Source organism: Vombatus ursinus, unplaced genomic scaffold, assembly GCF_900497805.2.
Source record: "Vombatus ursinus unplaced genomic scaffold, bare-nosed wombat genome assembly UNPS02000577.1, whole genome shotgun sequence".
NCBI lineage: Eukaryota > Metazoa > Chordata > Mammalia > Diprotodontia > Vombatidae > Vombatus > Vombatus ursinus.
The window spans coordinates 14,089,914-14,222,536 of record NW_020940355.1 but is presented as its reverse complement, the minus strand read 5'-3'; the positions used below and the strand labels follow the sequence as shown (position 1 = coordinate 14,222,536).

At 37.6% G+C, this 132,623-nt stretch overlaps 1 protein-coding gene and 1 long non-coding RNA gene across 5 annotated transcripts in view; both read right to left on the bottom strand.

The window, feature by feature from the left end:
- Positions 1 to 13,681, bottom strand: part of ADTRP (androgen dependent TFPI regulating protein) — a 168,165-nt gene extending 154,484 nt beyond the window's left edge. The window contains exons 1-2 of one of the 4 annotated variants that reach the window (XM_027839686.1): positions 12,831 to 13,681; positions 8,052 to 8,153 (exon numbers count right to left, since the gene is read on the bottom strand). In XM_027839686.1, the coding sequence (XP_027695487.1) occupies positions 8,052 to 8,153; positions 12,831 to 12,833 (105 nt within the window). In that variant the 5' untranslated portion in view covers positions 12,834 to 13,681. Of the gene's footprint in view, positions 1 to 1,574; positions 1,750 to 8,051; positions 8,154 to 12,830 lie in introns of those variants that run through there. The other 3 variants (XM_027839463.1, XM_027839611.1, XM_027839533.1) reach the window with 3 other exon arrangements.
- A 27,128-nt stretch (positions 13,682 to 40,809) lies between these two features.
- On the bottom strand, positions 40,810 to 104,994 carry LOC114026675. Its single transcript, XR_003567144.1, has 3 exons — positions 104,789 to 104,994; positions 96,086 to 96,149; positions 40,810 to 40,888 (listed from the first exon to the last, which is right to left on the bottom strand). It is a non-coding gene; the product is annotated as an uncharacterized LOC114026675 (long non-coding RNA).
- Positions 104,995 to 132,623: the final 27,629 nt, after the last annotated feature.

The following is a 132,623-nucleotide window of genomic DNA, read 5'->3' as shown; positions in this document are numbered from 1 at the left end:
AAGAGTGGGTGGCTGGAAAGGTGGGAGGGGCTGGGAGGAGGGGAGATGGGTTCTTGCACAGCTGGATTCTGAACCTAAGCCTATTGCTACTCCTGATGACCATGGCATCCCTCTGGCTCTGCCCTAGCCTTGGGGAAGAGCCCAGCTCTGGAATAACCAGTCTGCTCTTTCCTTCAGCCCAAAGAGTCAAGTGTATTGACATAATGCACAATACTTGTTAACCACTCCAAGAAAAGAAAGACCCACTCATTCTGTGTAGCTGTCTGAACTAATTTTAGGCATATATAAGGTGAATGAGTGTGGGGGGGGGGTTGAATGGGGAGGGGAGAAGAAATCTAAAGAGGCTGTGCTTATGGCCAGTACATAATCAGTTTTTTCCCCTTCATCTGTTTCATACAAAAGCTACCCCCGATCACTGTGGTGAGCCATTAGGTTCTTCTCTTCAAGTGTTAATTAAATGTGATATTTAAAAATATAGACTCCTCTCCAGGTGGAATACACTGAGCTCTTTGTAAATTGTTCTCTGCCAGTTGGTTGGCCCAAGAAGCTATAGCTCATTTCCTTGTTTCTTGAATTCCCCAGTTGGGCCACAGCTCCAGCAGCAATAAGTATAGAGTAATTATTTCTGCCAGTTCTTCTCCATGAAAAGGGCTGACTCTTTTTATTTTTTTTGGTTGGTATGTGTGTATTTTAAGGAAAGGCTTGTTATAATATTAGCCCTTTTTGTTTTCCCTTTTTTAATACCCACTGGTTCCTCTAAGATGTCGCTGGCAAACACAAAACCATTTGATTTTGCTCCTTCTACAAATATTTTCCACTTGAGTCCTATCACTTACTTTTGAGTTGTGAATGTTTAGCTGCAGAAAGCTCCTGCTCCAAGGAAATCAAGAGACTAAATGCAACTGACTGAGTTTGATTTTGATTTAGGAGGAATTTAATGAGGCTTTGGTCCAAGCCCACTTTGGGAAATGGAGCAACTCCATCTTTTCTGTAGCCACTGGAGCCAACCAAGGGGTGTAGGCCTAGCCCAGGGAAATGCATGGCATCATGTGATCATAAATTTAGAGGGATGTCAGAGATTATCTACACTGCCCAGTTTGCGGTTAAGGAAACTGGGTTTTGATAAATTAATTAACAGAATCTGAACACAGGTCAATCAATCAACTAGCATTTATTAAGCAAAAACTACGTGGCAGGCATAAAGAAAAAAGCAAAAAAAAAAAAAATAATAATCCCTGCTCTCCAGGAACTTACATTCTAAATGGAGTAAGACCTTCTGAATCCAGATCTAGCCATCTTTCCATTGAATCACAATAAACACTCTATTTGGTGTCCATCTGGCACTCAACTCTTACCTGTGGCTCCAAGAAGCTGTAACATGCATACCAGTCATACCCCCGTATAGCCATTTTGGCAGGTGGGCTAAACCAGACTGAGGATAACCAAAGGGTCTCAAACCCCTCTGTGAGTTAGGACGGTGTTTACTCCAAGCATGTGAAGACTTTCCCTGGCAGGATGGGCAGATGAGAACAATTTGTTCCAATGGCCTGAAGCAAGTGCTGTGGAGTACTTACAGCTTGGTCAGACATCAAAGATGCCAAGGTCATCCACTGCATTCTGGGCCATCTCCAGTCCTCTTGATTTTTGTCTCTTGCCACTTGACTTTGATGATTTTGGAAGAGAGGGTGAGGCTGATGACTTTGCGCAATTCTGCCTAACTTAAATCCAATTCATGCACAAGTCAAGACATCACCCTGTGATGTCATTGGTCCTCTTCTAAAATGAAGGACAAACAACAACAATACATACTCTAGTCTCAAGTTACCATGTTATGTCGAGATCACTCTTACCTCAGCTGCTAGATTGAAAGATCAATGTGCTGAGTGATTCTTGGTATATCCTACCTGACTTGGTATCTTTCCAACTTCTCAAATCTGTCCTCTTTGTCTCAGTGAGCTATGATTTAATTATCCATAGAATTTGGCAAACCACTTCCAATCATCACAATTTTCTTCCATTAAGCACTTGGTGTTCAAAGACAAACTATCTTGGACCATGAATGCCATGTGATCAGAGGAGATATTACCTCCTCACTCCATTACCACTTCATCCCAAGAACAGGCCTAGATACACAAGTCCTGAGGACCACTGTTCTTCTCCTCTAACAGGATTTGTACAAGAATCCTCCAGACTGGTAGTGTCAGTTCAGATTGAGAGCAGATTCTTTCCTACCCCTTTTAGGGCAATCCAGATTCATAGGCATATAGTGATATTAATATCTTTGTTCTATCATTAAAACCACATATCCCAAAGAGATCAAAGAGAGAAAGGACCCATGTGAACAAAAATATTTAAGGCAGAAAACTAAGGTGGTACCCATCAATTGGGAAATGGCTGAGCAAATTATGATATATGACTTGAGAAGACTTGTATGAATTGAAACAGAATGAAGGAAGAAGAACCGGAAAAATAATTCATACAATAACTAAGGTGAAAAGGAAAGCCATTTTGAAAGATTTAAGGACTCCAATCGATATAATGAAAAACTAGGACTCCAGAAAACCAATGATGACTCCTACTTTCCACCATTTGATAGAGAAGTCATGAACTAGAAATGTAGAATGAGACACAAATTGTTTGATATAGCCAAGGTGTGGATCTGTTTTACTTAACTATAGTTAGGAGATGGCATTTCATCTTTTTTGTTTGGCTTAGTTTTGTTCAGGGTGTTGGGGCAGAAGAATTATGGGTGTGGAGTGTAGTAATGGTGATGTCCAAAAAAAAAAAAGAAGAAAAAAAAGAAAATGAAATATAGAATGTCCAGAAGAGAGGAGAAGGAATTTTGGGGACACAAACAAGACAACATTCAGGTGACCATGTTAAATATATTATATAATTTTAAAATGTTATTGACAATTAAATTTTGCATATAATTCTCCTTTTTCAAAAGTTTTCATGCAGAAATTATTATGTTTGTTGATGAATATACAATAAAACATATTAAAAGAAAAGAGAAGATAGAACTTGAGCTGCATCTTAAAGAAAATGAGGAATTCCCTGAAATGGAGATGAGAAGAGAGTGCATTCCAGGCATGGAGAAAAGCTAGGGCAAAAGTGTAGACACAGGAGATGGAATGGTACGTGGAGTTAAAGAGAAAAGACCAGTTTAACTGGTGCAAGACCAGTGCTTTTGCTGAACCATTTAGTACTGAATGATGGGGCTGGAAAAATAGGTTGGTTGAGTTTGGGAAGGGCTTTAAAAACCAAGCAGTAAAGCTTTTATTTTATCCTAGAAGCAATAAGGAACCAGTGAAGTTTGTTGGGTAGGAGAGTGAAATGACCAGGTCTTCACTTAAAGAAAATCACTTTATCAGCTATGTGGACAATGGATTAGAATAGAGACAGGCTTGAGGCAAGGAGATCAATTAGAAGGCCTTTGCAATGGTTCAGGTTATTAACCAAGATGGTGGCCTTGTGAGTAGAAAGAAAGGATTGGATGCAAGAGATATTGGTGGCAGTAGAAACAAGATTTGGCAAATCATTGGCTTTGGGAGAGTGAGGGAGTCAAGAATAACCCGAAGGTTACAAAACTGGAAGACTACAAACATTGTAATGTGTTTACAGAAATGGAGAGGTTGAGTAGAGAGGAAACTTTGGCAGAAAAGAAAATGACTTCTGTTGGGCATATTGAGTCTAAGATGTCTTTTAAGATATCCGATTTGCAATGTTCAGTAGATGGTTGATAATGCTCAAGAGAGACCCAGGGGCTGATTAAAGAGATCTGTGATTCATCAGTATAGAAATGATAATTAAACATACAGGAGTTAATGAGGTCAGCAAGAGAGAACACAAAGAGAGAAAAGTTACCAGGAAAGAGATTTGGGCCATGCCTACAGTTAAGGGATGTGATAGGGATGAAAGCTAACAAAGGAGACTGAGTGAGGTCATACAGGGAGGAGAACTAGAAGAGAGTTGTATCCAAAAACAAAAACAGAGTGAAGATGATCCAGGAAGAGTGTTCAACAGTGTCAAGCAACAGAGAGTTCAGGAAGGATGAAGACATAGAAAAGATCATCATTTGACAAGTTAGAGGCTTATCAGTAAATTTAGAGGAAACAATTTCAGATGAGTGATGAGTTCAAAATCCATCCTGCAAAAGGTTGAGACATGGGTAAGAGGAGAGGAAAAGGAAGAAATAAATACAGATAGGTTTTTCTAGGACTTTGAGGGAGTGAAAGGGGGTAATATAAGATGAAAACTCTAGGGGATGATAAGAATCTAGATAAGGCCTTTTCTTTAAAGCATGGGAGAGGCTTGGGAATGTTTGGTGGGCAATAGGGAAGGAACTAATAGATAAGTAGGAGTTGAAGAGTAGAGTGAGAGAAGGGACATGATTGAGGGGACAATCTACTGAAAAAAGTTAATTGAGCCCATAATATTTGCTATGTTCTTGATAAGTATATAGAGAGGATTTGTCTTCTCAAGGAAAAAGGCTATCTCATTGTTGACCCAGAGGAAGGAAGAAAGAGGGGAAAAGAATGATGTCAAAGGGAATTGAAATGAAGAAAGAGAAGGAGCTCACTATTCTATCTCTCTCTCTCTTTCTCTGTATGTATGCACACATGTATATAAAATATATGCATATATGGATATTTGTGGATATAGAATATGTAGTTTCTGTAATGCTCTCTAAATATAACCTTATTGAGACAAATCAACTGTAAGCTCTTGGAGGAGAGATCTTGAAATGTAGCATCATCTTAGTATTTGGAGTCAGAAATTCAGATCCTACATATGATGTCTCTCTAAGCCTCAGTCTCCTCATCTGTAAAATGTAGATACTCATACTTCTCAGGATTTTTTTGTTAAGATGCAAGGATATAACATGTCTAAAATGCTATATAAATATCAGCTGTTATTATATCTGATATCTTTGGGGTGGGGAAGAGAACACACATTAATATATCACCTACTAGCTACTGGGCACTGTGCTAAATGTTTTACAAATATTATCTCATTTAATCCTCAGAACATCCCTGCGAGGTAGGTACTATTATTACCCCATTTTACAGCTGAGGAAGCAGAGACAGAGGTCAAGTGACATTCCCTAGATCACATAGCTAGTAGATGTCTGAAGTCACATTTGAACTCAAGTCTTCCTGACTAAAAGTCCAGTGCCCTATAGGCTGTGTTGCCTCATAATACCAAGTAAAGTGCTAAACATTTGGTAGACACTCAACAATTATATTTCATTTGATGACCCATTTTCTGGGATGCCCCCCTGGCTTAAGAGAACCAGTTGGCTCCTGTCTTTAGAAAGTGGGATATGTCACCATCATGAAGCTTTCCAGCATTCAAGTAGGATGTGTGCCAGTTATAGTAATAATAAAATAAGAGGATAGCAGAGCCTTAAAAAGTATCTGAATACCAGCATCTTTTTTTCCTAAATACTTAGAGTCTTAGACCCTAAATTGTTCCACACTTATAAGGTTCAAGTACCTTGCCACAAACTGTAGCAAAATCCCTTATTTGACTTGTTTCAAGTTAACAGATACATTTCTCTTTCTCTCCCCTGTGCTCTTAGAAGGCAGCTGGTAGTGCAGTGGATAGAGTGCCTGACCTGACATTAGAAAGCCCTGAATTTAAATCTGACCTCACACATTTACTAGGTTTTGAACCTAGGCAAATCATCTAAATTCTATCTTAGTCTCCTCATACATAAAATGGGGATAATAATAGCACCTACCTCCCAAGGTTATTGTAAGGATCAAATAAGATAATATTTGTAACGTGCTTTGCAAACCTTAAAACACCATGTAAACACTAGTTTTTATTATTGTTATTGTTAATTATTATTATTCTCTCTCCTAACACGGTCACCACAGTGCAAGCCCTCATCACCTCTTGCCTCAGTTACTTTAACAGCTTTCCAAAAGGCCCACCTGCCTCTATTCTCACCCATCCCCCAAATTTTCTGAAATCAGCCTGCTCATCATTTCTTACAGCATTAATATTCCATTACAATCATATGCTACAACGTGTTCAGTCATTCCCTGGCTGATAGGCATCCCCTCAATTTCTAAATCTTTGCTACCACAAAAAAGCTGCTGTAAATATTTTTGTAGATAGAGCCTCCCTTCCCCTTTTTTTGTATCTCTTTGAGATATAGACCTAATAGTCATCCTCAATATTTTCTGCTAAAATAATCTTCCAAAATAGTAATGCACAGGTGTGACCATGCATTCCTGTGCTCATTAACTTTTAGTGGTTCCCTATTGCTTATGCAGCATTTCTTAAACTGTGAGTTGTGACCCCATTTCCGGTCACAAAAAATTTGGCAACAGTAAAAGTTTTCTGAACATGCAACAACCAAAAATTAATTCAAAATCAAAGGTGTAATAAATCTAAGGGGTTTCTGGCAGCTCTTGGCCATGTTGCATTGTGCAACTTCACCGCAACCTTGGATTTATACACAAAGCATGTGCACTTTGCACTGTGCATGCCGTTAGGCCCCGCAAGCCAACAAAAGCTGACTCAACAGGAGTCCCTGAGTGGAAAAAGTTTAAGAAGCCCTGGAGGATAAAACATGCCCTCCTCAGATTGGCAGGTAAGGTTTTCTAACCCAGTGGTGTCAAAATCAAGTAGAAATAGAGGGCATTAAAACATACATAAGGATCCCTGTGGTCCACATATTGTACTAGAAAATCATGTATTTATATATTTGTTCTTATAACTAATTTATTTTGTTAAATATTTTTAATAACATTTTAATCTAGTTCAAACCACACTTGGGGTTTGTAGGCTGCAAACAGCCAGATATCTGTGTGTTTGACACTTCTGGTCTAACCTACCTTTTCAGATTATTTCACATCGTTCCTCATTCTGTTCTGGGCTCCACTTGACCTAGATTAGCAGCAGTTTCCCTAATTTAGCATGCCATCCCCCACCTTTGTGAATTCACACAGGATCTCCTCTATTCTTTGAATTACCTTCCTCCTCATCTTTACCTAGCATAATCCTTTTCTCCCTTCAAGCTGAACCCTGGTGTAACTTCCTTGCTGAAGCCTTCTCTGATTCCACAGCTAAAGAGTTTTCTTTCATTGCAGATTTTCCTAGAGCACTCACTCTATCTCTTCTTTTTAGCCTTAACACTCTACTTTGCATTATGCATTATGTTTCACTGTATTTATCTGGCTAGACTCTAAGTCCCTTGAAGGCAGAGACTATCATTTTCATTTGGGAGGTAGTATGAAGTCAATGGAGTCATGAACCTATAGAATCAGGAAGACCTGAGTTCAAATCCCTCCTTATACACTTACTAACTTTGTGACCCTGGACAAGTGACTTAATCTCTAGTCTCAGTTTCCTCATTTGTTTAATAGGGGATAATAGTAGTACACTCCCTCACAAAGTTGTCGTTGCTACATAAATCTTAGCTATCATTATTATCTTTCCATCCCCAGCACCTAAGCACAGTGTATTTTAATATGAATATAATAAATGTGTGTTGAATTGAAAGGTGTCCATAGCCCTTTGAATTCCAGCATTTATCCAGCATTTTGTGTGTGTGTGTTGTCCTTGATAAATAACACTATACATTGGAAATAGCACTGTACTTAGAATGAGGAGAATTGGGTCTGAATATTAACCCTAACAAGAAGCAGTAGGATATTGTGGAGTCTTGAGGATGAAGTTGGAATCTCAACTCTATTGCTTATTAACTTTGTGACCTTTGGCAAGCCACTTGCTCTCTGATTTCTCTATATCTTCATTTATAAAAATCAAGGAGCTAGATTACCTAATTTTAAGATCCCTTCAAACTTTAGAGATCTATGATATTGTGACTTAATACATGGATGATCTTGGAAAAGTCATTCAAGCTCTTATGTTTTCAATTTCTTCAACTAAGGAATAATAATACTTGCATTATCTATCCTACAGAATTGTGAGGATCCAATCAGATCATTTGTGTAACGTGCTTTGTAAACCATAAAGTATTATATAAATCAAGCTCTTAATTCTTTATAATTATGTTTTTTGATGGCTGGTACCTTCTGAGGAGAGTGATTCTCATTTGATCCATGCAGAACCTTGTTGTCCTTCATCTTATATTGTAGTAAGCTATGAAGAGTGTCAGTAGCATGTTGGCTTTCCTAGAACATACATGAAGAAATGGTAAGAGCATACCTACCTGCCTCAAGAACTCAATTATGTGATTAGTGAACCACTATTATTGATCTTTAAGAATTTGTGGAAAATGAGAAAGATGCCCCAACACTGGAGATAAGCAGATATGGTAATTTTCAAAAGGGCATATAGCCTTTAGACTGAGAGGCTGGTAAAATTTACTTTTATTCTTAGAAAAATTCCATTATACATGATCAAAAATATGCTTTGTGAGTTCATAGAAAGAGAATAGTGATCAATAAAAACTAACATGGTCTCTTAATAAAGAAAAGTTTATGCCGGACTAACCTCATTTTCTTTTTTTTGACTGGTGGCATAAACAGAGAGTACCTGGATTTCAGCAAGGTTTTTGACAAAATATCCTTGTGGAGAAGATGAAGAGATGTGGATTAGGCAATAGTAGACTAGTAGTAGTGAAGAGAGAACTTGTTAACTCCAAAAAATAACGATTTAATAGATTGATGCATCGAGGAGGAAGGTCTCTAGCAAAATTCCCAAGGAATCTTCCCTTAGCTCTGTCCCATTCCACCTTTTTAAAATTAATTTTGATTTATCAACAATCACTTCCATAAGCTTTTGAGTTTTAAATTTTTCTCCCTCCCCTTTCCTCCTTCCCTCCCCAAGACAGCTTGCAATCTGATATAGGCTATACATATACATTTCTATTAAACATATTTTCACATTAGTAATGTTGTAAAGAAAAATTAGAACCAATAGGAGGAACCTCTCATGATTTTCCATCAAGAGACCTTTGGAGATGTCTTAGATCCCTGCATTGCTGAGAAGGGCTAAGTCTATCAACATTAGTCCTTGTACAACATGGCTGTTACTGTGTACAATGTTGTCCTAGTTCTGCCCACTTCACTCTACATCAGTTCATACAAGTCTTTCCAGGTTTTTCTGAAGTCTACCTACTCATCATTTCTTATACCATAATAGTATTCCATTACATTCATATACCACAACTTGTTCAGCCATTCCCCAACTGATCGGGATCCTCTCAATTTCCAATTCTTTGCCAACACAAAAAGAGCTGCTACAAGTTTTTTTGTACACGTGGGTCCCATTACACCTTTTAATCATAGATTTATGAAGATATAAATGACATTCTGATCAGATTCTCAGTTAAGTGAACCTAGAAAGGATAGCTAACATATTAGATGACAGAATTGGGATATAAAATTCAATTCAATCAAAAAATCATTTATTAAATTCCTTGTGTATATAAATCATTTTCTTAAGTAATGGGATACAAAGACAAAACCAAAACAACACCTGCCCTTAAGAGTTATACAATAACCGTACTGGGAGATATAATATGTTAACAAATAAGTATATACATGATTATTTGAGGAAGGATTGAACATTAGTAATTAGGAAAATCATGAAAGGCTTCCCTTGGTAGAGCACACATATGATTAGACATGAAAGAAGTCAGGAATTCTAAGAGGCAGAGGTGAGAAGGAAGTGCATTTCATTCACAGGAGAAAACTTGAACAAAGACATAGGGGTCGAGGTAGAACATGGAATCTTGGGAACCACAAATAGTACTGTTCGGCTGGAATACAGAGTGTATGAAGGGGAATAGTGTGAAATAAGCCCAGAAAAGCTGAGGAATTTGTGTTTTATCTCAAAAGGATTAAGGAGCCACTGAAGCTTCTTAATCAGAAGAGCAACATGGTCAGACTTGTGCATTAGGAAGCTTATTTTTGGCAAGTTTGTGGAAAATGGATTAGAGAAGGGGACAGGATGGAAGCTAGGAGTACAATTAAGAGGCTGTTGCAACAACTCAGGTGGTAGGTGAAGAGGGCTTGAACGAAGGTAGTGGCTATGTGAGTAGAAAGAAGAAATCAAATATAAGGTTTACTGTGGAGGTAGAGACTAGACAATTGATTGGATAATAGTAGATGAATGAGAGGAAGAATCTAGCATAATGCCAAGGATGTAAACCTGGGTGAGTAGAAATATGGTGGTACCCTCAACAGAAATAGTGAAGTTTGAAGGGCTATAGGTGAGAAAAAATAATTTTCATTTTGGACATGTTGAGTTTGTGATGTCTAAGAACATCTAATTGATTGGTATAACAGGTGGTTGGTGACTCAGCATTAGAACTCAGGAGAGAGATTAGGTATGGATAAATATACAGTTGTTGTTGTTGTTCAGTCACTTCAGTCATGTCCAACTCTTGGTGACCCCATTTGGAGTTTTCTTGGCAAAGATACTGGAGTGGTTTGCTATTTCCTTTTCCTCATTTGACAGATGAGTAAACTGAGGCAAACTGGGTTGAGTGATTTGTCCAGGGCCACACAGCTAGTAAGTGTCTGAGGCTGTATTTGAACTCAGGTCTTCCTGACTCCAGGAACAGTGCTCCATCTACTATGCCATCTAGCTGCCCAAGATATACAATCTTATCTGCCCATGTAAATTAAGATTATTTGGGGGGCTGGGAACATGAGGAGAGAGATGGAGACAGAGAGAGTGGAGAGTGAGAGAGAGAGATAAATGGGCTTAGGTTATAGCTTTTGGGGATTGCTCTCATGACCTGAATCTAATAAAATGAAATTGAATAGTGATAAATATAAAGTCTTATACATGTGGGATTTTAGAAAAAAAAATCACAAGTAGTGACTTAATGGGGACATAGTGGCTGTTTTCAAGTATTTGAAGGGCCATCATATGAAAAAGTTATCAGATTTATTTTGCTTGGCCCCTGAGGGTCAAAAAACTAGCAGCAATGGTAAAAAGTTGTGAGCAGATTTAAACCACATAAGTCTCTTCAAAATAGAAAGTTCAGAAGTAGAGTGAATTATCTCTGGTGACAACCATTTCTTCATCTGGGGTGGGGGGTGGGGTCTTCAAGAAGTGGGGGTGAGCTGCAGAGCCTATTTATGTACATTTTAATGGGGATTCCTGTTTCAGAGAAATAATTGAAACATAGATCTAGAGTTAGAAGGGCCCATAGAGGCCATCTAGTAGGAAGGCAGGGAAGCAGTCAGGAAACAAGCATTTATTAAGTGCCTACTATGTACCAGGCACTGTGCTAAGTGCTTTCCAAGTATCTCATTTGAGCCTTTCAACAGCCTGAGAGGTAGGTGCTATTATTATCCCCATTTTACAGCTGAGGTAACTGAGGCAAACAGAGGTTGTCACTTGCCCAGGGTCACATAACTAGAAAGTGTCTGAGTCAGAATTTGAATTCGGGTCTTCCTGACTCTAAGTCCAGCACAACCACTATCACCACCACCACCACCCCACATCACCATCACTACTGCCACCATCATCACCACCACCGATAGCTAACATTTATTTAGAGTTTTAAGGTTTGCAAAGCACTTTACATATCTTATCTAATCTGTATCTAATCCAATCCCCTCATTTTATAGATAAGGAAACTTGAGGCCAAGAGAAATTAAGTGATTTTCTCAAAGTTCCTCAGGTACTAGGTAAGTATCAGAGGCAAAATTCAAACATAATTCCTCTGAAACCAGAGTCAATGCTCAGTTCCCCTCCATTACATTGCTTTTCATTGTTTGGGTATTGGTTCAACTGGATGAGACCTGTAAGGTCCCTTCTATCTCTGATCTTCTAACTCTAACCTTTCTAATTATAGGATCCTATGAATATTCAATGAAATTCAACAAAGTTCCTATGATATGCAAAGCATGGTGCTAAGTGTATAAAAACAAAACCAAAAGTCTACTAGCAAGGAACTGAAATACTACCACTGCTAGAAGGGCACAGGTTTTGAACTGTTTCTCTAGTGGTTGGTATAAGATTCTATCCATACTCTTTTTCCCATTTACCCTTGTGATATCGTTACATCACAACTTTCAAGATGCCTGAGTAACATTAGGGGTTTAATCTGTTGCCTGGAAAAGAGCAAAGTAGATTGGTCACATGTAGGAATCAAACTCATGTTCTAACTCACTGAGCCAACTAGTCACTGTGTGAAGGACTATATCTGAGGAGTGAGAATCTGTCCCGTCTTCTTCTTTCACTAACCTGTGACACAAATTTGACATCTCCTTCAATTATCATTTATTAAAACAAACAAACAAAAAAAAAACAACATTATTCTGAGAAGGGGTCCATAGGCTTCACCAGACTGTTAAAAAGGGCCATTATGAAAAAAAAAAAGATGAAGAACCCCTGATCCAAAGGAAGGAATTTCTGAGCATTTACCCTATCAGTGCTGGCTAACATTAGGTGAGTGGGTTGTCTTTCTGTGTGTGATTTCAGGAGAGTATATAAATACTACCACCACCACAACCACTGTCAGCACCACCACCACCCCACAACATCATCACTACCGCCACCATCACCACTGCCACTGCCATCGTCACCACCACCAAAAGCTAACATTTATATAGAGTTTTAAGGTTTGCAAAGCACTTTATATGTCTTATCTCATTTGACTTTAATAAGTCTTATTTATTATATGCTTCATAGGAAAGGTAAATTATACATAATAGAAATGTGTGGTTTCATGTACGAACATTTTTTTCTGTTTACTTTTTATGCCCATTCATTCTCTCTGTATCCTCCACCCACTCAGTCTAATCCCTCTTTTTCAGCTGATTCAATTAAACCCCTTTCCATTCATCCCAAATCAACCCACTCTTTCAGCAGCATCTGTAGCTCACCATCTCTGATTCTTCCTTTACTACAATCAGGCCAACTTTCCAACCACTTCAGGTACATAGCTGTTTCTTTGTCACTCAGCAACGAAGGAAATGATCAGTTTGGTGTTTAAGTTCAGAATTTAAAAAGAGAATTAAAAAAAAGAAAAAGAAAAAGAGGTTCAGAAAAGTGACTTGATTTTGAGAAGTTAATCCATTTGCCTATGGTCATATACCTGATCACTAATATCAGTAGTATCAGAGGTAAGATTTGAATTCAGGTTTCCATAGCAAGAGTCTAGCACTCTTGCCATCATGTCAGGAGATATAGTCTGCCATAGTGAGCATAGAGTGCTTCGTTACTATAAAAAGCTATATAAACACAAGCTACTATTATTATTATCAAATCCTTCCTTCAATATCTTAATGATTCCATAATCTTAGGGGTGTAAGAACTTTCTCCAATGGTCTGGATCATAACCTTTGTTCACCCCCCTTTCACCCTGCAGTGTCCATGTCTTTCTGTAAGTCCTCCCTAGAAAGACATCACCAACGCACCGGTTGCCTTCCTGTGGCCTTCTGAAGATTTCATGTCTATATAGTACTTGGGTCTGTCGTTGGTTATTCCTTATTCTTGTTATGTGACTGGCTTGTTTCTTTTCCTGGTCATAAGTGCCTTCAATGATGTGTTTTATACCACTGCTTATGTAAGTCGTTGTTGGTAATATGTTGAAGCATTTTTATAAACCCACCATTACCCTTTGGGTGTCCTGAAATTTTGGTTCTTCCAAGATCCTGGAACTCACCAGTTAATAGTCATATAATAACAATAGCTAATGTTTATATAGCAATTTAGGGTCAGCAAAGTACTTCACATATCTTATCTCTTATGATCCTCATGACAATCCTGTGAAGGAAATGCTATCATTTTTTTACAGATGAGGAAACTGAGCCTGAGAAAGGTTAAATGACTTGCCTAGGTCAAAGAGTTACTCAGTGTCTAAGGGGAGATTTAGTTGCAGTTTTCCTTATTCCAAGTCTAGCCCTCTAGTTATCCTGTCGAGCTGTCTCACCAACATAGCATCACGTGGACTATTACTGTTGAAAAAAAAAAAAAGATGAGTTTTTATGACAGCCAACAGCTTAGCATCATTGCAAGTGCCACTCAGTTTCCCAAATGGGACCTGGCCCAATCACTTCCTCCTGTTTCCTTCTGGGTCTACTATATTTTCCATCTGCAGGATTGGTCCAAGCTATGTATAGTGATGATCCAACTGGAAAAGCTGTTGGTCTAACTTCATGTCATAAACTGGGCAATGTGTACCAGGATTTACTGTTAGATTTTTAATCCTTAGTTGTCAAATTCCTAATTAAGTTGTCACTGCCCACCCACAACTCTAAATTGTCTGGGATTCTCATCAAAGAAAGGAGGACAGTCAGGACTTTCCTCCAATCCCTCCCTCACTCCATGAATTCACTTGTCATTCCAGCTTCCTATCCCTGACTATTGAAAAGCTTTGGGAAACTGTGTACCTCTTACAGAAAGATTGGAAACCCCTGAAGTAGTCTAGACCTAGGTCTCCTGAGATTATATAGTTCTTGATAACACTTCAAACTACATCTGGTGAGAATCTAACATTGAAAGCCTTGGCATTTGGTAGCGAGAGTGGGGTTAAAGGCTGACATGAGTGGAAAAAAGAAACAACCCTCTCCCTTCAGGACACTCATGTGAAAAGCTTTTATGAGTGTCTCTGCACTTCTTAGGGCATGACATTATAGAGGCCCAGTTACCTCATGTATGGGTTACTTCTTCCAGGCCCCTCTGAGTGCGGTAGGGACCAGGGTATCAGATGTTAGGCTCAGCAACAAGGGAGGAACAGCCATACACCTGAAGGGGTTGGGAAGTTGATCTGGGTGGGGTGAAGCAAGGAGCAGGGTTGCTGAGCTTTGGTTGCTGCTGAAAGAGTGTTCAGTTTCATGGGGAAACATATGGAGAAAGAGCTGGTTGAGGAAGCCTAGAAAGAGAGTTTAGGTAGTAGGTGAGAAGAGAATAGACAGAAAGGGTCTATCATATGTTACTCCTTACTCTTGTTATATGACTGACTTGTTTCTTTTCCTGGTCATAAGAAAGAATGAGTGTTTGAGATAAGAGTGTTAGAGCAAATGGAAAGCTAAAGGACTCATGCTGAGGCCTGGTTTGGGCCCTAATGTGTCCACTACACAGTGAGAATACCAATGGAATGACCTGGGAAGGAAGGTATTCATTCATTGGACATTTATTAAGCCCCTATCATATTTCAGACAGCGTATTGGGCTCTGGGACCCTTGCTCTCAAGGATCTTGTGTTCTGAGAGTATCAAGTATTATTATCATCCCCATCCTATAGATGAAGAAATTGAGTCTCAAAATAGTGAAATGACTTGAGCAAAATAACACTAAGCTAGTTAAGTGACAGACCCAGAACTCAAATCCAGGTCCTTTGTTTTAAGAATGCTGTTTGACAAGGGAAGATTGATTTATTAACCAATGCAAAGTAAAAACAGAAGTAGGAAAACAATATATACAATGACTACTGCAATATAAATGGAAAGAACAAAACTGAATGTTGCAAAATTATAATTATCAAGTTTGTCCTCAAAGTAGAGTTTAGAACACGTACCTTATTCCCTTCTTTGCAAACTAGGAGACTAAGGGTGTGGAATATTGCATGTATTGTCGGTTCAATGTGTTACTTTTGCTGACTTGCCCTTCTGTTGTTGTTGCTGTTGTTGTTCCAGAGAATGATTTGCTGGGCATAGAAAGAGAGAGGAAATAAGATGATGTAAAAACAAAAGATAACAATACATTTTTAAAAGCATACTACTTCAGGAGAGTATTCAAGGCACTGCTCAACTTCCCTTCTCAGATGATAACTCCTAAAATCTTTATTTTATTTCTTTTTTTTTTATTTTTAGGCAATTGGGGTTAAGTGACTTGCCCAGGGTCATAGAGCTAGTAAGTGTCAAGTGTTTGGTCTGAGGCCAGATTTGAACTCAGGTCCTCCTGACTTCAGGGCCGGTGCTCTATCCACTGTGCCACCTAGCTGCCCCCTCCTAGAATCCTTATATCTGTCCAATAGAGCATTGCAGTGGGCCAAATTTCAACCAAACATCCATAACTTTTTTCAGAAAAAAAAAAGGGGAAGGCCATTTAATGAAAACTATTGAGCACATTGGCTTTGTTGGGGTGAGGGGAGAGAAATTATAGCAGAATGCAAATATGTAAGCTTAATAAAAAGTGACTTCTGTAAATCAAGAATGTAACTATTAACAAAACCCTAAAGATATAGCCATTCAAGCATTCCTGGACCAAGGATAGAATTAGATAACAAATCAAGACCCCTCCTAAGCCTCATTGTACTTATCTGGCATGAGGTCTGATGTAATATACCTGGTATATACTATCTCCAAATCTCAGGCTAAAGAATGAGAAGAATAGAAAGAGTGAAACCAAAGTATGGCCGAGTCACTGGACTGGAAGACCAACTAAGATGTGAAGCTGTAAGCCTCTGGCCTGGAAGGAAGAGGAAGACCATGATGCATCACAGGCTGTCAGAGAGAAGGAGCAAAAGAGCTTTTTCACAGATGTGCATTCAGCTTCTGAGCTGGGAGCCAGTGACAGAGAGCCAGAGAACCAGGAGAGGTAGCCAGTCACTGGTTGGACTAGGAACTGGTCATCATAGAGGTTCTATGTGTAATCTTTCATACATCCTTCCTATTTGTTCCAACCTAACTCACAGTCAAAAGACTCCTCTTCCTGAGTTCAAATCCAGTTTTGGATACTTATTAGCAGTGTGAACCTGGGCTAGTCACTTAACCCTGTTTGCCTCAGTTGCCTCATCTGTAAAATGAGCTGAAGAAGGAAATGGCAAATCGCTTTAATATCTTTGCCAAGAAAACCCAAAAGGGCTCACAAAGAGCTGGACACAACTGAAAAATGACTAAACAACAACAAAGCCTGTTTATGGGTTAGAGAGCCCAGCAAAAAAAATTATCTTCCTTTTGTCTTAATAGCCTGCTCCTTAGCAGTCTCTGAAGGGTGGAAGCAAAAATCTATTTCTGTAAAACAAGGTCTATGCCCTGATCATTGACTCAATTTTGGGAGTGCCACAACTTGTAAAGTAAAAAACAGTTTAAAATTAAAAAGGAGCCTGCTCTGAAATAATAGGACTTTACCTCTATTATCCAGTCACATGGTTCATTTCTACAAATTCTTCTGAGACCTATTGTTCTGCAAAGAGCTGGGTGGTGGTGTGGAGGTGGGAAGGAGAATGTTACGTTGTTATGCCTCCTTTCCAGATAGTTAGAAAGTAATGAGGTATGAATCAATGATTACTATGTTAGGAAGCTCTTAACATCTGACTCCAAATCCCATTTTTTTTCCATTACCCTACCCTATTTCACATGTATGATCATGTGGCTAACCTATAGAAGAATGACAGGGCTATCCATCTGCTTCTGGTGACTGGCAGGCCCCACCACCTGCACCCTTCAGCCAATGGGGACATCTGATGTTGACAATGCCGCCAATGACTGTGCACTAGAGCTCAGTCCCCTGAAGCCTACCAAGGCTCTACCCTAACTTGCCCAATCCTATCCCCTTACCTCCTAAAGAAAATGTGAAGATAATACTCCCTTCTTGACTCCCCTTTCTGTATTAAGGGCAAAGTAGCCTTTTGTAGCTGAGCTGTTAGAGCCAACAAGTCAACAAAGGGGCATTTGGGAAGAATCTTCCATAGAATATTTCATTCTTTAACAATATTTGTTTAAGTCCCACATCAGTCACTTTGAATGAAATGAAAAGCATTTACTAAGGGTTTGCTATTCCAGGTAGGTTAGCATACTAAGTGCCAGGAATACAAATACAAAAAAAGGATGGATGGTCTCTGCCCTCAAGAAAATTACATTTTAACATGGAAAGACAACACAAAAAAAAAAGGGAGGGGGGGAGTAGTGGCCAGGGAAGGAAGTTTTGGCCTGTGAAGTCACAGGGAAGGTGAATTGACATATATGGCAATCAATTGGCAAATCCTTTCCTGAAGCAATAGTCTAATTGATGTGATTGATGTTCCTAGGAGGGTACCCTGTGGAGGAGGGTAGGCAGGTGGCAGGATCACCTGGGTTGATGACTGGCTAGGATGTAAAGGTGAATTATGGTCTGAGGAAAGTTAGATATAGAGGGCTAAATGGGCTCATTTTCATTCACTTAATTATGAATCAAGACTGTGGGCCTCTCAAAGTGGAAATTACAAGAAGAATGGATCAATCTTCCCAGGAGCTCAGGGCCTGGATTCAAAAGGTGCTGGTCCAGGTGAGGAGAAGCTGGGCATCAGTGTCAGACAGATGGTGAGATGCCTGGCTGAGACTTGAAGGTGAAGTAAAAAGGTAACATTAAGAGTTTTAGTCAGGTGTGGGTGGCTGCTTTCTAATTGGGCTTACTGGACTTTTGATGGTGTAGCCGCCATGGCTGGAGACCTTGCTTAGCTGAAAGGTTTTTTTAGTTTTGTTGTTGTTGTTTTTTATCCATCAGGAAAAAGCACCAGATTTTGAATCAATACCCTCCAGCTCTAAATCATGATCCAATGAATAGTCACTAAACTTTCTAAACCAAACCTAAGCTGGACTTTTCATGTGGTACCAAAAATCTCCTTGGAGTTCTTTTTCACTGGTTTCATGCCAGAAACAAATGTAGATTTACCAGCCACCTCCTGGAGAAAACCTGAGCTCACAAGGTTTGCCATGCCACTTGGCAGATTAAAAGGTTTGGATGGAGGCTGGGAGCCTGAACCTTGGGAATTTAGCCATCTTGATTTAACCACCCACCACTGCAATTAAAAACTAGCAAATTCTGATAGGGAATATTCCCAGAGCAACCAAGTAAAGAAGATAGGGAACAAGCTTTCTTCTGAGAAAGAGCAAGGAATGTTTGTTTTGGTTGTTTTATTTTTTCCCTAAAGCCAAGCCAATGCAATGGTTTAAAGGAAGAAATGGAAGTAATAAAGAGAGAGAAGGTGAGAAGCAGCATGGCATATTGTCTAGAGGGCCTGCTTCATAGTCAAGACAAACTGGGTTGAAATCCTGTCTCAGACACATATTGGCTGTGTGACCTTAGACAGGCTCAGTGACCCCAGGCAATTCTAAGACTAAGTTGTAGGAAGGTTCAATGAAGGGAATTTCCTTTCCTGAGACTTCCTGCACTCATGTAATCACAGCTAGGACCCAAAAAAGAATGAGAAGTAGGTCCGGGAGGACCAGTCTCATCTCAAGATTTGTTGGCAACAATGCCTAGGAACCAGTTGCTATGGCACCCTTTGTACTTCTCTTAGCTTGGGGAAAGCTCTATCCCTAGACCAGTTCATTAGGAAAAATATCTACCTGTGTTATGGAAAGAATCTTAGGGGTAGGAGGAAGGTGAGACCCAATTGCCATGCTACTCTATGTGGCCAGGAGTCCTTGAGGAATTGGGTCAATGCTGCCTGCTCATTAACAAGTGAACATTACAGACCATGCCTTGTGTAAATGAGGGTCAGGTTCAGAGCCTTCTTGTGATTTTCATAGTTCTCACTGGAGAATGATTTTTTTAGGAGAGTTCTTACAGCCATAAAGTTTGAGGTCTAAGGAAAGCTTTCAAACAATTCTCACAGTAACATCCGGGTTTATTTTTGACTGTTTTTATGGCATTCAAAGATTCTAAACCCAGGCATTTCAACAGCCACCCACCTGCAACAGATGTAGGCATATTAGCTAAAAATATGTTTGGGCCCTTTCAATTCACAGAATTGCAGAATGTTATTGCTGGAAGGGTTTTTAAAGATCATCTTTTAACATCCCAGTGGCTGCTGCCAGACACCCCTTCTCTTGGGATAAGGAATCAAAAATGAGCGCCAGTACATATAGATTCAGGCTGGATCTGGAAAAGTTTCCTCATTGGGTACTCCTCCAATTCTGGTATAGTGTGTGGGCCTTGTTCATGGTGCCAAACCAACATAAATACTTCTAAAGACCCACATTTACTCCAATGATGAAACAAGGGAAGAAAGACACAGATCCCAACAACAGGTTAATCTGATATTATCCTGTCTTTTAGTTTACCCACCTGCCTGCTATTCACTCTTGTTTGCTTACCACCATACGCTCGTGCATTAGCTACATTCTTATTCTCTGGTTGTCTTAAATACTCTGCCCTGACAAAAGTGCTAGTGTAATCTGCCTCCTCCCAATTTAGCTCTTTCTCACAAACAGTATAGAGGGAAAGAATAATAAACCACAGAACAACTGAAAATGAATGCTGCGATATTATGATGAACAAGCTTGGACTCAAAGAAGAAATATGAGAAGATACCTCCCCTTACTCCTTTGCAGAGATGGAAGGGGTGGGGTCCACTAGTATCAAACTCTCTCTCTCTCTCCGTATATATACATATATGTATACGTACACATATATATCTCATATATATTCAGATTTTTTTAATGTACTGATTGGCTTTGCAATTGTTTTTCCTCTTCATTTTTTTCTTTTTCTCTTCCCCCTCTCTCAGAGAGGTGAAAGATACAGAAGGAAATTTAGGTGATGTAATAACAAAAAAATGAGCAATAAAATTTTATTTTTTTTTAAATCTAATGCTATTTCTAGCAAAGCCAAAAGATGGGCTCCTCAGGTAATACAAAGCATCTATCCACATGTGCAAAATCAATTCAAATATGTGCTCAAAAACTTTTATAGTAATTTAATTCTTTTTACTTTAAACCTTAGGGTTTAAGGGATAGGGAGTAGACTTGTGATTTCATAGACTTAGGAAACTACTGAATGAGTAAACATCTTCTATCAATGCAGGACAGCACTTTCTCTATAATTTATGGTCTTTAAGGAGTTGCCTAGAGGACCAATAGGTTAAATGATTTGCCCAGGGTCCCATGTCTGTTTGTGCCAAAAGTAGCATTTGAACTCACATCTTCCTGGCTCCAAAGCTAGCCCTATATCCAGTAGCCCCACAGTGCAGGATTAAAAATACATAAAAAAAATTTCTCCCTGTCCCTAATAAATCAATCAATCACCAAATGTTTATTAAGTGCTTATTATGTGTCTGACACTATACTAGGCTTTGGGGATGATGAAAACAACAACAACAACTGGAAATGAAATAGTTTCTTCCCTCAAGGAACCTACATTCATTTATATGTGTACATGACAGATGCAGAATATATGTATATATACATATATTAATGTATTGCATGGTATATTATATATCATATAATATGTAAAGTATATATGCATATATCTATATATATACCTAAATATGTACATTTATGAGGACTTTTTTCTTTTTTGGAGGAGGTATCATTAACAGCTAGGGAAAAGCTCCATGGCAAAAGTGGCCATTTATGTTGATCTTTGGAAGTATTTTCAGAGGCAGAGGTGGAAAGGAAAATCATAAACCAAACAACAAGGCATATGTGAGTGCTCACAGCACGACTTGAAAATTGTATTCTTTCCCCACTGCACTCATGAAAACGTGAACGTAACTATATCTCTTAAAAAGTTGCTATTTTTTAAAAAAGTTGCTATTTTTATTCCAAGGTGTAGTGATAGTAATCCAATACATTTGTGGCTACTTAAGTGCCACAGGTACATTTGCAAATTTACAAAAAATAGTAAAACTTTTCTGACTATGATAGCTGCAAAGTTACTAGTTACATCATCAAAATTAATGCATTTTGCAGCATCTTATTCAATAATTGTATGGTTTGCATATATATACATGCACATACTCTGATAAACAGTAGTTTTTGTTCTTTCCATAAACAAAAGACATTTCAAGAAAGGTAGATCATACATAATCTGGTATAATTTCATTTGCATTGAGCATCATTTAATAGACAAAGAACATTCTCAATAATGCTTGTTCTTGGCAGTTTTCAGACAAAGAAATCAAAGCTATCTATAGTCATATGAAAAAATGCTCTGAAAATCACTGTTGATTGGAGAAATGCACATTAAAACAACTCAGAAGTACCACCTCACACCTATCAGATTGGCTAAAATGACAAAAAAAAAAGAAAATAACAAATATTGAAGGGGGTATGGGGAAACTGGAACACTAATGCACAGTTGGTGGAGTGGTGAACTGATCCAACCATTCTGGAGAGCAGTTTCCAACTAGGCTCAAAGGACTATAAAACTGTGCATACCCTTTAATTCAACAATACCACTGCTAGGTCTATATGCCAAAGATATTTTTTAAAAGGGTAGAAGAGGACCTATTTGTACAAAAATACTTCTAGCAGCTCTTTTTGTGGTGGTTAAGAATTGGAAATCAAAGAGAGACCCATCAATTGGGGAGTGGCTAAACAAGCTGTGGTATATGATTGTGATGAGATATTATTGTGCTATAAGAAATGACAAGCAGGATGATTTCAGAAAAACCTGGAAAGACATACATGACCTGATACAAAGTGAAGTGAGCAGAACCAGGAGAACATTATACACAGTAACAGCAATATTGTACAATGAAGAACTGTGAATGACTTAGCTATTCTCAGCAATGCAATGATCCAAGATAATCCAAAGAACTAATGATGAAACATGCTATCCTCCTCCAGAGAAAGAACTGATATTATCTGAATACAGACTGAAGCATGCTATTTTTCTTTCTTTCTTTCCTTCCTTCCTTCCTTCTTTCTTTCTTTTTCTTCCTTCCTTTCTTTATCTTCTTGTACAAAATGACTAATATGGAAATGTTTTACATGACTGCACATGTGTAACCTATACCTGATTACTTACTATCTCAGGTAAGGCGAGGAGAGGGGGGGAGAAGGGAATAGAATTTGGAACTCAAAACTTAAAAAAATGTTAAAAATTGTTTTAACATGTAATTGGGGGGAAATAAAATATTATGTATTTATAATATTGCCTGCTCTTCATTGTTGTGTGTCTGTGAAGGTGTTTTACTATTTACTTACAGTCTTTGAACCTGCACTGTCATATATGCAACTTCTCTTATCTCAAAATAAATACTGACTTGGGTGCTATACTAAAGTTGTGTTAGTGTGTCTATCCATCTTTCCATCAGCCTTCAGCATGGACTTTTCTAATCTATGACAGTCTTCTGGAAGTGCAGTAAAACTTTGGAATTGTTTTAATTTTCATTTCTCTTATTGTTAGTGATTTTGTATGATCTTTCATAAGAATGTTAATAGTTTGTAATTCTTCAGAGAAATGTTTGTTCATAACCTTGTCTATGGAGGGAAGGGCATCTTATATATTTGTTTTAATCTCCTATAGATTTTCAATATCAAATCTTTATAAGAGACTTGAGACAAAGGATGTTTTCCCCTCCAAACTGATAGTTTCCCTTATGTTATTGGTCTTGTATTGGTCTTGTTCATGTTTCCATAGGAACATAGATTTAAAATTGGAAGAGAACTTTGAGACCATCCAGTCCAATTCACTCATTTTATAAATCAAGAAAATGGCATCCATGGAGGTGAAGATTACACATGCAATAAGTGTCAGAAGTAACCCTTGAACTCAGATCCTTTGAGTACAAATCCAGTGTTCTTTCTCCTGTCAGTTTTATGCAATCAAAATTGTTTCATCTTTAGTGATCTCTTCTTTCTCTTATAAGAAATTAAAAATTAAAAAATTAAAAAGAATTCTCTTAGACTTGCAAAGAGTATTTCCTTCCATTTTCCTCTATGTTTTATGTTATGACCTTTTATATTTAGATCATGCATCTATTTTGAATTTTTGGTGGTGGTATATGTATGTAAAGGGCTCATTAAAATCTATTTTTGTCAGTTTTACTTAGCTTTCCTTCCTTCCTTTCTTCCTTCCCTCCTTCCTTCCTTCCTTCCTTCCTTTTGTGCTGTGGAACAGATAATAGAATCACAAATTTTCAGAAGTAGGAATCTTAGAGTTCATCTAATTGAAATCTCTGATTACAGATAAAGAATCTGGATTGCCAGAGATTAAATGATATTATAACTAATAAGTACTTTTTTTCTTTTGCCTTTTCTTTTCTTTTTTGGGGGGGGGGGTGAGGCAATTGGGGTTAAGTGACTTGCCCAGGATCACACAGCTAGTAAGGGTCAAGCGTCTGAGACCGGATTTGAACTCAGGTCCTCCTGACGCCAGGGCAGATGCTCCATCTACTGCACTAGCTAGCTGTCCCAAATAGATTTCCAGGGGGACACTGAGTAATTTTGGGGGGGGTTAGGCAATGGGGTTAAGTGACGTCCAGGGTCACACAGCTAGTAAGTGTCAAGTGTCTGAGGTAAGATTTGAACTCAGGTCCTCCTGACTCCAAGGCCGTTGCTCTATCCACTGCACCACCTAGCTGCCCCCCTAATAAGTACTTATTGAGTTCCTACTATGTGCTTGGCATTGTCCAAGGCACTGTGAAATGCAAAGAAAGATCCTGCCTTCAAGAACTTACTGTCTTACTGAGAAGAAAAGGTTCAAACATGAAACAATTAGAGAATAATACAACTCAATACATAACTAGTGCAACACAGTGTATTTTGAACACTGAGTGTTATGGGAGTCCAGAGAACAGGAAGAGATGGCTGGGACCAATCTAAACAGTGAAGGCTTATGAGTACTTGTGATGCTCCACTGGTTAGCACTGAAGAACATGTAGGGTAGCCACTTTATCCTCGTGAAATGGACTCCCTTTGAATCTTTGAATGATCAAGAGCCTTCAGAAGTGAGAGTGAAATGTGGGCTCCTTGTTTAATGCTGAACATGCTGTGTGTTCTCATATGTTTTCAAAGGAGACCACTATAAAGAATGGAAAGCTATGAGTGTCATTATACATACCACACTATGCCTGAGCTGAATGAAATGATCAATAGCCTTCCCTCCAGGAAAGCATCTGAATCATCTCATCAGTGAAGATGAAAGTTTGCTATCATCCTCACATTTTCCACAAAGGAAAGGGGAATAGTGCTTTGCTCAAAGGAAGTGAGGCTAGTCATATTCTCAGGTTTTTTTTTTTTAATGTTTTGTCCTTTTATAAGAAAACATCTTGCAAGAAGACCAGAGAAATAGCTTATAGTTTAAGGTCCTCTTTCACATATCCATTAGCTAGATATTTTCTCTTTTGACTAATTTTACCTGAGCTAATTTTAGATTACCAAAGCTGAGGGCAAATAATATAAACTAGTGGGTAAATCAGTCTTGAGGGCCATCATTAAAAAAAAAAAAACAACCCAACCTCTAGCCTATTGGTTCCTTACTTTGTTCAAGTTTATAGATCCTTTATTAAGGTCAATAAATGTTGAGACCCCTTCAACACACTTAAAATAATTACTGAAAGATAGTAGCTTTTGTTTTCCCATATTTTCTCAATCAGTTGATATCAAGTAGTACAAACACTTCATTGTATATTTTAATAATGCAGTGTGCTGTTTTTATTCAGCTGAAATAATTTTGAATCAATTTTTATGTCATTTTTAAGAGTAAAGTTGCTTCTTTCTGAGCTCAGTAAAAATACTTTTTTGTCTGCTAAAAATACAATGTGCTTCAATTTAGTTGTACTATTTAGTATCAGTTAATTTTAAAAAAATGCATGATGGCAAATGATACCATAGATTTAGTAATCATTTTAAATTTGTTAAGAGTTTTCCCTAGAGGAGGCGGTATTCACTGGAGAAGAAAGGAACAATATCTTGATTACTTATGGACTTGGGGACAAGCCTTAGCTATATTTTTTTTTTATAGATTTAGTAAGGTCTCCTGTATGTCTGATGGTTTGTTATCCTGAGAACTTGCATGGGAGTACAAAACCCTTTTCCTTTTGTTATGGAGAACTAGACATGAGGCAAATTCACATGCATCTGGGGGGAAAATTCTCCATGGAAACATATTTATGTGAGAAGACTTGATCCATATAAGTACAGAAGTTTGGTTCTGGGTTTTGAGGTACAAATGAATTTGGATTTATTCATCATAGCAGTATCTACATACTTACAAAACATAATAATCTATATATGCATGCATACATATATGTTCAATATTGTTTAGTCTACATAAAGTATGTTTCCTTATTTATTGTAAATCATATACTATATTTGTTGAAACTAATTAAAGATCAAAATGACAAAGATCAGTCCACATATAAGTTCGCTAATCCTGAATAATAACTTCACCAATAGATTGGAAACTACTACATTAAATCTATATTGGAGAGGCAACCTGTCCTAGTTGAAATAGTATGCTAGGGAGACCTGGATATGAATCCCACCTCTGGGCCTTATTATCTGTGTGACCATGGACAAATCACTTAACTTTTCTGAGATTCTATTCTCTCATACAAAAAATGGTGACAAGAATAGTTATTTTACTTACCTAAAGGGGTTGTTGAATGGGGGGGAATGTAAATCTGTGATGCTTAATAATTAGATCAAATAATTATATTAAATCATATCAAACATCTTTTGCATTAAAGAGGAAGAGTACTAATGGTGATTACTACTTTTGGATGCAAAGTCTTTATGGAAAAGACTTGAGTTCACAGTGGCAAAAGTAGAACCTAATTACTGACTGAAACTCCACCCAAAATATTTGGAACACAAGGAATAGGAGTTTCTAAATCCAAGTCTAGATTATTTAGTAGAACTGCAACGTGTATGATTTAAAATATACCATTCCAGGGCCTAAAGAAATATAGGTACTATTAGAGACACAGATCAGCCAAGCCAGGGCTGCCAAAGGAGACGTGCTTAGGGAACTTTGGAGGACCCATAACTCCATGAGCTTGATGCTCCCCAGTGCTTACATCAATAAAGTAAGACATGTTTAGTGGAGGGGGTTAAAGCCTTTCTGCAAATGTCTGAATTCTTCACTTCAAGGAATCACTTTAACACTGAAGCACTAAAAGGGGAGGAAAGAAAGAGAACCGGGAAATGGCTGTTTTTTTAAGTGCTAGTTTCAATAGAAAACACAAGCCTTAATACTGATTATAGATCACAGACTATCATAACTAGAATAGACCTTAAAGATCGCTAATCCATTGCCCTCAACTAACTCTGGGTCATTTTCAATCTGTGATTCCAGAAACATCACGAAACAAGGAAGCTTAATCTCCCCAAGGGTAAATGCATCAACTGAAATCTCATTACCATGCAGTTCTACTCAGCTTTGATAATGAGCACCTTTTCAGTACCTTCAGCCGCCTCTCCCATCTGGTTGGAGGGCTGGATGATGGAGCATTAAATTCCTCCAAAACCTTTCTTATATAGGGGGTTCTGAACTTCCCAACTGTTCTTCCTTTTCCATTAGTGGCTCTGCTTGATTTTAACTCCATACACATCATACCCCTGTACTGGGTACCCCCGGTATCTCCCTTTCAGCTTCCTTTTGTGTATTGTCTTCCCCTATTATATTGTAAGCTCTTTGAGGGCAGGAACCATCTTTCTTTCTTTTATTTCTATCATCAGTGCTTAGCAAGTACCTGGTACATAGTAGGCACTTAATAAATGTGTATTGATTATTGATTCATTTTCCAGATGAGGAAACATCAGCTGAGGTCTCATGAGGCTAAATGACTTCCCCAAGGTCACATAGCTAATTAGTGTTAGGTCTGGGATTAGAACTTAGTTCTTCTACCTCTGTGTTTACTTTACTGCCTGTGTGAATGTTAGAACATCATTTAAACTCCCCGAGACTCATTTTCCTGATCTGAAAAATGAAGGGGTTGTACTAGGTGACCTTTGAGGCCTCTTCCAGTTCTAGATCTAAAAGTCTCCAGGTGAACACCAATGAACTTCCAATTAATTGCTATTTCTACTATACTGAGCTTCTACTACAGTAGTGTTAGAGACAGTTTGTTTATTTATTAATTAGTTGGAAAAGAGGATCAAAGTTATTCTACAGATGTTAGTTCCTGTCTCACTCTATCATCTTCACTCTTTGAGGAACTGAATAATCATATTTCTTCATTTTCCTCATATTTCAGTTCATTGGCCCTTTTAATGACTCTTCTTTCAGACCCCCACCCTCCTACAACCTGAAATCATCAAAATCATACATATATTATTGGGAAATTTACATTTAAGAAATTAAAATAGTAAGAGGCAAGAAAAGTTGCCTTGTGGCTACAAAGTAACCTACTTACAACATTAAAAAAATTACTTTGTTCAAGTGAGGCAGAATGCCTAGCATGAGGAGCCTCTGAGGAATAAATAATCTGATACGAAAGTAACTCATCATTTCCAGTACATACAACTCGAGCCTGCTCTGGCTAATGCTGGTGCTCAGCCAGCAAAGGCAGTGTTCACTAAGCACTACTGGTTGTGGTTTAGTGGTGGTAGGAAAATGAAAGATTTCTGCTTCTGTTACTGATCCATTGATCTATCAATCAATTATTTTTTATTGAGTGCCTACTACATACCAGGTACTATGCTAAACTCTGGGATACCAAAAGATGTAAGAGATAGTCCCTGACCTCAGAGAGATAACAAACTAATGAGGGAGCTTATAATATAATCTATATTAGATTATAATTACAACAAATCATTCAGTGACATATCAAATTATAACAAATTGTGACAAATGAAAAGTCCAAGAGACATAGTTTTTGAGATGTTAGCACTTGTTTACTGGACAAACCATTGAGTTGCTTTGATGGATATGTAGTGATCTGCTCATAAACCTAGTTCTCCAATATATAATTTTGGGTAGGTAGATTGGATGAACAATAAACTGGCCCCAAAATGAATAACTGGAGTAAGAAAACAGGTTGTATTCCCTTTGGAAAATTATGCCCTGCTTTTACCAACCTCAAGTTTCTTCCTGAAATAAAGGACCATTTCCCCCACCCCTTTTTAACTATTAATAGTCTTCTGAAAATCCTGAATGGTGAGGAAGTAAAAAGTTCCAAAATCTCTGAAAATAAAATTATGAATTACACAAAAAGGCAATGGGGAGATACACAGTGAGTATATGTAAATGAATTGTAACATCACCAATCAGGAAAGCATTCATTCATTCATTCATTCATTCATTCATTCATTCATCCATTCAGTGGCATATATCAGATGTCTCCTGTTTTCCAATCACTTTGCTAGTTACTGAGGTTACAGAGACAAAAAATGAAACTGTTCCTATTTTTAAATAGCTGATATTCTGTCAGAGGAAGACAATGTGCATGTGGGTAAGTCAATACAAAATATATATGAAGTAAATGCAAATGAATGTGTAGGGAAAAGGACGCTAAAACCTGGGGAGAGATTTGGTGTGGGCTCTTAAGTGGAGCCCTGAAAGATACTAAGAATTCTAAGAGGCAGATAGGAGAAAGGAGTGCATTCAAGCCGTGGGCTGTGGTAACACACACAGGCAGGAGGTAGGATACTGTGGAAAGAGAAAAAGTAGGCCAGATTGTCACAGTAATATGAATTTAGTCTGGAAAGAAAGGTTGGAACCATATTAAGAAGGCTTTAAATACCAGAGGAGTTTGCATTTTACCCTAGTCAGAGTCAATAGTATTTGTTAAGTACTTACTATGTGCCAGGCATTGAGCTAGCACTAGGGAGCCAAAGAATGGTAAATATATGGTCAAGAAGTTTACTTTTTAATAATAAGGGGAGGGGGGCGATAACATGCAAAAAAACTATATATAGATAAGATATTTAAAAAGATAGAAGGCAGTCTAAGAGGGAAAGGCACTAGCATTTGGAATGACCCAGAAAGGCCTACAGCAGAAGATGAGATGTGAGCTATCTTGAAGGAAGCTGGGAAAACTAAGAGGTGGGAGAGCATTCTAGACAAGGACCACAGCCCAGTGCAAAGACACTTCAAAGGGAGGTAGAGTAAATATTATGTACAAAGAACAGCAAAACATAAGAAGAATGGAGAAGTACAGAGAAAGGTTATGAAGAGTTCTAAATGCCAAACAGAGATTATATTTGGTCCGGATAGTAATAAGGAGCCCCTGGAGCTCACTGAGCTGGAGGTGGGGGAGGGGGAGAGGGAGACACATGATTAGAGCTATACTTTAGAAAAATCATCTTGACAGCTGAGTGGAAGATGGATTGGAATGGGTGAGACCTGAAGCAGGGAAACCAGTTGGAAGGCTCCAGCAACAGTCCAGGTTAGAGATGAAGAGAACCTGAACTTGAGTGGTAGATGTTTGAATAGAGAAAAGGGGATATACATATATACATATATATATATATATACACACATATATATGTATACACATATCATACATACACAAGTATGTATGTATATATTATATGTATTATATATAATATATGTGTATATACACACATACATGAGGATATATAGATATATATTAAATACATGAGTATATACATACATACCCATATAAGAGATGTCATGAAGGTAGAAATGATAAAATTTGGTGATATATTGGATATGTGGAATGTGAGTGAGAAGTACAGGATGACATTGAGGTTTCAAGCCTGGGTGACTAGGATGATGTTGGTATCCTCACTGGTAACAGACAAATTCAGAAGACTGAAGGGTTAGGGGTAGGGTTTAGGGGAAGAAAATGAGTTCTTTTTTGGAAAGTTTAAGTTTGAGATGCTAGATGGCATAGTGGATAAAGTGCCATCCTGGAGGTAGGAAGACTCGCCTTCTTGAGTTCAAATCAGGCCTCAGACATTTACTAGCTGTGTGACCCTGGGCAAGTCTTTTAACTCTTTTTTGCCTCAGTTTACTTGTCTATAAAATGAGCTGGAGAAGAAGATGGTAAACCACTGCAGTATCTTTGCCAAGAAAACCCCAAATGGGCTCACAAAGGGTCAGACATGATAGAAAAGCTACAGAACAACATGGGCCAGTTCAAGATGTCCAAAAAGCAGTTGGTGAGGAGTGACTATAGCTCAGAAGAGAGGTTAGGGCTAGATATATTGATCTGGCAATCATCTACATTAGGAAGCCACTAAAGCTTTTTAAACAGGGAAGTGAAATGGTCAGATTTATTCTTTAAGAATATCAATTTGACAGTTATGTGGAAGATAGAATAGAGAGGAAGGATACTGGAGAGAGGAAAACCAATTAGAAGGCTATTTCAATGGTCCAAATATACAGTAATAAGAGCCTGAACTAAAATGAAGGGAGAGAAAGGAAAGGTGTGAGAAATATCATGGAGATAAAATGAACAAGAGTTGGCATCTAATTGTTTAAGTGATGGAATAGGGCAGCTAAAGGGAAAGTGACAAGTTGGCAGCATGAGTAAGATTCTCAAAGAGAAGTATGAGTGGGGAAGCAAGTATCATATAGCAAGAGTGAAGGATAATTGATGAATAGCCCACAGGCTCCATTGATTTCCATGATTTATAGAGAGATCTTTAGGAAGGCTTCCAGCATGTTGGGTTGACCCCTTATGGAGAATCTGAAAGAGAATTACATTTTCTGTGAATAAAAATCACATAGGATAAGGAGTGTATGGATTGTGATTTGTACCATTAGAGAGAATACCTACATTGATGAGTTCCCAGATTCATAGAAGCATCCCAGTGTCAACTTGTACTTGTTACCGAAAAGATACAGCTTCAATATAAAATATTTGATGCTTTGATAAAAATGTCTCTCACAGATGTAATTTAAAGTGTTACATACATGTTCACATGCACATAATTCTTTTGTTTAATTCCTTAAGACCCTCTCTGCTCCCCTTCCTCCATTGCTTTGGTCACCAGGTGTCTCCAAAGGGCTGATACTGAGGGACTGTCACAGAAAGTTGACTGCTGTGAGCCACAAACAACCTTACTCTGAGCTCTGCCAGATCATGAAGGAAGAAAAACATTCATAAACCTTGTGGAGAGCCTTTTACTTCCAAAGCCCAGGAGTTTTTATATCCTGGGGGAATTTTGGGAGAGGCTGAGATGAGATTTATTAGATAAGTGATGACTCGCATGAAGAATTTTTTAAATTGGGTGTAAATTTTATAGTTGTTGCATTCTCAACTTTATATTGCTTTTGAGTGGCAAAAATAACATGGTGATTCCAATGATACCACCACCATTTCTTAGTGTAGTGGTGTATAGTATACTTTATCTATATATATATATATATATATATATATAATTATATATACTTAATAGAATATATATACCACTTAGTATACTTAGTATAGTTATATAAGTATACATAGTGTAGTATATATACTATACATAGTATAGTATAGTTATATAAGTATATATATTATATATAAGTATACTTAGTATACTTATATAGTATAGTATACAAGTATATATAAGTCCTGATGTACTTATATATCATAGTATATAAATATACTTAGTATAGTATACTAAGTGGTGATGGTAGTAGTAGTATTTGCATGTGATAATAATTAGCCCCATTTATATAGCCTCCTTTGTTTACAAACCACTTTCCCTACAACAGTTCTTTGAGGTGTGGAGTACCCAAATTACAATCCCATAATCATATAAACTAAACTAAAGGTCAGAGAATTTATGTGTCAATAGGCAAACTGAGAGTTTTTTATTCCAAGCCTGATTCAGTTCCCCACTATCCTGTTTAAAAGGTTGTTGTTGAATGAACATACCACTCTGAAGTGGGAATGGTTAAATTTATCAGACTCCTTGAGAGTTTTAATGGAAAACACATTAGGACTGTGATTTTAGTGTTCTTCCCTGTTGTGTTTCACTGTGTACAATTCCATACTTCGTGGACAAACACCTATACCTTGTCTCCATTTTCTTCTGCTTTTCCAATTTCTTGTTGATTAGAGTCAGTGAGCCTAATTATCTAGTGAGCCATAAAAAATTTGGAATGTATAATTTGCATTTATTGGTGTTAACTGAGAGATAATGTCTGGCTACAAGATGTCATTGGTAAACAATAAATTTGATATAGAATTTTGAAAAAAGATAATCTCTTGGTTTCAGGATTCCTTTGGGGGAAGGGGACAGAAAAGATACACATTTGAGTTTCAGCCCTTTAATTCATTTCAATTCAATTAATGATTTCCAAATTGAATTGAATTTAGTTCCTTTTAATTTAATTTCTCTGTAAATTTGTTGCAGATTTTTATCTCAGGAAATAGATAAATAATTTCATAGTGAAAACCTGAAATCAAGAGGGAAGTAATGGGTTGATGGTCATTACAATATAAATGATTCAGCTAAAAGTAAAAAGAATCTTCCATTGGCTGAATTGGCAGAATGTGGTCATGGAAGCCCATTCCTAGCACCCGTCATTCAGACTGGTGTCACGTAGCTGTTTCCCACAGAGCTTATCTCCCCTTGGAATTCCCCACTATCACCATTCCCCATCTTGGATGCCAAAGGGAGCTTCATATTTGAGACCACTCCATAAGGTGTGGCACAGATTCACTCTGCTGGAAATCCCCTTCCATGGGAAGTATCTGTACAGATGATAGAAAAGGTTTTGTTATTTGGGAATAACTTCTTCCCTCTTGGACACTGGGTAAAATTTTGGTTCTTTTTAGCCATCTGCCTGAGGAGTTATTTCATAAAATAATATTCTATATCCATGCTGAGGCTGGTTTTCTTACAGAGAATATGGAGCATGAGCCTCAGATTCAACACTCTTATTTTGGGCGAGGAAACAGAAGTTCAGGATAGTAATTGTGTATGCCCTCGTGACTCCAATTAATCTAGAATAACTTTGGCCCAAAGGCATCTAACATTTCAAGCATAGTTTGTCTTTCAAAAAATTAAGCAAAAGCCAAGTAGTTGTTCATGTTTCTTCTCCCCCTTAAATTGATGTGATTTAACATATCATAAGACTGTAATTGCTGGGTATCTTTATGCTATATATGCACCATTAAGAGTATAATCTTACTTTTGTCTATCTCCAGCACTGGGATGAATATGATTTAAATTGAGTGGCCCATCCAACTTGAAAAAGTAAGATCTCTAGATGGCCAACCTGAGGAATGACAGACACTTAAGCTTGCCTTCAAATGTTTGTGGGACACCTCAAGAGAACTTCACTTCCCATGGCATTCAAGATAACTGGGTTTCAGTGACACAGAGAATAGCTGGCTAGAATGAGTCATTCCCTCCAATCGTTAAAACCATTTCATGAGTTCTTATATATCTTCTGAAATATGGAGTGCTTATGGGTTTCAAAAATAGTCCTGGAGAAAGCAAATGCCAGAAAAAGTCAGAGAAGGAGGAGAATGGAATTTCGTATTTCAACTGAGCATTCTTGAGCTATTAACATTTTTGAGAACCAGACCCGGAAAAGGAGTAAGAAAAGGCAACCAAAGATCACTGTGATTAGGAATATGAGGAAATTGTGATTAGGAATATAACTTGCTTTTTTTATAGTTAATTTTAAAATTACCTCTCAGAAAAGAAAAAAAAATGGTTGTTTTAGAGCTAGACTAGTAAAAAGAAAAAGATTGACTCCCACATTTAAATTCTCAATGACTAAGCTACATAGCTGATGGGCAATTAAAAAAAAAACTAGCTCATAAAAAACCCTAAAAAGTCAAAGGAAGGAGAGGTATGGTGCTCATATGGGAGTAATGTAGTTTTATGTCAAAATATTGTGATACTGGAGCACATGCACTGAGACAAGGGGATAGAAGCAGGGGAGGAATTTTGAACCCTCACTAAACATTTCAGTGAAGAATGTCTCACAGAACTGTTGCTGGATTTAATTAACTGTAGAGTGAAAGGTGAAGGGTTAACTGAAGGTCAACATGGGGAAAAGATAAAGCATGTGACGTTACCAAGTGTCATTTACTGAACACTACATTGCCAAAGGACAACAAATCAAAATAACAAATCAACCAAAGGTGCGAAAGAACAAATAACTTTTTTGGGGGGAGGATATTTTTAAAGTTAATTTAGTATGAAGGTGATCAGTCATTTTATCTCTTTACAACAGTTACAATTCTGGTTTGCCTTAGAAGTATAGACTGGATTTCAAAAGAAACAAATAAATAAATAAAACAAAAAACAAAGAAAGCAACATTTTCCCATTTTCCAGGTAGAGAAACATAGACCAATTCTGACTGAATTTATCTAATTATATTTAGAAATCTTAGAACCTTACAGCTGGAAGAAACTTGAGAAGTCCTTGAGTTCATTGCCTTAGCAATGCATGATAGCCTTTTGACATCCCTGACTTGTGGTCACCTAATTCCACTGAAAAATTAGCCTAGCAACTCTGTGTGTGTGTGATATTTATATTTCATTTTGGGTGGAATTAGACCAATAAAGCTGCTTTCCATAATGTTTTTTTCAATTAATTGGGTCAAACTGTTTTGTGTATGTCTGGACATATCTCAGTTTTGCCCTTTGAAAACTAGAGATGTGTTTTTGTTGTTCATTTGCCCAACACTTTGAATATTGAAAAGGAAAGCTATCTGGTTGGCATAAAATAATCTTAGTAGAGCAACTTCAGCAGAGATAAAATGGTTTATCAACATCATGTTGCTATTGTGCAGTTGTTTCAGTAATGTCCACTTCTCCATAACCCCATTTGGGGTTTTCTTGGCAAAGATATTGGAGTGGTTTGCCATTTCCTTCTCTAGCTAATTTTACAGATGAAGAAACTGAGGCAAACAGGGTTGAGTGAGTTGCCCATGGTCACACAGTTAGTAAATGTCTGAGGCTGGATCTGAACTCAGAAAGATGAGTCTTCCTGACTTCAGGTCCAGCACTCTTTCCACTGGGCCACTTAGCTGTCCTTCTCAATATCATACTAAGCCTCAATTACAGAGAGCTTAAAAGGTTTGTTCAGTGTTACATGGCAGTTTGATATGGCCACAGAATTCCCATTTCCTGAGTCCCAGTCTGCTAGTTTATCCACTTGACTTGGTCTCCATTATTAGCTACTAACAATCAACCAGAGTTACTTTGAGATGATATTATTATTATCTTTTCATTATTTTATTAAATAGTTTCTTTTCCTTTCCAATAATTTGGTCTCAGCCCTCCAATGTGAGCAGTCACAATGAGTTATGTTGCCTCAAATCCTCAACCATCCTCTGACTTGCCACTTTGTGAAAATAAAGAGAAACTGTGCATACACTTTCAGGAAAATCCTAGACATACTTTAAGTGAGGTTCACATGGAAAGGCAAAAGATGCCATGATCTCATCATGTCACTATGTGCAGCACCAGAATGAATCCTGGATCACTGCAAATTATATAAAAACTGGAGTGTGTATGGCAAAAAAAATCCAAGGTTCTATGGAGAATTCGTCTTTCACTGAGCAAGAGAGGCCAGCAGGAAAAGAGACTGGTTAATCTCAAAACTAGCCAACTACAAACAACCTCAATTCATCCAGATTTCTCTAGGGCTCAAAGACTCTCAAAACATTTAAGTTCTTGAAAAAATAATATGAGTAAGAGCCTACATATGTTTAATGGGAGGGTGGCAGATAGATTAGAGCCTTCTCAACCCTAGCTGTGGAACCTCGGGCAGCTGTGTTCTGACTCAATGCTAAAACACTTGGCACTTTGGGATGAAACATCAAACCCTGTATGGTCCCTTGGTCCATCTGCACAAAGGCTGGGGGTGAGGGGGAATGTTATTCTTCATATAATAACATTATATTTTTCATTTCTTTGCTTTTGTACAATTTGTCCCCTATGCCTGAAATGCTCTACCTCCTTAAAAACCTCTTGAAACCCCTGGTTCCCTGGAAGGCTCAACTCAAGTGTCACCTGCTATTTTATAAATTTACCTACACACAGTGGTTTGTATATCGTCTCCCCAATTAAAACATGAGCTCCTTGATCACAGGGACTTTTTTGCCTTTCTTTGCATCCCCAGGGCTTAGCACAGTGCCTGGCATATGGTAGTCACTTAATAAATGTTTATTGATTGACTGACTGATTGACTAAAGAGGCCTTTTGTGATTTCCTTATCATTTTGCATTTATTTTACATATATGTTGTATTTACTTATTTGTGACTATGTTATATTTTTCCCAATGGAATGTAAAATCTCACTCCTTTATGTGTTTCCCTAGAGTTTAATAAAGTGCCTGCTTCCCAGAAGGCACTTAATATATGCTTGAGGATTGATTGTCTTTACTGCTGTTGGGATGACACAGGGTTTCTGGGGAACTCACTTTAGGCCACAGCTGAGTCCACAACATAAGAGTCTTATCATTCTATTATCAGACTGTAAATTCCTTGCAGTTGGGACTGTCTTTGTCACTTGCATTTGTATGCCTAGAACTTATCACAGTGTCTGGCACATAGTAAGTGTTTAATAAAGGCTTTCTCATTCATTCATTCATTCATTCATTCATTCATGGCATAACAGTCAAAATTAGGTGAGTTAGGAGGTGTGTCAAGAAGCAACCTGGCATTATAGATAAAGAATTGGCCCTGAAGTCAGGAAGACATGGGTTCAAATTCTGCCTTTGATCCTACTAGCTAATGACTATAGCCCCTAGTCAACTTAAGCTCTCTTTTCCCAAAGTAACCTTCTAAGACTGTAAATTACAGGTGAGTTCACAATCTACATTACTGAAGGAAGTTTCCACGCTAGAAATTCCCTATGATGATGGAATCACAGATGCAGAACCCCACCCACACCCCCACATACATACCTCAAATGGAATGGAATATGAGGATGATGGAATGTCAGTCTAGGATGAATAAAGAAAGAAAAGAATATTAGTTCTTCCCTGTAGCAGGCAGATAGGTCTGTGGGTAGAACTCCTTGCCCAAAGAACAGAGATGGAGTAGGATAGGGAGCACACACTGTACTTCCCAAGATGCACTGGCTTTCAACAGTCAGGCTGGGAGAATCCTGGGGGTCTAACAGTAACTAGAACATTCTAGCATTTTGCTTGTGAAGTCAGCAAATCTAAGGATTAGCAATCTCAGCTCTGAAGGAGGTATCCAAAGGTTCCCTGCCCTTCCTCTACATTGTCCAATATGGGGTTATTTCATGAGAGACCAGTCATCACCTGCTAAATGGAACGTTCTAAAGGCTGCCTTTAACTAATTTGTAGTGAATCCCTGGGGGAGGATGTGCTCAAACAACTTGTCCTCAACCAGGAACCATAGGAAGTCCTCTTCATATCCAGCCAATGAGATTGGAGTGCACTCAATTCTATCAACGGACTCCAGCTGCTGCCTGAGCCAGGAGTTTCCTTATCTCAGAGCAGCATCCAATTCCCCTGACTCTGTCCTAACTGTAGTTCTAACTCTGAGGCCACTGGACTCCCTTTCTGGGAAGCTTGTTGTCAGGCCAGCCGCTCAGCCCTTGTCAACTGCCAGCAGTCTCTTTAGGATGACAGACATTTCAATCATATCTTCTTTAAGGGAAGCCTGCCATATGCCAGGGATTAGAACAAGAATGAGAAAAGTCCCCTCCCAAGAAATAATGGTGTACTTTGAATCAGGGTTCCCAAAAGACATGGGAAAAGTTGGTCAATAAGAGTTTTTGAAGCCCTCCTTCAATGAGGAGGAGGAACCAATTGGAGGAGAGGAGACCCAGGCCAGGAGGCAAGATATAGGGTATGTCAGAGAACTAACTGTATATATCATTCAATCTGTCTCTCCAAAGCTTTGGCCTTTTATGATGACTTCATATGTTCTCTACCTATGCTCTGTACAGATACTTAAGCCAGGTTACTGCACAGTCCCACATATCTCTTCCTCACTCAATCATACCAGTATGACTTGGTCAGTTCTACAACTCAGGGCTACATGGTTGAATTTTCTCCTGTATTTCCCCAAGAACCGAGCAATACTACTCATATCATGGAATTACGGAGGAATGTGGCCATTGTAACACATACTCCCTCTCCATTTTAAAGACATGTCATTAGTGGGTGGAGGACAGGAAATCTGGTTCAGGTTGGTACCCTTTTAGTTCAGGTTTGATGTTGGGACAAAATGAGGCACTCACAGGTTATTTGAAAGTTAACAAAAGTTTATTCAATAAGCATACAGTAGCATTCAGTTCAGGTAGACACAGGTCCCTTTGCCTCTGTAAGTCTGGTCAGCAGGGCAGGATGTGGCAGCTGGCACAGGCTCAAGACAACCACCAAGTCTTTTCATGCCCTTATGTGACCAGGAAGCCACAGCAACACTGACAAAAGCCACCAGGCAGCTGCTTCAGTTAAAGGGGGTAGTCATGGGCCAATCAAGTTCCTGGGTCAGTCTTGTCTCCTTTCAGGGAAAATCTTATCTAACCTAACTGGGAGAGAGGTTGGGGTGGGAGGGGGAGAGCCCTTGGTACATATTAGTTCTATCACACATGCACATTTTTGTACAATGGGTGTCATAATAGGGAGCTACTCTCAACAATGGGAAGATCTGAGTTCAGATCCTACCACTGACACATATTGATTGGTCTTAAGGAAGTCACTCAACCTCTCAGTGCTCAGGGCAGCTTTCTAAGACTAGGCATTGAAGAGAATATGCCAACCCTCGTTGGTAGAAAAAAGTCCCTTATCTAGGAGTTTCCTATATCAAGGAAACCACAGATAGACTTCTTATCCTAGCATATTCTTATACCAGCTGACTCAGAATTGCTAATAGTAATTCAACCCAAGTGGCACTGTGCAACCTTATTTGGATCGCATATCGCTTAATTGCAAAGAAACAAAATGCCCCATATCTGCTCTCTCTAGGGAGCTAATCCTCAACCCCCTTTGCATGCTGATTATAACAGGAGCCCATTTAACTTTGTGCCTAGATGAAAACAACATGGTGGAGCTGGAGTCTGGGCCATGGTAGCCATACTTTGTCAATGTCATTTATTTTCAAAGCATTCACAGCTGGTAGCATCACAAAGGCACAGTCTAAACTGGCACTCACTGCTCTTTGTAATTCATTAAGTGATACTAACTACAGGCTATGTGTGATTCCATCTTCAAATTCTGCTCTGGGATCCCATTTACCTAACTACAAATTAATAGAAAACAAAACAACACTGAGACTTCTGTCTGAAAAGAATCACCATAGTTCTTGAAGCCCACCCAGAAACTAGTCATGAATTCCAAATGATTTTTCAGTTGATGTCTAAAGAGAAAGGATGTTGGCCACAGATAGATGCATTCAGACTCCATGGCTTGAAGAGAGTTGAAAGGGCAGCTAGCATAATTAACCAGGGGATTACCTGAAAATTAGTCACTTCTTCCCCCCACCTCCAACTCTCTCATCTCCAAGAGTAAGAAAATAGCAGCTATGTCCTGTATATTGTGCTCTAACGTCAAATTGTCCTTCCCTGTTAAAATGGAAATATTTAAATTTTTAAAGTACATAAAGATAACCTTTAGGACATGAGCAACTGAAAGTCAGAATTGACTGAATGAATTTATTGTTTTAAAGGCACTGGAACATATAAATAGAAACTAAAAAATAAGTATAATTCTCATCCTAAGAAATCAAGAGTGTTCTCAGCATGAGGGGGAAAATGGAATTGACTCTCTATTTCTATATTTTGCTACTATGACTACTACTACTGTTGTTGCTACTATTACTATTACCACTACCACTATTGTTGTTGTTACTAATACTACTGCAACTGCTGCTACTAATGCTGCTTCTGCTACTATTACTACTCCTATTGCTCCTACTAACTAGCATTTACAAATATTATCTCACTTGATCTTCACAATAAACTTTATAAGGTAGGTGCTATTATTATCTCCATTTTACAGATAAGGAAACTGAGGCAAACAGATTAAGTGACTTGCTAAGGAGTCTCACAGCTAGTATGTGTCTGATGTAGGCTCTGAACTCAGGTCTTCCAGACTCCAAAGTCTAGCGCTCTTAACCATTGTATAATCTAGCAAGTCACTTAATTTCCCAATGTTCTAGGCAACTATACTATAAGTTGCAGAGTAGGTGTCAACTTTCATTGATAGAGGTAGTTTCCTCATCTAGAATTCCATATATTAGTGAAACCACAGGTGCAGTCTATATCCTTAGCCATTGGGAAATTAACAATGATGCAGCATAGTATTAAAGGCAGTGTAGTACACTGGAAAGAATACTTACTCTGGAATTAGAAGCCTGGCATCAAATCCTATCTCTGATATTTCTTTGCTGTGTGACTTTGGGCAAGTCATTCATCCTCCTCGGGTCTCAGTTTCACATCTGCAAGATAAAAGAGTTCTGAGCCTATGATCCTATGAAGCAACCAATACCATGAAGATCTACCAAAAGAAAGGATTTCAGCTTCATTAATTAGTGTTTATTAGACATGCTTATGACACATACTAGCTGTGTGACCCTGAGGAAGTCACTTAACCCTGTTTACCTCAGTTTCCTCATCTATAAAATGAGCTGGAGAAGGAAATGGCAAACCACTCCAGTATCTTTGCCAAGAAAACCCCAAATGGGTCATGAAGAGTCAGACATGACCAAAACAACTGAACAACAACAAACAGACAAAATGTTCTGAGGTTGAAACAATATGGTGATGATATGACTTTGGAAGTTCTTAAAAAGACTAAATAAATGCATATATGGCAATTGAACACAGCATACATAAAAAATCTATTCAAGTATAAAGTACCATCTGATTCTGAAAATGTGTTTAGCACAGTTCCTGGCATGTACTAGGTAGCACCTGCTCCCCACCAAAGCTTCAGATGCCCAGATTCAATTCAGTTCCATTTACCAAATCTATATTCAGTAGCTTCTAAGTGAAAAGTACTGTGATGGTCACTGGAAATACAAAGGAAAACCAATCAAATAAACGAACAGCACAGTCCTTGCCCTCAAGATTACATTCTAAGGACTACCCATAAAGAAATCAGTAACACTATCTAGCAAGGGGTTAGCTGGGCATAAATCCTCCTGGGATTTGTAGTTCTTCCCAGTTCGAGAAGAGAGCTTAGATTAGCGCTCCAAGAGGGGGGTGAGGAAGAGCCCTAGGGAGAGCTTTAAGACTCTTTGGCATAATGAGAAAAGAAGGGAGAAGTGGCAGTTGTCCCACAGCAGTAGCAGACAGGCACCTGCTACATCTGCAGTTTCCACCTTCAAGATCATGAGAGATGATTTCTAACATGCTGGAAGATGTTAGTCCCTCCAGTAGCAAAAGTACTGAAGAAACAAACCATCCAAGAGCTGTTAGTCCCTACTCCACTCCTGCCTTACTTCTGTTTAATTGCTTTTTTCGCTTCCTATATGTCTGCCAGACTTAGTATTATTTCATATAAACAACTATGTTCAACCTGATCCTTATGCTGCTGGGTATCCCTTTGTTTGCAGCATGAAGTCACAAGCCACACAGGAGACAGAGACTGACCTTTGCAAGTCCAAGATTAAGAATTCCACCCCCAGTCTTTTTTTGTTGTTGTTGTGTTTTGTTTTGTTTTGTTTGGGGTGGATAGACACAAGTCATTTCATATCTTATGCTTCTCTAACTTGGGACTTAGACATAAGCCGTTTCATAGCTATGCTTCTCTAACTGGGGACATAGATGTGAATTGTTTCATAATTATTCTTCCAACAGAATTATTGCCAATGCAGGCCATACTTTATAAATCTGCCATATAAACATGAGCCAATGTTAGAAGTCTGATGCAACACCATCCCAGACCAAATGTGAAGAAGGATATAGGGCCATTCAAAGTTAATACACTATTAACATACTTTGAAAAGGGGATAGTAGTCTATGAATAACTCTTATGATCCCTGATCAGGGGAAACAATAAAGATATTGTTAATAGATCTTTTGTAAAATGAGTCAACACTTGAGTTGCTTTTGAATGACTTCTTAAATATTCAGCAAGGACCTTTCTGCAAAGGCTTAAGAAAGACCCAGAAAGGCAACAGAAAGAGTTTCTAACTGGGCAGGGATTTGTTTTTCCTACTTATCTCAAAGGATGTTAAGTCACTTTATAGTTTTGAATGGCTCGGGAAGTTTCCTTAGCTTTGAGCTGGTAAGTGAGTCTATTTGTAAATTGCAAATACTCCTGACCCCAAGGATAAGCTATAATAGGTATGTCATTGGTTTGAGTATAAGTCAAATACTTCCCATCTTTTACAATTGTTTTTTTCTAAACAGTAACCATCTGAGAGGGAGTAGAGGCTAGTAGATGAAGGGCAGGTCAGCCTTGAAATTACAAACGTTTGGGCTTAAATCCCATTTCTGACACACAATAGTTGTGTCACCATGGACAAGTCACTGGACTTCTCAGTGCCCTTGGCAACTTTCTAAGACTACAAATTGCAGCTAATTTCTTCATCTGTGGAGGTGATGAGACATCATTCCACATCAGGAATTCCTTCTTCGGGTGAAATTACAAAAACGAACCAAAATCAACAAAAAAAGTAATCATTTTTTTAATAATGAAAACAAAATAATATAAAGAAATGGTACAATAAAAAAAGCTTTATCTCAAAAGTAATTAGCATTTGCTTTTAAAAAATGTATATTAAGTTTGAATGAATAAATTAATGAATTAAAAGGCATTTACTATGATGCTAAGCACCAGTGATACCAATAGAAAAAGTGCTCTCAAGGACCTCAAACTCTAATTGTGGGAGACAACACATGAAAGAAAATTTAGCTGCAGAGCAATTGGAAAGGACTGGAAGGCCCAAGGGTATTGTGGTGGGAGTAGATGGCAAGGCCAAGACAAGGCTATGGCAACAGATCAGATGGCAGAGCTAAGGGTCTGCAGAGTATAGAGTCTGACAATTGGCAAGACCTGGTGGCCTTCCATCTGACTAAAAGGAACAGAGTTGGTGATTTCCACATCCAAGGTATATGAGTAGTCAAGCAGCTCAGATCCATCAGGGATGGGAGGAGTCAAAGGGGAAAGGCAAGATGGTACTATGCCCTTCATGGTAGCTTATTTTCCTGCTCCCAGCTGACCTGAAGGTTCTCTGAAGGTCAGGGATCAGGGCAAGGGATGAGGAGGTAAGAGTACCCCTGTTAGCAACAGGTCTTTCTGCTGCCTAGCAGTACCAGATGGCTTCTTTTCTCATTTCCATATGCTTTGTAGGTCTTTTTTGAATTCTCTTGCTTTTATTTATTTTTAAACATAGTCATAATCAACATGCACATTTTTTTGATTTTGCTTTCTTCAGTCTGCCTTGCTTTTCCTGTTTCTTTGTATATTTATATGTATAAATTTTACTGGCCAATAATTTTCCATTATAATGATATATCATAACTTTTTCATGCACTCTCCAATCAGATGCTACATTTAGAGTGGGGTTTTTGCTATTAGAAATAAAATTTCTATAAATATTTCTGTATTAATAATTCTCTTTTCATCCCTAGTTTATAATCCTAGTGGTAGAATCAGTAGGACAAAGGGCATAATCAGTTTTCTAACTTATGGTGTATTGCCATATTGCTTTCCAAAATGTTGTACCAATTTACCCACTTCAACAGCACAGCAAAAGCATATTTATTTCTCTATACTTCACATATGAATTTTATCATTTTCAACTATCTTTGACAATTTAATTGAACACATCTTTCTGCCCCCTTAGTAGTATAATGGAGGATGAGGTCTTGGATTTATATTTTGAATGACAGGAGGGATATTAACTCAGAAATGGTGTGCAGTGATGTAAAGGTGTTGAAATGGGTCAAATAGCAGCAAAAATTGGAGAGTGAATAGAAGAGCCAAGTTTGGGGTGGAGAGAGTGAGTACTGAAGTAACAGAGGTAAAGGAAGATAGCTATGCTATGGAAGATTAGCGGAAGATGTCTCCTGACTTTCCCGGATTCTTTCAACTCCCTGCTAAAATTACACCTTCTACAAGTAGTCTTTTTCAAGCCCCCTCAATACTAGTGCCTTCCTTCTGTAGTTATTTCTAATTTATCCTGCATATATCTTGTTTGTACTCAGTCATTTGCTTGTTTATCTCCCCCATTAGACTGTGAGCTCCTTGAGAAAAAGGGCAGGATATGTTTGTTTGTTTGTTTTGCCTGTCTTTATATCTCTAGCACTTAGCACAGTGCCTGGCACAAGGCAAGCTTAATAAATGCTTGTTGGCTTCATTTGACTTGGAAACCTTTGGAGACCAAGGTAACAATTTTCATGTTGGTGTGGCAGCCAAGAGGGAAATCATTGGAGGATATTGGGAGTAGGGATTGTTTCATGTATTTGTAATTGTATCTCCAGTGCCTAGCACAGTGCCTGGCATATAGACAGTAGTTAATAACTACTTGTTGATTGATGTATTGATTTGGAAGAAGAAAATTACAAAAAGACTTTGAAAGGATATTTTTTTAATGTAACATACATATTCGTCCTATTATTGGACAGATTTGATTATAGAGAGTTTGAAAATAGCAACAATTATCCTTACATTTCCTCTATCCCCATGTTTCACCTCCATTGTGGCAGTTCTGGTCAAATCAATAGACAGTCTACGAAGAGAAGAGCCATATAGACTGCTACATGGAGGGACTGAGGAGTGAAATATAAGACCCCTCAAATATACATCTGCTATTTTATATGGCAGAACAGAAAGATCTGTGCACCTGAAAGACTCGAAGAGTGAAGTTCACTGAGAAAGATGTCGGTGGTAGAACTCAATGTTATGAAATTGTTGCTTCAGTTACTTATTTCAGGAACCCAGCTGCTGTCAGCATTCTTTTGTACTAAAATAACCAACAGGTGGGTGACCTGACCCTAGAAAACATCACATCCTAAATGGGGTAGAGAAAAGGTGTTAATTACAACACAGAATTCCAGAGAGTCCCCAATAAACCACTTCTTTCTGCCACTTTCCTGGGCTTAAGGCACTAGGCACAGGACCATATTATTCCATGTGTAAATCAGCTTCAATTTATGGATTCCATTATTAGGAAAACTACCAGCACAGGCCTTTAATAGATTAATCAGTTAATTAAGAGAAGAAAAAAAAGATCCATTTAGCTGAATCCACTTAGAAGAAAGAATGTGGCTTTAGAACTCATCAGAGATAGTGGCTTAGAACATAAGGGTCAAACATGCAGCTGTTGTGTAGCCCACAGTAGTCCTGATTGTGGCCCAAACCAGATTAAAATATAGTTCCCATCTGCTTTTAATGTATTGATGAAGTCATAAAAAAGACATATGGCCCACAGGGATCCTTATGTTGTATGATTTAGTGAGCCCTGTTTCCATTTGACACCACTGGTTTAGAAGACTCTTCCTTGTTGGTTACAGATCAACTTAGTTCATTCATTTAACTTTCCCTGAACTGTTGTTCCCTTTAAAGTACTTAAGTAGATGCTGCCATATTCCTATGACATTCTCACAAAACAGACTAATGCACAGCCAGGTTCCTTTAAGAGTAATAGGCATTATTTGAAAAAATAATAAGTGAAAGTTGTGGCTTTTTTAAGGACACCATTACCTTAAGTCCATCAATCAATCATGAAATCAATCAACCAATATACATTGATCACCGCGAGGCAAGAGTAGGCCAAGACTGGAGCTCAGAATTGTCTGACTCAGTGACTTTTGCTTCTGCCACTGGGCATACCATCTCTTCAGATAAGTGTTTGGCCCTGGCCCCACTTCAACTAAAGACATTTCAAACTTGGCACAGTAATATATCACTGACCTTGATGTCTCAGCATAAAGGCAAATGCATTTCTTGCAGACTGATGACATTCAAATTCTAAAGAAAGTGAACTGAGTTTTCAAAAAATGAAAAATCATGCAGGTAGAGGAATTATCTCAGTCTAGCTGGATCTCCAGTTTTCCTGCTGTGGCATTTTCTCTTTTGCTGTATACTGGATGAAAGAGCTAACATTTTGATTTGGCTTTTAGGGACTGAATTTCAAAATGATCAATTCAGAACTTTTATGCACTACTTTATTCTCAACAAATCTAGAAGCACTTTTTCCTTTAACTCTTTAAAAATTGCTTAAATCTTATTAAACTCATGGTAGACAATGGACTTCATATTCAAGTGTCAATATCTTTAAAACATCTAGCGCATAATGGGCTATACAAATTGTGAGCTGAAATGGACTTCAGCAGCAATCTAGTCTAACCCAAAATGAATCGCTACTGTAAAATACCTAACAAGTGATTTATCTTGCCTCTGCTCAAATTCTCATCACTTACCAACATGTTCCACAGAGCTTTCAGGAGAAGAAAGAGCAATTATCTGTTATTTTTTGAGCCTTCTGCATCAGATTACTGCTAAATTTATAGGTGCAAGGTCAATCAGTTGCAAAGAAATATTTTCCCTGGAAAGAGCATGGGCAATACACTTTTGCCTTCAGGACAATATTGGAAGAGAGCCATGACTTGGGCCTTACAAAGAGGGTTAATCTAAACATTTGGATAAAGCATTTTGACACCCATTTTTAATGCCAGAAGTGATCTGATCTCTTGTATGCCAACTTTTTTTAAGGACCCTTTTGTTTTTTGTTCTCTTGTGAGCTTAGATGTAGGCTCTAGTTAAAGGGGCTTTAGATGTCCTCTAGTTAACAATGCTTCTTAAACTGTGGGTCTTGACCCCATATGCTTCTTAAACTGTGGGTCATGGGGTGGTGAAAAATTTGGCAACAATTAAAGGTTTCTGAACGTGCAACAACCAAAAATTAATTTAAAATCAAACGTGTAATGAATCCGAGTTGTTTCTGGCAGTGCTTGCCCATGTTGCATGGAACAACTTCACTGCAGTCTAGGTTCTGAACACAAAACATGTACACTTTGCATTGAGCATGCCTTCAGGCCATGCAACACCAATGAAAAACAAAAAGGGGTCAAGAGTGGAAAAAGTTTAAGAAGCCCTGCAGTCTAGTAAACTCAACCACATCATTTTAGAGATAAGGAAATTAAGGCCCAGGGGGGATGGTAGGTTGTCATGTGGAAGAGAGATTAGACTTAGTCTGTTTGGTTCCAAAAAGCAGAACTTAGAGTTATGGATAGACATTGCAAGGAGGAAAACATCTTTAATGTTAGGGGAAAAGTAGTTTGATGTGAGGGTGGGGAAATTTAGCTATTAGAGCTGCCCCAAAATAGAAAGGGTTGCCTCAGTACCTCAAGAAGTGATGGGCTCCCATTCATTGGAGGTCTTCAAGCAGAATTTGGATAACCACTCACCAGGTACATAATAGTAGAGGTCCCTTTTGGTGTATGAGTCGGACTTGTTGGCCATTGAAGTCTCTTACAACTCCTAGGTTTTGTGATTCTCCAACTTACCTAAGATCATGTAGAAGTAAGAAGAGGGGTACTGAGATTTTTGTCAGTGATCAATTTGAGGCATATGTCTAACAGTAGGATCTCTGGGTCAAAGGGTATGGACATTTTCTTTTCTTTTCTTATTAAATAGTATTTTGTTTTTTCTAATTACATGTAAAGACACATTTTAACATTCATTTGAAAATTTTGAGTTCTAATTTTCTCCCTCCCTCCTTCTCTTCCCTCTCCCCTCCATAACATAGTAAACAATTTGATATAAGTTACATATGTGTAAAACATATTTTCATATCGGTCCTGTTGAGAAAGAAGAAACAGACCAAAAGGGAAAAAAGCCATGAAAAAAATTAAGTGAAAATAGTATACTTTGATCTGCATTCAGACTTCAACAGGTCTTTCTCTGGATCTGAATGGTAATTTTTCTCACGAGACCTTTAGAATTGTTTTGGATCATTGTGTTGCTGGGAATAGCTAAGTCATTCATAGATGATCATTGTACAATGTTTCTATTAGTATGTATAATGTTCTCCTGGTTCTGCTCATTTCACTTTGCATCAGTTCATGTAAGTCTTTCCAGGTTTTTTCTGAAATCTGCCTGCTCCTCATTTCTTATAGTACAATAATATTCCATTACAATCATATACCATAACTTGTTCAGTCATTCCCCAATTCATGGACATCCCTTCAATTTCAAATTCTTTGCCACCACAAAAAGAGGTTCTACAAATATTTTTGTACAAGTAGGTCCTTCCCCCCACTTTTTAAAATCTCTTTGGGATTCAGACCTAGTAGTGATATTGCTGAATCAAAGGGTATGCATAGTTTGATTGCTCTTTGGGCATAGTTTCAAATTGCTCTCCAGAATGGCTGGATCAGTTCACAACTCCACCAATAGTGCATTAGTGTCACAATTTTCCCACATCCCCTCCAACATTTATCTTTTTTCTTTTCTGTTATATTAGCCAATCTTATAGGTATGAGATGGTAGCTCAGTGTTGTTTTAATTTGCATTTCTCTAACAGTAGTGATTTAGAGTGTTTTTTCATATAACTATAGATAGAAAGCTTTGATTTCTTCATCTGAAAACTCATATCTTTTGACTTTATCAACTGAGGAATGGCTTGCATTCTTATAAGTTTGACTCAGTTCTCTATATATTTGAGAAATGAGGCCTTTGTCGGAGACACTTGCTATAAAAATTGTTTCCCAGCTTTCTCTCTTCCTTCTAATCTTAGTTGCATTGGTTTTGTATGTGAACAATTTTTTTTTAATTTGATATAATCAGAATTACCCATTTTACATTTTGTAATGCTCTCTATCTCTTGTTTGGTTATAAATTCTTCCCTTCTCCAAGATCTGACAGGTAAAACTATGCATTGCTCTTTTAATTTGCTCATGGTGTCATCCTTTATGTCTAAATCATGTACCATTTTGACTTTCTCTTGGTATACAGCATGAGATATTGATCTATACCTAGTTTCTGCCAGCATATAGACATTTTAATACTTTATATACTTTGCACTCAATGCCAATTCTATGTATGGAATACAGCAGACACAAATATGAGGAACTTGAAGGAAAGTGAAATGCCTTCCTGCCCTCAATATCTCCCCACTGACCTGCTACAGTGCTTGAGACTCCTACCAGTAAGGAAGTAAGGAAGTAATTCTTTTGGGTTAAGGCACTGACAAAAAGAAAGGCTCCATAAACACCAAAATATTTAGAGCAATGCTTTTTGTGGAAAAGAAGAACTAGAAACAAAGTAGATACCCATTACTTGGGGATATGGCTAAACAAATTGTAGCATGTTAATGGAATATTATTGCAATGTACAGAAATATCATTGCAATATAAGAAATTACAAATATGATGAATACAGAAAATCACGAACTGATGCAGAGTGAAATCAGGAGAGCCAGGGAAATACTATATCCAATGATTCCAACAATGTAAATGGACAGAACAACAACAAAACAAACAAAAATTAACATTGAGATATGATGAAAAATAAGCTTGAATCCAAAAAAGATATATGAGAAGACTACCTTTCCCCGTTCCTTTACAGAGGTGGGAGAAGCTACAGATAATGTTAGATTTTTTTTGACACATTGTAAAATTTTGCTGATTTTTCCCCTTTTTAAAAAAATTCTTTGTTATAAGGAATGGCATTCTGGGAAGGGAAAGGGGACAATTACAGAGGGAAATCTAAATTATGTAAAAACGAAATTTATCAATAAAAAATCTATTAAAAATACTATGTCTAGAAAAAGTCAGGTACAGACAGTTCCCAATAAAATGCAAATATGTTACTTGGGACTGTGGTGAATTAAAGTATTAATAAATGAGTATAGATAAGTTTTTTATATGCATACGATAGACAAGTTTCAAGGGAGACGGGGCAATCAGGAAAGACTTGAACCATAGGACACTATGGTGGGAGTATACAGGGAAAAGAGGGAGATTGGCAGGAGATAGCCTTTGAGCAGTAGATGTACACATGGAGGTACTCTGATAGGAAATATACACAAATACCAAAGACAAATGTTACCTTCTTCACAATTCTGCCTAAGGTTAGCCCTGCTCCTTACCACTTCACTTAGAGAGGAAATTTTCCCTATCATATCTCATGAACGCATAACACACACACACATATTCACAAACCATGGCAACACAATGATATTATCTTATATGGGATCATGGAAATACAGATTTAGAGCTGGAAGAGGCCTTAGAGAACATCTGGTCCAAACCCCTCATTTCACATATAAGAAAACTGAGGCTGAAAAAGATTAAGTAAATCACTCATGGTCATACAACTGTAATGCTATTAACTTTGTAAAGTCTGTCTCCTTCAATTTCTTTTGGTCTTTTTAATATTCCCACAATATAAAAATAAAAAGTGGAATTCTGTCCAGTTGAAGAAATTGAAGCTTGTCTAAAGTAATATATTTGTTTCAGAGTCCAGAATAAAATCTGTATCTCCTGATTCCCAGTCCCACACTCTGTGGACTAGATCACATCCCCTCAATATAGGTCCAGCTCCCCCCATTTCTAAGGCATAGGGTTTAGACTTGTAAAATATTATGTTTGCTGTAGGAAGGTGTTTTTCTTTCTTTTTTAAAGAAAGTTTTCATGATTAAAGCAAAGAAAGTTTTAATGGCAAGGGATGGGAAGGGGAAAGGTGATGAAGAAGGAATATGATAATCTTATAAACCCTTCCAAAATCTAAACAGGTTTTCTAGTCTACCTGGTATTATATCCTACACACAGTCTCATCTGAACAACAGCCTTCCAACCCATAAGCCAATAGGAGAAAACTGAGGAGGAAGAGGAAGAAATTGCTTCATCTATTTCGTGAACCAAATCTCGTTTCTGACCTCACTCCAGTAACCACACAGTTTATCATTGCTACCTAGCAAGAAACATTGCCTGCATATAAGGACAAAATAGCCCAAGTGTGATGTCAAAAACTGAGATTGTTGCTAGTGTTTTATTAGAATGCCAGGAGACGTATTTGTTCCTGTTTGTCAGCTCTGGCCTCCATGGTGGTGACATGTTTGTACAGCCGCCATCATTTTATCTAAACAAGCTGTTACTTCCCAATGCTACGTCCTGTCCTGAAGCAAAGACAGAGAATAGATGAAAGGTTTTACAAAGGGATAGCAAATGGCCAGAGTTAGAAAAGGCATTTCCTCAAAGATTATTTTTCAAGATCAAAATCTTAAGTCCATCTTAAAAGAAATGCCTATGAATTTAATTCCTTTTTCTTTGTTCTTAGTTATAATTTCTCTCCAACTGCACTTGTTCTCCCACTCTTCCTTTTTCCTTCATTTACTGATAACAATTTGCACTTTTATAGCTTTTTTCGTCTAGTATTTCATAAGGCATTTTATAAGTCTCATTGATGGAGCTGCACAGCAGTAGCTCTGACACACCAGGAGGGTTATTAGAGAGCCTTAATCCAGCGGTGCATGTGGGGCCATACAGAAGGCATAGCTAGTGTGGATTTGGCTATAGGCTTAACATAGGATCATAGTTGGCATCTAGAAGAGAAATTTGGGGAGAGCAGCGTGGCATAGAGGATAATACACTGAACTTGGAATTAGGAAGACCTGGGTTCAGCCTAAAGTGGTCACTACTCCCCCATATTCATTTTCTGCTCTTGTTAGAGTATAAACTCCTTGAGGGCAAGGATTAGCTCTCTTTTGGGTTTGTATCCCTAGTGCTTAGCACAGTGCTGGGCAAATAGTAAGAATTCAATAAATGCTTTTTTGTTCACACACATACCTTTAATTCATTTATTCAACACCTGGGTTTAAGTAAATCCCATTTCTCTTTCTTAATACTTATGAGACTTCAGGGCAACAATGAGTCAATTCAAGTCTTTAAACCTAAGTTTCTTCATCTGTAAAGTAAAAAAGTTGGATTAGGTGACCTCAGAGGGACCTTTCCAACTCAAAATCTTATGGCCTTCTGAAAAATATGAATAATGTAAATATTTTATCAGTTATATACAATAGAATTTGACATTGATTTTGAACTTTGTTTTTAGTTATTTGAGTTCTAATTACATACAAATTTTAATATGACTCTTAAATCCTGGAAGACTAGAAAGAATGATGCATTTGAAGAATGCTGTTTGGTGTTTGCCATGCCTAGTGGCTTCTGACTTTCTTTTTGAAGTAAGCATTAATGATGTATATATGTATGAATTCAGTGTGGTCTAGAAACTTTTGGTATCTTTCTTTAATCCTGAAGCATATTTTTCATATTTTTTTGCCTTTTTCCTCTAGTCCCATCTTTGCTTTGAAGTCACCATCTATTCGGATAGACATTGATTTAGTTTGGAGGATTTTATCAAGCTATTTGCAGAATTTCTTGACTTCCTCATCCTCTGCAACAGATATTAACCAATAAACTACAATTAATTTCATGGATAGTCTTTTTGCTTAGGTTCATCATGAAGAATGCAAGAAGAGATAATTAAGTATCCTACGAAATGATATTGTCTTTGGATGAATGATGAAAGCAATTCTGCCTACTTTATTTCAACTGATCAATCAAAAAGCATTTGTTAAATATTTCTTAAGTTCCAGGCACTGTGCTAAGCATTGAGGATATAAATAACAAGCAAAAACAGCCCCGGCCCTTAAGGAGGTTACATTCTAATTGGAGAGATGACATATGTAAATCAGCATTGTTTAGATGTTTTCAGTCCTGTCTGACTCTTTGTGTCCCCATTTGGGGTTTTCTTTGCAAAGATACTGGAGTGGTTTGCCATTTAATTTTCCAGCTCCTTTTATAGATGAGGAAACTGAGGTAAACTGGGTTAAGTGACTTGACTGAGGTCACATAGCGAGTGTCTGAGGCTGGATTTGAACTCGGATCTTCCTGACTCCAGCCTTGGCACTCTATCAACTGCACCATCTGGCTGTCTTATATAAATTAGTACATACAAAATAAATACAGAGTAGTAGATGGAAGGTGGCCTTAGATGGGAAGGTGATAGTGACCTTGAGGACCAAGAAAGGCCTCCTGTAGTAGGTAGCACTTGATTTGAGTCAGAGAGGAAAACAAAGATTCTAAGAATCAGAGGAGAAGAAACACATCATTCTAGGCACCTGGGACATACTGTGTGAGGGCATGCAGACAGGAGATAGAGGTATGTGAGGGACAGCCAGTAAACCAGTATAGTTAGACCATAGAGCACATGAAAGGGAATAACGTTTAAGAAGACTGGGGAAGGAGACAGGTTGTGAAGCTCTTTAAATGTCAAACAGAGGAATTATATTTCATCCTAGAAGCAATGGGGAACCACTGGAGTTTATTGAATGTGTTGTACATGTAGTCAGACCTACTTTTTAAGACAAAACACCTTGGTACCTGTGTGGGAGATATTGGAGTGAGGAGTTTTAAGAAACAATGAATACAACATTCAGTTAAGAATTATACAAACTGATGCAGAATAAAATAAGCATAACCAGGAAAACAATATACTCAATGACTGTAACAGTATAAATGGAAAGAACAGCAACAACAAAATTGAACACTGTATTATTCTAATGACCAAGCTTAGTCCCAATGAAGAGTTAAAAAAAAATGCATCTCCCCCATTCATTGTAAATGAAGGGGACTGTGGGAGTGGAATATTGCATATAGTGTCAAACATTGACTAAGTGGCAAATCTTTGTTACATGGGATGGATTGCTGGACATGAGGGTGGGGTTGTATTTGGACATAAATATGATATAAAACAAGATATCAACAAAAGTAGGATAAAAATTTTAAAATAAATAGAATAGTTATGGAGGGATAAGAGGTTTTCTTTTTTTGGCAGGAAGAGACAAAGTTCATTTTGGACATCTGAGCATGAGATGCTTATAAGACATCCTGTTGGAAATGTCAAATGAGCTATTGGTTTTCTGAGAAAGGTATTCTTCAGAAGCAAGACTAAGACCAGACATATGAATCACAGAGCTTATAGTTGAATCCACAATTGCCAATGAGATCACCAAGACAGAGAGTGTAGATAGAGAAGGGAAGAGGGCTCAAGACAGAAGCATAGGTACACTCATCCATAGGAAGTGGGAAAAGTTTGATGATCTGGTAAAGAATGCTGAAAAAATCAGTCCAGATAGGTAGGAGTAAGACAGGGATAGAACTATGTCATGAAATTCCAAGAATTAGGACATGTCTAGGAGGAGAAAGGAGCCAATAGTGTCAAATGTGGCAGAAAGTTAGGATAAGCACTGAGAAAAATCCATAGGATTTGTAAGGTAATAATAGATTATTGGGAAGCTTGAAAAGAATAGTTTTATTTGAAAGAAAAGGTCATGTCAATTGGACCAAACCAGCCTCTAACCCGTGGATGACTGGAGCTGAACAGAGCAAGCGAGAGACAAGAGGGTCAGGAATCAAACAAAAGTTTAATTTCAAAGTGAGGGAAATGGTCTGCAAGCAAGGAGGCAGATTAGATATGTGTGCTGGGACCCTGCCCCTAGTGGGGGGACCTACTTCAGTGTGGTTGAACTTTGATTTATATATTTGTGGCTAGTCAAAGAGTCAAACAGTATAATGTAGCAACAATAGTGAGGCACAACAGCAACAGTGAAGCAAGGCTGTCTGGTGACAAAAGGTCCATTCATATCAGGGCTTGATGTCTCAACCTGCTAGTACTTGGCCCCAGCTCAGGGACCATCAGTTCCATTAGATAAGCACAAAGGATTGTTGCTATGCCAAGCTTAGGGCACAGCTTGCTTGCTGAGCCTTAGTTCTAGAAAATAGGGTACCTCCTCATAGTATTTTGACATTCAGAAGCCAGATTTCAAAGGGTTGAGAAGTGTGTATGTGAAGTAAGAACATGGAGGTAACTAAGGCAACTAATGGAGATAATCCCCCCCCAACTCTGCCCCAAACCCCATCCCCAAAAGTTTGGCTGTGAAAGGTAGGAGAGATATAAGACAATAACTTGAAGGGAAGGAAGGATCAAGTAAAAGGGTCTTTTGGTTGTTGTTTTTATTTTTATTTTATTTCTTTAAGAATGAAGGCTATCTGAGCAAGTGTGATGTTCTCATCTTGTAGTTGTAAACAATAGGGAAGGAGCCAGTGGATAAGGAAAGACTGAAAATAAGGGAGATGGAGGAGATGATTCGAGGGTCAGGCTCCTGGAGGAGACAGGATGATATGGAATCATGTATAGAGATAAATATAATAAAATGTAGAGTATAATGGGGGCAGTGTGATTAGGGAAGGCTTCATGTGGTAGTACCTGAGCTGGACCTTGAAGGAAAATTGAGATTCTGAAAGAAAAGTAGAGAGGGGTTCTTTCATTTACCTATTGTTGTAACAGTTTTATATTGGTTGAATTTTTCTAGAAAATGGTAACAGTCAGTATCGATATCTTTACCTTTATCCATTTCACATTTTTCAATGTCACAACTTATTTAAACAGGTCAGGTAAGAACTGCCATAATCATGTGCCTCCCTTCCTTATATTTTCTGCTAGTTTAATGTTTACTTTGACCTTTGCTCTGACCTAGGAATGACCTGCTGTACAGAGACAGCACATTTCCAAATGACTGCGTTCCTGAGACAGTCTATTAATATTAGTTTTAACTGCTATTACTCTCAATGTGCAGTCCTGGTCTAATGACTAGCAAGTTGACACAGTTGGAAGAAATGAACCATAACTATAACAACATTCTTCTTATAAATGTAACCAGAATCCAGAAGTCATTGGCTAAATAGATGATAAGGTCCTGTGGAAAATGCCCTGAGGTAAAGTAAGTGCTTAAGGGGGAAAAAAAAACTCAGAAGATATTATCAGGTACAAAGCATTTGTTGAGCTCAAGGCATGAAATTATCATAGACTGACTCTCTCATGGGATTTTATGAGCCTGGACTCAAGGGCAGTCTGTCAATACGGATACAAATACAAGAAGTATCCCGAGGGGAACACAAGCAAAATTCACCCTGACAGATGACTTCCTGGGATTAGTAATCTACCAAAAGAATCCACCAACACACACTGAAGGGAAAACGTTAAAGGACCCCAGACCACTATAAGAACAATTTTTCTGCAATGAAAGTTCTCACTTGTTCCCTCCTTTCTTGACACTCAGTCCCTATGAATCCACGGAATTATGGGCCAGTATAAGGGTCAAACACTAGCTGTCATTGATGCTCATTGCCAAGGTACACTGGCTAACTGCTCTTTCCCCTAGGACTGGAATTACTGATGTATTTCCCCATAAGGGAGGAGCACCCACTCCGTACCTGACCTCAAGGGTCAGCAAGGCTGATTTGCATGTTGTACTAACAACTGAAGAACAGTTTCTACACTTTCCCAAAAAAAATGAAGAAGCTGGCAGGATTGATTTCATCATGGTGAAAAAGAAATATTATTTCATGGGACACTTGGTTATTTTGTCTTCAAGTGCTCTCGGTAAGTGTAAGCAAACAACCAGAGTCCATTTAAGATGATAATAATAGCTACTGACTATCATTTATATAGCGCTTTAAGGTTTGCAAAGCACTTTCTAAAACATTATCTCATTTTATCCTCATATCAATAACACTAGGAGATAGGTAATATTATTATCCTCATTTTAGATATGAGGAAACTGAGGCAGACAAAGGTCAAGTGACTTGCCCAGGGTTACCTGGCTAGTAAGTGTGTGAGGCTGAAATTTGAACTTGAGTTTCCTGGTCCAGCTTTCTACCTACTGTATCACCTTGGAGCCCCACAGTTTATTTCAATTGTACTTGCGCTCTCTCTCTCTCTTTTTCCATTTCCTTATCTTTCTCTTTATCTATCCATCTCTCTCTTCTATCATATATCTATCTTTCCATCTTCTAGAAGGAGCTAGCCAGTGTTCTTAAAACCAAACCCAGTAATACATTGATACTTGACAGCTTCAATTGGGAAGCAGATATTAGTGAAAATGATTAAAATTATTTAGCTAACTGTGGCACAGGCTTAAAATGTGAAGAAGAAAAAAACCAAGGACTTATCAAGTATTCAGAAGCTTCACACCTTTATATTAGACATTCTTCAAAAAAAAAGTATCAGAAATTGCTAAATAGATTAAGTGCTAAGTTGTATAATAAAAAGAAAACTTATTATGTCTTAAGAAATATTATTTTTAGGTCAGTGTCTAAAAAGTACCTCTGTAATATAAGAGATTTGGGAAGGAGAGGGGACACTGTGAAATGATGGAAAGATTATCAGATTTGGCTTTGGAAGACTTGAGTTTGAACCTTGGTTCTGCCACTTACAACTTGTATAACTTGGGACAAGTTATCTAACCTCTCTGGATCTCAGTTTCCTCATCTGTAAAATGAAGAAGTTGGATTAGGTGACCCCTAAGGTCCCAGCTCTAAATCATATGATTGCATAATGTAAAAAGCTATGGTTACTAGGTCTTTAACTAGATTTTTATACAGAACCTTTCATTAACAGTGTACAGAGGTCTACTCAAGTATACTTAGAATCATAGGATGTCAGAGTTGGAAGAGAACTTACAGGCCATTTCACTGACAGGTTATTTACTCTCTGAACCTCAGTTTCCTCATCTGAAAAGGGGAGAAATAATGCTTGCATTGTCTCCTGCACAGAGATATCATTAGTAATATACTTTGTAGACTGCTATCTAAAGAGCAGTTCTCAGTTTCATGATCATCATCATTACGAAGAGAAATAAGTCCCTTACTTTCTTCTATTTCATTGGAGCTAGGTCAGAATGGGAAAGTAGAATGAGGAGAAGGTCCAATTTCCATCATTGGTTGGTCTCAAAATTATAGAAAACTCTGAACAAGAGAAAAAAAATTACATATAATCTCTTGAACCTTGCCATGGTAGGGCTTGGTATAAATTCCCAAGGAGAAGCAGTTTCCAATCTCCCAGCTTAAATATTACTTTTAAAGACACAAACCATCTCCAAGCAAAATATTTGACATCTCTTCACAGATGCACTCATCTTTGTTTTTCATCCTCAGCAAGATAAAAGATCTCAGAATTCCCCAAGACACTCCTTTAAAAAAAGAGTTTTAAAAATCACATTTGTCTCCTTTGCGTTTTATGCAGGCTGGCAGGCACTGAGGGTATGTTCCCTCAAGAAGCTCAAAGGCAATCTCCTGACATGCCTCCCTCCAGCATCCAGGAACACTTATCTGATCATCCGTCAAACAATGCCACAAACACACAGAAATAAGGGGTCCTGATGGCCTAAAAGGCCAAGTGCAAAGTCATAGTTTGGGGGATGTGGCAGAATTGTTGCCACTTAAAAATTGTCCTTCATGTGCTAAACCTTCATTCCCGAACTAGGCCTTCATCTTACATTCCCCCAAACCAAAGGAGGAGAGATTAGCTAAGGTTTTTTTTCCCCTAGTGGATGAAAAGTCCTTTTATAGGCAATTCAGTACAATTAAACATTCCAATGCCAAAAATCCAGATGCATTTTGGGAAATTTTTCTGTTTTGCACAACTTGATAATTTTTTCATTTACCTTTCCTAAAGTCTTCTTAAGATTATTTTTCAGGATGAAAGCTTGGCCCACAAAGTGAATTTATCTAAACAGAAATGTGCAGCATAAATTGTTTAATATATTCCAAGATTTGGTGTCTCTCTTTTTTTAAGACAGCCACTCAGCAAAAAATAGATTTTAAGGAATGCCAAGTAGAGTATCCTGCTGACTGAGTCATCTTTACAAATAGTCATTCTATTTTCAAAAGAAGAATATATTTTTAATCATGTTTGAGCTGTATGTAGCATGAAAGCCTGCACATAGAGATTAATTACCATGTTTGCACTGTTAGTAACACAGGGTCAAGATTAATAATCTGTTTGGCAAATGTGTTTCTCATGGCGCACACAAGATTTCATTCTACTATATTCCACATTACTATCTGACAGTCCCTAAGGTTCACTATGTATTTGTAAGAAGCTTCTTCACTCCTTTCCAGAAATTGGAATGTTTGTGCTTCAATTCAAAACTTCAAAGACTCCTTTGTGCAAAAAATGGAAGCTGTTTTAGCAGACTTGTGGCATATTTTCCATAATCATCTTACAGGAAAATGTTTTGTGCCCAATTCTTACTATGAATCTAAGGTGTGCGTCCCAACCACATTCTGTATTTAGCTCTGTTCAGTAAAGAGTACCTCCCTCATTAGGTAGACTTTTGTACCATTAGCCAGCCTTTAGCTAGAAACCAAAGTAGCATCAGTTTCTAATTTCCACATGTATCATTCCTACACAGGGTTCATTTGTGATTCAGGTATGGATTGGACTAGTTGGCTGCTACGGTCCTTCCAACTTGGAGAGTCTATGAACACATGTAAAGAGCACAGAACATTAAACTAGGAGTAAAAGAACCTGGGATATATATATTTCTCAAGAATTAAATAGGGTGGAACCATAAAGGGAACCAAGCACCATTCATGACTTCTAATGGAGAAAAGAAACCAGGAAATGTGTGTACTCAGATGACGCACTGGAAAAGGAATCTGGTATCTTCTTTAAAAATATATCTATTACTAGTATTCCTGGATATACCACTGAATCATCAAATGACCCCAGGGGAATTCTTTAACTTAGAAATATTACATAACATCAATTTTCTCCAGTCTACTGGGAGCACATGGCCCCACTTTTATGAATGCTGTTTTTGGGCTCCTTTTCAAAATACTTTATTATTTATTAGTTATTAATTTCCAATCCATTCCTACAGCTCCTGAATAGTATTAGAAGTAGAATGGGTCAGGTTATGTTTTAAGGTGGGGGAGGGAACCAAAATCTTTGTACATTATGGGCCTCTACCGAACCCACTTCTAATCTTTGCCACCTATAGGCAGACCCTCTTGAGTCTAGGAACACATGTATTGAAGGATACATTCCAGTATAATAATAGATTTCCCTATGACTTTATTCATTTGGAAAAGTAGTCATACCATGTCATGTAGATTAACTTACAAATATTTTTTAGAGCCAGAATTCCCCACCAATGAATCTATTAGCTAGACACCTGTATGAGAGGAAATGTAAATGCTCTCAAATTCATGATTAATGAATACAAACAAAAGAAGATAGATTCAAGTATGTTATTGATTGTTAAATAGCAGAGAGTGACCAGCTTTTCTGCATTTCATCTCAATTAAAATACAAAAACAAAAAAACAGCATAACTGAGAAAGAAACTGCTAATGATGGAGGTTTGTTAAACATTGGAGTGGATTACTAAATTTCTTTCACTAAAGGGCTAGGGAGTGCAATGTACAGAATTCTAGGCCTAGAGTCAGAAATATCTGGATTCATATCCATCCTCAGGTACTTACCCTAGTGTAAGTGCCCTAGTCATTCTGAGGAAGTCACTTAACCTCTGTGTATCTCAGTTTCCTCAGGGAATTAAAAATAGCACCTCCCTCCCAGGGTTGTTCTGAGGATCAAATGAGATAATATTTTCAAAGCACTTGGAAAACATTAAAGTGCTATATGAATACTCATTATTATTAAAAAGAGGATAAATTTTCATCTTCTCTAGTATTGATTAAACTAGTTCAATAAACAGCAGGAAAATGCATTAGATAATTTTCCCCACACATTCTAATCTATTGATCCAACAAATTCATCAAACATTTCTTAAGCATCTACTAAGTCTAAGTGTCTACAAAGCACTATCAGAGTTTACATTCTACTTAAAGAATACAACATGAAAATGTAAGAAAACATGAATAGCTGAAAATATCAAAGAAGGTTTCGTCGAGGAGATAGCGCCCGAGCTGAGCCTTGAGGGAACACAAGGATGCAGAGAGGCTGAAACAAAGAAGGATTGCACTTCAGGCATAGGATAAGACTTGGACAAATGGACAGAGGTTAGAAATAGAATATTAAGTTAGGAGAACAGCTAGTTGTCCAGTTTGGCAGGAACAGAGAAAGATGAAGGTGATTAATGTGAAATAAGAGCGGAAATAGGCAGGACCCAGATTTGTGGAAGACTTTAAATAGTTAGAGAAGGAGATGGTACTTTGTCCTAGAAATAATAGGGAGCCATTGAAGGTTGTTGAGCAGGGGAGTATCAAGGTCAGACCTGAGCCTTAGGAAAATGATTTTGAAATCTCTGTTGAGAATGGATTGGAAAGGGAGTGAGATTGGAGAGAGAGAGACCAGTTAGAAGGCTATTATAATAGTCTCAGTGAGAGAAAACGAGAGGCCTAAACTAGGATGTCACCCATTTGAGTAGAAAAGGGATGGATGCAATTCACACCTCAATACCCTCTGTCCCTAATGCCCTTCTGCCATCTAATTGTAAATCTAGATACTAAAGAGCTGAGAACTTCTCACAGATCTCTCAATGTAAAGAGGGCATCCAAGTCAGTCATCTCTTCATTTACTACTTGGATACACTCCTGTGGGCTTGGTAACCCTCTCTCAGCCCCCACAGGGTACTCTCTCCCCTCTTTTATGCTTCTTTTTGTGCAATTGTCTTCCTCCCAGTAGATTGTGATGTTCTTGAGGACGGAGATTGTCTTCTGCCCTTCTTTCTATCCCCTGTGCTTAACACAGTGCCTGGCACACAGTAAGTGCTTAATAAATGCTTATTGACTGACTGACTACAGTGACCCTATGCTGAAGGAACTTTGGTCAAATAGTGTATAACTATATAAGAGTATGTGTAATTATATTGTTGAATTTTTTATTACACATGGAATCCTTGGGCACTGGACTGAATAATCACCATGATTATTTAGCTATTGAAAAAGCGTTTCATTGTAGTGGAACATAACTCTTATTAAGAACTGTTGGTTTGCAAAGTACCTATTGAGTGTGATGATAATAATATTATAAAGATTTTACATTATACTGTAGACATTTTGAGGAAATATCAGGCACTCAAATATATAGGAAGAAGGCCATAGCTGTCTAAAACTGTGGGCCATTTTTAAAAGCCCCAAAGAGCTAACTATTAAGTATTAATCCTTTGATTGCTTACCAGGCTAGGGAATGTTTTTAGAGTCTTTATGGTAAGAGAAGGATGGACTGAGGATGATACAAAAGGCCCTGGTAAAAGTAACAACGCTATTCTCAGCAGTCAGTGACCAAGTGCCCAAACCTTTTTCACTGATCACAGATCCAGTGGTGATAGCAGCAAGATTTAGTCATAGGGGACAGTCTATCTACCAGTACTATTACAAAGGATTTAACACGGTAAGCTATGTTCTTTTTTTAGAGAGACAAACCATTGATCAGGACATGGACCTTTCATATCCTAGATAGGAGATGCCACAAAAGGAATGTAAGAGTGACAAGGGACTGATGTGGAAAAGCCACGGAAGTAAGGTAGAGGCTTAAGGGAACCTCATTTGGCCTTGTTCACTCCCTGCAAATCTGGCACACTCTTGGAGTGCCCAGTGTTTATTGACTGCCCAGAATATGGAAGCCCTTAAACACTGCGATGCTGGGGAGTCAATATGGTGGCTTAGAGAGTGCACAGGACATCTATTTCATGTTCCTTGATACCCTCCGACATGAGGTGAGAAAAGCCTTTGATTTTGTTTCCAACTTTGTGTTTCTTTTGGAAAAGTTACTCCTGAGAGGGGATAATGAGAAGAGTGAGCACTTGTCAAGAAGATGGATGACTTTAGACTAGCCCAAACAGCCACTGGTTATTTTATAATGGAAGATAGAATTCTGTGGTCACATCTATCATTAAGTGACCAGCAAGGCCCTTATTAGTTAGAGTTGATACAATTGGTCAGGCAAATAGAGGCAAAAGTAGTGGACACAGTGAGAGCAGACAGAAGTGACATAAAAACCAATCCTCCATGGCTCCAGGCATGGGCCACTAAGATGGAAAAACCACTTTAATTAAAACAGCTCTCCATGAAGAAGATCTAGCCATGTCTGCTGGAAAACAAAGCAATGAGCAGAGTCACCCTCTCTAAGGGGAAAAAAAAAAAAGATGCTTGGATACACAATTCAAGTCCGTTTACTTTAGTAACTGTGCCAAGAGGTCACAAAGAGGCCAAAGTATCTTCTACTCTAGCTATGGGCTAAATCAACACATTGTGCTCCAGGAATTCAATCAATCAATAACCATTTATTAAGTGCTTACCATATGCCACTTACTAGCTAAGTCTTAGGGACACAGAGATGACAGTGAAAACAGTATCTGCCCCCAGTGAGCTTCTGGTGAAGTTAGAGGAAGACATCATGAACATACATAGGTAGTTGCTCATCCTTTGTTCTTGAAGAGGACCAATGACATCAGTAGGGTGATGTCTTGACTTGCAAGTATATTGTATTTAAGTGAGGCAGGGTTGTGTAAAGTCATCAGCCTCACTCTCGCCTCCAGAGTCATCAGAGTCCAGTGGCAAGACACAGGCCGGGACAACTGGCAATGGCCCCAGATGCAGTGGGAGATGTAGTGAGAGACCTTGGCCCTTTTAAGCTAAGGCCTTTCCCAGGTCTGAGGTGACCTAATCAGTGATTAAAGGCTAGGTAAGAATTAAGGCAAAAGATGGCCTAGTTTGACTTCACAAAATGGCACTGAAGTGGAGAGACTTCTGGATCTACCCTGGTATAGCAGGGTTCAGATTTTCTTTAATGCCTTCTGCCAGCAGTCTCCTCCATCTTTGTGGAAAGTCCAGCACAGGAGACAAGAATTGTTAGGGTATTTAGGTACTAAGCCACAGATCTATGAATTAAATGCTCTTTTTGAAATAGGCTACAATTGGTCCCCGTCAACATTGAAGTCCCAGAGAAACTTCCTGAGTCTAGAAATACTCTAACCATGGCCCTAAGGTCACACAGCTAATGTCTCAGGCCAGATTTGAATTCAGGTCTTCTTGAATCCAAATTCAGCACTCTATCTACTGCACCACCTCACTAGGAAAACAGTATGAATATATTTACATATATATGTATATGTATATATAATTTCAGGCAGGCACTAGCAAATGAGAGTATTATGAAAGGCCTCATATAGGAGAAGGCACTTGAAATGAGTTTTGGAAGAAACTGAGGATTTTAAAAAGTAGAAGTAAGGAAAGGCTGCTTTCCAAGGTCAGAATATAGCTTGCACAAAGGTAAGCATGTTAGTTTGTCTAGAATGTAGAGTATATAAAGAGAATTAATGAGTAATAAATAAGCTAAGGTCAGATTTTGAAGGGTTTTAAATAGAGGAGGTTGTCTGTGTGTATGTATATATATGCATACATATGTATATATTGTGCGTGTATATATACATATTTATATATACCCCCACATATATGTATATCCATATATATACTCACATTTATATATATATATATATATATATATATATATATATATATATATATATATGGCATAGTGGATAGAGCCCTGGGCTTGGAGTCAGGAAGATTCATCTTTTTGAGTTCAAATCCAGTCTCAGACACTTCATAGCTATGTGGCCCTGGGCAAGTCACTTCACCCTATTTGCCTCAGTTTCCTCATCTGCAAAATGAGCTGGAGAAGGAAATGGCAAACCACTCCAGTATCTTTGCTAAGAAAATGGATCAAAAAGAGTTGGATACGCTTGAATAACAATAACAATAAAGAACACTTTTATCTATCCTGGGTGAAATTGGTCTCTATCATTCACCCACAAGTAGCTACTTCCTGAATCTCATTAAAACATATTCATAGAAAGTATCATACATTTAAATAAATACAATGATGGGAGATAAGAGAAATCCATGTCTTCTGCCAGGCAAAAATTGGTAAAGGGAAGTGGGGATAGACAACATACTGAGAATTTGGTAATAATTCTCCAAAGTATCAAGAACTGGATGAGAAATAGTCAAATAACTTAGCCAAGGTCACATTGAAAGTCAGTTGAAGAGTTGGGCAGAGAGCCCAGGACCCTGGCTCCTTTTTGGACGTTTCAGGAAGCAGACCGCACTTTGACATTTAATCGGTGAGACATTTTGTTTGTGTTTGAGCATTTCCCTGCAATATTTGCAACCCAAACATTGTAGCATGGAGTCAGCGCTGGAGAAACTAGGAAGACAAACTGAGTGAAAGCCAAAGTGAGGGTCCCAGAGGAGTAAAGTGTACAATGAAAGCCAGCTTTCTACAGTAAATGGTGGCATAAATACCATCTTTTCAGTTAGTTTTTTTTTTTATTTTTTAATCTTTGATGTTCACAGAGGTCAAATCCCTTTGCAATCAATGCCATGATAATAAAAAAGGTTTCTGGCCCCCCTGCCAGTGATCTACTCACTTCAAACAAAATTGAATACAACAAAATGCCTTCAGCACCCAGGAAAAGATGCTGCAATGGGATCAAGCCTTTGGTGCCTCAGGAAAATTCCTTTTAAGAATATATTGGCTCTTTTTTATTGTTGATACTCTGACTCTCTTTAATGATATCTTTTCCAACAGTTTTAAGGGTCAAAAGAGTACTTGAAATTCAGAGAGAATCCCACTGGCAATTTTCCAGAGTCTAAGTATTAGTCTGAAGGTAGGAAAATAGAGCAGGCCTTAATGAAGGGTCCATAGTGGGCCTGTTTCTGGCTCTGGAGTCATTGGAAGATCCATGCCTTGCTTACTTGGTATGAAAAAAAATAATACACTTCCTTCAATAATTCTTCAAAATCAACATTACAAATAATTGAACAAATGTAGAAAAAGCACCTTATCAGAACATGCCTGTTTTGTTGCATCCTCTGTCATAGAAGATGGTATTGTGAGTGGTGTTGCTACTCTGAAGAATGTTCAACACTTAGGTGAAGCTATGCAAAGTTTGATCAGCAGAACCATTGGAGAATATATGGTGTCTGCAGCATATTATATAGAAATGAAGATATAAAAGGTAATACAATTTCAGAGAGCATCCCTGGGGAGGGGGAAATAGAGTCAATTGCTTTTTTTGTTTGGGTTTGTTATTTTATTTGGTTCTACTTTGTTGACAGAATTCATGGCACAGAAACTAAACTCTGGCTTACATGGACTGGTTTTCATATTAGAGGTGCTTTTCACAGACCTCGATTTTGACTTATGCTCCCACCCAAAGTTTCCCTTAGCAACATCAGAGTTTGATTTGAATCTAGGTGTCCACAAAAGGAAAAGAAAAGAAAAATAACCTTCATCTCCCATGCAAGCACATAGCCTAACAACATGTAGCAGGGGTTGGATTGGAATAAACCTCATGGAGATTGCATTGGGATAGGCCTGGAGGGACCTTCTAGTGAAGTGTGTGCTGAGTTCTCTTGGAGACTTCTGGGGACATGTGCTACTCAGCACTGAAGGACTTGGTTCTTTGGGATGACACTGCAAACCCTGCAGTGTCCCTTTGTAAAGACCAAAGGTATAGCCCAGGTATGTGAAGTATCTATGAATCATTCTCGGTGTAGTCTTAATGGAGGCAAGGAGAGTACACAGGGACGTACATTTATTAAAAAGCTAGCTTTGTTAGAAGAATTTAACATAATTCTTCAAAAATAACATACAAATTAGCAATCAAGGGGACTTTACTAAGCTACTTTAGGTCACACCCCCTATATTAATATATATGCCACCTTTCCAGGGATGTACACATAAATAATGAGGATGATGCATGCATTGCCAGAGTTAGCTCAGTATTTGGAGGCTTCAAAGGAAAGTGTGGGAGAGAAGAGGTATTAGACTGCGTAACAAACTGAAGATTTACAGAACCATTGCGCTGTGAAACCTGAACAGTCTACCAGTGCCATGCTAGGCAATTGAATCGCTTCCATTTACATTGTCTTAGGAAGATTCTGGCAGATAAGGTACCAAACTTTCAGGTCCTTTCTTGAATTAAACTGCCAAGCATTAAAACTGTCCTGCAGAGAGTGCAACTCCAATGGGCTGGTCACGTTGCTCAAATGCCAAATGTACATTTGCCTAAAAGACTATTTATATAAGAGAACTTATACAACGCAGGCACTCACATGATGGTCAGAAGAAGTGATACAAGGATACTCTCCAGGTCTCTATGTAGAACTTTGGAGTCAATTTCAAGACATTGGGAGACACTGACAAAGGGACCACCCAGCACGGCATGCCTGCATCAAAGAAGGCATTGTGCTATATGAACAAAGCAGAATTACAGTAGCTCAAAAGAAATGTGAGATATACAAATTTAGAGACATCTACCCTCCAAATGCTCATCTGGACTATTTTTGCCTGACCTGTGGTAAAGCGTTATAAGCTTGTATTGGTTTGATCAGCCAGTCAGACACACTGTACCTTGACTCCAACATAGTGATGTCATTTGGTTCTCTTCAAGAACAAAGGACAACTACCAACCATATACCACCTTTAGGGTTTTATGTAGGATTTCATTCTTTATTTTGCATGTTAGGTGAAAATTTTTGTTGATCATTATTAAGCTGATTTCAGTTCTTCATTGGATCTATTTCCTCTATGTGAGCATTTTCTCCATCTGTGGTAATCCCAAACCATCTATGCGTTCTTACTCTGAGTGATTCTCATCCATAGAACTTCCGCAGAGGATGTGTTCAGTTTGCTAGAGGCTTTCTTAATTAAAATAGCTATTATTTATATAGCACTTTAAGGTTTTCAAAACACTTCACAAATATTATCGCATTTAATCTCCACAACAACCCTGGAAAGTAGGTACTGTTATCGTCTCCATTTTACAGAAGGTGAAACTGAAACAGTCAAAGGTTAGGTGACTTGCCCTGGGTCTAAAGGTTTAAGGCTGGATTTGAACTATGGCTTTCCTGATTCCAGGTCCGGTGCTTTATCCAATATACCACCTAAGTGGTTTCCTTTAACTCTTTTTACATTTTGTAGGTAGCAGTGCAGCAAGTAGGTTCTCCATCCCTCAGCCTTGCCACGTACCTGGCATACTTCCATTTCTAGTTATACCTTTCCACAGTAATATCCCTTACACTATTTGTGGCATAGAAGTCAATTCTGGGAATATGCCATAGACTACTTATATCCACCAGACTTGTAATATATTATAGCCTACTTGTGCCAATCATATATCTTTCCATTGTTCCTTGGAATCACAACTTTGATTCTTCAGATTGTTCTAAGATTCACAGCATAGTGCACTCCTTGTGTTATTAAAAATAAATCAACAAACAAAAAAAAGATGGAGTTTTGTGTCCAAGAAAGCAGCTTAAAATTGCTTAAAGCACTGAACAAAATCTCAAATGCAATCCAGCCCACTCTTTCCCTCCTACTCAATTCTGAGTCCGATTCATTTTTCATCTGCAATGACTATTAATCAACAATCATTTATCAAACGCCTACTATGTGGCAGGGAAGTGCTAGGTGCTGGGAATACAAATACAAAGAATTTAAACAATCTTATTCTCAAGGAGTTTAACTTCTATCAAAAGAAATAGACGAATATCTCTCTAGTACGTCAGAATATACTAAAAACAATGAAATGACTGTACAATTGCAAATCATAGTCTGTGCAACAAAAAGGTTTTATCCATCTAGCTTTTCCTGTATGAGTCACTAGACTGATCTCTTAGCAATTATCATGGATTTCATTGAGGGGCCTATGTAATGTCCTGGGACACTGATACGATCAGCACAGTATCATCCACAAACAGGAGCATCTGCAGAACCTCAATATTTACAGAGCATCCTTCTTGCATTTGAATCTTGTGCAAGAAATCCTCCATGATGGTGGCGGACACCTTTAGAGAACATATACCTCTGATGTACAGAGCAATGTTAATAATCACAGGGTCACTGAACAGACATATTGAAGTGGTCGCATTTATCAGAAATTTGACATGCTCTTAAAATGCAAGTGAAGATCCTTATTGGAGGAGATTTTTGAAGACTGTATTTTGCTCTGCTGAGACTAGGGGGTTTTTTGTTTTTGTTTTTGGTTGTTGTTGTTCTGTTGTTGTTGTTGTTGTTGTTGTTTTGTAATCACAAACAATTGTGCAGAACGGTCCTCTACTCTCCTCATCTTTTGGTTAATTTTATGACTATAAAAATGTGGTCAGCTTTAGAATTTCACTTACAAAAGTCTGTGTTCCCTCCAAATAATGCCCTCAGTTCATTTAGAACTCATAAAGATTTGATAAAGTTAAGAAAGTAGGCAAATGGATTGGTATTTACTGATGTTCTCTAGATTGCCTTTTTGGGGTATTAATTTAGTCAATGATTGTCTTCCCCCCCAATCTTTTGGTTTCTTCCTCTTCCTGAATTATCTTGTGAAATGATTACACGATGTTTTGAAGATTGTATTGCTTCAAGCATGAATTTCTTCAGTGTGTACTTGGTCTGGTCCATCCAGTCATCTCTAATTTATCTTTCTCAGTGTCATTTCTACTTCTTAGATTGACATATGGGGAACTGAGGAATTAGGTTCCAAATGTGGTGGTTCCTCTGTCACTGAAGATAAAAATAGATCACTATAGAAACTTTGGAAAATCTGGTCAATTTTATTTCTAATTATTGTCCTCCTGCCAGTTTCAGCTACGAATGCCTTTGGGATAATGTGGTTCAGTTGGGTCTCATCCCCAGCTTTCTGTAGATATTGTTGTTTATTCTTCTATTTCCACCCATTTTATGAGGTGATGCTGCTCATAATCTTTTGCTATCCTTTATAATTTTTTTTACAAATGAGCTCATGTTTAAAACTAGTGTTACTCTTGGCTTCTGTCTTTCTCTACCTGATAAGGTGATGAACGTGTATACTGGCTGAGCAGTTTTCTGGCTTCTTCTGGCCTCTTCATTGTAGCAACTGTTTTATGTCAGTTAAATTTTTGAAGGTAGTGTAATATAACGGAAGGAGGTGAATTAGGGGAGAAGTGATCAACTTGAGGAGTTGACCAATCAACCTGATGAGATTATAGACATAGACCATTATTTGGAGGCAACTGATAGGTCATAGTGAACTCTAATGTTAGGGTGATTGAGATTAGCAGCTCTTCTTCTTGGTCTATAAGCAAGCACACTTTTTTTGCCTTTTACTTTGTATCTTCTTCAAGAGTACACTTGGGTGATAGAGCGTGGTAGGTTAGGATTTCTCAATCTCCAACCCCCGGAGCAGTAACACAACCAAAGCATGTAACATCTGGAGTGCTTTGTGTTTCTGTATTTATTCATGGGTTCCTGTGAGTCCTTAGTACCTCATGCTCTTTCTGTGGGGTGAAATAAAAACCATGCCATGCTCCAAACCCCAGCATACAGTAAGTGTCTGTTTGGGAGCTAAGGACCTTCACCCACATTTGGAGAAACTTAGATACAAACTATAACGAAGCTTAATTATAAAGATTTTCCTGGGTTAACTCCAGGTGGGGACAAAGAATGAAAGAGAAAAACTAACCCTTGAGAGTCAGTCCCTTAGACTGCGCACTGTTTGTGTGAGTCTAGAATCCTTGGGGACAGGGAAGAAAAAGTGGACGAAATAGACCATGAAATATAGACCACAATTAAGCATATAATTTTAGCTTTTGGTTTTTCTTTAAAAGAAGTTCTGTCTATTCACAGTCTAAGAGCAGTTCTGTCTTTGAACACTAATCCATTTCAATTCCTGATGCTTTTACCCTATGGCCATTGCTCAAACATCTTACTTGGGGTATTCAAGTGTCTCCCAAACCTTTTACCTAGGTTGCCAACCCTTTGTCCCTCAGTCTGCAAGACTACAATCCTATGAACCCTATCTTCCTGGATCCATGGTACCTGCTCCTCCCAAGCTAAGTTCACTTTCTGAACTTTGAAATTTGATTGCCTGCATCCTTCACCTTAGCTAACATTTTAGACATGAGTCGTGGGCTGCCTGACTTCCACTAGTTGCCAGCTGCTTCCACAAAGATGTAATCTTGAGTCCTTTGTGTTTATGGTTAACATGTTATACAGTGGTGATAACTCAATTTATAATGATTTTTTTGTAGCTTTCCCTTTTCATGTCATAGACTACTATATATAAACTGCATTTACAAAGAATCCCTCAATCTATGATGATTACTTTTCCAGAATGACCAGTCTGCCACTGCAGTTCTCCAGTTGTAATGGCTCTCCTACTTTATTGGAAGCTGTGCCTCAGCTGGTCATTCTGCTCCTTCTGCAATTGAGCTTCCTTGGATTGCTCTTCTCTAATCTTCCACGTTGTATCTATTTCTGGATCCTGCACTAAAAGAGAATTCAAGCCAAGATTTCCAAGGAGGCATGCTGATTTTCTTGATTTGCTTTTCTCCCTGTCAGCACCTTCTGAGACAATTTTCTGCCCCAGTAACAGAGCTCGTGGATAGTTTGGTATTCTGTGTTGCCATTTAAACCATGGACTTCATTTGAAGATCCTCTGTAGCTCTCTTGTATAGGACCTTGGCCATCTTCAAACTCATTGTGAGTCTGTAGTGCCAGGGTGCGTAATAAATGTTCCCAGTCCCTTTTTATGTCTTCTTGAGTATGTGCTTCCAGAATATAGTCATGAACAGAAAGATATTCTTGGATGATGCTTTCAAGGGTTTTTAATGATACTTCTAGTTGGTCTAATTGTAGGCATTTCCTGGAGGACTAAAAGTAGACTAAAACAATGCTTGATCTCCTTTGATGGGAATCAGTTGCAGCAGCCAGTGATGAGGGTAAATTTTTCGAATAAAGGTGTCATGAAAGGCAAAGGAGGCAGAGGAAAAAAAAAAGCAAAAACAAAAATAACTGAGGCTCATGCTATAGGCCAAAGGACTATCTCCACAAGCATGTTGATTTGTCTATGTCCCTGCTTTCATAATTCTAAAATGTAGTTGATAGAGCCCCAAAATTATGCTAAATGTTGACATTTTTCCCCTTCACCACCACCAGGGGTTAATATTTTTCATGAAGAATATTGGCAAATTATTTTCCATGATTATACTATAAAACAAGCATATAAACTTTCTTGCACTGCAAAAACAAATCTAAACCTTCACCATGAATTGCATGAGGGCATTGTCATCTTTTGCAGGCAGTGTTCATTGGTATAGGTGAAGTCTCATAGCCTCACTTTCAAGAAATAACTAATTAGAGTTCAGTTCTTATTGGTGGATGCCATTTGGAGCAATCTGACAAACTCAGACCAGTTTCCTGTTCCTTCTCACTAACCACAGGAAAATATGTGCTGATAGGATCACAAAGTATTACTACTCTTCTAGGAATATCCAGTCAGTCAATAAACTGAAGTCAACAAAATTATGTGCTTACTACTGTGCTAAGCACTGGGAAAACAAACACAGTCCCTGTCCTCAAGGAACTTACATGCTAATTGGGAAGACAATATGTAAAAGAAAACTGAAATGAAAGACTGGGGAAGAAGGTACTCAGTGCAAAGGTGTGATGAAGTCCAGAGGAGTGTGGTGTGGTGGGAAATGAAGAAATGGCTGGCCTGGGTGTCATCCTTATATGGAAGTTGTGGGAGCAGCCTCCAACCAGAGGGAGAGTTCTCTGGGGCAGAGGGTACTCCAAGGTGTGAGTTTGTGAACATAAGAACAGAACACAAGAACAGAACAATTAATGTTTCCCTAATGCCTCTCCTTCATGGACAGGCTCAGACAGAGATACACAAATTCATTTTAACAGGCAAATTGAGGAAATTGATTCCAGACCAAAAGCAGGGAATTCCATGAGTCACAGTCCTGTATGACCATACCAGCTGGAAAGTGTAACCCAAGTTCTTGCTGTTCAGTAACATCTGTCTCAACTGTCTCAGGATCCTAGATTCAAAGCTGGAAAAGGTCTCAGAAGTGGTGGAGTTCATCTCCCTTTTCAAACGGGGATACTGAGGACCAAGAAGGTGAAATTACTTATCCAAGGACCCACAGATAGTGAGCTTAAAAGTTGAACCCAAATCACATGAATCTAGAGATTGTGATCTTGATTGTATCACCAGTGTCAGATGGTCTCTGATGCTGATTTTTATGAACTAAGGCTAATTGTGTCTAATGGCATCAGTAATCAATAATTTATTTCAGTTGCTATACCAAGGTGAATATTACTCCTCTGCTACATGCCTCCCCATCTTTCTTGGCTTCTGTGAGTCTGACACTTGGATCCACTGAGAGCAGCTGCATAGTGGGTGTAGTTTTCACTGCGTGGGCATAGATCTGTTTAATTCCCATTAGATGTACAAATTCTAGAGCTCTGGAGTTGTAAGAAACTCATTCTTAATCAATCAATAAGCATTTATTAAGTCCTTACTATGTGCCAATAAAACTTTCTTATATTCATTAAAGAAACAAATTTCATACTTTGTGAAAGGATTGCTCAAGAGAAAGCTGTTTATTGATACATCAAATAATATATGGTAAATCTTTAAGTCAATTGTTCACTTAGCTAGGGACTACAGCAATGTGGCAAAATCATACATTACAAAGTGATTGAGGAGATCCAGTTCACTCTTGGGACATCCAGGTGGCTCAGTGGATAGTGCACTGAGCTAGGAACCAGGAAGACTTATCTTTCTGAATTAAAATATGGCTGTGTGACCACACATTTAATAAATTTATGAGCTGTGTGACCCCGGGCAGGTCACTTCACCCTGTTTGCCTGAGTTTCTCATCTGTAAAATGAGCTGGAGATGAAGTGGCAAACCACTCCAGTATCTTTGCCAAGAAAACCCTAAAGGGGTTTTGGGACAGCTAGGTGGCACAGTAGATAGAGTACTGGACCTGAAGTAAGGAAGGCTCATCTTCCTGAATTCAAATCTTGCTTCAGACACTTGCTAGCTATGTGACTCTAGCCAAGTTACTTAACCCTGTTTGCCTCAGTTTCCTCATCTATAAAATAAACTGGAGAAGGAAATGGCAAACCACTCCAGTAACTTTACCAAGAAAATCTCAAATGGGTTTACAAAAAGTCAGACATGACTGAAAATGACTGAACAAGAACAAATTCACTCTCATCAATATTTTGCTACCATCAGGGAGGCAGAACAGTTAAATTGGGACAAGAAGGCAGTAGTTACTGTCCTAAGGAGGATAACAGTCACTATCTCACTGAGCTGTGAGTTGGCAACTGATAAAAGCAAGAGATTCAGAACATCTGGGCTAGTCTGTGCTATAGGCTGACCCATCATCCTGTGAAGAATCATTTGGTTTGGAAAGAGGGAGATTAAAAGAATCAGATGAGACCTCTTCAAAGAGGAACAGTGATGCCAAAGGGATCTGGTATTCTAGAGCATCTCTGAATTCATCTGTATCATTGTATGCTGCTGGGAAAGATTTGTGTGCTGAACTATGCTAGCAGTACCTCTGCATATACAGCCTCCTCCCTCAATGAGTAAACTTATCTCCAAAACTTCCATTTGAGAAGGTACCAATGCCAGTCACATTCATTTTAAACCTAACTTAGTCTGTGACTCTTCAGAATACTCTTTGGTGATTCCATGACTCCACCTTATCTTCTATGCTTGCTCCCCACTTCCCACCCACCCTCACCCTTTCCAGCTCTGTTTATATGTTGTCTTTCCCCATTTGAATGTAAGCTCCTTGAGGGCAGGGATTATTATTTTTTCTTTCTGCTTGCATTTGTATTCCTCAGATAAGGACAGTTCCTGACACATGGTAAGGGTTTAATAAATGTTCTATAAGGAGGAAGGGAGAGAATAGGCATTTACTAAGCTCCTACTCTGTGCCAGGCACTAAGCTAAGTGCTTTAAAATATTATCTCAGTTGGTCTTTGGCATTCAAGAGTTCCACTGACCCCTTTTGTTAATTATCTGCTGGCATGATTAATTATCCAGAAATTATGTCTTCCCCAATGGGAAAGGGCACAGACCACTACTGAGCAGACCTGGAACTGAAAACCTTCTCATGTCTCCTCAGTACCTGCCTTAAATCTCAGCTGGTAGACCTGAAAGCCAAGGGGTATTGGAAGGAATTGATGGACGCAACGAGGCCAGACATTGTGATCAAGGACTAGTTTGCTGCCAGAAATGACTGTGGTTGCACCTACTGTATCTGTGTGAAACTGTTGTTAGATAACTGTGAGGTCTTGGCTGACTTTACACCAGTCCCTGTGTACATCGAGCAATAGAGTGGTGCCGAATGGAAAAAGGTGTCCTACACATTCTGCAACTACCCACCTCCCCCAAGAGTCTGTTACATACACTTCCTGCATAGAGGCAAAGATATTCAGTTCTGGGCTGGCAGGTGTGGCCTGAGTGTCACCAATAGCAGCATCATCATCAGCCTTGAGATCACTAGGAAACCTAGTCCTGCAGAAGGGGAGGACCCTTTCAGGAGACAGCCTGAGACCCTCACAGCAAAAACTAAGAACATCAATTAGGGAATGGCAAAACAAGTTGTAGTACATGAATGTAATGGAACATTACTGTGCCATAGGTAGGGATGGATATGAAGAATTCAGATACTTACATGAATTGATTCAGAGTGACACTGAATAGTTGTGTGACTCTGGGCAAGTCACTTAACCTCTGACTGTGGATAGGGGTATAGTTCATGATCAAACAAGACAAAGAAAAAGGTCATGGGGGGTAAAATGGACAATTTTTATTATATTGAATTAAAAAGATTTTGTACAAACAAAACCAATACTGCCAAAATAAGAAGAAAAGCAGGAAACTGGAAGGGAAATTTTACAGCAAGTTTTTTTTTATAAAAGTCTAATTTCTCAAATATATAATGAACTAAACTAAATCTATAAAAATAAGAACCATTCCTCAATTCATAAATGGTTAAATGATATGAACAGGCAGTTTTCAAAAGAGGAAATCAAAGCTATCAATAATCATACAAAAATGTTCTAAATCATTAATAGAGAATTACAAATTAAAACAACCCTGAGATACCCTTTCACACTTATCAAATTGGCCAAAATGACTGAAAAGAAAAATGACAAATGCTGTAGGGGTTGTGGAAAATACTAATGCACTGCTGGTGGAGCTATGAATCAGCCCAACCATTCTGGAGAACAATTCAGAACTTTGCCCAAAGGACTATGCAACTGTGCATACCCTTCGACCCAGCAATACCCCTACTAGGTCTCTACCCCAAAGAGATCAAAGGAAAAGGACCCATTTGTACAAAATATTTATAGCAGCTCTTTTTGTAATGGCAAAGAATTGAAAACTGAGGGGATGCCCATCGAATGGGGAGTGGCTGAACAAGTTATTATATAGGAATGTGATAGATTGCTTTTGCACTTTAAGAAATGATGAAGGAGATGGTTTCTGAAAAACCTGAAAAGGTTTATATGGTCATACAAAGTGAAGTGAGCAGAACCAGAACATTGTACACAATAATAGCAATATTGTAAATGAAAATCAACAGTGAAAGACTTAGCAACTCTGATCAATACAATGATCCACAACAATTCCAAGGGACTCATGGTGAAAAATACTATCCACTTCCAGAGAGAATTGATGGACTCTCAATGCTGATTTTTTCTCTTTATTTTTCTTGCTTCCTTCCCCCTCCCACACACACAGCATGACTAATGTGGAAACATGTTTTGCATGACTTAGTATATATAATAAGCATTGTATTTCTCTACTTCTCAATGAGTAGGGGACAGGGTGGAGAGAGAGAGAATTTGGAACTCAAAAATAATTTTTTAATGAGAAATTAAATTAGAATTTAAAATTTAAAATTTAATTTAACTTTAAAAAGAGAAATTAAAAGATTTTTTTCTAAAACAACAAAAATAAAGGGTGGGGAAAACCACCACCCTTTGCAAAAGATCCAGAGATTGAACTCTGAAACACTGGGAGCAACTTTTGGGAGTTAAGACTTCCTCAGAGAGGAAGGCCCTGCTGCTGGAGCCTAATCGCAGGCTAGAGACATTTTCATATTTCAACTTCCCAACTTTGACTTTGAATAATCAAAATCAATAAGCTCTTTTGTTTCTACAATCAAAAAATATTATCTCAGTTGATTCTCACAATAGCTTTTCAAAGTGGGTGTTATCCTCATCCTACACTGGAGAAGACTGAAGCAGGCAGAGGTTAAATAACTTGCTCAGAATCATATAGTAAGTGTTTGAGGTTGGATTTGACCTTAGGTTTTCATGATTCCAAACCCTATAACATATTCATCATGCCACCTAGCCATTGCACAGAAAATTTCATTCTCGTTCTCTCTCTCTCTCTCTCTCTCTCTCTCTCTCTCTCTCTCTCTCTCTCTCTCTCTCTCCCCATTCTCCATCCATCCATCCATCCGTCCATCCATCAATCTATGTATCTACTTGCTGCCTAAGGTCTTGGGCACTGGGAACTCCAAAGGGTTTGGGAGATAAATGATTCTGTGTCATAAGTCAATGGCATCTGTGTTCTTGCCAACATCTATTTTCTTGGGCAATCTATCAAAGTTTGTAAGACCACAGCAGGCAGAGGTTTCAGGACCAGTTTGGGGGTTTGGGTTTTTGTTTGTTCGTTTGTTTTTCACCTTAATATACTTCATAGAGGGATAGAGGGGCAGGAAATTCAGAAATATCAGTTATTGACATTCATGAGGCAATCTTCACAAACTCTAGGAGATCACACTGGCCAAATCATTTAGTCATATCTGATTCTGTTATAGACTCAGTCCACAATTTTTCAGCATTATAGATAGAGCTTTTAGTCTCAGAGATAATAGGTATTTTTTAGTGCTGTATGAGGTAGGCTAAGGCATGCAATCTGTAATTCTTTTTCCCCTCTGTAAATCATCTAACTTTACTACTCTTAATAGAAACTACACACGGGCAATCAAAGTAAAATTACATATTTGAGTTGCAGAGTGGTGAAACCAATATCCTACTGATTCTCTAGAAGTAAAAGCAACAAAGTTAGCTTGTGCTCTTTGTGTGGATGAGTCCTCCCCAAGGCTATTTGACACTCAGCTTTTATATGTGTGACTAAATAGCCATAAAACTTTTACTAGGCTATTAAAGCTTAAAACTGCACTAAGAATTTTGGGATACACTGTATATTCACAACCAGCTTATATCTTTATGGGTACCTCAAATGTAGTATGGTGTAGTACAAAGGGCATTGAGTTTTGAGTTGGAGGAACTGACTATGGGCATTTGCTTCATCATTTTTAAAATGAAAGGGTTGGAAAAATTGAATGATTCTATAAAATACTGCCCCTGAATTTCCTTCATTTGATAAAAGTTAGATATTGGTTTATTAAAGGGTAGTGGGACACTTATTGATATTCTTATTAAGGTGCCCCAAATACTTACTATACAACCATTCAGGCTTTGAGTTACCCCACATGGATTGTACCTAGCAACCCTTTTACATTGCTTTTTATAAACCTGAAATATGTGGAAGTTTAATATATGTGTGTCAAGGAAAATATTTTCCAGCCCTTGAAGTTAGGCAATGTCATGATCAATTGACTTATCTACTGATATTCCTATCTATTACAAAGTAAGTTATATCTGACAGAATCACACAATCACAGAGCTGGGTTGGGTATAGTAGCATATGATTGTAATTCCTGCCATTAGGGAAGCCTAAGGCTGGTTGGATCAATTGAGTTTAGGAGTTCTGATCTATAGTAGGACTAAAATTGATTGGGTGACCAAACTAAGTCTGACACTAATATGGTGAGCCCCTGAGAGTGGAAGGCTACTAGGTTGCCTAATGAGGGATGAACTAGTCTAGGTCAGAAAAACAGAACAGATTAAAGCTTTTGTACTGCTTAGCAGTAGGCTCAGGCTCATGAGTGGGGCAGCCTAGATGAGATAGGGAGACTCTATCTTAAAAAAAATCTAAAAGCTGAAAGGAAAGGTCCTCAAATACTATCATTTCTACTTCTTCTCTCCAAGCTACATACCTCAGTTCTTTCAATTCAGTATCTAATGTGAATATTCTTTTCATCAATGCATAATGCAACAAATGAATATCTTCTGATACTATGTAGTTCCCCCACAGATTTTCCATAGAAGGTCCACCCAAAGTGATGCACCCATATGCTGATTCAGTGAATTGGCTGACTATTTGCATACTATATTTTTCAACAACAGGTATTTTTCATCTATTTAGCTTTCTTTTGTTAGGCCATTTTTTCTTGAACAATCACAGATGTCAGTAAGGAAGCCATGTAATACTTGCAGACATGATGAATTCAGCACCATGTCATCTATAAACAACATCTGGATTGTCTTGACATCTATGTAAAATCCCTCTTTCATCTGGACTATATAAGTCAACTTCCATGACCATGGCAAACACCTTTTGGCAAGCCTACACTGTCCTGTTTGTTTTATATCCTGATGGACATCAATAATCAGAAAACTTATCTCTGTGGTTGCATACATCAAGGAATTTTGTATTGTTCTAATATATAAATAAGAGGTTCCTTGTTGGAAGAGATACTTCGAAACTGCATGTTTTTCTGTTGGGTTATATTAATGAATACAGTAACACCTTGCATTATCTCCATCTTTCAAGTTAATTGTGATCATAAAGATGAGAACTTCTGTGAAACATGAAGGGACATATACCTTCAACAATCTAGCACTGACCTCAAGAGGTATACAATTAGTAAATTAGAAGGTGGTAAGATGAAACATATCTTACTCTCCCTTTAATAGTTAATAGGGGAGCTTGTATTCAATACAATCTTGTTGTTCAGTTGTTTTAGGCATGTTCAACTCTTTCTGACCCCGTTTGAGGTTTTCTTGGCAAAGATACTAGAGTGGTCTGCCATTTCCTTCTCTAGCTAATTTTGCAGATGAGGTAACTGAGGCAAATAGGTTTAAATTACTTGCCAAAGGTCACACAGATAGTAAGTGTCTGAGACTAGATTTGAACTCAGGTCTTCCTTACTCCAGGCCCAGAGTTCTATCCACTTGGATACCTAGCTGCCCCTAATACAACCCACCATTGGTAAATTTATTATCACCCAGTCCTCCTCCACTCTACCCTCTGAGGTAGCTGGTGGTACAATGGACTTGGAATCTGGAAGATTTGAGTTCAAATTCAGCCTTAAGTATGTACTATCTGTATAACCCTGGGCAAATCACTTAACCTCTGTTTGTCTCAGTTTCCTCAACTGTAAAATGAAAATAATTATAGCATCTACCTTTGTAGGTTGTTCTGAGATATTTTATATATACATATATACATATACATATGAGATATTATTTGTAAAAGCACTTAGCATGGTGCCTGGCACATAGTAGGCACTATATAAATACTTATTCCCTCCTTTCCCTCCCTTCTACTGTAATCCCTGCTATGCAAGCTTACTGCCCATCCCTTCTTGCTCCAGACAACAGCCACAGAAACTGAGTATCAAAATAAGCTAAATACAAAACCATGTGCAGATATCCATATCTATATCTAACTGATAAATAAACATATACATAATCCATTTTTACTGCTAAGAAAAAACAATGAAAAAGGTTTGGAGGCTAGTATTATAAGGAATTATTATGACACGCTATCTGTCCCTTTCCCATATTTTCTTCAAAAGTATTCTTCCCATGTGTGCAGATCAAACATATGTATGATTGTTCTTGTAATATTTTATAAAGATGAGAAAGTAGGCATGTGTATCAGTAGTTATTAATGCTCTAACAATACTTTTTTTTGTTAATGCCATCTGTGATTTTTTTTTCATCCCCTTGTATCTTACCATCTTACTTTCCCAACCCCTAGCCCTCACTACACCCCACCCCCCAGATATATTGACAAGTGATTCTTTAAGGCCTTCAAGAGAATGTCACTTCCAGATGGATATTCTGTGTGAACTCATTTGGATATCTCTTTGATAAGGTATGAACTTTCTTTGTCTTGACTAACACCACCTAGATGAAAAAGTTAATAAGTCCTTATCAGTCAGTTAGCACATCATTACTGATTAATACCTGAGTTCTACCCTTGGAGTTAATCATCAAAAAAGAGAAAAGCAGACTAAGAGAACCATAACAGAAAAGGATAAAGAACTGCTAGTTGGACCCACAACAGTGTCTAATTCTCCTGAGGGAAGCCTGTATAGCCAGATGGCTCTATAGCTCCTTTGGGAGCTGTATACTTCAAGAAGCCACATGGCCCCTGAAAAGAATAAATTACTTGGCCCCAGAGATGTTGGCAAACAGAGGTAGCAGGAATTAGCAAGAAGTTCCTGGACAAAGCCAGGATCATTAGGGTACTGGGAGCAGAGAGCAGTGGAGGGGCAATGACTAAGCAACAGAGTTCTTTCATCAAGAATTTTAGACTCTTGGGGGCAGCTAGGTGGTGCAGGGGATAGAACACCGGCCCTGGAGTCAGGAGGATCTGAGTTCAAATCTGGCCTCAGACACATAACACTCGCTAGCTGTGTAACCCTGGGCAAGTCACTTACCCCAATTGCCCTCACTCAGAAAAAAAAAAGAAGAATTCTAGACTCTTGTCCAAAAGAGGGCTATCCAGATGAATGGGGAAATTCTAGGACCAAGGAGGAGCAAGCCAGGACCCTGCCATCAGCATTGTTATAAGTTATAAAGACTAAAAGTCAAGAAAGAGGAGTTGACTATCTAGCAATCATGACTGCTTTCTCTAGTCATTTGGGAACATGGAAGGGGACCTGTAATTTTAGGGTAGAAATGTACCTCTGGTAAAATCTTCATGGTAGGGAAGGGGGGAGGTCATTGTAGAGTATATGCAGTCAAGTTAGAGCTTTAGCAAGATTTTGACAAAAAAATTGATAAGGTTTTATGGTTTTCTGTAGAACAAATGGAAAGATTAAATTAAATTGAAATAAATACAAAGTTTTATGTTGTTGTTGTTTGGTTGTATACCCTTATGGGTTTTTTTTTTTTTTAGCAAAGATACTGAAGTGGTTTGCCATTTCCTTCTCCAGCTCATTTTACAGATAAAGAAACTGAGGCAAACAGGAGTAAGTGACTTGCCCAGTCACATAACTAGTAAGTGTCTGAGGGTCAGTAAGTGTCTGAGAGGTATCTTCCTGAATCCAGGTCCAGTACTCTATCCACAGTGGCACTTCCTAGCTGCCCAATTATAAAACAACAGTGTTTTGTAATTGGGTAAAAAAATTTAATTTCACAAGTAAAAGATGGTAGAGGTGTGGTTAAACATCAATTCTTTTGAAAAACATTTGGAGGCTTTAGTGGATTGTAAGCTCAGTGTGACTCAACAGTAAAATGGCAACTAAGAAATTTAATATAGATTAGATCCATAGAATTGGCAATATTAATATAGTATTAAAGATAGTATTAAAGTAGTATTACTATTACTTTATATTAATATTAATTAATGCTATATTATATATTATATAAATTCAATTACATAATATTAATACTATATATTAGCCTATTAATACTACTACTAGTAGTAATATAATGTGTGGTATTAAAGATCTTAAACTGTATTAAAAAAACTGGGTGGTGCAGTGGATAGAGTAACAGGCCTGAAGTCAGGAAGACTCATCTTTATACGTTCAAATCTGGTGTCAGACATTTACTAGCTATGTGACCCTAGGCAAGTCACTAAACCCTATCTGCCTCAGTTTCCTCATCTGTAAAGTGAGCTAGAGAAGGAAATGGGAAACTACTCCAGTATCTTTGCCAAGAAAACCCCAAATGGGGTGACAAAGAGTCAGAAACAACTGAAAAACAGTAACACCAGCAGTCCCTCTCTACCCTGGTCAAAATATGTTAAAAGTCTTATGTTTAGTCAGTTTTGGGCGCCATAAGAAAAATATTAATAATCTGGAGGGTATCTAGAAGAGGCTAATTAGGATGATGAAGGATCTTGACAACATGATTTATGAGAAACAATTGAAGGTACTGGGATGTTTAATCTGGAAAAGAGAAGATTAGATGGGGGGCTACATTATGACAACTGTCTTCAAGTATTTGAAGGGCTATCACTTGGAAGGAGAATTATACTTAGTTTCGTCAATAAAAATAAGGAGTTTGGGCAATGGCATGCTAGTAAATATTTAACAACTGGCTCTCTGGGATAGGAAGGAATATACATATAACACACTTTAAAATGAATTAATATTTTCTCTTAAATCTAAACAATAGCAAAACAATAAACAAATCCCTGTTTTGTAGCATTTTCCAATTTTCACAGTATAAATGCTCACATTGAAAACTTAATAATGAGCTCTTACAAGTAAGTTAGAGAGGAATCCAGCATACTGAGTAGGAGTGCCAAAAGGAAAATTCAGGCCTGACGTGAGGAAAGATCTTCCAACAATTCTAGCTCTCCCCAAGTAAAATGGGCTGCCTCGAAAGGCAGTGGGTTTCTTCTCAAAATGAATGTAAGTAAAAGCTAGATAACCACTTAGTGATTTTCAAGAGAGTTTCCCTTTTCAGATCAGATTTGGACCAGATGATCTTTGAGGTCTTTTCCAACCCTGAAATAATTTGGGATTCTCTATGAACATTTGGTTGGAAGTAGTGATCACCAAGATCAATATTTTTGCCTTTTTTGTTTCCTATTTTTCAGCATCGATAGCCCATTTGAATAGGTCAGACTGACTTCGTTGTAATTACTTTTGGTATCCCCTCATCTTTAGCTTTTTTCTTATTTTGATGTTTCTTTTGACCTTTCTTCTAAATCATCAATGGTCTAATTTCACACCAACTATCAATTCAGATATGACTCCTACATCAGCAACCAGTTTTTTCCTGTCTGGTAGGAGACAGCTAATTTCATTTTTTTTTTTTTTTGCAGTGCTTGTCCCCTGACTCTTCTCTGGAAGGAAGTGTTCATAACAGCTAAGCATGAGGTTTTGTAGTCATCTATAAGCCTTTTGGCCCCTTTTTTCTCCAACCTGAGTCATCTTTTCCAGCATACTTTTTACCCTACTCTTCTATGCTCACACGCACATTGAAGTAATAGATTATTAAAGCTTATATTGAGTAGAATTCAGGCTCATTGAGGGCAAGAACTTTTTCCTTATTTTTTTTTTTGCCTTGGTATCCCCAGTGCCTTGTGCAGTGCACAGTACATAGTAAGTACATACTTAATAAATGCTTGTTGAGTTGAGGGGAAAAAATCCCCACCAATAACAAAATAGATAGATTGACTTGTTTAAGCAGAGTTGATAAGCGTCTTGGTAGAATTTCTTATTTTTTTTCATTCCCTGCAAACAGATGTTGGCACTTAAGCTATAATTAACTTCAAAGAAACTTTTTTTGCTTATACTCATCCTGATTCCTAGAAAAAAAAATGAGATGACCAAGTGTTCCAGGAATTGGGTGCACAGTGAAACTATCTCCTCCAGTTCCTTTTTGCCTCTCCAAGGAAAACCTATGTCAGCCCTCCATTTAGGTGCAATTTGCTTTTCTCTTCTGGCTTCATATGTCACAAAAATATCAAAATTGATGTAACTAGGTTCTCTGAGGCAGATGTCTCCATTTCTCCCATTCCTTGGTAACAGCATAGTTAATTGTCAATACTTTAGAGTTGTGCCCTCAGCTTCTCCCATGTTTGGTAATATGGTGTAGATGGTGATGGGCCAGTTCCTTGATGAATCAACAATCAAATGTCGCAAGGTGGCCCTTGCTCCCTACTTTTCTTGGTAGTGTCCTGATTGGTAGCTGATACTTTCCAGTTCTTTGAATAGGAAGTGGAAATAGAATAACTCACCCTCATCTACCAAGCAGCTGACAATTTAAGGATAGGGACTATACCTGTGATTTCATTGATATAGGGAACTCCTAGATGAGAAAACTCCTGTTACCAGTGCAGGTTGGCATCTTCTCCTCAATTTATAATCTTAACAAGTTTCCTAGAAAAGTAAGAGATTAAGTGGCTTGCCCAGGTTCAGCTAGCCAGTATGTCAGATACCCCTAGCTCTTAATCCTGTAGCATAGCTGTTTGCATAGGGAGATACTGATCAGCTTCCTCGCCCTGACACCACTTAGTTCCTGTCAATGCAAAAGTGTTCCCCATTGAGTCAAAAGACATGGGGGAAGGGGCAGCATTTTTCTTTCATAGTTATAGGACTCAAACCTCTCAATTTAATATCAAGGCCCGAAAGTATGAGAGGGATGTCTGACAAGTAATGAAAGTCAGAATCTCTTACTGCTAAAATGTCTTCTTGGCAGAGATTCTAATATATACACAGGAATTAAATCATAGTAGGTAGACCTCACAAAGATTTCACATCTAGCACAGCTACAGTCAAGTTAATGATTTAGAGGTGATCTCTTGTTGTTCAGTTGTTTTTCAGTTGCATCTGACTCTTTGTGACCCCATTTGGGCGTTTTCTGGCAAAGACACTGGAATGGTTTGCCATTTCCTTCTCCAGTTCATTTTTACAGATGAGAAAACTGAGGCAAACAGTCAGGTCACACAGCTAGTAAGTGTCTGAGGCCAGATTTGAACTCAGGATTATTAGTCTTCCTGACTCCAGGCCTGGCACTCTATCCACTGTACCACCTAGCTGCCTTAGAGGTGATCTAAAACTGTATAATTCTTAGTACCCACCCTCTGTTTCCTTTTCAACTTCTCTCCCACCATTCCTAAAGAAGCTAAAGGAAGCTGCTCAGAACTGAAGGCCATTTTTAATGTGTCTTTGCTTCCTGTTTGCCATAGCCAAAGGATTCATCAGTAGGTAGGGCTTTGGGTTCATATTCTTATGAGGAGGGATCAGACTTTTTCTGCTTCCCCCAGTAGAGAAAAAGTAGGAGAAACAATAATTATGATGATATATAATTATACATTAATGAAAATTATACATATATATAATTACAAATTAAAAACAATAACAATAATATGTATTTATAAAGCACATTAAAATTTGCAAAGTGTTTTACATATTGTAGTTCATTCTATTTAAGCCTCACAACAATTCTGCAAGGCAGATTCCAAGCATTATTATAGCCATGTTACAAATTAGTCTCACTGTGGATCAGAGAAGTAAATGATTTACCCATGATCATACAGCCAGTAACTGTCAGAGGCTGGAGTCAAATCCGTCTAACTTTAATACTCTATCCAATTTGCCACAGAAGCCAGGAGAAGCTGCAAAGAGGCAAATTTGGGCTTGAGAAAAGGAAATGTTTCCTAACGAATAGAGTGACATAAAAGGAATAAGAATGCCTTAGGTAGTGAGTGCCCTTCAGAGGAGGTCATCAAGCAGAGGCTGAATGACCACTCACCCAGTATATTGTGGAAAGGATTCTTCTTTGGGAAACATTTCAATTATGCAGCCTCTGAGGTTGCTTCCAATTTTGATTCTGTGATTCCATAGTGATTAGCCAACTTCTAGGTTGGTACTCAATCAGCATTATCTAAAGGTGTGACTGTTGACTTTCCAGCCTGGTAGAACTTGCCAGAGCATATGATCTTTTGGCTAAGAACTCAGTTCACCTCCATGTCACAATGAGAAATCAGGGTAGAACATTACACTTCACCCTATCAAATTTCATCTTGTTACATTTGGCCCTTTGTTATAGTTCTGCCTTCTGGATTCTCCTCTCTCCTATCCATCCTCCATTCAGCTGCCAAGAAAATCTTCCTAAACACATCTAACCACGTCATTCCCCTAAACAAGGACTCCAGTGCCTCCCTATTGCTGCAAGATAAGATAGAAACACATCAGGCATTTTTCCGATCTGACTCAAGTCTACCCTTCTTGGAACATTACTCCCCTTCATACACTCCTCATTTCCAACATGGGATACTTCTGTTCCTCAGACTTAGAATTCTGTGTCCAGCCCCCATGTCATTGCACAGGCTGTTCCCTATGCCTGGGATGAATTCCCTCATCATTTGGAATCCCTAACTTGCTTCAAGGCTCAGCTCCTACACCTCCTCCTAGGGGATCCCTTTGGTTAACAGCACTCTCTCCTCTCTCCTCAAATTGTCATGCAGATGAACTGAATATTTGAATGTTGCATCTCTGTCCCTCCCAGTAGAACTTGAGTTCTTGAACTCAGGGACTGTTTTATTTTTTGTTTTGTTTATTTGTTTTAGGTTTTTTGGTTTTTTGTTTTGTTTTTGTCCTACCTTTGTAACCTAGGCACCCCAAAGTGGTGGTTTTCACCTAGCAGAGGCACCTACTAAATGCTTGTCAGATTGGACAGTCTGTCACCCAACATGTTAACTGTCTCTCTCAGCTTTCTGTCGTCAGCAGACTGATTACATACATCATCTATGCTTTCTTGTCATCTATGCTACCCAACTGATTGCTAAAAATATTGAATAAGAAAGGACCAATTAAGAATCCCTGTGCACTCCACTTTTAGATTCTATTCAACTCCAAAATGATATCAATCCATTAATGACTATTATTTTGAATGAATCAATCATTCAAGCAGTTTCAAAGTAACACTATCATCAAGCCTTCCACTCACCATTTTGTCCTCAAGCATTCCATAAGAAACTTTATTAAATGCCTTTCTGTGACCCATATCTGGTACATGCAAACACACACACACACACACACACACACAGGGGGGGGGGGGGAGGCATTCCCTTCGTCTCTATGTCTAATAATCCTATCAGAAAAGCTAGTCTGGCATGACCTGTTTTTGACAAACCAGAATAGCTCTTAGTGATCGTTTTAGTCACTTCTAAATGCTCATAAACCATCCCTTTAACAACACGTTGCAGAACTGGTCAGGAATCTAAGTCAAGCACACCAGTCTGTTTTCAATCTTTCCTATCTCACCTTTTTAAAAAATCCATTATTGCTCTGCTTCAGACAAGAGTCTATTAGTTAAATCTCATTACAAACATGTGTGGCAGCTGTTCCATTAACACAACACTTTTGTAATGCTTTCTCAATCTCTAGCAGCATCCTCAAATCTGTGGGTTCCATAATAGGACCCCTGTCTCCTAGGAATAGTACTGCACTGAACTAGTGACCAAACCTTTTAATCTTAAATAGGGCACACCAAATACGTAAGAAAGAGAAGAGGATTAGTCCATACATTCAGAGATACAATCAGAGGTGTACAGCAAATGTTTAACAAAAGTGTGTATCTGACATACTTTTATGTTTAATCTGCATTGTTAATACTTTCTTAAGTGGGGTTTATCTGGTGTTTGGGGAGGACTAGCACTTCTGGTTTGTGGGCTTGCTGAGGGCTGCTCATCTTTGGTGTCCACCTGGCACTCATCTCTCACCTGTGGCTCCACAAAGTTGTAGCATGCACAGCAGTCACACCCTGGTAAAATCCTTCATGGCATATGGGCTAAACCAGGTTGAGGGTAATTGATAGACCTCAAACCCATTGGTGAATTAGGGAGATGTCTAACCCAAGCATGTAAAGACTTCCCCTGCCAGAATGGGTGGATAAGAACAATTTGTTCCAATAACCATGAAGGAGGCTAAAGAAGGAGCTGTGGAGTGCTTAGAGTTTGGTCAGACATCAAAGATGCCAAAGTCATCCACCGAATCCTGGGCTGTCTCCAGTCATTGACTTTTGCATTGCCACTGAACTTCCATGACTCTGAAAGAGAAAGTGAGGCTGACAACTTTGTACAACTCTGCCTCCTTTTAATCCAATTCCTGTGCAAGTCAAGACATCAGTCTGTGATGTCATTGGTCCTTTTTGAAAAGGAAGGATGAACAAGTCTAGACAATCAACAAAACAATAAATCAAGCCTTGATGTGTAGTATTCACCAATTTCTGAGATACAAATGCTCACACTGAAAATTTAACAATCCACATGAGCTGACTCCAGCACACTGCTGGTTGTATCTAGATCCAGTAATCTTCTTAGATAGTCATAATACAAGAGAAGTCCAGACTCATTGCCTATATACCAGATAACATAAATTATATAAAGTGATTGGATATGTGGAGATGATAGCCAACAATAGGTACGACTACTCTGCTGGTTTTAATAGCACCAATCACTAGCTGAATGAGAGATACAGCATTAGTGCAGTGTTCTGAGGTATAGAGATAACATGAAAGTAGCCTCATCCCATAAAGCTTAGCACTGAAAATTGTGTACACTGCGGGGAGGCTACCACTCTCACAGGACCTCAGCACCTCAACTGATTGCATGAAGTTGTTAAACTAATCATATATCTGATAGTGCTGCCTGCCCACTAGGTCAGTACTTGAGACTCCAACAGGAAATTGTACATATTCCAGGCCCTTGATAATAGAAGCCACTGAACAAATTGTTCTATTTTCTAGGACTTGGACTGATTGATCAGGAGATTTGACTTAGAAATCTCAACTTGCTACTCAGAAGAAAAAAAGAAATATACTTGTATTTGGGGAATGAATAAAACAAGTGAGAGTTGGGCCATGCTCCAGTTCTTTTTCCTCAAATATTTGAGTGTTTTGAGCTTTTAGTGCAACATAATTTGATAAGGAGCACCTTGGAAAGGCTTGTCCAGTCATGCAAAAATTCTACTTTCTTTCTTTAATTCTCTGTAATGACAGGGTTTTTTTTGCATTACATGTTTAATTAGATAAGTAAAATGTTTTAATTTCCTATCTCAGCAGCAAAAAACATCATATTTACCTCTATTCTGTGGAAACTAGCAGCATGAGAAATGAAAGCCTAGCCAATGCCCTTTTTACCCACTGACATCCAAGACAGGTAGGGCCACCTGGAAATGGGCTAATGAGTCTGGGAACTGCTGATGTGTTGGGGAACAACTATTGGGAATTCCAGTAGAGTTATAGAAATAAGATGTAAATCTGTTTCCAAGTAAATATTATTACCTATGTTATGCTGCCCTTCTGACTTCCTATTCTAGTGTTTTGTGGGTGCACTTGAGTTTCTTCAGCTCTAGTGCTGAGCTATGGTTTTGTTTGAAGGAGTTTGTTTCATGCCTATCTCTTGGTAGAGTCAAAATTCCAAAGTCCTGGAATTGATATTTGAAGCTACACTTGGGTAAGTGGAACATGTTTGAATTTAATTCATTTGGTTATCTGTTTATTTACATGGAAAGGAAACAATTGCTTTGTGTTCCCAATAAGAGATCTCTTCTCTGGGTCACTCAAGAAATCACTCTACAATGTTTAATAGCAGTGGATCAAGATGAAAATGGTAATGAGTTTAATTTAATGTGAGCAGAGGGAATATAGCCTTGAAATCAATACTCTCCTGGAATAATGATGACCTATACATGTGTATCTTTTATGAATATATAACCTTTTCATACATTGTCCATGCTCTTGAAAATGGTTGGTAGGTTAATGTGGTAGCAATTGGAAATGAAGTGGACAGGGGTATCAAATGGGGAATAGCTGAATAAACTTCTATGAAAATGTAATAAGGTGTCATTGGACAGAAAGAAATCATGAATATGAGGAAGTCAGAGAAATGTGGGAACACTTGTATAAAGTGATGCAGGGTAAAATGAAGAGAACTAAAAGAGTGGATGCACAAAGATTACAATAATTTAAATGAAAAGAACATTAAAAGGAAGTTAAACTGATGAATCTAGTTGCCAATTTAGGTCCCTGAAAACAATGAAATATTCCTCTTTCCTCTCAGCAGAAATGTGAATACTATGGGGGCAGAATGTCATATGCACTGTCAGAGGCAATAACTACGTGGGTTCCTGGTGCTTAAATTTTCCTTTATACTAAAGTAGGTTTCAATTCCAGAGTAGGGATATTGTGTGTATTGGGTGGAGAGGGTTATATTCAGGAATGATTGAAATATAAGTTCTGACTTTGTAGGCAGAGAACCTTGGTTAACACCCTCCTTCTGATGTTTATTGCCTGTGTGACCTTGGGAAAATTGCATAACCTTCTGGGACCTCAGTTCCTTAGTTTCCTCAGCTTTAAAATGAGGATTTTGAGTCAATGGCCTCTGAGGTCTCTTCCAGCTCCAGAACTGTGATTCTGGATTATCCTAGGAATCTCTAACAGCAAAGGTCACAAGATCGAAGCTTTAGAGGTAGGAGGGACCTTAAAGGACGCTGAGCAAACCCCTTAGTTTGTTGCTGTTGTTGTTGTTGTTGTTGTAATTATGTAAAACATTTCCACGTTAGTCATTTTGTACGAGAAGACTCGAATCAAAGAGAAAAAAGAAAGTGAAAAATAGCATGCTTCAGTCTGTTATTCAAACAATATCAGTTCTTTCTCTGGAGGCGGATAGCATGCTTCATCATTAGTCCCTCGGGATTGTCTTGCATCATTGTATTGCTGAGAATTAGCTAAGTTATTCACAATTCTTTATCGAACAATATTGCTGTCACTGTGTACAACACTGTTCTGGTTCCGTTCGCTTCACTACGCATCAGTTCATGTGAGTCTTTCCAGGTTTTTCTGAAATCATCCTGCTTGTCATTTCTTATAGAACAATAATACTCCATTACAACCACATACCACAGCTTGTTTAGCCATTATCCAATTGATGAACATCCTCTTGACTTCCAATTCTTTGCTACCACAAAAAGGGCTGCTATAAATATTTTTGTACAAATAAGTCATTTTCCCCTTTTGTGGATGTCTTTGGGATACAGACCTGAACAATTTTATAACCTTTTGGGAATAGTTCCAAATTGCTGTCCAGAATGGTTCAAACCCCTTGTTTTACAAATGAAGAAACTGAGGTTCAGAGAAGGTAAGCGACTCCCCTTTGATTAAATGGCTAGTAAATACCAGTGGCAAAATTTGAACTCAGGTCTTCATGACTCTAATATCTATTGCTCTGTCTACTGTATCACATAGCTGCTTCTCTAAGAGCATCAATAAAAAAGTTTTAAAAATAGAAATGACTGGTGGGCTAAATTACTACAGACTTCTTTCTTTTTATTAACAATTTTCAGGTGAAGAAAATTCACATTTTGGGGAAAAAAATTCCAGGTCTTTACTGCCTGCCTGATTTCTCTCTTCTTCGGGCTGGGAAAATGGGAAGGAAGAGAGGTGAGGTATAGGAAGCAATATATTAATACACACATATAAGTATATATAGACACACAGGTGTGTATACATATACACACACACACACACACACACAGCAGCTAGCCGGTGCAGTGGATAAAGAGCCAGGCCTGGAGTCAGGAAGACTCATCTTCTTCAGTTCAAATCTGGCCTCAGACACTAACTAGCTATGTGACCCTGGGCAAGTCACTTAACTCTGTTTGCCTCAGTTCCTCATCTACAAAATTAGCTGGAGAAGAAAATGACAAACTATTCCAGTGTCTTTGCCAAGAAAACCCCAAATGGGGTCACAAAGAGTTAGACACAACTGAACAACAACAAAAATGTATATACACACACAAATATGTGTGTGTATTAGAATTGAAAGAGTGATGAAGTTGGAAACAGGAGACCTAGGCTCCTGATTTAGACACTTAACTAGCTGTGTGATTATTAAGCAGGATGATCTCCTTTGGCCCTCAGGTTTTCTCATCTATATAGTGGGAATAACAATACATTTACTACCTACCTTATAGGATTGTTGTGGAAGAAGCGTTTCAGAAACCTTAAAGTGCTACAGAAATTTGAGCTATTGTTATCATCATGCTATCTTGCCTTATTTTTATGCTTAACTGCAAGTGAATTAAATTTTCCTGGTCCATATCCCCTGCAGTTGCAAAAGACCTGCATGATGCACTCTATAAATAAATCCACATTCCCTAACTGTGTAGAAAAGGGTCTTTGGCAGTGTCTTTTCTATAGGATCTAGATATTAATAAGCTTAGCTATATGGGAATGGTGAAATTAAAGGACTGCCAGGAGACCCCATTGAAGGATACTGTACTCTGATCAGCAACATAAAGCTAGCAATATGAACAAGAAAATGAGATTTATTGACTTTAACTTCATTGTTCCAGAATGGAAAATGAGACATTGAAGTATAAAATTGCTGTTAGCTCTGCTTCTTTCCATTTTGTATTCGTGTGTTCCCAATAAATGGGTCACTCCAGGTGATAGTGCACTTCCTGCAGTTTGTAGGCTGGCTTTATTAAAGAAGCAACTTTCTTGGCCCCTGGTCTGGCAAAAGACCAGCACAATCATAATATTCACCCACCCCCACCTTTCCTGCCTGCACAGACTTACAACATTGCAAGTCTATCACTAATAATAGGAGCCAAGGAGAATTGTAAGGCAAAGCGAGCGATGGAGAACAGCCGAAGAGAAAGATAATTGCAAGTTGGAACATAATTAAATCTTAATGCAATGTACAAAATATTTCAGAGCCAACTTAATGGTGTGTGCCTCAGCCAGATTACTCAGAACACAGATTCATTTCAAAAGCTCTCTGTTACAACCTATAATCCCAAAAGACAGCACCACATCATTTGACTGAATATGGATCCTACCTACCAAGTGTTGAATCAAAACAAGACTCTTTAAAAATATATATATATATGTATATATATATATATATGTATGTATGTATGTATAATCAAGTGCTGATCATTTTACTAGTAATCCTCCTCTTATTTCCTCTTTTTCCCAAGGAAAAGGCAAGGGGCATTCATTTTTTACTAACCTTTTTCTAAAATGGTTGATTCCTCCCAGGCTAAACAGTTTTCTCTGAAAATCTTCAACCCATAATTAAGCCTTCCTCTCTGAAATGAGGAGAGTTTACCTAGTAGGGGGACTCAGTGTATAACTCGCATCCCCCATAAAAGGGATTAGCTCCTGAGAGAAGGTGGGGGGGGTAGTGAAGAAAGCTGTTTGGCCAACAAACCTGTAGAGATGAAAGCAAAAGAATGCTGAAGGAGAGGAAGAAGTATGCTTGGGTTCTACTTTGGGGGTCAAACTCCTCAAACATCCCCATTGGCTGTTTCTTGGTCGTTAGAACCATGAGAAATGTTGTGGGGGGAGACGGGGAGGAAGAGAAAACTTTCTAACACTTATATCAATCAGTAAGCATTTATTAAGTACAAGCAGCTAGGTGTTTCAGTGGATAGAACTCTGAGCCTGGAGCCAAGAAGATCCGAGTTCAAATCCAGCCTCAGACACTTACTAGCTGTATGACCCTGGGCAAGTGACTTAATCTCTGTTTGCCTTAATCCACTGGAGAAAGAAATGACAAACCACTTTAGTATCTGTGCCAAGAAAACCCCATGGACAGTATTGGCGGACATAACTGAACAACAACATATACCAAGCTAGGCCCAAAGACACTGTACTAATTATTATAATGCTAAAATACTAATAAATTTTTCACTCCAGGAAGTAAAATGAATTAGTTTAGTGAGATTCTGACAACATCCCTTTTAGTTATATTTGACCTTTGGGGTTAGGGAAGGTAAAAAAAAAAAATTACCAGGGAAACTTACAGATTTTTGAAAGCAAACAGCCTAAGGAATTATTCATGGGCCTGCAAAACTGACCCCCAGTGCTTCATAATGTAGCTTGCCCCACCCGAGCTTCTGATTTCCTTAATATCAGTCCATGGTGGCAGGCTCATGGAAGGGAAATTTCAATGAGTCAAAAACATTCTATCTCCTCTTGACCTACTAGGTACTAAGTGTTAAGAGGGAAGTAATATGCTCTCATAGGCTCTCATAGTTACATGAATAGGGGCTTAGTCCCAGGATTTTGAGATGTTGTTTGAAAAATATTAAAAAAGTCTCTTGCCCAAAAATATCTTTCCTGCTGACCTGACATGGTGGCTGAAATTTCTACTGTTATTATTATCCCCCCTCTCTCAGGGGCTTATACTGTATTGAAAAGGATCCAACATGGGGCAGCTAAGTAGCACTGAAGATAAGAGCACCTGCCCTGGAGTCAGGAGGACCTGAGTTCAAATTTGACTTTTAGACACTTGGCACATATTAACTTTGTGACCCTGGGCAAGTCGCTTAACCCCTATTACAAAGAAGAAGAATTTTTTCTCATTTTTTCTACCATCTGTCCAGATTGGCATCATTCCATTAATCACTCCTTTTTGGGCCTAGTCACTCAGCCAGTTCTGAGTGCTATCTCCCAGCCCATATCTTGCTTTCTTGTCCGCAAGGCTAATCTGAGACACTTTGCCAAATGTCTTGCTGAAATCCAAATAGAATTGAAATATGATCTATCAGTCCTGATCTATCAGTCTGATAACCTCCTCAAAAAAGAGAATGCATTTATTCCAACATGATGTGCTATTTTTTGTGTCCCATATTGATTTGTAATGATCATTGCGTTGCCTTCTAAATGTTCAGCATTTCTGAGTACTATCCCTTCAATTAAAGCATTTTAGAATTTTGCTGAGGATTCAAACAAGTTTGGCTATAATTTGCACAATCAACCTTCTTCTTCCCCTTTTTGAAAATCTAGACAATGTTGGCCCATTTATAATCCTGAAGCACCTCCATACATTGTGATTTTTCAAAGATCATCAATGGTGCCTCAACACAGATCTGAAATCATATTAAATATATTGGATTACAGTTCATGTTGGATTGGTAACTTGAAGCAAATGTGGAATGATGAATGGAAAAAGCCTTGGATTTGGCCTTAAAAGGACTGGGCTTGCATTCTGACCACTATAAACAAACCATTTCACTTCACTGAGTCTCTGTTTCTTTATCTGTAAAATGGGGGTAATGATACTGGCAGTACCTCCCTAACAGGATTATTGTGAGGATCAAATCAGATGATATATGTGAAGCATTTTCTATGAAAATGACAGCTATTATTTAACTCACTGAGGGCACTTAGGCAATCTCACTATTTTCTAATTTATTTTTCTTTTCTATTCTGTTAACCATGTTTGTTCTAACACAGCTCTTCATGATTTTTCCAAGATCCCTGATAGCAGCTCAGCAATTTTATCTACCTGTTCTTTTCTGTACTTTGGGATATAGCTTGCCTGGGACTAACTTCTTAAACATTATGAGGATATCAAAGTATTCTTTTCCTATTATTTCACTTACCTGGAGATTTTATTCTCTGTTAATCATTTTAGTTCTGTTCTCCAAGGTCTGAAAATCATTCTCCCTGACAAAAGAAATAGTAAAAACAAATTGAATAGTTCTACCTTCTCAACTTTTATCTTTCCACCCATATCATGCAACAGTCATCCCTTCTTTGATCCTCCCTCTTACCCTAAACACAAAAGCCAGACATGAACCTTTGTGTTGACCCTAAGGTCTGTTGCCAATCTCAGTTAATTCTGAACTTTAACACTCCTGGCACTATCTACTTACAGGATCACAACACTGTGAATTCATCCTCGGTCACCTTGACTTGTTTCTGTACATTAAAAAAATTCTAATAGATTGAATTAAACTTGATTGGTGATAAGTTAAAATGTGATAGGTAAATTCCATATGTATCAAAATTGGTCTTTCTATACAGCCTGTCATTTTATCCTATATAATAAATGTTTATGATTACATTTTTAGAATTCCTTTCCTGATGTCTTCCTTTCCTTAGTCGGCCAACTTCCCCTGTAGAATCTTAGGCCATGGGAAATTAATACACTATTGATTGAGCTGTGAATTGACCTAATTGTTCTACTTTGGGGTTTAGGAAACATTTTGGAATTATGCAAGAAGAATCATTAAACTCTAAATACATTTTGACCCAGCATTCCTAATACTGTGCTTATAGCCCAAAGAAGTAATTAATATACAGAGAGGTCCCATTTACAACAAAATATTATTAGAATCACTCTTAGTGATAGCTAAAAGCTAAAATGTAATAGGTGTTCATTGAATGGACAATGTTTGAAGAAATTATTTTAAATGAAAGTAATGTTATTTTACTACCAGGAATGACAAATGTAAGGATTTTAGGCATACATTAAATATGTATATTAATTGGTGTGGAGTAAAAAAATCAGAAAAATATATAAACCTGTGTCTGTGTCGATATAGTTATATGTATATATGTATATATGTATATACAGTTATCCCTTCCACATTGTAATTTTCCCTATTACGGTTTTTCTATATCATGGGTTGGTATAAGAAATTAAATAGGAATTTGGGGGGAGTTTTGTGGAAGCTGCAGAGGGTGCAGAAAAAGTTTAGGAACTCAGAAATGCATAAAATATATGTACAGTATTATATAATATAGCCTTTGACCAAATACTTAGCCCAAATTTTACAATAAAGTACTGTAAACACCCCATAAGAGAATAAGAAAAAGAAAAAAAAAAGTCAGACTTCTCTGGTACAAAGGAAGAGTCAAAAAATATTAAGTGGATTTTCCAGATTGCAGGGGCACTGCACCCCTAACCCACCCTTTATGGAAGGGATAACTGTACATCCGTACACACATGCATACATACATGTTTCTAGATTTATGTAGTCATAGATATATAGAGACATAAAGACATATACATATCTTCATACATATATACACAAGCATATACATATATTTAATACATATCCACATACAATTAATGACTACAATGATATAAACAAAAATAACAGCAAAATTCAGCTGAAATCAAATTAATTTCAATGGTCAAACTTAGTCTCAGATAACAGATCATGAAACACTCTTCCTGTCAGTAGACAGAATTGTATACATTGTCATCTATAGTTGCTGTACTGGTTGGGTTTTGCTTAATGGTCTTTTTTTGTTATAAGTGAGTATTTGGAGATGGTATTTTAAGAAATAACTATAGTGTAAAAACATAGGATATCATTAAAGCTTATTTTTTAAAAAATGCATGGCTTTTGGCCATCTACCCTTTTACAGAATCCTTTGAAATCTGTTTTCCCAATATCTAAGGTGCACATCTGACTATGCTTGACTTATTTTTTCTATCATAGATTCTAAAGTAGACTGGTTCCTTTCCTCCATATTTATTACTTTCGTAATTTTAAAGTCAATTGAAAATCTATTATATCTGAAATACTTTTTCCAATCCAATCCAACAGGCATTTATTAAAGCATTTACTATGTGCAAGGTACTGTGCTAAACGCAGGGTACACAAAAGCAAAACAAACAAAATAAAACAGTTTTAACCTTCAAGAAGTTTATAGGCTACTGAAGTATAACCATATGCAAACAGAGTCAGCCCAAATATATGATAAATTGGAGAGGAAGGAGAGAGTACTAACAGTGAAGGAAATCAGGAAAGACTTCCTTTAGAAGATGGCACATGGGATGAACCTTAAAGGAAGCAAGAATTCTAAGAGGTAGAAGTGAGGGGAGAACTGCATCACCAGGGGCACCAAACAAGGGACAATACCTTTGAACTTCAGTTTTCTCATCTACAAAATTGGATTAGTAATACCTTTAATCATTGTGAAACTTACAGGGATGTGTGAAGACACAAGGAAATAATAAATGTAAATCACTTTGAAATTTTTAAAATGCTAAATAAATGTCAGTGATTATTATTATGAGACTCATTTTTTTTTACTAGTTTCAATGATATTCAGTCAGTCTTTTTTACAGTTGTGTCTGACTCTTTCTCATCCCATTTGGGGTTTTCTTGGCAAAAATAGTGAAGTGGTTTACCATTTCCTTCTCCAGCTCATTTTACAGATGAGGAAACTGAGGCAAACAGGGTGAAGTGACTTGCCTAGGGTCACACAGCTAGTAAATGTTTGAGGCTGGATTTGAACTCAGAAAGATGAGTCTTCCTGACTCCAGGCACAGCACTCTATCCGCTGTGCTACCTAGCTGCCTCTTCAAATGATGTCCAAGGATCAAATATTCTTTCTTTCATTAAGATATTTAGCTTGCTCTATGTGTTACCCATCCTCTCAGCCCTTCAGTGAATTCTCTTACTGAATATTATCTCCTGGGTATCTGTTCTTCTTCCTATGTCTTACTTCCTACCTTCTATAGAATCTTATTTCTTAAAAACCTAGATAATTCTTGTCTTCCCACTCCATTTTCATTTTAAGCCTCTTTTGTTCAGTTCTAAAAGTCACTAGACAAATACGTTCTTAAGTGCACCATCCCTGCCTGGCTTCAAGTCTATTATTCTTTTCTTAAGCTCCAGTCTAAAAATTCAGATCCCATCTTCTGACACCATCTTCTTCATCAGCTAGTCACTCTCCATATCCTTTATCTTCTAAAGCCCCTATTTTTAGCCAGGAGCAGTGAAGAAAATGCCACCTAGAGCCCATATCATCTTTAATTTCCCATCCTGGATTTCATAAAATCTAGAAATACTCTCTAAGTCCTTTCTGTTATTATTTATTCCTACATGAATCACCAGAACCAGTGGTCATCAAGTTCGACAAGTCAAGGGAAGCTTTTCCATATTTCCATTCGTATTCCTAATTGGTCATTTCCAGTTGACACATGGCCACCTCAGCAGAAAGTCACCCACTACCAAGACTTGTATCTTTTTCATATGGCTACTAATAAATGCCTTCTCTCATGGTACCACATGTGGATCTTCATCAGCGTTCTATAAAACAAAGCAAACTGCCTCCTTTCCAGAAAACCCAGTTCTACATACTGCAGTTATCCCTTCCATATCACGAGGGGCTAGGCATGCATCACCCCCAAAATCTGTAAAGTCTGTATAAAATTTTTTGGCCCTACTTTCATACCAGAGAAGAAGTCTGAATTTTTTTCTTTTTCTTTTCTAGGGTTATTTGCAGTATCTTATGGTAAAATTTGGGTTAAGTATTTGGTCATAGGTTCTGTGTCATCTGCTGGCCTTCACGGGCTGTCTGTGGCTTCTGCAAAACTCCAAAAAATCCCCATTTAATTTCTTATGCCTACCCATGATATATCAAAACTGTGATGGGGAAGTCGCAATGTAGAAGGGATAACCTATTTCATAACTCAAAAGATTCCATGGTCCTTCCCTTCCTTCTCTGTGTCAGATTCTGATGATATGAATCAGGATTCCTCTTTCTCCTCACTCTATTCTTCTTTGTTTTCTTTCAAAGAACTCCATTTTCCCTAATAAATCGAAAATTAGACATCCCATCAACCCTTTAAACTTTTTCTGTGACAGGGAAAAAAAGCTGCATTTTGTAAATGTGTAATTGTTAATTAATCACTAAGGTTTCTGAAAACCACTGGAACATTCCCTTCCCCCTCCATACCTGCTCAAATGTCAATCTTCGGTTCACGGCAGCTCTTGCTACCAATGTTCATAGTGAACTGCCATGGAAAGCTGTTCATTTGCTGCACCTGTTCATTTTTCTACAGGCATTTTTTTTTTTTATTTGCCAAGACTCCTGAGTAAGCTTTTAGAGCAGGATTTCCTGCCTTTGCTATCTGGGGGTTGCTTGCCCAGGTGTTTATGATCAGCAGTTAGCAGATTCCTACCAACACCATAATGCAAACAGTAACTCTGATCATCTGGTATATCCTCAAAGGCATTCTAAAGAAAATAGCTCTTTCTTGTCCCTTCTTTTGTCCTTTCCTCTCTCACCTACTGGTCAGACAGATACTGTCTCCTTGCCTCTTTATTATACCACCATCTTCTATATACCATGAAGAACTTTTGACTCTAATTTAAGAGAATCAGGACAAGTTATAAAGGATTTCTTTTTTTTTTTTTTAGTCAGAAATGTAATTTCATTGGTTCAGGGAGCTTCTGGTGAGGAAACTTTATAAATACAGATAAACAGTTGTTCTGCAGCTCATACTCTTAGTAAATTATACAGGATCACACAGCCACTATGTGTTCGGGCTAGAACTCGGACCCAGGTCCTCTTGACTCTGAGGCCAGCCTTCTGTCCACTACCCAATGCTACTTTTAAAAAAGGAATGTTATTTTTAATAAGTAAACAAGCATTTATTAAGGGCTATGTGCCAGGCACTGTGCTGAACACTATTATTTATGCCTGGGATTTAAAGGTAACTCAACTCTCAGGGGGAAATAATTTTATTGTGTGTATGTATATATGTATATATGTGTGTATATGTGCATATACATATACACACATATATATGTAATATTAATCATCAAAGATAAAACTTTCCAAAATGACATAATTATATCAATAGATACAGAAAACAGCTTTTGACAAAGTATAGCACATTTCTGCTAAAAAAAATCCTACAAAGCATAAGCATAGAAGGATCTTTATAAAAAATATGATATTAGTATCTATCTAAAACTAAGAGCTAGCATTGCATGCAATAGGGAAGCACTAGAACCTTCCTTAGGAAACAGAAGAATAGAGATATCAGCAAACACTACAAATCAGGTCTTGGTTTATTATTTTGTTACTTGCCTATACTTGGAGAAAATGTTAATATTGCAGATTAAATTTAAAAGTATGTTATACAGACAATTTTAGGAGAACTTGTTGTTAAATATATATTAACACACACTTAATCCCATTCCTTATTAGAATATAGTTCTAAAAATGTTAGAAAGAGCAATAAAACTAAAGAATAAAATTAAAGTATAAAGTTAATAAAGAAGAATCAAATCGATCCTCTGTGCTGGTGACATGAGGATTTCTGAGGCCCACAAAAGTTTATTTTGAAGTTTATTAAGAAAGTCCTAGGAAATCAGCAAAGAAAAAATTGAGATAATAGCTTTAGCAAAGTAGAAGTTTACAAAATGGAACTGCAGAAATCAACAGCATTTCCATATTGCAATAGTAAAATTCAGGAGGGAATAATAGAAAAGGAAGTTCTATTCAAAAAACTTTAAAAATTCATAAAATATATAAAAGTTAATCTACCAAAGCAAATTCAATACCTACATAGATACAATTATAAAACACTATTTAAAGAAATGAAGTACAATTGGAAGTATTTCCAATGCTCCTGGCTGGACCATGCCAATATAATAAAAATGACAATACTACTTAAATGAATTTATAGATTAAATGCTATGCCAATAAAACTACTAACGTGATACTTTGCAGAGCTAGATAATAAAATAACAAAATTCATTTGGATGAACAAAAACTCTAGAACTTAAAGGAGAATAATGAAAAAAAATTAGGAATGAAGAGCACTTTCAGATCTTAAACTATAGTATAAAGTACTAATTACCACAATTATTTGGTACTGGTTAAAAAATTAAAAAGTAGATCAATATAATATGTGGTGCAATAGATAGAGCATTAGGGCTGGAATAAGAAAGACCTAAGTTTGAATCCTAACTCAGACCACATACTAGGTATGTGATTCTGGGGGCAAATCACTTAACTTTTCTGAGCTTTAGTTTCTTCTGCATCCAGAGAAAGAACTGACAAATAGAAGTATGTATAGAATGATTTTACAGACATACACATATGCACATATATATGTGTATACACACACACACACACACACACACACACATTTGTGTCCAATGGTAGCCATTGGAGAGTGGGGGAGAAGGAAGGGAAAAAAGGAAAGTTATTTTATTATATATTTGAAAGGAATAGCAAGTTGTACATAACAGACTTGCAGTTTCATGTGAATTCATTTTTTTTGTTCTACTATATTACAGAAATGCTTGTTTTATTTCATAAATTAAAAATAGGGTAACTAAAATAAAAAAAAAGAAAAAGAAAGGTTTGGATTTGATGACCTCTAAGGTCCCTTCCAGTACTAAATCCATGATTCTGTGAATAGATTAGACAAGGAAGAATAATAAATAATTGAACTCAGTAATATAATGTTGGATAAATTCCAAAACATAAATGACGTAGGAAAGAACTTCCTATTTAATAAGAATTTCTGGGAAAAATAGAAGGCAATCTGGCACAAATTAGGTTTAGATAATCATCTTCTACTGTATACCACAACAAACTAAAACCAGATATGTAATCTGAATAGTTTAGATTACACCATAAAAAAAAATTAGAAAAGAACCAAATCAGGTACTTTTTATAGCTATAGCTACAGGGCAAATTCTTAACCTAAAAAGGGATAAAGGTAATGATAAAAGATAAAGAGATCATTTTTATTATGTAAAATCGAAAAGTTTGTGCATTAATGAAATTAATGTAACCAAGAATGGAAGTGGTTGATCAGGAAAAATTTGTATCATGTATCTTTAAACAAGGTTTAATACATGAATGCAATGGAATATGACTTTGCTAATAATAAAAAAGTATGAATATGATGAATAAAGAGAAGCATGGGACATCACAAACTGATACAAAGTGAAGTGAGCAGAACTAAGAAAACAATATACACAATGAATATGACAACATAAATGGAAACAACAACAGCAATAAAACAACTAAAGCTGAACTGTTCAAAAATTATAATGACCAACCTTAGCCCTGAAGAAGAGATATGAGATAATAACTTCCCCTACTTCCTTGCAAAAATGGGAAATTCAGTATAGAACATTGTCTATAACATGAATACTTTTTGATAATTACATGTTGGCTAGTTTTGCTGAATTTTATTCCTTTTTTTATTCTTAATATTATAAGGATAGTTGGAGGAGGGATACATTGGAAAATAACAATAAAAAATTTGTTTTAAAAAACACCTTTAAAAAATTAAAAATGTTTTAAAAAACATTTCTTAAAAAATAGTATCACCTATTTCCTAAAATTCTCAATCTATATTTTTTCTCTTTCATAGTCAAACTCTTAGAAAATGAAAACTCTTAGAAAACTCTTATACTCATTGCCTCACTTTTCCAGCTCCCATTTGATTCTTAAAACTTCAAATTTTAGCTTCTGACCTAGTCACTTAACTGAAACTATTCTTTCCAAGGTCATCCATCAATGATCTTTTTATTGCTAAACTAAATGTACTTCCTATCAAGATGGCTGCCAAAAAGGAAGGCAGACCACCAAGCTCCCACATAATTAGTCAAGCAAAAACCTGACATTTTCACCAGACCTGATAAAGATCAAGATATCCAATGAGAAACTATAGTAAGTGCTTTTTACAACAATATTGCAAAAAAGTTATCTAGAAGCCCACAGATAAAAGGAATAGGGCCTCTTCATCAAAGTCAGCAATGGCATGTCGTAACCTCCCACTACATCAGAGATTGACAGAGATGCATGAAATTTGCAAGGCTCTATGTCCAGAGCCTGCTGGAGTGGAAGGACCCCTGAGGAAAATCTACCTTACATATGGTTCATATCTAGAGCATCCCTAGAAGGAAATAACAGGGTACAAGTACGCAGTACACAAAACGGGTGCCAGGTATAGGACAGCAATTTATTTCTTCTACCACAGAAAATGATAAAAACACAAATGACTCCAAGATGTACATTAACAAATACAGAAAATCATAAAACAGTAACTCATAACATTCACTGTGCTTTCCTGACAGGCAAAAGCAACTTTGTGAGACTGCTGAACAAATATTTCACATTCATCTCAGATCTACACTGTCAGAGCAATTCACAAGGTCCAAATCTCATGATCAGCCTATGCATGACTTGGGCTTGTTTTGGTCCTTTCATTACAGAATCCTCCTGAAAGCGGTGTTCTTTTCCTCCAAGAAGTGGTCCTGTTTTAGGAATTCTCTCCTGCTGGACATCTGACACCCAAACCCATAGCTCCTAAACTCTTAAATTCACAAAGTTGACACCAGTGCTGGCAACATCCTTTTCTCAAAGGATTGAGGCTGCTGATTGCTAGCCTATTCTTATTTAAGGAAATAGAAAGCTAAATGTGACCAGAGATTCAGGATCCCCAGGCAAGCACGTGGTTCTGTTGACATGTGCTTGTAGTTGACATTGCCACATGGGGGAGGGGAAGGGAAAAACCCCCAACTTACCCCATTGGATGTCCAAGGTGGAGAAAGCACTGGTTGCATCCTAGAAGAGGGAGAGCCAAAAAAAGAATAAGGAGTTATTTCCAACTCTCTTATAGAACACTAAAGTGGTAGGTTCCTACTGACTCAGTTGTCAATCATCTTTGACATAACCCTCTATTCTTGAGGAAACATGAGGACTGGTCAGTTGCTTCATCATCCCAAAGAACATGTCCTTCAGTTCTAAGCCAGAGCACAGGTCTACCACCATAGGTAATTCCTCTTTCTGACAAAGGTCTATTATGCTCTGTAATTTCACCAAAGCGATTCAGGTACTCAGTTATCAATTTCCCTAATCAGTTCCCCTCCCACTGCTCTAGAATATGACTCTTTAAAAAAAGAAGTATGATTCATTCCAAATGTACCAGAACATACACTGTTTTGAATTGTCTGATGGCAAAATGAGAGTGCATAGAGGGAGGAAGGAGGAGGATCTGTTTTCCATAAACCTTCTTTTTCCTTTGCAATAATAAACACTTCAAATCAGTATATGAACAATTTGTTTTTCAAAATATATATAGAAATGACTATTTACATTTTCTGGGATTCAAGATACAGGAAATCTTGAGTTATTTTTAAAGCTCAATCCCTTGTTATAAAGTTGATAAACCAAAATCCAGGGAGAAATTAAAGCAACTTGCCCAGTTAACAGAGTCTGAGAAGGGAAGAGTCAATTCTGGGACCTAGGTTTCTTGCCTCCTGATACAGTGCCCATTCTATTATAACTAGCCATCAGCTGTATTATTCTATTATAACTAGCCATCAGCTGTATTATTAGGCTTGGAAAATCCCAAATACTTTCAGCTTTATTTTGCATCTGGTCACTGTTGAATTTATATTCTTTCCATCATGAAAATATTATTGTTTTGTTATCCTAATTCTTGTCATTGATTATCCAATCTGCATTGAAAGCATGTGGATCAAGACATATGTGTTATATCTAACACTTCTCAGAAACAAACAAACAAACAGGTAATCAGGTAGTACAGTTCTGACTTGGAGTCAGGAAGACTTGAGTTCCAATCCTGCTCCTTGGATGTTTGGAGGTTTGGAGTTTTAGTCTTTGTTGTGTAATCCTGGACAAGTTGTTTTATCTCTGTCAGCCTCAGATTACTCATCTGTAAAATGGAGATAATAATGACATCCCTTCCACAGGGTTGTTCTGAGAATCAAATGAGATTACATATGTAAAGCACTTTGCAAAACTTAAAGTGCTTAATAAAAACTAGCTATTAATGTTGTTGCAATCGTTATTACTAGTAAACAAGGATTTCACTCAAAGGAAGTGTTTGCTGCTCTGAGCAAAAGAAAGTTTCCTTAAAAAACAAATATGAAGGAGAAAATGAGAAGGTGGTACAGTGGATGGAGCTCTGCAGCAAGCGTCAGGAATACTTGAGTTCAAATCTGGCCTCAGACATTTATAATATGATCATGAGCAACTCCCTAAGCTCTGTCTACCTCGGTTTCCTCTTCTGCAAAATGAGGACGCTAATAGCACCTACCTCCCAGGAAGGTGAAGATAAGGTGTTTGTGAAGATAAGATGACATAATATTTGTAAATCATTTTGCAAACCTTAAAATATTATGTATGAGCTAGCTGTTATTTGTATTATTACCATTATTATCAAACTCTAAAGAACATCAGATACAACCTTGGAATGAAAGTCATAATGAAGGAGGTAATCCATAGAAGAAAATAGTTAGGAAGGGGAATGGGAAGAATATGCATCAGATCTCTACACTTCAATGAATAATAATGGATAATGTCCAATGGATAATAATAATAATAATTATTATTATTATTGATCATTATATAATTATCTAATTTATAATAAAAAAGTAAAATTTTAAATATTAATGAAAGTAGGCAAAGACTACTTAATAGTTTACATGTACATGTATATGTATGTGTGTTTATGTGTAATATGCACGTGTTTATATGTATATAGCTCATTTGTACATAATTGCATGTTGTCTCCCCCTTTAGATTGTGAGCTCCTTGAGGACAGGTACTGTCTTTTGCCTTTCTTTATAACCCCAATACTTAGCACAGTGCTTAGCACATTAAAAAAAAAGAAAACACTTAAATGCTTACTGACTGACTGAGGTAGAATTTTCATTCCTTTATAAATAGAGCATCTGATAATTTTTTTCTTGTTTTCCTCACAATTTTATCTCTCCATAGGTTGAGGAAGTAACAAGAAGCACTACTGTGGGGGCAGCTAGGAGACGCAGTGGATAGAGCACCGGCCCTAAAGTCAGGAGGACCTGAGTTCAAATCTGACCACAGACCAAATATTTGACAGTTACTAGCTGTGTGAGCCTGGGCAAGTCGCTTAACCCCAATTGCCTAAAATACAAATAAAACAAACAAAAAAAAGAAGCACTACTGTGACTTAATTCTGATAAGTGCAGAGGATCTGGTGAAGTAAAAATGATAGGTGTCTGGAGTGACCAACAGCGTGAAGTCACTGAACACTTAGCCTAGCACAGTGTTCTGCATATCATAGCCACTTAAGAAATGTTTATGGAACTGAATGCTCAGATATATGCCCTCAATTTTAAAATAATTTTTTTAATCCAGCGAAGATACAGATAATGGATCTCTTAACCAGGACCATTAAGAAGGAAGAGAACTAAAGAGGAAGAGGAAAAAATGAAATTCGGACAATGTAATTGCATATAATCTTGACAAAAAAAAAGAGAAATGACATCAAAAGGGACAGATTTGGCCACATGAGGAGCTCTTTGATGAATTCAGATTTTTAAAGGATATGTCCAAAGGGTAGGAAAGCGGACTTTCAAAATAGAGATATTTGGAGTAAGTAAAAGGACAAGGAAAGGGTAGGGTGGCTCTACTATTCCAGGCATATACTGTAACATAAACACATGACAAAGAAAATGCCAAACTACTCAATTCCTTTTTCTTTCTATTTTCTCCATCAATTACAATAATGTTCAATCTGAAATGATGGAACAAACATGGTTTAAAAGAAAAATTAACCCTTATTAATTCATTATTGTTAAGAGGTCTCCAGTGTTAGGCAGCAAGGCTTTGTCCTCAGTCCTGTTCTGTTTAAAATGTTTATAAATGACTTGGATGAAGATACAGGTTGCAAACCTCAACTTTGGTGACCCAAAGCTGGGAAGGATGGTTAATATATTGAGTAATATTGATCTGGAGCCAAAAGATCTCAGCAGGCTGACATGAGGAACTGAAACTAACAAGATTAAGCTACACTTAGGTCATAAAAATCCAATACATCAGTGGGAAAGGCATGGGTAGATAGCAGAACATGTGAAAAACATTTAGTTGTTTCACTGGACTACAAGCTCAATGTGACTCAATCCATTCTGTGTCTGACAGCAAAAGTTAATTATATCTCAGGCTACATTCATAAGAGGATAGTGCCCAGACCACAGGACATAATAAACCTTGTATACTCCATAAGGGGAATAATGTCCCATCTAGAATTCTGTGTTCATTTTGGAGAGGCAATGAAGTCTCATAGTATTGAGAATGAAGAGATCTGGGTTCTTCTCCCCAGGGCTCTTCCTAGTTGAGATCCTGGGTAATACAAATAATCTGTATGTTCCTCAGTGTTTTTATATATATGTTTTATGAATGAAGAGGTCGAACTAGGTACCTTCTTCCAGCCAATGTCTTCCAGCTCTAACATGCCGTATATAGTCTTAGGGATACTTAAAAGCTGGTTCATCCAATAGAGGACACCCAAGATGATAGGAGTCATACAAGGAGAAATGGGAGGAACTAGGGATTAATTTCCCAAAGTATAAGAAGACATTGGAGAAATGGGGAGCATGATAGCTGTTTTCAAATATTTGAAGGGCTACTATGTAGGTGGCACAGTGGATAGAGCGCCAGGCCTGCAGTCAGAAAGACCTGAGTTCAAATCCAACCTCAGGCACTTCTAGCTGTATGACACTGGGCAAGTCACTTAACCCAGTTTGCCTCAGTTTCCTCATTTGTAAAATGCAAACCACTCCGGTACCTTTGCTAAGAAAAGTAGAAAAGTCAGACACAACTGAACAACAACAAAATTATGTAGAAGAGAGAAGGGATATATTCTCCATAGCTCCATAGCTCTACAAAGGAAAACTAAGGCTAAACTAGTAGAAGTTACAAGAATTTTGGTTCAATGTAAGTTAAAGTATTATAAAAGAGCTATTTGAAAATCAAAAGAGCCCAACATGTACAGCAGTTCATTTCCTGTCACTGAAACATGTAGTTTGAGGCTGGCTATATGACCACCTGTAAGAGGTAAGAGGGACTTGAGCATGTGATAGGAGACTAGACAAGCTGACTTTTAAGGTCCTTTCCAACTTAGCAATTCTATTCTTTTTCTATTTCCTTATCCCTTTCTCCTAGGTCCTTGGTTTTTAAAATAAACATTTATTAATCTTTGACTTGTTCAAGATAATGATGTAGATATTGCATTATTTTTAAGAATATATATATATAATCTTCAACTGGAAGAAACCCTAAAGATCACTTAATTCAACTCTCTTATTTTACATATCAGTAAACTGAGGAGGTCCGAGAGAGGATAAGGGACTTACCCAAAGTCATATAGATAGTAAATATGAAAGGTGGGATTTGAACCCAGGCCCTTTGACTCCAGTGCCAATACTTTGCCCATTATACTGTCAAAGAATGAGGAGCTTACAATGAGAAAATGTATCAGATTTAAGAAGTATACAAAGAAAAGCAGAGCACCAAAGAATCCAAGAACCTAAAAAGATGTTGCCCTATGTCTATGAAAAATTGCTTTGCTTCTCCATGCTTTTTCTTACTCTACTCTTTGAAGCACAGTTTTGCCTGCTCAGGGAAATTCTGTAGCTTGTCTGTAAAGGTTTTCTAATTTTCCAACATCACAACCACAGCAGAAGCTGACTTGGGATTTTTCACATTGTATTCTGTGCTTGTCCAATTACAGGCATACCATAAGGGGAAAAAAAAAACACAGAAAATTCAGTATCTCCACAGTGCCCAGGCAGCGAGGCAGAGATCTCAGACTAAAGTACGGCACAATGCTATCTCTGGAAAACTTGAGTACTTTCTGGTAAGCGGGCCATGTTCTGATTCCTGAGAACTCCCTCTGTGCCCTAAATAAGGTCACTGGTTTTAAACAGAACTAAACAAAAATGTGTTACAGGAAGTGAAAATAGTTGTTTTTTCCCGGTGTCAGAGAATCACCCAATTACAGCTGAGTTGTGCTTTGATTAATTGATTCATCATGTCTCCTGTTGAGTAATTTTCTTCACTGAGGGTCTACTGATGTAATTTGCTCACAACTGTCACTGTTTTTCAAGTATGAATGATGCTGCATAATGGGTTCAGGTGCTCAGAGAAATCGACTGTCATAAACAGCTTATATGTCACAATCCAGGGGAATAATGGCATTCAGAAAAGGAAAACAAAACAACTTAAAAGTAGCAACAGAGTGAGGGTGATAGCCATTCTCACTCTTCAGTTAATGTATGATACCCAAAAAGTGCTGATGATTTCCTGTTCACTGGGAGCCCTGAAAGCAGCCTTCCCCACCTAGCTAACCTGAGGCTTAATGAACACATGACAAAGAAAAGAATCCAATCAGATAAACCTCAGAAGCAGTATGAGGGAGGCTGAGGTATCTTGAAAGTGTGCCTATAATTACCACCATATTCCCATATTGTATTGTGATGGTGGGCGAGTTGCATAATTATCACTGATTATAACAAAAACATTAATTTACAATTTGTTGAGGCGTGTGTGTGTGTGAGGCACCAGAGAGACAGCAGTGGGAGAGAAAGCACCAGGGATAGTGGGTTTATAGCAGAGATTAATTAGGCTGCAGGTAAGGCCCTGCAGGTGCACGTAGGAGCAGACACTATGGAAGGCCTGGGCTCTGGGCCTGGAGCAAACGCAGGTGGTAACTGACAGTAGTGAGTTTTGAGCTCATATGATTTAGAATTGACAGAGACCTAGGAAACTTTGAAGTCCAAACCTCCTATTTTATAGAAGAGAAAACTTGAAGCCAGAAAAGCTAAGTGGTTTGCCCTTGGTCTACACAGGTGGGTCTTTACCTTACCTTGATTGATGTAAGTCCATTCTTTTGTAGGTGAGGTGAAGCAGAGTGAGACAGTGTAAAGAGTCAAGCTTTTGAATCCTGACTGTTCCATTAACTACTTTGTGTGGGCCAGTTATTTTACCAACCTGGGTCACAGTTCTAGCATCTGCAAAACAAGAGCATTGGCCCAAATGCATTCCAAGTTCTCTTCCAGCTCCACATCTTTGATCCTCTGACCTGAAGTATGACAGAATTACTGTCATCTTTATCTGGTTAATCTCACTGCCAATTTTTATAAAGTGTAAGTGAATCTTGTTGCAAGTCGATGTCAGACAGATCTTGGATTTTAGAATTAAAACGAAACAGAAGGCCGAGGTAAAGATCTACCAATGTCATAACTCAATGTTTCTACAAACCCACATATCCTCAGCAGGTGGTGGTTCAAAATGTAGAGGGATTTTTTTTTTAAGTAGAAACAGAAAGAAATGAAAAAGAATGAAGCACAGACCAAAGCTTTTCTAAACGAGTTTTCCTAAAGTACAGGTCTGACCATGTCATTCTCCTACCTCCCTTTTGCTTCCAAGGTAAAATATAAACTCAACTGGCATTTAAATTCCTTCCTATCCCAGGCCCAACCCACCTTTCCAATCTTATTAAACAACAACCTCCTTCCATGCACTCTATGGTCCAGTCAAACTAGCTTTATTATTCCTTATGCATGACATTACATTTCCCATCTCCATACCTTTGCACTGGCTGGTTCCCTATGCCTAGAACGCAGTTCCCTTTCATGCCCTGCCTCTTAGGCTGCATACTTTCCTTCAGGACCTTGCTCAAGCACTATTTTCTACATGAAATCTCTCCTGAGCCTCATAGCTGCTAGTAGTGCTTATCCCCTCAAAATTATCTTGTGTTTATTTTGTGCGTGTTTTGTCCATCTCTGTATGTGTACCAGTTGTCTTCACTGAGAGAGAGCAGTAACTTTTTCCCTTATGTGTCTGTATCACCAGCACCCAGCACAGTGCTTGGCATATTGTTCCGTTGTTCAGTTGTTTCAGTCATGTCTGACTCTTTGTAACCTCATTTGGGGTTTTCTTGGCAAAAATACTGGAGTAGTTTACCATTTCCTTCTCTGGCTCATTTTACAGATGAGGAAACTGAAGCAAACAGGGTTAAGTGACTTGCCCAGGGTCACACAGCTAGTAAGTGTCTGGGGCCAGATTTGAATTCAGGTCTTCATGACTCCATTGTACCACCTAGTTGGCACATTATGGGTTCTTAATAAATGCTTTGATTTATTTAATTTTTAATTGATTGTAAATTATTTTGATCTTGAAACTCTACAGTTGTATACTATTAAACCTAGGAGTCCTACACTAAAGAGAAACAAAAGTATTTCCTTATTTGGGGGACTATCTAGCCCTCTTATTGTAACTTCTTTCCTGTCTTTGAACAGCTTATTTCTGTTTGAGACATACTATTGCCTGCTTTCTCCTGAGTTAGCACAAACATGAGCCAACCCGAGCAATGTTTAGAGGAGATTGTCTTGGCCCAGAAAGAGCTTTCTGGAGGAAGGATATTTGAAAGAAAGAACAGGAAAGAGTATAAGGTAGATACTTTTTTTTGGTGAGGTGAAGGTGGGAGAAACTCCATAGAAAAATTCATGGGGATTGAAGTGAGAGAGAGGAATATCTTTGTCTTAGAAATTTATAGTGATAGAAGTTGCAGAAAGCCAGATTTATATTCAGGGTAAAGAAGGTCTTTCTCACAATAAATGTTGTCCCTAAAAGGAATGGGGTAGCTTCAGAAGATAAGGGATCCTTCAACCAAATGCTGGAAGGCCATTTCTTGGGACTGTTACAGAGGAGACTCTTCTTCAGGGACTGGTTGTTTTAGATAGCTTTTGAGCTCCCTTTAAGCTTTGAGACTGGTAGAATTCTGGGAACTTGTGCCATTGCACCTGTTGGACTAGACTTAATGGATTAGTGTCTTTTTAGGGAAATAGTATGTTATGGTACTTGCCAGCAACAAATACACTAAGAAATATAGTCTGTACATACACTGTAAAATACACTAACACACTATTGCCTTAGAAGAAACAGCTAACCAAGACTGATAGGAAATTATAGTTATATATATGGATATATAGATATATTCCTCTCCATTATCTCTCACAGTCATTTGATTACCACCAAGTCTTGTCAATTCTTGTTTGGGTACTTATAGATAGATTCATATATAAATATGTACATATATCACCTACATAGATAATAGATGATAGAGTTGGAGCCAGAAAGGCCCTGAGGGGACATCCAGTTATATAATAATGGAATCATAGAACCCTATGGTTGGAAGGAACCACGCAAGCTATCTTTTCTGATGTATAAAGTTAGTCATTTGACTGCATGGTCTCTCCCAGCATACAAATAGTATAATTTGTAATATATTTAAGGTGATGAAAGAATCCATCTCATTGTGGTATGAAGTTATAGCTTTTTGGATGGCTAGTTGATTTGGCGGAGAAAAATTTGGTTTATCCCTAAACCAAAACTATTCCTACTACTGGGCCTTCCCTGGCACCTGAAATCCTACCATCAGAGATTCATTTACCATACTAGCTATCTGTCACCTTTGAAAACAGAGAGAAGACATCACAGAAACAGGATAAAATACAGGAAAAATTTAATTGTTAGAAGAGAAGGTGGTGGCTAAAGGAAGAGTCCAGAGAGTGGGACAGCAGGGAGAAGAGACCAGATCTCTGTGTGGAGCCAGAAGGAAAATGATGGACCAAGTAAATGCCTTGAAAGTGAAAGGGAATATGTGAAGGGAGAGAAGACCAAGGAGGAGGTCACCATGTCAGTCTTGCCTCAGGTCATTTAGTATTCTCAAATGTCACTGCTAGCACCAATATTATTTATCATACCTTAAAACTTTAAAGATCTTTACTACCTACCTTCTTCACAATTCCTTAAAATCTGCTCCAACCACTCTACCAAATTACCCTCTCAGAGGTCACCAATAGCTAACCTGTTCTAGTAAATTCATCACTAGATCCAATCTTACTCCAGTGTTGGGTTGGTGTTGTTGTTGGGGTTTTTTTTAAAGAATTAATCTGAAAAAGTAGATAGAATGCTGAACTTGATTCAACAAAGTCTGGGTTAGAATCCTGCTTTGATATTTAACTATGTAACTGTATAACTACTGGTGAGTTAGTTAATCTCATTAAGCCACACAGTTTCCTCATCTGTAAAACTGGGTTATCTTAAGGGAGAAAAAAAAAACTCTTGGTATTATCAATCTTTCTCCATTATCTCTCACAGCCATTTGATCACCAAGTCCTCTCAATTCTTGTTTGGGTACTTATAGCTAGATTCATGAAATCATTGGTGCCAGAATATCCTCCACTGGCCCAAAATGCATTGGCTCTTTGTCTTCTTATCCTGTGCAATCTAAGGGAATGTCTCTCTAGATTACCCACCCAAATCCCTAAAGACATTCATCTGCTCCTTTTAACATTCTGTGGGATGGGGGAGGCATCATATGGCTGATCAAGTTTCAAAGCTCCCAGATCAAGGAGAAAGTACTACAAGCAATTAGAGTGAAAAAATTTAAATATTGTAGAGTTACAGTCAAGATAAGACAAGATTTAGCAGCTTCTACATTAAAAGACCAAAGAGCATGGAGCATGATATTCTGAAGAGCAAAGGAATTGGGTTTGCAACCAAGAATAACTTATGCATAAAAACTGAGTGTAATCCTGCAAGAAAAAAATGGATATTTAATGAATTAAAGGACTTTCAGGTACTTTGAGGAAAAGACCAAAACTAAAAAGAAAATATGATTTGCAAGAATCAGGAGAAACATAAGAAGGTAAGAATTAAAGACCAATTACATGGGATTTAATAAGGTCAAAATGTTTGCTTCTTATATGGGAAAACATTATCTGTAACTCTTAAGAATGTTTTCATTATTAGAGTAGTTTGAAAGAGCATAGCATAGATAGAAGGCTTGGGGTTGAGCTGAGTATGGGATGAATCTAAAAAATTAAATTGAGTAGGGAGAGGTAGGAGCAATTATCTCATACAAATGAGGCATGAGTGGGAAAAATGGTTACACTGGAGGGTAGGAGGAGGTAGGGGGTTGGTAAGGCTAGAACTTTTTTTCATCAGAACTGGGTTAAAGAAGGAATGACATATGCATCTAAAAGGGTATAAAAGTTTCCTTAACTTACAGAGAAATAGAAGGGCAAGGGGATAGGAGAGGAGAGGAATTCTTATAATGGTGTACAGATTAAGAAATAGGAAGGCAAGAGGAGAGGATAAGAGAAGGATTCTTAGAAGGGGTACAGATTAGGGAGGTGTGGTCAGAAGAAAAGTAGACATCTGAAGAGGAATAGGGTAAAAAGAGGGGGAGAGAAAAATAAACAGTAAGAAAAAATAGCAATTATAACTTTGAATGTGGATAGGATGGATTCACCCATAAAATAAAAATGAATAGAATGGATTAAAAGCTGGAATCCAATAATATGTCATTTACAAGAAACACATTTAAAATGAGAGATAAACTTAGAGTAAAAATGGAGGGCTGGAATAGAATTTGTTATCCTTCAGCTGATGAAAAAAAGGAGGAGTAGCAATCATGATCTCAGACAAAGTTAAATCTAAAATGGATTTAATTAAAAGAGATAAATAGGGAAACTATGTTATGTTAAAAGGTACCATAAATAATGAAGTAATATAAATACTAAACCTATATTCACCAAATGCTATAACATCCAAATTGTTAAATGAAATACTAAATGCATTACAGGTGGAAATAGATAGAAAAACTATAATAGTGGGGGATTCAACCTTCCTCTCTCAGTACTAGATAAATCTAACCAAAAAACAAATAAGAAAGAAGTCAAGGAGATGAATAGAATCTTAGATGAGCCAGATATGATAGATATCTGGAGAGAACTGAATGGGAATAGAAAGGAATATACCTTTTTCTCAGTGGCACATGGTGCCTTTGGAAAAATTGACTATATATTAGGGCATAAAAACCTTATAGTTAAATGCAAAAAAGCAGAAATAGTAAGTGCATCCTTTTTGAATCATAATATAATAACATTATATTTAGTAAGGGACTACGGAAACACAGATTAAAAATTAATTGGACTCTAAATAATCTAATCCTAAAGAATGAATGGGTTAAAGAACAAGTCATTAAAACAATAATTTTGTTAAAGAGAATGATAATAATGAGATAGCATACCAAAACCTATGAGATGTATAAAAAAGCAGTAGTCAGAGGAAAATTTATATCTCTAAATGCTTACATTAACAAAATAGAGGAAGAGCAGATCAACAAATTGAGTATGCAATTTAAAAAATAGAAAACAAACACAAATTTAAAATATCCAATTAAACACCAAATTGGAAATTCTAAAAATCAAAGGTGAGATTAATAAAATTGAATGTAAAAAACTTCACTGAATTAATTAAACTAGGAGTTAGTTTTATGGGAAAAAAACTTATAAAATAGATAAACTGTTAGTTAACATGATTTTAAAAGAGAAAGAAAACCAAACCTCTACTATCAAAAATGAAAAGGATGAATATACCATTAATGAAGATGAAATCATTGAAACTATAAGAAGTTATTTGCCCAATTACATGCCATTAAATTTAACAATTTAAATGAAATGGAGGAATACTTGCAAAATTGTAAACTGCCTAGATTAACGGAAGAGAAAACAGAGTATCTAAATAAACCTATTTTAGAAAAGAAATTGAACAGGCCATAAATGAGCTTCCTAAGAAAAAATCATCAGGACCAGATGGATTTACAAGTGAATTCTATCAAACATTCAAAGATCAACTAATTCCAATATTAAATAAGTTATTTGGAATAATGGGCAAAGAAGGAATCCTACCAAACTCCTGTTATGAAACAAATATGGCACTAATACCTAAACCAGGAAGAGCAAACACAGAGAAAGAAAATTATACACCAATTTCACTAATAAATATGGAAGCAAAAATCCTAAATAAAATACTAGCTAGGAGAATACAACAATGTGTCATAAAGATTATGCATTGTGACCAAGTGGAATTTACATGAGGAATGCAATGGTTTAACGGAAGGAAAATTATTAACATAATTGATGATATCAATAATAAAAGTAACAAAAATAATATGATTGTATCAATAGATGCAGAAGCTTTTTGCAAAATACAACACTCATTCCTATCAAAAACACTTGAAAGCATAGGTATAAATGGATTTTTCCTTAAAATGACAAGAAGCTTCTACCCAAAACCAACAGCAAACATTATTTGTAACAAGGATAAGCTAGAAATTTTCACAATAAGAATAGAAGTGAAATAAGGATGCCCATTATCACCAATGTTATTCAATATTGTATCAGAAATACTAGCAATTAGAGAAGAAAAAGAAATTGAAGGAATCAAAATGGGCAATAAGGTAATAAAACTACCTATTTTGCAGACAATATAATGATATACTTATTAAATCTTAGAGATTCAACTAAAAAGCTAGTTGAAATAAATTTTAACAAAGTAGCAAGATATAAAGTAAATCCACATAAATCATCAGCATTTCTATATATCACCATCAAAACTCTGCAAGAAAAATAGTAAGAGTTACCCCATTTAAAATAACTGTAAGGGGCAGCTAGGTGGCGCAGTGGATAGTGCATCAGCCCTGAAGTCAGGAGTACTTGAGTTCAAATCTGGCCTCACGCAAACACTTGACACTTACTGGCTGTGTGACCACAGGCAAGTCACTTATCCCCAATTGCCTAAAAAAAAAAACTGTAGATGGTAAAAAGTACCTGGGAGTATATCTGCCAGGTCAAACCCAGGAACCACAAGAATATAACTATAAAACACTTTTTATGCAAATAATTGGAGAAATGTTAATTGTTCATTGTTGAGCAGAGCCAATATATTAAAAATGACAATTCTACCTAAACTAATCCACTTATTCAATGCCATCCCAATGAAATTACCCCCAAAAAGTTATTTCATTGATCTAGAAAAAAATAATAACAAAATTGATTTGGAAGAACAAAAGGTCAAAAATATCAAAGGAATTAATGAAAAAAAGTAAAGAAAGGAGGTTTAGCAGTATCAGATTTTAGAGTGTATCAAAAAGTGCTAATTATCAAAACTATCTGTTATTGGCTAAGAAATAGAAATTTATATCAGTGGAACAGAGTAGATATATAGTACATGTTAGCAAGTGATTATAGTAACCTTGTGTTAAATAAAGATTTAAGTTTTTGAAATAAGAATTCACTATTTGGTAAAAAAAAAAACTTTGGGAAAACTGGAAAGCAGTTTGGCAGAAACTAAATATAGCAAATATCTAATGCCATTTACCAAGATAAGGTAAAAATGGATACATGACCTAGTTATAAAGGGAGACATAACAAGTAAATTAGAAGAACAAGGAACATATTACCTATCAGACTTACATACAAGTGAAGAATTTATGAATAAACAAGACATAGAGAGTGTTGTGAGATGTAAAATGGTTAATTTTTATCACATCAAATTAAAAATGTTTTGTACAAATAAAACTAATATAGCCAAGAAAAAAAGTAGAAAATGGGGATGGGAGTAATAAATAATTTTTCAGATAAAGGTCTCGTGTATAAAATGTATAGAGAACTTTGTCAAATTTATAAGAATATAAATTATTCCCCAACTGATAAATTGTCAAAGGATATGAAGAAGCAGGTTTTGGATGAAGAAATCAAAGCTATATGTAGTCATATTTTTTAAAATGTTCTAAATCCTTATTTAGGAAATGAAAATTAAAACAACTTTGAGATATCATCTCATATCTATCAGACTAACTAAAACGATAGAAAGGGAAAATGACAAATGTTGTAGGGGATGTGGAAAAATTGGGACACTAATACACTGTTAATGGAACTGTGAACTAATCTAACCATTTTGGCGGGTGATCTGGAATTATACCCAAAGAGTTATAAAACTGTGTATACCCTTTGATCAAGCAATAACACTATTAGGTCTATTTCCCAAGGTGACCAGAGAAAAAGGAAAAGAACCTATACATTCTAAAATATTTATACCAACTTTCTTTGTGGTGGCAAAGTACTGAAAATTGAGGGGATACCCATCAATTGGGGAAGTTGTGGTATATGATTGTGATGGAATACTACTGTGCTGTAAGAAATGATGAGCAGGCTGATTTTAGAAAAAACATGGAAAGACTTGCATGAAATAATGAAAGTGAAATGAGTAGAACCAAGAAAATGTTGTATATAATAACAGCAATATTGTTTGAAGAATAACTGTGAAGAAATAAGCTATTCTGAGTATTATAAATATTCAAATCATCTATAAAGGATCTATGAAGGATGGTACTATCTACCTCCAGAGAAAGAATTTATAAATAGAAGTATGAATAGTATGGTTTTACAGATGTACATATCTATGTCAAATGAAATGGTGGCCTTCTCTAGTGAAGGGTGAAGAGGGAGGGGGACAGTTCAGAACTTAAAATATAACCCTAAAAATTTTATTTTAATTTGAAAAATAAACCTCCAAAATAAGACATGGAACTATTACCTCCAGCTCCCCACCCCCAACCAGAAGCTCTGCTAACACCTACAAAATAGAACAAGTCAGGAAAGTATAGGAGAGTTATGCAATTAAGGATTCTTTCCACTAGCATCTATTGTAAAAGCAAAAAAGAAAAATTCTGTGAAGAATTTGACAAATACTTTGACTTTTGGTGATGTAAATGAGTCAGTGGATTCAAGGGAGAAATGGTTAAAAAAAATATGTTGGAAAATATAGCCAGGATAAACAAAAATAAAGAGGTAAGAACTTACAGATTATTCAGAAGGTTCATGCTTGCACATCATGAATGGTTTCTTCAAGAAGAACATCAGTGGGCACCGGAGAGAGTAAGCATCAAACCCTTCAGAAACAATGAAATTAACTTTATCTCCTCAGAGAGGAAGTTAACATTTACTGATGGAGCAATTATTTCAGAAAATAGATGTTTACGTACAGTTATCACACTGGTTAGTGCAACAGTCTAAATCAATACCAAACTAGAAGAAAGGGTGTTAAAAAGAAAACATTGCTTGTAATTAAAGCAATTTCAGCTGGATGCCTTTAAACCGAGTACTTGGATTCACCTGCTCTGATTCTTTCAGTGACCTTGTGAAATAGACCACCTCGCTGAGATCCAGTTTTCTCATCTTTAAAATGGAGATAATAGAACTTGTACTCTCTTTACCATAAGGTTGCTGCGAAGAAAGTCCTTTGTAAATCTTTAAGGGGATTGTAAGGGAGGTAGCTCCTTTGCTAAGTTTCTCATGTTCTTATTTGTCATGCAAGCTACTGACAGCACATTTCCTATATTTTGGTGGAATAGAGACAGTGTTTATGAAGACCTCACAAAGAATACAGGCAGGACTCAATAAATAAGGACAATCATTCTGTGAACTTTTAATTTCTGGCTCTGTCATCTTGAAAATAGCTTAAGGAGTACTAGAGAACTATCAGCCTTTATCATAAGTCCCACATACTACCTACAACCAAGGGAGGATACCTCCCCCCATTCCCAAGTAAGAGTCCTGCACTGCAATCTTCTCAGTAATTTCATTCATTTTATTATTTATAGATTGATTTTTGTTTGGGGGATAGGTGGTTTTTTGTTGGAGATGTTCTCCATATGTATGGTGTATAGGTGGCCATTTGGTTTAAGCCTACAGACACTAACTATAAACCCTTTCAGTTTCATAGTGCTGCTTCTGTCATGGGATTTAATAAGTATTGCAAAAAACATAAACTCTCAAAGACATTTCTAGCTCAGAACAAGCATTCAAATACATGAAATGTTATTTTTATAATTTGAAGATATGAGTTGTAACTCTGAAAATAAAGCCACATAGGCAGGCCAGCCAAGATGGTAGAGTAAGAGAAAGCAGTAGTCCTACTTCCCCAGCTCCCACAAGTACTCCAGCAGAGACGTAAGAAGAATTTCAGACCAAGTAGTGATCTGGAAATGTAAGGAGAAACCACAGGGGGTCATCTTTCAGTGCAAGATCACAAATTTTACTAAGAGGGAAGTGACCAAAGCAGGAAATGTGGCATAGAGGATCATGGAGCCAGACCCTAGGAGCCTAACCAAATTGAAGCGCTGTAGCTCTGATCCCAGACAGGGACTAGCCAGCTCAACCCTGCCCTTACAACAAGGCCTCAGAGCTGCCTCTTCTGAACCCCAGAGGGCTTCGTGATCTCAAACAGGGGTAAGGTGCTATCTCTCTGTCCAAGAAAAGAAATTACAGACTTCTACCAAGCCACGGTGTTATTGATCTGATGCTGAAGATATGATCATAGGCTCAGTCTGGGAACCAGAACAGAGCTTCAGTAATATCTGTCCAACCAAGAGAGGGAATAGCAGACTTAGCTCCTAGTACAGGGATTGCAACGCTGTCCCTCTGACTCAATAAAGGGAGATTCAACCCCCTGGCAAGAAAATAGGGATTAGCCATCATGCTATTTCTGTGAATCTGAAGAAACTTCTAGATGGCTGGCCCAGGCTAGGGCCAGCAACTGCCTACTGGAACTGTACTTGGAGACAAGTCTACAGCTGTATTGCCTAGACCCAAACTAGCTTCTGGACACTGGAAAGTCCTGGAGGGTATTAATCAGACTGTGCCCTTGCTGAGAACACACAAAAGCTGCTGGAAATTTGTTGCTCCCCAGCCCAAGCTGTCCCTATGATCCTAGAAGAATATAGCATATAATATTCCAGAGAATATAGTAGCAGGACAACAAATAAGATATACCAGGACTATATAAAATCACAACAATCCTGCCAAAAGTTTGAAAAACTGACCCTGATGCAAAGTCTCAATCCATGAAATAGTAAATGAGTAGATAAATTTTGAAAAACTATCATGATACCAGGAATGCCTAAGACACAAACCCAGAAGAGAATAATTTAAACCACCTTAAAAGAAAAAGCCAGTTTGGTAGAAGTCCTAGAAGAAATAAAGCAAGAGCTTTAAAAAAAAAGTGTTAAAATACTATTACAGATGAAATGAGAGTGCTAGAGCAAAGAACTGGGAATGAAACAACTATAGAGGAAGCACTTGGGAAAAGAATTAACAGTTTAGCACAAGCCATATAAAACCTTTCTTAAGTAACAGGCTCTTTGATAAGTAGAATGTGCCAAAGAAATGTTAATTATTCAATGAAGCCAGAAACATCCAAACAAAATCAAAAAATTGAAAAGCTAGAACAAAGAAGAAAGCTAGAAAGAAACAACTGATCTGGCAAACAGAACAAGGAGAGAAAATTCCATAGACATTAGACTACCTGATAGCCATAATAAAAAAAGAAGCCTAGATGTCATATTTCAAGAAATCATGAAAGAAAACTGCCAGACATACTCAAACACAAAAGCAAAGAGAAAATACAAATAATCCACCAGTCACCTCCTTTAAAAAATGTCAAAATGAAAACTCCCAAGTATTTGATAGTCAAAATCATAAAAGAAGAAAGGAAAAAGGAAAAGGGTACACTAGGGAAGAAATAGGGAATAAGGATGATAGAACTTGTTATTTCATATAATTGGGATATTCAAGAAGAAAACTATATAGATGAAGAAGGGACAGGGGAAGCGCCTTCTTTTCATCTGAACTGGTCAAATGCTTTCAACTCAAAAGGAAAACATGGGATGGGGGGAGGGGTGGGGTAGAGAACAAGAAGAGAGGAAAGGGAGGAGTAAAAAGTACCATAGATTCAGGAAGGGATTGGTCATAAGCAAAACAAACCCTAAGCTGGGAATGGACCTCATAAAGAGTGGTTTAAAAGTAAAAGAAAGGATTAAAACATGTACCTTGTCCTACTCAGACTAAATCTGAGTCTTGTGTTCAGTTCAGCTTGTCATGTATTAGGAAGGACCTTGATAAGCTGGAGAGTGTCTGAGATAGTCAATCAGAGTGTTAAAGGTCTTCAGATCATCCATAAGAATGGAGGTATCAAACATGCAGCCAGAGAGCCCCGAAAAACCCCTGAGTGCAGCCAAAACCATATTAAAACATAATTAGGAAATATTTAACAAAACAAATTAAAATACGTGTGACCTGCAGGGATCCATTTCTATTTGAGTTTGACAACACTTCACAAGAGGACCAATTAGAGAACCTGGGGATATGCAACATGGAGAAGAGAAGACTTAGGTAGGAAGAAAGCTGATTTTAAGTATTTGAAGGGCTAGCGTGTGAAAGAGGCACTAAATTTGTTCTGATTGACCTCCAAGGGCAGAGCTAGGATCAATGGATGACAGTTTGGGAAAATTTTCCTTATTCCCAACAAGTTTAGCCACCTAAGAAAGGAAGGAGCCACCTCTTGCATTAGGAGGATTCCTTTCACTAGAAGCTTTCAAGCAAAGGCTAGATATCTATTTATTGAGTATTTTGTAGAGGAAAGTCTTTTTTTAGACATGGGTTAATTGGCCTCTGAGCTCCGTGATTCTCTAATTTCATGGGTTTTACCTGTAAAAGTGTAACTACAATATTCCTTGAAGGAATAACACATTAAGCACTTGCCATCTTAGCATGAATGAGTTTATCAGATTCTTTCTAAAGATAATGGCTGAGGACGAATTCCTGGAGAATCTGTCATGGTACATAAAGGGTAGGAATTGCTGGTGGACGGTGTCTGGAGTCAGGGTTCTGACCTAAGAGGATAGGCTTGGGAGGTAGTGGGGAGAGCTGGCTGGCCAAAGCACAGCATGAAAGGCATGAAGACACCTTATGTGAGAAATAAATATGTTTGGCAAGGGTGCCAAAAAGTTGTTCAAAGGGGAAGTCAGCCCATCAAAAATCATTTATTATCATTTACTACGTATCAGGCACTATGCTAAGCCCTGGATATACAGAGAAAAGTGAAAAAATAGTCTTTACCCTCATAGAGCTCACAGTCTTATGGGGGAGGCAATATGCCAACAACTATATATAAGATATATACAGGGTAAATAGGAGGTGGAGAAATACCTCCAATAGCCTTCTTTACTCTGTTGTTGTCCATACTGAGCACCACTAATACTGTAAATGGATAGGAAGAGCCAATGTAACGAGGCCCTAAGTAATGACTCAGGGCCAGGTCTTTGGCCACACATATCCTTTCAGAGTCTAGGTTCATAGGTAATTCACCTAACTTCACTATATAGTGTTTGTCGGTTATGGAGATATTTTGTGATGGAGTGACAATGCTTTCCCAGTACATAAGGGCACAGAAGAGCTGTCCAGGTACTTTCCATGTTCTCAGATATTCCAGCTCCCCAACAGACAGATGAAAATAGCTTGTTACTTTCTCATTTGCTGCAACATTACAGTAGTTGAGGACTAATTAGACCAGTCATCATTGTTGTGTTTACAAGTGATTCCTTTTATAAGGTTTTCTTTTTATATACCAGATTACATTATGGTTGCAGTTTTCATAGAGGTTTGTCTATTATCCAATCATATGTTTAGGTAACACTGCCTTTCATCCTTTGATATTGACTCTGTTTTCTCTATCTTGGCTTATGTGTATTGTGGATATTTTAGCCTTTCAGGTCCATGTAAAAGCTGATGCACTTTCTGATCTTAGATGATGTTGGTGAAGTCGTGTGGGGTCTTCAGATTAGAGGCACTTTAAAAACATCAAAGACTAATATGTTATACTATATCAATTACGTAGATGACTTTTTGCTTAGTGTGCATTTATTTGTGCTCTCCATTTTCTAAGAAATATTTTAAAGACTCATAAAGAAAATGTGCTTTCGTTTAGCTAAAATAATGTTGTTGTTGTTGTTTAATGAAAATATTTAATTTGATTATCACTAAAGTATATACATGTGTGTCTATATATATTTTTACAGATCATTGGATCCTAGAGCTGGAGCAGGAAAGGTCCTTAGAGGTAGTTTAGTACACTATGACACATAGTACACATTTTGACAAGTGTAGTCCAAAAGAATTAAGTCACTTGCCCAAAGTTACACTGGGAGAAAGCATTAGAAGTTTTGAATCCAGGTCCTCTCACTCCAGAGCCTCTGTGCATGTGTGTGTTTGTGTCTGTGTGCACACACATGTGCACATGTGTATAAATGTATCTATCTATAGATATGTAAATATATAGACATAAGATATATACATCTGATGATTAGGATATATATGTATATGTGTATATATATATGTGTGTGTGTGTGTATATATATATATATATGCATGTTTCTATTTCCTATACTCAAAAGTCTTAATCCTGCAAATCAAAACAACTCTGAGGTACCACATCACACCTATTAGAATGGCCAAAATGACAAAACAGGAAAATGATAAATGGAAAATTGGAACACTAATGCATTGTTGGTGGAGTTGTGAAAAGATCTGACCATTTTGGAGAGCAATTTGGAACTATGCCCAAAGAGCTATAAAAATGTGCATACCCTTTTACCCAGCAATAGTACTTCTAGGGCTGTATCCCAAAGAGATCATACAAGTGGGAAAAGGACCCATATGTACAAAAATATTTATAGCAGTTCTTTCTTGTGGTGGCAAAAAATTGGAAATTGAGAGGACGCCCATCAATTGGGGAATGGCTGAAGAAGTTGTGGTATATAAATGTAATGGAATACTATTGTGCTATAAGAAATGATGAGCATGCAGACTTCAGGAAAACCTGGAAAGACTTGCATGGACTGAGGCTGAGTGAAGTGAGTAGAACCAAGAGATGTTGCACACAGTAACAACCATGTTATGTGATGATTAAGTTTGATAGACTTAGCCCTTCTTAGTAATGCAAGGATCTATGACATCTTCAAAAGTCTCATGATGGAAAATGCTATCCACATTCAAAGAAAGAACTATGGAGTTTGAATGCAGATCAAAGCATACTATTTGCTATTTTTTTCTTCTGTTGTGTTGTTTCCTCTTTCTTGTGGCTCCTTCTATTGATTCTAATTCTTACTTACAACATCACTAATGTGAAAATATGTTTAATAGGAATGTATATGTAGAGCCTATATCAGATTGCATGCTGTCTTGGGAAGTGAGGTAGGGAAGGAGGGGGAAAAATTTAAAACTCAAAAGCTTATGGAAGTGATTGTTGATAAATCAAAATAAATTAATAAAAAAAGTCTGAATCCTGATTATAGCTTTCAGTCACATGAGGGAAATTTGGGCTATATTTATATTATTTTCATATTCCTTTCCAAATTCAATGCACATTAACTAATCACCTCCTGTGTTCAAGGAGACATGGGCATAATCCCAGTCCTCATAAAGTTTTCCTTTGTAGGGAACATACATGTATATAAATAAGTCTAATATACAATTAAATATATAGAGAGTTAAGGAATTAAAGAATATATCAGAGAATGTACTCTGGAAATATCTAAGGAAGCTATGTATGTATATACACACATATACACATTTATACATATATGTACTCATATATATGTATACAGTAATAGCTGGCATTTATATAGCACTTTCTGGTTTAGAAATCACTTTAGACGTGTTATTCCATTTGATATTCACAATAACTTTGTAAGGCAAATACTATTTCTCTTCCTCTTACAGATAATGAAGCTGAGGCTGAGAAGGATTAAGTAGTTTGCCCAGGATCACACAGCTAGCAAGTACTTGAGGCAGGATTTGAATGCATACTTTCCCAATTCCAAGTCTAAGACTCTATCCATTGTCTATGAGCACACATATATCTATAACCATTTCTATGTCCATGTCACATCCATATTTATGCCTGTGTCCATGACCATGTCCATGTCCATCTCCATGTCTACATCCATGTGTACATTTATGTCTATGTCTATGTCGATATGTGTGAAGGGAGACTCCTGAGTAAGAGCTGGTACTTCCTTCATTTTACAAAGAAGAAAACTGAGGGAAACAACACTTTTAGCCAGGAGACAAGGAAAGATTACGTGAAGGTGGCAATTGAGCTTAGCCTTAATGGTTTCTGAAAAACAGAGATGACAAAAAAAAATCTCATCCTAGGCACTGGGAGAGGGAGAAGGTGTGGAGAAGAGCAGTTGGTGTCAAGATTTAGAAGAGGTGTAAATTCATGGAAAGGCAGTAAGGTGGTGCAGTGGATAAAGCATTGGGCCTGGAATCAGGAAGATTCATGGGTTCAAATCCAGCCTCAGACACTTACTTACTGTGTAAACCTGGGTAAGTCACTTAACCCCCTATTTGCTTCAGTTCCTTATACATAAAATGAGCTGGAGAAGGAAATGGCAAACAATTCCAGTATCTTTGCCAAGAAAACCCTGAAATGGGGTCATGAAGAGTCAGGCAGGACTGAAACAACTGAATGACAAAAAATGCATGGGGGTAGAGGATGGTATGATGAATTCTTTTTTTTTTCTCCTGTTAACCAATCTCTTTTTTAAATATATATTTTCTTTCCCCCCAATTACATATTAAAACAATTTCAAACATTATTAAAGTTTCGAGATTCAAATTCTATCCCTTCCTGAGACAGTAAGCAATCAGATATGTTATACTTGTGCAAGGTACAATGAATGCTAAGAAGAGTTTGCACTTCAATTTGGCTGGCCCTTATAGTGTGTGAAAGAGAATAGAGTGAAATAAGGTTGGTTGTAACTAAACTGTAGGCCACCTTAAATGCTTGCATTAAGAAGTTTGTATTTTATCCTAGAGGCAATAGAGAGACACTGGAGGTTTTTTGAGCAGGCAAAGGGCCAAGTCTTCCCTGTGCCTTAGGAAAGTTTTTCTGGCAAGTCTGAATAACAGATTGGAGAAGGGAGAGATTAGAAGTAAGACCAACTAAGAGTATGTAGAACCAATAAAGGAGAGATGTGATGATGATTCAAAATAGCATAGTGAATAGTTTTTAAAAATAGATTTCTATTGATATTTTGAGTTTTAACACTACCTAGATTTCCCTCTCTATCCCTTCCCTCCCCACTTCCATGTAGAATTAATAGGATTTAGCCACTGATCAGATGAGGAGGGTGAAGGCTGAAGGAGAGTAAAGAGTCAAAGGTATTGAGTTTACCAAGCTGAACAATCAGGAAAATGAAGGCACTCTCCACAAAGAAAGAGAAGTTTGGTGGAAGGGTAGTTTTTTGATGGAGATGTTCTCCATGAGTATGGAAGCACAGTAGTTGGACAAACCACTCTGTGATCAGTATGTAATGTAAAAGTAACCCTTTGGTTTGAGCCTGTAACCATTAATTATAAACCCCTTCAATATAGTACTGCTTCTTCCTTGAATTGGTTTTCCAATTTGTTGTTGTTCAGTCATTTAAGTTGCATCCAACTTTTCACAATTCTATTTGGGTTTTTGGTTTTTTTTGGCAAAGATACTGAAGTGGTTTGCTATTTCCTTCTCTAGCTCATTTTACAGATGAGGAAACTGAGGGAAATAGGGTTAAGTGACTTGCCCAAGGTCACACAGCTAGTGTCTGAGGCTAGATTTGAAATCAGGTCTTCCTGACTCCAGGTCCAGTGTTCTATCCACTATACTATCTAGCTGCCCTAGCTGGTTTTCCAAAACGTTTCCTCAAAATGAGTTAACCTGACTCCAACTGCTAAACCCCAGGTCGGTCTGATTATTTTTCCTCAGGTGAGCCTTGTTATTTTCAGTTGCACTTCTATGTCCATAGAATTTAAATTTTACCCTCCAAGATGTTTATGTCCACCCTTCAGAGTTTGATACAGTAACTGCTTAAATATTATTCTATTACTCCTTCTTTCCATGTGTAGAATCCAGTTAATGCAGGCTGAAGAATATTGTGTCATAGGCATGTTCATAGGTACATGTACAAACTCAAAATCAATGAATACAGCTCCATTTGCATATGAGAATGTCAACTGAAGGGTAATGATCTGCACCCACAGTGATTTGTGATGCAGTTGTTGTTCACACAAAAAGAACACTTTTCCCCACCCTCAGACGGTATGCCTTGTATTGAACTGAATGTCAATGTGTATTGGTTTTCCGAGAGCATAAACCTCATCTTTTGTTTCAGAAGCTCAGAGAAATCTATCAGAATGGAAGATGCTTCAGTGAGCCAGAAAGACTAATTGGAGGATCTGACAGCAAAGATTATTTTACATGTACAAAAACAAAAAGGTAATTTGAGTAGAAAAGTGAATGCAATGTTACATTTAAGTAGCCATGAAATTATGTGATCATTTTGGCCTTTTTCGTACTATAGGTTTTCTTCATGCCTACATACTCAGCATTAGTCAAAATAGATAAGTAGCCAATGGATGAAATTGTGGTTCACAGACAGGCATATATGCACATCAAAGGTTTTTTATAAGTGAATACAGTACTTTCAATTTCTATAAAAAGAAGCAAAATTTAAAATTGAGAGAAAAAAGGTCAATGGAACAAAAGAAAAATCCCCAAAATGAAATCAAATGTCTATAAAAGGTTAGTGTAAGGAAAACATGATATAAAACTTTTGGGAAAGGATTTTATCATTTGATAAATATTACTGGGGGAACTATGCAGCAATATGGCAAAACAAGTGAATTTAGACCCATACCTCCCACTATACACCACAATTAAATTCCAGGGGTAATCAATAATTTGAACATTTAAAAAAAGACAAAAATAGAATTCTTTTTATCTCAATTATGGTGATTATTCAATAAACTGAAACAACCATAGCAATAAAGAAAAACAATTTGATCATGTATATTTCAACTTTTTTAAAGTGAAATTATTTTTTAGTCCAAATCCGTAAGTTCATCAGAATGAAGAAATTCCCAGTGTGAGGAAAATTCCTTCTACACATGAAGCTCTGTAAATCATCTGTGATTTATATTTTTAGAGAATTTCTTAAATCTAGAACAACATAACTAAAATAAGAATGAAAACAAGAGATTTAGTACAAGCCTCTGAGTTAAAATTATCATATTAAACCAAAAACACAAGTTGCTGATAAAAAATGTATAAAAGCAAAATACAATCCCCCAAGGATAAATGATGAAAGGTTATAATAAACCCTTGGGACTTACTCATCCAACCTGTACTGACTAGTGCTGGCAGGTTGTATCTTCAGAGGAGTGGCTGCTACTTACTTTCAGGTTTCTGGGAATACCTCTGAGAGGCAGTGAAGTTCTTTTAATAGTACTGGCTTATAGCCCCATGCAGCATGTGTTATCCCCATGTCAATTGCCCAATGGCATTGATTATCTTGATGTCATTGAAACCAGTGTTTAATGCCCCATTCTCAACTTAGTTTCTTTTTCTTCAGTATCAATTGAACAATTAACACCAATTAGATTTTACAAAAAGATACTTACTAAAAAAAAAGATCTAGAAAGAACTAAAGTACAAAAATATCTCCACAAACCAAGGCACACTCTCCCTCTGCATGTTAGTCCCTGGGGAAAGCCAACTCAAACCAAGAGTGGTAGCTACAAACATTTCTCCTACCAACAACTTTCTGAGTGCTCCATAATTAACGTCACCCCCTTGCTTGCAGGACCTGAAATATCAGCTGTTGGGTCTATCTACTTCTGAGCTGGGTGAAACAGGCTGTTTCGTAGAGCTGTGTCCTCCTGGACTCATTTGCTAGACCTCTGGTGGTTCTCAAGGTCAGAGTTTGGCCCACTTCATTTCAATACTCATTCAAGAAAGAGCATGAACAAAAACAGGCAAAGAAACAGAAATGCCACATGTTCATGGCCACATGTTAGCCTGGGTAAGAAGACAATAACTGCCTTTCCCCTGCGCTGAGGCTTACAGCAGTTCTTCCTACTCTGAAAAGAGAGAGAGACAGAGAGATAGAGAGGGACAGAAGATAGATAGTCAGATGGAGAGAGACCCCATAATTCTGTTGGTGCCTCTCACATTCCGTTCCAACTCAGCAGCCAATTAAAAGACTTACCTTCTTTACTCAGTAAATATACAGGAAACAGTTACAGATTACCTGCTCATGCTAAGAATTGAGGACAAGTGGGACTCCATCCCACATCATTAAATACTTCCAGGAGCAGGCTTGTTAAGCCCCTTACATAGCAGAGAAAGCATATAGTTTTCCTTTATTCAAAGAAATAAGCCCTGAGGACTGGGACCCCACTGGTTAGTCTCCATAACCAGATAATTTCCAAAAACAAGTTACTTTTAAAGGGAAACATTTTAAGTAATCATATCATGAAGCTTAACTTTCTCCATCTTCTTGCCAGATTCCTTCTCACTCTGGAGAGGCCTCCGCCCTCAGGCCCCACCCTCTCAATTGATGATTCCTTTACCTAGATTACCATTTGAGGAGGGATCCTAGCCATGCTGACTTCACTCCTGAATTGACTAAGCCTTTGAACTTTGTCTTTTGACCAGCCACATTGCCCCTTTGACTCTTACTAGCTGTGTGACCCTGGGAACGTGACTTAACCTCTTTTTGCCTCAGTTTCTGAAAGCAGAAATAGAAAAGTACAATTATTAACTGTTACTATATTAATAAACATATAGATATTAATCAGCATATAATAAGCCTGTACTAAGGGAGCAATGAATAAGTTCTTATCATTACTAATTTGTTAAATTTAAATTTTATTAGTACTTATTAGAATGTTTGGGACGTGTTAAGTGAATAATGACATAATATTTGTAAAGTACTTTGCAAACCTTAAAGCATTATATAAATCTTAGATGTTATTATTAATGGAAGAGTTTTTCAATAAATTAAGAGCTTACAAAATTGAAACAAGGTTAAAAATGTCTAATCTCTAATTTATTTTATTAGTCCAATATCATTCCACACATTTTGTGCACAGAAAAATTATCTCCATCTCACCTCCTACCTACTGTGGGAATATGTCCCTGAATTTTCCCTAACAGATCTTACTTTTATGTGTCACTGTTGGATTTCTGAAATGGACTTGTGAGAAGGTCAAGACATGTGCATGTACTTCCCAAATACTTCTCCTTGCTTTCAGAGTAAGGGCATCTCTAAGTGAACAGCTAAAGTCAATACTTTTTAGGACTCCCTATCTGCTAATAGGCACCTGGTTCCCGGAGTACCAAGCCCCAAGAGAATTTATAGCTTGGATATTTGTTATTAATCCTTTTTACAGAATGTTTAAGAGTCAAATTGCTGAGAAATATATGCTTTCATTCAGACCAGGGGGTTCCTGACCTTTGCATAAATTGGGAATCCTTGGAAGCAGTTAGGCAGGGCCTTTTGCGGTTGTTAGGGGTCTCCAATCTCTATCACAGATGTTCCTTAAAGCAAAGGAAATGACCCAAAAGGTGCATGGGTTGCAGCTTTCACTCTCTTGGCTGTCTGGACACCTCTCAGACAGCAACCCTTAGGTGATCCTGCATGGCTTAAGCCCTCAACTTGCTTTACCAGTAGGGTACAGACCAAAGTGAACATATTTGATGCATCTCCATAGACTTTCCCAGAAGAGAGATGTCCCAACAGGTCACAATATAGACACACAAGGAAAAGCTCCAGGGGAATTCCCCTAACTGTCCCATCTAGATATTTCCAGACCTTTATCTTATTTGCAAATAATTGCTCAATCTGCAATAGTGGTGGATTTACCCTACAAGCTTAGTATCAAAGGGATTAAATACCAGTAATGTTAACTGCCTCTGTGACTCAAGTAGGTGAACAGAGTGCAAGCATAGACCTAGCAGAAACACCAGGGGAGCTTCCTTCCCTGAACTTTGCAT